The sequence below is a fragment of the Strongylocentrotus purpuratus genome, unplaced genomic scaffold, assembly GCF_000002235.5.
Source record: "Strongylocentrotus purpuratus isolate Spur 01 unplaced genomic scaffold, Spur_5.0 spur5_scaffold_5, whole genome shotgun sequence".
In the NCBI taxonomy this organism is placed as follows: domain Eukaryota; kingdom Metazoa; phylum Echinodermata; class Echinoidea; order Camarodonta; family Strongylocentrotidae; genus Strongylocentrotus; species Strongylocentrotus purpuratus.
The window spans coordinates 31,588,068-31,732,246 of NW_022145611.1; the positions used below are offsets into that span (position 1 = coordinate 31,588,068).

The 144,179-nt window shown below is 37.4% G+C and overlaps 6 protein-coding genes across 9 annotated transcripts in view; 3 read left to right on the forward strand and 3 right to left on the reverse strand.

Moving 5' to 3' along the window:
• LOC577375 (tyramine receptor Ser-2-like) overlaps window positions 1-2,244 on the forward strand; it is a 16,186-nt gene extending 13,942 nt beyond the window's left edge. For all 3 annotated transcript variants that reach the window (XM_030998922.1, XM_030998921.1, XM_030998920.1), the window contains exon 2: window positions 1-2,244. This exon is cut by the window's left edge and continues 1,454 nt beyond it. The gene's annotated coding sequence lies outside the window, so the exon portion shown is untranslated.
• A 2,334-nt stretch (window positions 2,245-4,578) lies between these two features.
• LOC100893170 lies at window positions 4,579-7,998 on the reverse strand. 2 transcript variants are annotated; one of them, XM_003726210.3, is made up of 3 exons: window positions 7,938-7,998; window positions 6,617-6,699; window positions 4,579-5,866 (listed from the first exon to the last, which is right to left on the reverse strand). In XM_003726210.3, the coding sequence occupies exons 2-3, from the start codon at window positions 6,650-6,652 to the stop codon at window positions 4,727-4,729; spliced, it is 1,176 nt and encodes a 391-aa protein (XP_003726258.2). In that variant the 5' UTR covers window positions 6,653-6,699; window positions 7,938-7,998; the 3' UTR covers window positions 4,579-4,726. The 2 variants fall into 2 exon arrangements, with proteins under 2 accessions (XP_003726258.2, XP_011675603.2); XM_011677301.2 differs by lacking the exon at window positions 7,938-7,998 and adding an exon at window positions 7,634-7,718.
• Window positions 7,519-15,675, forward strand: LOC577630 (lactoylglutathione lyase). Its single transcript, XM_030999363.1, has 7 exons — window positions 7,519-7,890; window positions 8,257-8,344; window positions 9,980-10,062; window positions 12,088-12,228; window positions 12,863-12,933; window positions 13,480-13,569; window positions 14,636-15,675. Exons 1-7 carry the CDS (start codon window positions 7,718-7,720, stop codon window positions 14,722-14,724), a joined length of 735 nt encoding a protein of 244 aa, XP_030855223.1. The 5' UTR covers window positions 7,519-7,717; the 3' UTR covers window positions 14,725-15,675.
• A 904-nt stretch (window positions 15,676-16,579) lies between these two features.
• On the forward strand, window positions 16,580-19,680 carry LOC577572 (lactoylglutathione lyase). Its single transcript, XM_777789.4, has 6 exons — window positions 16,580-16,823; window positions 17,733-17,815; window positions 18,332-18,472; window positions 18,721-18,791; window positions 19,021-19,110; window positions 19,539-19,680. The coding sequence occupies exons 1-6, from the start codon at window positions 16,749-16,751 to the stop codon at window positions 19,655-19,657; spliced, it is 579 nt and encodes a 192-aa protein (XP_782882.1). The 5' UTR covers window positions 16,580-16,748; the 3' UTR covers window positions 19,658-19,680.
• A 2,033-nt stretch (window positions 19,681-21,713) lies between these two features.
• LOC100893311 lies at window positions 21,714-30,294 on the reverse strand. Its single transcript, XM_030998376.1, has 9 exons — window positions 30,102-30,294; window positions 27,017-27,134; window positions 25,948-26,048; window positions 25,414-25,515; window positions 25,057-25,096; window positions 24,137-24,231; window positions 23,580-23,770; window positions 22,779-22,960; window positions 21,714-22,491 (listed from the first exon to the last, which is right to left on the reverse strand). Exons 1-9 carry the CDS (start codon window positions 30,213-30,215, stop codon window positions 22,340-22,342), a joined length of 1,095 nt encoding a protein of 364 aa, XP_030854236.1. The 5' UTR covers window positions 30,216-30,294; the 3' UTR covers window positions 21,714-22,339.
• Window positions 30,295-36,074: 5,780 nt separating this feature from the next.
• On the reverse strand, window positions 36,075-110,218 carry LOC577442 (neuronal acetylcholine receptor subunit alpha-10). The gene is given in 10 exon segments (XM_003726215.3): window positions 36,075-36,880; window positions 37,680-37,887; window positions 51,030-51,227; window positions 53,239-53,302; window positions 53,305-53,400; window positions 55,692-55,872; window positions 62,525-62,634; window positions 95,587-95,631; window positions 100,799-100,947; window positions 109,858-110,218. Coding segments are annotated over 10 exon segments (1,551 nt in total). The 5' UTR covers window positions 109,934-110,218; the 3' UTR covers window positions 36,075-36,456.
• Window positions 110,219-144,179: the final 33,961 nt, after the last annotated feature.

Genomic DNA, 144,179 nt, shown 5'->3' on the forward strand with positions numbered 1-144,179 from the left:
TATCAGATGTGATTGATTCAAAAGTGTTTTGTATTATCTTTCAGATCATCGCAAGAAGAATACAGGAAGTGCAACTGTCCAGAGGAAAAGAGTTTTTTTGTAAACTAATCTTACAAGTACAGTACTTGGTGTGCATTTTAGACATTTTGAAAGTAAGACTTTGTTCCATAAGTGAATTTCAAAAACTTTAAGGTACTGACAGAAATCATAGCCTAAAGTACAATTTTTGTAGTTCCAGATATGAGAGATTAAGAGCAGAATAACCTACACTTGATAAGGGATTTTTTTGGAAAAATTTAGACGTTCTTGAATTTTAGAGTGAGGTGAAGTACCGGTAATATTTGAACTTATAAAAAGATATCCAACATGCAATTTATATATTTTTTTAAAAATCTGTTGATATCTAGAAAAGAATTGCAGACTTGGTTACATTATAATTGTAAGTTAGATATGGTTAATCACAAGGGCCGATTAAATGGGAGAAAAGAAAATGACAATTGAAACCTGACTATTTCTTTGAAGGGACTTGGTAGGATTTTCATATGATCGGCCACTGTCAATTAACAAATGGGGATGAACCAAGAATAAGATCTTCTGCGAGGTGTTGCATAAAGTGTTGCATAAGAAAGTTTTGAAAAAACAAGTAAATGACAATTAAAACCTGACTATTACTTTGAATGGTATGAAGGATTGTGAGTGTGGGTTTTAAAGGCACCTTGCTTTTGTATGAATGCTTTATTTAAGGTTTAGCAGGAAATTTATTTGGTCAGAGGGTTATTGAACAGCTGATTGAGGTTGATATATATGTACATTGCAGGTCTTGTGACACGGTGCTAACTTAGGGGTTACCATTCTTTATGTTCTGAAACTAGAATTTTTGTGATTTTATTCTTCTCATGACATCATGGAGGTTGTATTTTTGTAGCAAAAAAAAATTGTCATGTGCAATCTTGTTTTTCAAATGTTTGTACCAAAGAGATCATGTCCATTTTTGCTAGGGAAAATTGATTTATAGTTGGTTACACATGTATCTTCATTCATTCATTCTATGATTTGATGTCATGTACTATCTTGTTAAGATACGTGTACCAACAAATCTTTTTGAATCGCAAGGTTAGTATTTGTAGTGACAGTAAGTGATGGAATAGAAATGAAAGCATCACAAAGAGAAAGAAAAGTATTACCGGTATGTACATTGAGTACATCAAGGAAATATGAAATGTGCAATTTATACGTTTTCAATTAGAAGGGGGGAAGGGTATTGCCGATCTTTGCCATCATTGAACAAAAAGAGGACAGTGTTCAATAAGAATATCATCAGAGAATTCAGAGTGCAAAAGCTGTTATCATGTTAAAGGATATTGACAGCAAATTTTCTGAAAAAAATCATATACTAATATGGCTTTTTATGCAGGACTACTACATGTTATTTATTTATTTCGAAATTGAAATACACTTCTTTTCTTCTCTCACTTGTATTTTTACATATACAGTGTACATGTAGTTGTTGACATAAGAATGATACTTCTTTTGCTTGGAATATGATTTTTTTTTTTTTTTAAGGTAAGATGACAATGTGTACATCAATATTTTTGATAGTCTGTTTTTATATGCTCAAATTTGTAAAATAGAGGTGTATTTATTCTTGCAATGGTGAACTTTTTATATTTCAACAACATCTTTTCGAAGCATGCAAATATTACATTTGCATTTTTGTACTACTTGTTCTATCTCATGCATTTATGTGAAAAAGAAAACAGATAAATAAATGTACTTCGAGGAAATATGTGCAAAGAATCATTTATAATGTCTTCAATCAAGTAAAAGACAAACATTCATAATTCTATATGGTCTTCTGTAGTATACAAAGGATTTTCTGTCAGACATGTACACAGAAAATAAGTATGTTGGAAAATAACAAGGTCTTCAAGGTTTGTTGCTCTTAACGGGTAATCACTTTTTTGTTCTTTTTCATTTATCATTTTAAAATTTGTCAAATTCTAGGCTAAATCACTTATCTTCTGGAACTTGGAGCAACTCATGTCATGTGAAAAATCACATCATTATTATGGTTTATGGTGTTTTTATTTTCAGCTTGTCAGTGCACATATATTTGTGCAATTTCTGTGTTTTTATTTATTTTTCTATTTACTGATCATTTCTTATCTACAGCTCTCATTGAAATTGCCATTGCTTTATCTTGTTGCAATTTGTCAATAAAAGTACATGATGCACTAAAACTTACAACTATCATAGTGATATGTGAATATCAATGTAGTTCTGCCTGATAACAGATACAGGAAGAGAGAATAGAGAGAGGGAGGAGAGAGAGAGAGAGGGGGAGTGAAAGAGAGAGAGAGGGGGTGGTAGGGAGTGAGAGAGATGAGAGAGAGAGAGATGAGTGGGAGAGGGAGGGAGGGAAACAGGGTGGTAGGGAGAGAGAGAGAGGGGGGGAGAGGGTGGTAGGGAGAGAGAGATATATATAGGGTAGGGAGAGAGAGAGAGAGAGAGAGAGAGAGAGAGAGAGAAAGGGGAGGGTGGTAGGGAGAGAGATATATAGGTGAGACAGAGAGAAAGAGAGTAGACATACATGTACAGGGAAAGAGACAGACAGAAAGAGGATCAGAGACAAGGGGGAGTGTGAGAGGCAGAATGTGAGAGGATATTGCCAAAATAGGAGAGGCAAAGAAAGAGGCATATTAATCAAAAAATTGTAATGTGATGGAACAATAATAGATTACAGGTTTGGAATCTGGAGTAGAGAAAAGACCAGGCTCCAGAAAAAAACTGCATGTCGTCACCTTCTTAAAATGATAAGTCACATTTTGAAGAAACGCATGCCATTGAGTCTGTTACAGATCAATATTATACATCATACTTTCTATTGCTTCATCTCTGTATCATGTATCCCCTCTCTCTCTCTCTCTCTCTCTCTCTCCCTCCCTCCCTCTCTCTCTCGTCTACCTCTATCTATCCCATTCCCTCTCTCTCCCTCTCTCTCTCTCTCTCTCTCTCTCTCTCTCTCTCGTCTACCTCTCTCTATCCCATGATGACCAACAAACTCAAAATGAATCTGATCTTGTAAGTTTAATATTCTATAAATACACATTTTTCTAGCTTTCTTTATCTGTCACCAAATAAAAACTTAACAGAAGGGACCTCAGAAAAAGATATAAATTTACATAACTATGTAAATGTAAGTTGCCAACAAAAATAATTACAAAAATATAAATCTAAAAACAGCTTTTTCATTTTTGATAAAGTGTTTTTATTCAATAGGAAAAACTTTATCACAACACAAAGTACAGGTTAGGCAGCATATGAAAACATATACATGTATATCTAAGAAAAAGTGCATCATACAATATATCTGCATAGTAGGCTTTAGTAGCAACTGATCTACAGTGTACTACTAAAGTGAATGAACAAACAAAACTATCCATAACCTTATTTAAAAACATGGAAAGGAATGAAAGTACCCAACACAGAACAAAACAAAACATTACAAAACAAATCACACACACACACATGCTTACACACACAAAATGTCTCTATACCAACTATACACAATATTTATATCTAATAACATAAAATGTAAAACAGAGAAAAAAATAAGTTATACATTTGCCATGTTTACTGCCAATGTCAACACCAAAGACATAACTAAAATCTGCATACATTGTGGACTCATTAATCCTATAGTTAAATCTAAAAACAGTTCAGATGATCCCCTTGAAACTTTTAAAAAAAAGTGGTCTAAGGGGAAAAGAGGGAAAGGGGTGGTGGGGCTAAAACAAAGTAACACGTAATAAGTTCCTTAGGTCATGGTATGAAATAAAACAAATATCTACATGTTGATCAGAACTTGTGCAAAAGGATGTGATATAAATCTTGAAGACTAGAGTGACAAATTTATGCCTTAGACTTCTATATTTAAATCAAATTGGACACAAGATGGCAGTATGTACAAATCAAGCAGGGAAGACATACAATGTATGCCTTGAAAGTAGCATGCATGTATAGTTAACTAAAATGAAATTCCAATGCCATACAAATTTAAATGAAATATTAGGATAATACTAATAATATTTCTACTAATAATAAAGCAAACAAGCCTGTGGCAAGAATAGAATCTGAAATGATAGCTCAATAGAGGGAAGTCAATTGAACTTGACGAGTTAAGAACAAATGAGGGATATATGAAATATATATATAAATTGTTGAAATTTGCATGTGATAGCAAGAGAGTTGTTACATTAACACTCTTTTTTTTTAAATTTAAAACTGTATACTGCATTACAGATAAACAAGGCTGAATCAGTCCTCACAGGAAGATTATTTTTTTAAAAATGAAGATGCAATAGAATTCACATTTTACACTAATAACATACTAAGATTTAAAGATAAAGTTGAGTTCTGGTCATGCGATTGCATTGTGAAAGAAACGTTGTGGAGTCGATCAGAAAAGGTTGATCATTTAGCATATAAGTATTTCTGTGTATTGCATTTTTACGATGTTACATGCCATATTTAGAATATGAAGGCATTTGTAGAGCCATGCTTTTCAGGGAACATGTTTTATCTGATGTTCTTCCACACTTGCATAATAACAATGATAACGCTCACAAATTATTTTTCACCTCTTCCCAGAACTCATCCTTCTCTTTAATAAGAGGACGTTTTCACATTGCTAACTTTGTTTCTCCAAGGAAAGCACTTCCTCACCTCACCTCACCTCACCATGCCTCACATTGTGGGAGTTTGCTTCTTGGTGACATAGAGAGAGCATTCCTTCAAGATCTTCAATCACACAGGGCAACATAGTCTTCCTAACATTCTCATTCTCCATCAACACCAAGATCTCACTTAGTATGCCATGAAGCCTGGGTCCATAGTCCAAAGGCACAGTAGCTTCACATAAAGGATTTGCCACAGGTTTTGAAAGCAGTAGTTCTTGTTTAATGTTACCACTCTTTGTATTTACATCTAATGGGATGTTCTGTTGCTCCGAAGCTTGTACATTTATGTCAGGACTTTCTCCACCATTACTGGTATTACAAGTATCAGCAATGTGGAGTACCTCTACCACAACGTTGTATGCAGGGTCTGATTGAGATTGGACGACTTCCTTTGGGTTCCTCTGAAGACGTTGATGAATGGCACGAATCTGGGGTTTGTTTATATGCTTTAATCTGATGTCATGCATGGTGGATGAGGGCAGACGACCACAGCTTTGGTCCTGAAATTGCTGGTAGATCTGATTGGCTGTCATGCCAGAGGCGAGCTTGTTCTTGATGTCCTTCCGCACAGAATCTGGGAGAGGATGATGTACCACATCATCGGGTGAGATAGGGTGAGAATGTGACTTGTAATATGAAACATTCACTCTCCCATCCTTCTTATACTGTCTTACTAACATTCTGGCTGGGCACACCAAGTCTGTTTTTACGACACCCCTCCGAAGTGTCCTATTCGTCTTCGGGCCTGGATAACTTTTTGAGATGTGTCTCCTGGACTTTCCATCTCTCTGGCAGATGTAGTGCTGATGAATGACAGAATGATAATTGAGACCCCCTCCCTGCTTTGTGAAACATAGAAAGTTCTCCGCTTCCTCTCGCTCTTTCCACGATAGAAACTTGTCTATTGAGGGGAAAGTTAGATCTGTCTTCTCTGTGTTTTGACCATGAGCCAGTTGAAGATGAGACAAAAGTTTGGTTCGATGATAGAACTTCACCGAGCATCCAGGAAAGGTGCAGGTGGTCCTCTCTCTCTTCGTCTCCTTCTTGTGGATAGTTCGTCTATGGCGACAGAGATTCGTTCGAAAGCTGTATCTCAACTTGCATTCAGAGCATTCAAATATTTTGTCCTGTAGAAAAAGTACAAAGATTTTTGTTTTAAACACAATAAGTGCAATCAAAGTCCTTCATGATTTTCAAGGCGTTGTGACTTACATGTAAGACTTTGTGACTTTTTAACCTCTATGTAATATGTTTTTTTTGCAGAAATTTAAGGCAAACAAACTTTCACAAGCAATTACATGTTCATTCAGAAATCCTTTTTTTTTGTTAAAGTACATACAGCTATATTTACAATCATTTAAGTTAAAAATCAATAATTCCTAAGTCATCTGTTACAGTTACCGGTACACAGTTGACCAATAAATTTGAAAAAGTTTCATAGGAGTGTTGGGTCGAGTGGCTTAAGGCGCTTGACTAGAGATGCGAAGGTTGAGGGTTGAATCCCGACATGGCACTAATATCCTTTGGCAATTGAGATATTAACCTGCACTTGCTACTCTCCACCCAAGTGTTAAATGGGTACCCGGTAGGAAGCGACCATCATTGTTGGTCAAACAGTTTTGAGCAACGTAACGCCTGGCTGGAGTGCTCCCCAGGGAGTGGAGAATAGGCACAGTGTGTGCGGGCAAGTATTGAATCCAATGACCAGGGTAATAATATATCTGTAAAGCGCTTGGAGACATCATAGATGTATTAAGCACTATAAAAAAAAAACAGAATATTATTATAATTACTTCATGAGGGCTCTTAAATAAAATATAGTTTGGCTCTGTTTCTTCTAGAGCTGCTTTTCTCTTGATCATTAAGAATTTAATTACCTGCCCTTGTTGTTTGCCTGCACCATAATCTGCCATCTTCAAACCCTATGGTGCTTGGCAACAGCTCAGTCAGTCAATGACACCTGTAGAGACAATACAAACTTATTAGAACAGGTGTAATGTAGACCTCTGGGCCATTCATGAAATATTCTTGATAAATTGGTGCTAACTGCTCTATGCAACAATAAGCAAATATCATTTCAGTAGCTCTCGTTATGAGAAGGCAGCACATTTTTGTTTTTTTTTGGATGGGAGGTTTTATCATTAACCGGGAAATTTTACATGGAACTTGGAAGCAGAAGAGCTGGAGAAAAGACGTGCTGGTGGGAGTCTCCCGCTACGAGCTATTGGGATGACAGGAGAATGAGCGTGGTGGCATGAGACTCCAAATGCGGGAGGGTTGACACTGCAGCCCTGGTAAGTTTAGATCAGAAAACTGGGTATAACCCAGATTGTGAGGAAAGGTGTCTGTTAATTCCCCTGTGGTTCAAGTATCTGGGTAAGGGGAAGGTTGGCAAATGTCAGTTTTATTAAAGATTTCCAATACCAGACAGTTACGGTACATATCGACGAAGACTTTTCCCAGATGAAATTCAGGTCAGATAAAGTGCTACAAAACCACCAACAAATTCGCTAGATATATTATTTTTTAGTACATGTATTTGTCTGATTCTCAGCTTTAAAATGTAAAATAAATCATCACATTTGGAAGTTCCTAACCCAATTAAACATATAATGTCAATTGAAGTTCCAAAGAATGCTACTTTCGAAACAAGAAGTTCAAAGTCTGTAGCCTACTTTAGTCCTTTATTTATGACAACATTATAACCCGCGCGTGCGCGCCCTGTGCACAGCCGAATGACAACTACACAACATAATATTATAGTAGTAGTAATACAGGAGTACAGGTTATGTTACTGCTGGTGTTGACTGGAGTTAGGAACCAGAAATAATAAAACATACTAAAGCAAAGGATAACCGAAGGTAGACTACAAACACATTTTAGATTTTATGTACCCCCTCTCTTTACGCAGGAGTATGGGTGCCATTTAATTGAGACACTGTCTGTGTGAACTTAACCGGTCGAGGCACCAATGCGCCATGGCCATGAGCATGACGAGTTCAATAAGTCGCCTTCTCGCTGCACGTAGCTTCCGTACGGCTGTCGTATCACAGAGAGCGTACCGACTACCGGTGTATCATTTCCTCTTCCAGAGACCAGGGCGGGTAACCACAGCCACAATCACAAGAGCTAGATCTATAGCCACTACCAGGTACCTTTCACATTTAAAAATGACTGCTTTAAATAAATTTAGCTTACCCTACTTGCATGCAAGCAAATGATGCTACCCGGTGTGCATTAAATCAATTTAAATGCCATAGGTCTATAATCGGAACAAAACAGCACTTCAGAATCGCTTGTTCTGTTGAGTGGATGGGGAGGGGGGGGGGGGATAGGTGTCACCTGACATAGGCGAAGGTTGGTCACGTGACTTTCTATCGGCAATGCACAGCGTGCAACTACTAGCAATGGTAAATGCTGTGTCATGACGTAACAGTACATCGTAGAACTTGACTGCCCGCTTGACTGACTCTATTTGATAAATTTATATTTCGATTTCTATTTTGATTTATGAAAGAGACGAACCAGCGATGGCCGAATCAAAGAATGCTCTCCCGGCTGAGAAGGTAGAAGCATGCTGCTCTGCACCTGATGCATCAACTCAGGTACAAATTCTTGGTTATCGTTTTTAGAAATATTTAATTTTACTTTGTTTTAGTTTTGCATTTAACTTTAATCTAATAAAACTTTTATTTTAACTAAAGTTAGATCTAGCCAGGGAGGTGAAAGAAAGGAGGCGAAACTCTTGTAATTTATTCAAACACATTCGTGAGTTCTAAAGCGTACATTAAATGTGATGTGTAACATTGCACTTAAACACAGAAATAACTGTCTGATATGGGTCATTTCTTAATAAAACTGACATTTGTTGACATTCCCCAAATCGGAGGTCTAGTGGAGCCAGACGTAGTCTCAGTGGAACAAACAACGATATAGGTCTATAGAGAGACTGAAGCTTTTGGTCTACATTCTACTTGGCTTAACCTTTGAAGTTCCATGCTCCGAACCGCTCTTCTAGTACTGCGGGACTTTCGGAAGCCAGGCACCAGTTTTACATTTATTACAAAATATTAAATTACTGGCAAATTTTTTTTTAGTGTAAATAACAAAAAATGATATGGGGATTGTTTTGGGAATAGTGCATCAAACACATTTTCAAATTTAGTACTCTGTCCTTCCTATAATTTATGTGCCAGAGTTGGTAAAAGTAAAATTACATCCTGACAAAAAGTCAAAACTTAATATTTTAGGATAATGCGGCTTGGAGCATGGGGTCAAAGGAGAGCGGCTTGATTCCAGTCCTTCTCTATCACGTCCCTAATCTAACTAAGACTAGGAAAGGACATTAGATTTAGACTCTAGTTTTAAATCATTTTGGTCATTACATTATTGACTGTTCCATGACTATGCCTGGACTATGCTAATATGTGAGACTAACATGCATTTAGACCTCATTTTGTCATCCCTAGACCCTGGCCTAGTTCCCTACATGTTAGTTGTTACATGTAATATGTATTTATTTCTTACACTCAAAATTCCAGAAAATGGAACTTTAAATCTGTTTATTCTTGTTGGACAAGACCTCAATAAGTGTGTGCAAGGCATCTTCAGCACTGAAATAAGGGCAAAATCAAATCTTCAATTTCTATGAATATTGCAAATGATTGTCATATAAATATCTGTTCGCATGAAGTTAAAGAGAAGGTTGAGTTCTGGTAAGGGGTGAAAAATAATTTGTGAGCGTTATCATTGTTGTTATGCAAGTGTGGAATGTGTGAGAGAACATCAGTTAAAAAAGTTTCCTGAAAAACATGGCTCTTCATTAAACACATTAATATTAATATGGCATCTAACAGCATACAAATCGGGACTGATTTTTATGCCACATGTTTGTGTAGCCCCATATAAATCTTTGTGTGTACAATGCTTGTAACTTTACCAAGACTGGGCCAAATTTCTTATCATTTTGATAACTTCAAAATCTTGCAGTACACACCAATACTTTATGATCAACCTTTTCTGATCGATTCCACACCGTTTCTTTCACAAGGCAATCGCATGACCAGAACTCAACTTTATCTTTATATTTGCGATCCGCAGAAACGATGTATGATCCTTCTTTCTTGGCTTGAATAGGCCTTGAAGTACTTAGTACGATTGGATGTATAATCATACAGAAGCATCCAGTTATAATGTTTAAAGATTTTCTCTCTTCTTCATTTTTTTCTCCTCCTCTTCAGGGTTTTATTATGCAGCAGACGATGTACAGAATTCGAGATCCACGCAAGTCCCTTGATTTCTACACCAGGGTGCTGGGAATGAGGTACTGTATAGTTTGTTTTTATTTAATTATCAAATAAAAAGTCCATATAAATTGGGATTGGACCCATTTAAATTCATTTTTTGTGAAGAAATGCCAAGTAAAATTTAAAGACTTAAAAAGAGGTGGTACTTATGAAAGGGCCCTGTTCTTGTAAAAGTGTGGAAACCTATTTGAGATGTTGAACAAAAAAAACATGCCCATTATTCTGTTTGCAAATTTAGATTTTGGCTAGGTGTATGGTGTCATAAGAACATTCTAATGTAATGAAATACATGTAATTGATTACTGTTATTACATAAATTGAAATGTGAAACAAAGTAAAGGTTGGTATGGAATTTGTTGTTTTCAAAGTATTAGATGTTTTTATGCCTCCGTTACGAAGTAGCCGGAGGCATTATGTTTTCTGGTTGTCCGTCCGTCCGTCCGTACGTCCCGTTCTCGTGATCGCGTTATCTGAAGAACCGATTGATGGATTTCTGCCAAACTTTGGTCATGTATGTATCTTGCAGAGCCGATGAACTGATTAGATTTTGGGGTCACGAGGTCAAAGGTCAAAGGTCACAGGGCTCATTATGTATGCAAAAACAGCTCGTGATCGCGTTATCCAAAGAACCGATTGATGGATTCCTGCCAAACTTTGGTCATGTATGTATCTTGCAGAGCCTATGAACTGATTAGATTTTGGGGTCACGAGGTCAAAGGTCAAAGGTCACAGGGCTCATTATGTATGCAAAAACAGCTCGTGATTGCGTTATCCGAAGAACCGATTGGTGGATTCCTGCCAAATTTTGGTCATGTATGTATCTTGCAGAGCCGATGAAGTGAATAGATTTTGGGGTCACGAGGTCAAAGGTCACAGGGCTCATTATGTATGCAAAAACTGCTCTTGATCGCGTTATCTCAAGAACCGATTGAAGGATTCCTGCCAAACTTAGGTCATGTATGTTACTTGCGAAGCCGATGAACTGATTAGATTTTGGGGTCATGAGGTCAAGGTCAAAGGTCATGTGGCTCATTATGTATGCAAAAATAGCTTGTGATCGCATTATCATTAGAACAGATTGATGGTCAAAGATCAAAGGGTCATATATGTATATGAGAAATCGCTTGTAATCACAATATTCTGAGAACCTGTTAATGGATTACAATTGAACTTGAATTTGAAAAATTTCTTCTCTTTTGGTTTGTAAATTGCTCTATGACGGAGGCATCATTTCGACTGCGCGCAGTCGAAGTTCCATCTAGTTTTTTTCCTTCTTCTTCTCTTTTTCTTCAAATAGGCTAATATTGTCTGTATTGTAAATTGACAATGAAGCAGGAGCCCTTGAAAACTCTAACACCTTAAGAGTCAAGATATTATAATTGATCATTCTTTGATTATGCAGAATTTAATATTTGTTGGTATTCAAGCCAGATATGACGTGGCTCACAATCACTTTGTATCTGTGATCCGTCTTCATTTCGTAATGTATTTCTTTCTCTCTTTTTTCTTAATGTTTCTTCAAGTTCTCGTGCAGGTCTTCGTTCCTCCAATTCAACAAAGCTAATACAATTAAGAACAAAGAGGAGTTGGGGTAACAGAGCTTTTATAGCTGCTGCACCCCGGTTATGGAACTCCTTACCCCATTCAATCAAAATTTGTTCCAAAAGAACTTGAAAACCTATCTAATGTCTGAATTCCTTAGTTAAGACGTAGTGTATTTCACAATCTGACGTAATTAACGTTGTTTAATTATATTATATTATGTTAAAGTATTTTCGTTCCCTGTAACTTCTCATGTACTTTCTTATGTTTAATGTATTTACCTTGTTAGGCGCCTTGAGCATCTCTTGGGGTGGATATGTGCGCATTATAAATGTTAGTATTATTATTATTATCCCAAATCGTGATCCTCTATTTGTCAAAGAAGAGGGAATGAACACCAATGAACACCACTATTTGTATTTCTAATACTGACTTGAATTCTTAGTTCAGTTACTATTTATGCTATCTTTACCTCTACGATTCTATGTTGTTTTTCTCAGGTTACTGACAAGGCTTGACTTCCCCTCCATGGAGTTCACCCTGTTCTTCATGGGCTTTGCCAATGAAGCTGATATCCCCAAGGATGAGAAGGAGAGAATTAAATGGACATTCATGCAGCCTGGAACAATAGAGCTCACATAGTAAGAACTAGCATTATGATTTGTAGAAGCAATGGTGCTAAAAATCCACTTGCCCTCTCTCAGAGAAAAATTGCCAATAGAAAAGTGACTAATCACTTATCTTTTTGTTTTCCTATATCCCACTGGCATTTTGTTACCATTTACATTTCCAGGTGAGCTCTGCTGATAGAGCAAATTTATTAGTATCTGAGATATTACATTTAGGATTTGTGTGTCATCTAAAAATATGCAATATTTGGCAAGAAAATTTGTAAAGCCCTCTGATTAATTTATACATTTATTTTAAAAATATGCTATCAAAAAAAGAATGAGATGGCATATACAAACTGTTGGAAAAGATGATAGGTGATAGACATTCACCATTCTGTGTGACATTGCTGCATTGTACATGTCATGAACATCAAGGAAAATATAGAAAATTGGACTGAACCGTACTGTTGATGGCAGTACACCTTAACACATGAATTAGTAATCTAGACTAATTTTAGTTGTATACATCATTATTTTTTTTAATCACAAATTTAATATGGGGAAATTTCTCAATATTTTTTCATATGTTTTTAGGTGCTTTACTATATATCACCCTGTCAAATATTCATCTATTTCTTTTTGTCTAAATTTAATCATCTCTTAGTAACTATGGTACAGACTCGGATGATAAATTTGAAGGCTACCATAATGGTAACAAGGAGCCTAAAGGATTTGGTGAGTAGCTTTCATTAAATGTCATATTTACTGATATGAATTCAGGAAGGAACCTTAGAGTTAAGTTTGAAAAAGTAAGAAAAACAAAATAAGCCTTCATGAACAAGATGCAATCAGCAAACCTCTGATTGACAGAGACATTTTGCATCTGCACTGGACATCGAGCAATTGCTTGAAATAATACACAAGCGTACAGCGTACAAATTGGAACATTGTAAAACATATTAAAGCCCCACTGCACTTCTTGTAGCTACTTGTGCCCTCTATATAACAAACAATGCCTATTCGTTGACCATTGGTCCCCAATGATCCTCTTTTTCTTATATTATTTGAAAGCTGGGTTGATGAGATTAACAACTGTCCAGTGACCTTGCAGGGTGGTCTAATCCATCCTTTACACTAGTACTGATGGCCTTTAAATGAGCGATTTCAACTTAGAAATAAAAGACTTATTAAAAATAAGCTCCAAAATTAAACCCTAGATATATTATAATTCTAGCAAAAAACATTTCCATTGATGTTATTCCTATTAATTCCCAATGACAGGTCACATTGGTTTATCTGTACCTGATGTGTATGCTGCCTGTGAGAGGTTTGAAAAGCTAGGAGTGAACTTCATCAAGAAGCCTGATGCAGGTGGGAAAAGTCTTTTCAACTGACAATACTTGTACTTGTACCAGTCATTTCAATGGCGTTTGTTCAAATCCCACTGCTGCCACCATGATGAGTTTGAGGATCTTAGTAATGGTAGATAACTCAGGATAATAGAGAGTCGGCAGACTGGTTTGTTATAGCATACATGTACATGTTATTTATTCAATTACGACTGATACCGGATATTGCATATCATAACACTATGTACTTAAACTGAGGAATTGTTTGTGCATCTGAACTTTGTTAGTTATTTAGCGAGGTTGATTTGTATTTTCTTTATTTGGTATTAAAAACTTGAATACTGACATTTTGATAATGTTCAAACTTCAAGAAATACAATGGTAATATTATTATTTAGCTTTAAAGAAGACATTGTATTGGAGAATGTTGCAGCAAATTAATGTTCTCTGTATGAATTGCTTCATTGTTTTATAAACTTTTATTTTCTCTCATGTTGATTTATTAAAGGAGCTTTAAACAAATTCCTGTATGCTTTTCTTTTTTGAGGGAAGCGAGGTTTAGAGTCTGGAAAAGTGCTACTGGATATAATTTTGTATATATAATTTAAGATTATTATAGAAGAACAGTGGCAATTATATTCATTACAAAAATAAATTGTTATTCTAATTCAGTCAGGATACTTGAGTATTCAGTAAACTAAGACCATTGCGCTTGATTTAAATCAAAGCCTTTTCTCTAGCCTCTTAGGAGCCAATTAAGCCCATGGGAACAAGATAATTCAGTTGCAGTTTTTAAAATATATTATGACAAAAAATATTTTCACTAAAAATAAACATAACATCATTTTCAAAACCATCCCAGGTGAATTAAAATATCCTATTAAACAATTTTTTTCTTCTTCAGAATGTCATTTCAATGATGTACCACTTGTTCTATCAGCAGTTGTTTATAATATGGTTGCGTGAATGGATGTGTCTCCTTTTGACGTGAATTTATCAAAATTTATTTCTCTGCTTTTTCACAATGTTTTTTTCTTTCAATTTAACCGATGATTTATTTCTTTTTCTTTCTTTTTCTTATCTTTCAGGTAAAATGAAGGGACTCGCTTTCATTCAAGATCCCGATGGATACTGGATTGAGATCCTTAGTGCCAACAACCTGGCCAAGACAGAATGATAGAAACCAGTTATTTTGTTTCACTGCTGGGTGTACAAATACATGTATGCACACCCTCCTGTACTGCCAGACTTTGTCTAACAGTGGCTGGAATAACGCAAGATAATTGAAGTGCTATTGCTACAATCACAAAGCCTCGCTGTAATCGACACATAAGAGCATTATTGGATTCAGGGTTGGACCATAGACAAATAAAGTAGTATAGATGCGCAGGTTGCCTCATTTGCTTATGAGCTGCAGCGTCACCATTCAGTATTTGGCTCCGCCTCCTTGGGGACATTTCATCGCTCCTGAATCCAAACGATCACAACATTTTCAAGAAATATTGATTGCAATCTCAGACACTATCAATTTTTGCTTTGCGTACTCAAAAAATATCAAGCTTTGATGGGACTGTACCTTATGAATGTGAAAATTATTAAACATAATTTATCGATCGCAAAATTTGATGTTCTCCGTCACTCCGCTGTTTGCAGAGTTCAAGTTGAACTCGGCTATTCTGTTGCATTTGAAAGGTGATATAGATATTTTTTAAGTGCTGTAAGTGACATCTCAATTTTTATCATGTTATGTGAACAATCATACCTTGGTGAAAAGCATCTAAAAATGTTATGTTTTAAAAGATTTTATTTCCTTTGTCTTTTCATTGTCTCTTTAAATATGAAATAAACAGATATTTATATTTAAAAACATGAACAACCCATGTATAATTGAGTGAATACTTTGTTTCTAGGAGTTGTTGATTTAAACATTATACCAATTGGGCATTAGGGCAGAGGTGAATTATGTATTAAAATATAATTATTTTTGCAGTTTATGATCATTTTTTTTTCATTAGAAGTACAACCTGAAATTTATTTGTACAAATGTATAAACTGTCATGAAGGGAGATCATTTGTTTCTTGCATTTTGATATGAAATAAAAAAATTGATTACTATTCTGAAATAAAAGGATAAATCTACAAGTATTATTGTTCTCGTGAGAAAAAAAATAAAGAAGAAGGTGGGAAAGAGATAAAGTACCAAGAATAATAATAGATTGACAGAGAGAGAGAGAGAGAGAGAAAGAGTAAGAGAGAGAGGAAAAGGGGGGGGGGGGCGAGAGGGGAGTAAAGAGAAGAGTTGCCCTTCTATTGAAGTTAGTTTGTCACACACTTAATTTCATACTACACTTTTATGTACCCCCTGCACCCACTCCCACTCATGTGCGCCTCTCTCTGTCTCTGTCTCTCTCTCTCTCTCTCTCTCTCTCTCTCTCTCTCTCTCTCTCCTTCCTCGTCTCTTTAATGTTTTCTCTTTTCCAGCTTTTCTCTTTTTCTTTCTTTCGGTCTCGATATTTTCTTCCCTTTTTTACAGTTTGTTTATTCACTATTGGCTCAGATGACCCCCCCCCCCCCAGACGTTTAGATACGCTACTGTTCAGTAGTTATTCATCTTTTTCTTAAAAAGGGCTACAAATAAGTGAACATGACAAATTAAATATGTCTCATTTTTAAGGGCAAGGTAATAAGTGCAAGCCCAAGCTATCGTCCTGTATGTCATAAACCACATCTATGATTTCAGTTCATATCCAATGATTGATGGTCCTACTAGAGCTTTTATCAGATTAAATATGAAATGAAAAGGAACATTTGATGTCAATATATGTTTCGAATTCTACAAAACCAAATTACCAAATATCTTGCACTTCCCCATAAAAGGATCTACGTCACAATGTGGAAATGGCATTGGAGGTCTAAAAAAGATAAGGCCCGAAACGGCCTTGTGCATTTTCCGGAATTCATTCATATTTACTCAGCCATGAAAAATTAAACTAATGCAAACAGTGGAACTATACGGATGTAACCGAGATGCATACTATCTGTGAGTATTGTTATACCCCAATACTGAGTACGCGACTCGCCCGAATCAAAAGGTGTATAACCAATATAGCTCTAAAAGTGTTGTGATACAGTATATTTTGCGCTGTTACAAAAGTTTCATATCAGAAATCAACTATATGATATCATCTTCAGAGTCTTAAAATGGCAGAGCAAGTGAATTCCTTGCAAGCGGAGCAGGTCAGTCAGTACTGTGCAACCCCTGACCCATCTACAAAGGTAATTACATGCGTTATGTTTATAATGCTAAATATATGACTCATTGCGGATGTAGTATCGAAAATAATATCGCTGGTCATATTCGTTTGTCTCGCAATGTATGGTCAACAACGGATCTTAGACGGTTTGTCTCGCCCGTGTTGACCATACATTGCGATATTACCAGCGATTTTATGGGAGTAAAAGTCTCACAATGTACTACTTTTAGATCATGTATTGAATATATTTCTTCAAGTACTCTTATAGTATTACTTTCAGATTTAACATAATTCGCTTTGTCCAAATTTCGTGAGAAAAAAATCACACTTTGTAATTCTTCAATATTATTTGGGAAGGTAGGCCTAGACCTAGTATACTTTTGTAATTGCCTTTTTGTAGATCTAGATAAAGTGAGATCGTATATACATGTACATGTAGCCTTCATAGAATTCATCATAATCATTCGTCATTATTATGATTCATGATCAAATATTTGTCAAAGAGTTCATTGCCGCTAAACCTCGAAAGAAATCACTTATAAGAACAAATATAACCTTTACACCAATGACTTAGCATGATTCCAGTTATCGAAGGGTAACTTGCGTCGTTGGGAGGGGTGGGGGGGGGGGGGGGGGGGGGGGGGGGGGGGGCGGGGCGGTCATAGGCCTATATACTGGTCAGACAAAATGCGAAATATCTCTCTCTCTCTCTCCCCCCCCCCCCCCCCCCCCCTCTCTCTCTCTCTTATTATTTTCTAGCTTTGTCTCGCACACTCTCAATATCTTCTCTTCTCTCTCTTACATATTTTTACATATTGAATGTAAACAATGAATGTGAATAAATTGAACATATAAATAGTCGCGGGACATTTGTTTAAACACTGTCTAATTTGAATACTTTGCATTACCCTTTTTTTTTTACCACAAACAGGGTTTCATCATGCAGCAAACAATGTTCCGCATTCAGGACCCTCGCAAATCTCTCGATTTCTACACTCGTGTGCTGGGTATGAGGTTGGTAGTAAACTACATGTTATATATAGCATTAACCTTTTAGTGCATAATCGGGGCAAAATATACATACATGTATATATAACTTCAGTTATACGTGATTAAAAAGGGCAAAATCTGATTTTTGTTTGTTTAATAATATTATATTTGTTTCTTCGTCTGCTATAATGGTATCGTAACAGATTTTTTTAACATAGTACCAGGCACGTAGCTACGGGGGGGGGGGGGCACGTGCCCCCCTAAATTTCCAAGATCGTTTTCACTTTTTTAGACCCCTTTTTTTTTTTACCTCGATCGATTACATGATTGTATGTGCCCCCCCCCCCAAAAAAAAAAAAAAAAAACAACATCAAACTCTGGCTACGTGCCTGCATCGTACCACCCCCCCCCCCTCACCTCCCCACCCAGTCAGACAATGTTTGATCCGCTATTGTTGCTTAGGCTGTCTGTATTATTTTGGCATTGGTGTTATCATAATCAATCTAAATACATGAACTTCGATTCATTGTTTATCTTCAGATTATTCACGAGACTGGACTTCCCTGAGAGGAAGTTTTCTTTATTCTTCCTTGGTTACGCCGAGGAGTCAGCTATCCCAAAAGATGAGACGAAGAGAATAAGATGGACCTTTATGCAACCCGCCACCATCGAGCTCAGATAGTAAGAGTGATTGTTTGTTTTGAAAAGAAGAAATGGGTGCATGGGTAACTAGGTCATTTTTTCGTGTCGGAAAGAAAGTGCTTCGTACCTCATGCCGATATATAAATCGAAATCGAATTGGAAAGGAATAAACAAATTGATGATCAAAAAATTACGACGGTAATTTCAGTGTGTACCCAGTATGCCAGCATAAACCATCTCGTTTTCCGAAAAATGGGCAGTATTTTTCTCTCCGTTTCCCCCTGTAGTATCTATGGCACTGATACAGACGAGACGTTTACAGGTTACCATAATGGAAATACAGAACCCCAGGGATTCGGTAAGTAAAGATTTCAATGACTATTCTCAAGTTCTCTTCTGAAAATCAAATTGAATATATAATCTAGATTTTATAATAAATGCTTGACTTGAGAATGTAAAGAAATATGGATATCGGATTCGGATATAATTATGTGTACCATTTTGTATACTGGAAAATAACAGTAGTACTGAATGATTTGATCAACGCGAATGGATACAATAACATCTCTTTCTTTTCCTATCTCCAGGTCATATAGGATTGTCTGTACCAGATGTGTATGCTGCATGTGAAAGATTCCGAACGCAAGGAGTAAAGTTTGTCATGAAGCCTGATGAAGGTAATTTCCTACCATTTTAAGTAAATCAAAAACAAGATTAAGTCGTGGACATTATTAAATCACCATTCGTTACGCATCCTGGTCTATTTTTATATCTGTTTTGGTGTTCATTCCTTCTTTATGATGTTGAACAAATTCAATTACTCATAATTGTAAACGCTTTTCATCGATTGAATTTTGTCAGACGCTAAATCGTTGATTGCATTCTTTTTTCCCGCTAGGCATCTTCATCTATTTATAATCCTACTGTGGGACTCGTATGTTTTACAAACCCAATTGTATGCCTATCCTTCTCATGTTTTCAATAATCCCTGTTATTACTTCATCTTTCTCCCTCAACGCTGTCTTCTATGTCTCTCGTCTCATTTCTTTTATTCCCTTTATTCTATCACTCATCTTTTTTTCTTTACTGCTTCTTTTCTTTTCAGGCCCGATGAAGGGGATGGCTTTCATTCAGGATCCAGACGGCTACTGGATAGAGATTCTGTCTGCGGATAACCTTGCTAAACAATGCGGTAAACCAGAATCTACGCATGTTTACTACTGATGAGATCAGAGGTGTGGCTATGCTTGGGGCTGAGGGGGCACCTCATTAACACGCCCCTCCCCCCCCCCCCCCCAAAAAAAAAATAATAATAATGATGACAATAATAATTGATAAATAAATATAGGGGGGAGAGATTCTCAGGATATTGTAAACATTAAATAATATTTCTCATTTTATAATAAATAAGAAACTTTGTCTCAAATGAAAAATGGGTACTGGATATATAGAGATTCAGCAGTAAACCAGAACCGACGTATGTCTACTTCTTATGAGATCCTAGGCGTAGTCGCAGGGGGAGGGGGTTTACATTCAAATGGCCCAAATACTTCTAGGGTAGGAGAGGGAGAGAGAAAAAGAGAGTGAGAGAAAGAGAGAGAGAGAGAGAGAGAGAGAGAGAGAGAGAGAGAAGAGAAAGAGAGAGAATAATGAGGAGAATCTCACAATGGTATATTCTGTTTCACATTATAATTTTCACATTCACTAATAATATGTAAAAGTAATGATTTAGTTTCATATATGAAAATCAATCTAATAATGACATGTGAATGAAATAATATGATAACAAAGGTTGCTTCTAATCATTTGAAATATCAAGAATATTAGGAGTTTGAGATTGGTGTGCATCAATGCTAAATATAATACTAGTAATATAATGTTACAGTCGAATCATGGTGAAATAGAAATAGATGTTACCAGTGAATAGAATTCCATTATTATACACTGAGATTATATGCTATAGTCTCCAGTGGTGATAGATAGAATAGATAGAAATGGTTTTTATTAAAAAGATCATCGCAGCCAATGGCTGAATTGCGATCCATTTCACAAAGATATATACAATACAATTGCAAATTAATTATTAGAGAGCCTATTAATAGAGAGATTACATGTCTGTACAAAGTTACGATGCTTGACAAATAAGAACAACTCAAGTGATTATAATTTTATCATATAGTTATTTATCTGTGTACGGAATAAAAGTTTTTTATTCAATGCATTTTTTGATCAACAGAACTATTATTGATAGAAATATTAGATTAGAATTTTGACAGAAATTCCTGTATTATGTCAATATTTTGTGTGCTTCCCTTCTCTCGAATTCATTTGTGGATTAAAGAGCAGAAAATGACATTTTTCACGTCACTACATTCTCGAATGTGTTTATGAATGTGAAACAAGCACACTGTCGTACTTTTGTATTTCAACAAGTTATGACATTGGTTCGTATTCCATTTTTAATTCAATTCAATTTATTTCGCAATATAAAAATATAAAAAGGTAAGAGTAGATTATAACTATATTTACAAAGATTATATGCGGGACTTTGAAGGTGCGAAAACCTGTGAAGTTGGATCGCCCAAAGATTTTGTGTTTTGCTATGAGATAACATCGTCGTCGTCGTTGTAGTTGTCCAAAAATAATGCTGTACTCGTCATCAATTTCTATAGCTTTGAGGTAGGATCACCAATTTCAAACCACAGGTCAAGTTTGACTAGGATGAAAGGTCAACAGGTCAATGAACTTTCAGTGAAAAGCACACGCGATATCAGAGGTTCAAGACCATCTTGGGTCAACATCTAAGAGATGATACACTGAAGTTTGAGATAGTATTAACAGCATTCTTAATCAATGTTTTTCTCTCATTTTACAACCATAACATATATGTACCATTAGTTCTCAGTGTAAACTGCCAGAACTAAAATTCACATCCTGAACGAAGGCTTGAAATTGCATCATTTTCATACAAGTCATGTAAATGTGTAATGCGTTTTCACTCGCTTTACGAGATGCAAACGAGACAACGCTTGGCGTTTCCCTGGCTATCGAACTTAAATTTACTCTTCATTTTTCGAAACTCCGTTCGCACATCAAACACATTTGTAAATATTCATTATGATAATTCTGACTATATGTAATACAAAAATAAGAAAATATATTCTTCTCATATAGAACACAGTTGCAATATCCAATCAAACTGACTTATTGCACTTATTGACTTAAACGATTTTTTTCTAGCAACTATTTCCGTTCCTCCTAACTTTTTCTTCGGTTTGTTTTCAATATTCTTTCGACTCTCAACCCACGTTGTTTCAATATCACAATTCTACCTATATATATATATAAAGAGAGTTGCTTAAATTAACGTTGATGTTAAGACGAAAAGTTAAGATGAGGAGATTGAGAATAGAGATAAAGGCTACTCGCATATTCAAATAGTTAAAGGGTGATATCGAACGATGAACGAGAGAGGGGAACGACCTTATAAATGAATATCTACCTAATGATGGGTTTGATGGTTTATATACCACCCGGGGAATACCACCGTTTCCCGATATACCAGGATGATTGTAGTCTGCTATTGTTGCAAGCTTCAAGTTTAAAAGATGGATTTATGACAGGGTTGGATATTTATGAATTATTTAGGTACCCTTCCTATGTCAGTTATGTCCTTAAAGTCACACAATTTCCAAGAGAACTTCAAGGATTATGCAGTATATAAGCCTTATTGCTGATATCTATATCTAGCCCCAACTTGTGTTTCAAATCCTAGCTCTCATTTTATGGGTCTTGTCCAAAGAGGGGGGGGGGGCATATTTTGTAGTCATACTTCAGGTCTGTGCAAATTATGATGTATATGGAAAAGAAAGGAATATCGGACAGACTATTTATTTTGTAGGACCCCTAAGCCTTCACCCAATTAAACTCGTCATCTGGTTTAAAGTTTTGGGTGTGTCTGTTGTGGAAGACTAGTTCCCATCGCTGCATCCATGGTCCCGTAATCGTGGTATCGAAATCGACGTCATCGCTTTTAATCTCCACATTGGGATCTTTTACTTCACTGAAGGCTTCCTGCAAGAGAAAAGAGTTAACGACTTAGACGGTGATTCTCACCTTACAAGACTTTTGAGATAATGTGATTCTGGTATACAAAAATGTCGATAGTCCCATTTTCGTGATTTAAATTTTGAATTTGAATTTTAAAAATTTTCAGTTCATCTCGTTCTGCTTTAATCATCAACGGAACTCAAATGTGATTTGAAATTCATTAATTTTTATATATTAATCTCTATTAAATACCATGATCATATTTTTTCTAGATTATATTTCTTTGCCTCGAAACTTACCTTAGCGACAGAATGGTGATCGGTACTTTCAAACTCATCCCAATTTGGTTTGTAGTTCGGATCGCCTTCTGTCCTCATCAAAACACTATCCTTGATCCCGTAGAAACCGTTTGGTTTATCGGGTCGCTGCCAGCGCAGATCGAGGCTCCACCGGATATTGTTGGACAAGTTGGTTAGACTGATGCAATTATAAAAAGAAAACAAATTAGATTGACGGATTAAATTTTTCTGACCCCCCCCCCCTACGTTCTATAACAAAAAAGACATATAGAGACAAATATAGAGAGGGGGAAAGAAATGCAAGTAACCAACCCAACCCCCCCCCCCCTAACACACACACGCACACACACCGTGACACACAAAAAGTTATAAATATATGAAACTCACAATTTTACTCTTATTTCAGGTTTACGATCATTATTTTTGAGTACCCAAGACAACATGCATGTCTGGATATATATGTATAGATTTTATTTTCATATTTTTGAGAAGGGGCGTCGGATAATTGTTTCTGTACTACCAATGTCTTATCCTAGACCGAAATAGTCTTCTTCAGGTGCTCTTTTAGTCGGGCATTGACAAGGTGGGGTACACATTTCTTCTTCTTTTTTTCGAGGTATTTTCTTAGATTTTGAAGTGAATATTTACACAAAAAATCTCTGGCAAGTAAACAAGCAAAATCAAAAATAAAACAACAAATTAGAAAACTTTTATCAGGTGACTTCGGGGTCGAAAACTCGAAAACTTGACTCGGGGGGGAGGGGGGCACATTTTTTTCTTCTTGAATAATCATATACCTGCGATGCGGAACGCAATTGTTCATGAAGAGGACGCCGCCATACGACATATCGCATGTGACCAGGTCTTTGTCCATATCGACGCCGAGTGTTTCTACCATGTCCTCGACCTCGACCTCGACGTACCACGTGCCTCCCACACAGCAGCGGTGCTTGGCCGTCACCCCTTTCCTATGACCCTTACGAGCAACCTGAATTTATTGTAAAGTTTTATATCAAAATTAAGGTGAGGCTTCTATCTTGTTCTTTGACACCAATAATAACAGAGGAAAACATATGTTACTTCAAGGTCAGTATTGGCCATATGATACGATTCATTTATATTTTCCAATCACATAGCCAATGATGATAAAATGCTGCATGCTCAAATTGACTTTTTAAATTTTTTTAATGTTATAGATAACAATGTATTCGTGCCCCGTTTCCTAAAACCCGTTACCTTAAACGATCTATCAAGCAACAGTAATTGATAAAAGATACCGAAATCGGTGCATTTGATTGGCTGTTGCTACCTTATTTTGAGGCAATTAAATACAAAGGGGCGTAGTCACTTATACCTGCATGCAACCATTCTTAGCAGTGACATCAAGGAGAGGTATCCAGGCTGTCACTTGAAGTACGTTGAGGGCGCTAGGGTCAAGGTACGCGTTATCTGGTAATAAAAATATAAATAAATATTATATAGGGGCTATACCATAGAGGAGAACACTAATGGATACATCCAAAGTGTCAGGAATATGTTTATAACTTGTATTTGTATTGTGCGTATTGAGAGTAATTTGTTTATAACAAGTTGCAAACATTAAGCGAGGGGGCGAAGAGACATCATTATATGTGCATACTGCATAGACAATAGCTGGATGGATAGATAGCTAGAATCAGAGGATAGATAGATTAACGAATGACTGAATAATTAATTTAAAAAATATATATAACAAAAGATTTTTAAAATAAAAAAAATAAATATAAGTACTTCAAGTGGAGCACAAAATTCTGCATACAAACATCGTTGCATTATTACGTTTGCCAAAAGTCGGAAATTACATTATATGCATTTAAATCCGTATCCGGACGCGCTATTCGCGCACATACCCCCTGGACAACCACCCCCAGATAACCACCCCCAGATAACCATCCTCCAGGACAACTACCTCCCGGACATCTATCCCCAGACAACTACCCCCTTTGGGCAACCACCCCCTAGGGCAACCATCCTCTAGGACAACTAACCCCGGACAACTATCCCCGGGGCTAGTTGTCGCAGAAGGTGATTATCGTAGGGGGTAGTTGTCTAGGGGAAGTTGCCCGGGGATAGTTGTCCTGGAGGGTGGTTGTCCTAGAGGTAGTTGTCTGGGGGTAGTTTTCCTAGAGGGATAGTCGTCCTAGAGGGTGGTTATCATAGGAGTGGCTAGTCTCAGGGTGGTTATCCAAGGGGTAAGTGTCCTAGAACCATTTAATCATTATTATTGAAACTTACCTTGGTGCCAAGGGACGACTGCTTCTTCATTCTGGGGTGTCTATAACAAGAATTTTTTTTGCAGAATTAAAGAAAACAAATTAAAGATAGATGTCACAACCTCGGCCTTTAGTCCTGAATGATAATAAGAAATATGCTTGGACCATACTGAAATTTAAGGTGTCGGCAATTTCATTAGCTAAAAAGACTATGCCTTATAACAGGTCCATGCAAGCAACTGATCGACAAACTCCTTCTTAAAGTTGTTGTATGCATAATTGAATTTCAATGTTGATGATTGCATATGAATATACTCTGATGAACATTTCACAGCAATAATTCTATGTCTTAATATAACTTTATTAATTTTTTTCTCACCTTGACGCGTAGATTCCAGACGGGATGTCCAGCAATGTTCGGTCCAATCAGCTGTTCCATCACATTGAGCAACCTCGCATCTGACCACAGATCTTTGAAACTCTGCCATAGTTAGGAATGATAGAATATAAAGCTCAATCAATCTCGATGTTGAAAGTAAGAAGACCGTGATTCTATCAAGTTTCTGATGTACATTTTCACAGACCCAAATTCTGACTGCTTGTTAGAAGACATGGATTTACTTTCCCCCACCCCTGGCCAAACCACATCTGTCATATCATTAATGTAAAATATAATAAAATGCATCACGCTTAAGGAGGGTGAACGTAACTACCCTACCCCCCACTACCAGCAACACTTTCCGGAAAAATTTAGAAAAAGTTTGTTTGTTTTTTGTTTTTTGTTTTTTAATTGTCATGAAATTTCAGACACAGTCATGTGCCATCTCCCGGTTGAGATATCTTGAGTTGCCATTTAGGAGCTTTTTAGAAGGAAAACAATTTAAAAGGGGAGAGGATTTCCTTTCTAACTAACCCGCGGAAGGCTCCCAGTTTTGTGTAGAAGTACGGCCGCACCAGGGAACTCTTTCTCAACACACGTCATCCGCTGAAACAGGTCGACATTCTCGTACTTGTCTAAGACATGGCATAAAAGCGAATATCAGATAGAGGTGAAAAGAGAGGAAATAAGTTAAAATACTTCGATTAAGTCAAAAGTCTAGCATAAAAGTATATTTGGAAAACGGAGACGGATATGAAGCTAAGTGTTCTACCAATTAATTATTGCCAGGAGAAAGGGTTGTCTTTTACCTGGCTTTTACATCATGTTCCGTATCTGAATTATTTACTGTATACTCTATATTGAAATAATTGTTACACATATCATGTATATATACATTGTGTTTCACATTGTACTGTTGAGAAGGAAATAAATTATAATAAATACAATTACAAAATGTTTGCTTTACTTTGATGTTATGCAAGTCTGAAAATTATCAATTTCACTTAATTTTGTATCATTGTATTCGGTTCAGAATGAAAGCACATTGATACACATTGTGTTCACTTTAAATCTGTAAATGTTAAAACATCAAAAACAATCTAAACAGAACCACTAAGATATATCAAGTTGGTTCATCGCCCCCTTTTTATCATTTTTGCCGGAGTCGCGGGGTCATTATGGATACGCCCCCGAACTATTACACGGTAAACATAACATTTTCTCTAGACTTCGGTCAGGCATTTATGGCTATTTGTTTTCTTCAGCATAATTTATTATGATTCGTCCGGATCACTTTCATGGAATCTGAATACAATGATACACACAATAATAAGGAAGGTAGAATCTGTCATTTGCCCTTAATATCAGGCTGTTCATGACTGACGGGGTTACCATATGGATTATGATTGAGCTGCTCAATTAATACGCAGTCATGTGAGCAGTCATTCCGGAAGAAAAATAAAAACAAACATTAGTAATTATAATTTAATGCAGATACTAAGCAGTAGCTACCCCTAACCTCTCTCTCTCTCTCTCTCTCTCTCTCTCTCTCTCTCTCTCTCTCTCTTAGTCTCTTGAATCTTGCATAAGAATACAATGTTACCTTTGATTTTGCCTGCATCGTAGAGTTTGTTTACAATGTCATCTACACTGGATTTTACTCCTTCACGGACTGGGTCAAGCTCTTCGGGTTTGAAGAAATCTGGTACCAAGAGGCAACCCTGAGGGAAGGAGAAAATAGATGGATGTTCATTGAATACAATTATACATTGCTTTAAAGAGAATGTTCATTGCTTTTAAAAACTAACTTTATTGTCATTATTGCAAAGGTCAAACTTTGATTGGACAAGTTTATCAAAATCCAATGCTTGGAAACATTCGAAGTAATGATTATTATCAATTGAACCTTTTATAATGTTTCCGCTCATGTGATGGATTTCACTTCGTAGATGATTAAAGGAAACCACACCCCAAAATAACTTTATTTATTCTGAGAGATGTATTATGTTCTTGCCCATTGATTCTACAAGATTCTTCACATAAGTGAGAGAGGCATGAAGCAAGAATAATGTACAATTTCTCACCACGACATGGGCATCAACAGTTTCTCGATAACGTGAGGTACTGAAGTCGTTTATCAAGTAAATGTATTCGAATTTATGGATGCTTCTTTCCCAGGTGCGTGTGATGATGAAGCATTTAATTCACCTGCTATTATCCTTTGCATTACAATTGCTAGAACGCAAATTGAATAATAAGTTGTACTCTTCTGGATGTGAAGGTTTCTACAAAATTAAAACATTTGTCAACTGCTATATTTTAGTATCTTTCAATGGATTAGTTGCAATTGTTCCCCTGTTATATATTTTTCACAAAATATAATTTCTCCTCAGCTATGATTTTCCTCATTGAAAAGTAAGGGTTTTGTTATTGATTTTAAAAGTCTTTCTAACTAAAATTGGTGCATGATACAGGTACAACTTCACCTGGTACGTCATATTTTCAAGAAAATGGCTGCGCCCATGCCTTGCTAAAAGGCATCACATCATGCCAAGAATATCTTCATTTAAATATCTCTTATATATTTTCGAAAGGAATATTGTACATCAAAGGACAGGAATATTTCTTTTTTTTCAGAATACCTATACTTATACTTTGGGGTGAGGTTTCCTTCAACTTTTACAATGGAATAGTATGAGGACCCTATGGGTAATAGGCTTCCGTGGGCTATCTTGTCGAAGTATAATATTTCAACGAATATAGTATACTACTGTGTATTCATACACAACTGCTATTACTAGGACTATTACTTCACTATTACTACTACTGCTACTGCTCCTCCTCCTACTACTACTACTACTACTACTATTACTATATATTACTACTACTACTACTACTATTACTATATATTACTACTTTCACTAAATAGGACAGTAAACAGAGCACCTTACGTATATCAGACAATCAGGCGCGGATCCAGGATTTTTTAGGGGGGGGGGCCCAAATTTGAAATTATGCGAGCCAAATATGGGTACGTTATGGTGACCAACAGTGACGTAATGCGGTGGGGGGGGGGGCGAGTTTCCCCCTCCCAGGCTTTGACGTTTCATTATATTATTAGAGAAAGAAGACGATTCGTTGTACCGTTCTCGAAAATATTTCTCGTGTGAATTTAGTTTTTCCCCTCCCGCGCAAAGCGCGAAAAATTTTACGATTTATTAAATTATTAGAGAAAGAAGACGATTCGTTGTAGAGTTCTCGACTATTAATCCTTGTCTAAATTCAGTCCCCCCTCCCCCCTCCTGCGCGAAGCGCAGAAGCTTTGACGTTTTATTAAACTATTAAAGAAAGAAGACGATTCGTTGTAACGTTCTCGACCCTTTATCTTCTTCTGATTTCAGTTCCCCCCCTTCCGCGCAAAGCGCGAAAGCTTTTACGTTTCATTAAATCATAAGAGAAAGAAAACGATTCGTTGTACAGTTCTCGACTCTTAATCCTTGTCTAAATTCAGTTCCTCCCCCTCCTGCGCGAAGCGCGGAAGCTTTGACTTTTATTAAATCATTAGATAAAGAAGACGATTCGTTGTACTGTTCTCGACTTTTAATCCTTGTCTAAATTCAGTCCCCCCCCCTCCCCTCCTGCGCGAAGCGCGGAAACTTTGACGTTTTATTAAACTATTAAAGAAAGAAGACAATTCGTTTTACCGTCCTCGACTCTTTATCCTCGTCTGATTTTAGTTCCCCCCTCCCCCTTTCCGCGCGAAGCGCGGAAGCTTTTACGTTTCATTAAATCATTAGAGAAAGAAGACGATTCGTTGTACCGTTCTCGACTCTTTATCCTCGTCTGATTTCAGTTCCCCCCTTTTCCTCGCGAAGCGCAGAAGCTTTTACGTTTCATTAAATCATTAAAGATTCGTATTACCGTTCTCGCCTCTGAATGCTCGTCTGAATTCAGCCCCCCCCCCCACCCACCTCCCCTCCTGCGCGAGGCTTTGACGTAGTATTATTAGAGAAAGAAAACGAAGCGTTGTACCGTTCTCTATACTCTTAATCCTTGTCTGAATATCAAATATGTTCTTTGTCTGCTCCTTTTTCTTCCTACGTCCTCTTCCTATTGGGGGGACCGCCCCCCCCCCCCCCTGGCTACGCGCCTGCGGTCAGATAAACACATCTTGATACCTTGTCCGACCCCGCAAGCTCAGGGGTTTAAGGCGATAAATTACGGTCAGATAAGCATTCAGGGGCCCGCCTTAGGGCCCCTGGTGGGGTCGAGGCGGCGGAGCCGGCCCCGGAAGCTCAGGGGTTTTAGGCGTTTAATTAAGGTCAGATGAGCATATTTTTGTGTATACCTTATTATTTTGTGACACTGGCAAGTCACTATTAACAGTTAACAGCCTGGGAGGCAAGGCCCTTTCGGCCCCCCGATCTCCTTCTTCCCCCTTTTCTTTTCTTCATCCTCTTCTTTCTTTCCCTTTTTCTCCTTTTTCCCTTTCTCCCTTCTTTTCCTTTCTTCTCTTTTTTTTTTTTTTTTTTTTTTTTTTTGCGGGGGGGGGGGGGCCAAGGCCCGTTCGGCCCCCCCCCTGGATCCGCGCCTGCAGACAATAGCTCCCAAGTAACGAGAAAAGAACACACTCAACAACCAAGTGGACAACAGTTGAGGTCGTCACTAACTAAATACTAAATACCAACCTCTTCAAAATACTGTTTGAGTTGTGCATTAGTTAGTTGGCCGGGCTTCCTTTCCCCTTTCTGTGGAGGGACGGTCAGGTATATATCTGGGTTTGAATCCTGGATATCTGCCATCTTGATTTTCAAAAGTCCCTTTAAATCAGTGTTAGAAGAGTATGATGAGGCCGTCACAGAAGCCGCACAAACAAATCAAAGTGACAACGACAAAGCGAATAAACCGATTTTTATATACGATGATCTTGATACCCATGCACTCATAAGATCTACGCATGCCGGTCATATATATTTGTATGTCAAAATATGGACTTTGGTATTGGACCGCTGATCCGATTATCGTGTTTGTAAATAATAACATTTGGAGGGTTGTTGCTTTATGGGTACGGTACGGATTCTGCTGCACGTAATCACCTCTCCCACGCCCCCTTTCTTTAAGAGACGATAGAAAATAATGCTGATACATGAAGTTTGAATGACCTAATTTGATCTTTATCAAATTTTATGATTATACAGTGTAATGGTTTATAATTATGTGCTCTCTCCCACCCTCTCTCTCTTTCTTTCTTTCTCTTTCTCTCTCTCTACACGTAATCATGATAGTTCAATGTTCTGTTCTTTAATGTCTTTTATATGAATAAATAAGGTCAGCTTTTATGAATGCTATGAATTCTTATAGAGGCCTATTTTAGGATAAAAAATAAACTGATCTTTCTTTGATATTCAGTAGTGACAGGCCCATAGCATTGAGTACTGTCTTCTTCGATACATCTAGTAAATCTATACTTTCTTGCCCCCTAGCGGATCCAGGGGCACGGGGCTGCGTGCCCTCCACCCCCCCCCCCCCCCGTCACACCTAATATGGCATATCTGAGCTGAGTACCCATCCGTTAATCAATTCCTAAATACACTCAAACTGTGATAACCATGCCCATTACTATTCTAACCTTTATTCGTTTCTATTTTTCTTTTGTTTGCTTGTTTGCTTGTTAGAGATTTTTCGAACTGAATATACCTTCTTCGAACAGGATACAAAAGTAAGATTGGTACTTGTTGCTCTTTAATTAGAAAAAAATAGGCATTTCATATGGAAACGAGTGTATTTGCAATGAATTCAACATAATATGTTGGGATTCTATATTCTCATTCTTGCACTGTATTGTATATGTTGATTTTTTTTCGTCAACGCAAAGAAAAACAATCAATTGATAATCATAAAATCAGACTAATATTATTGACATTTGATCCAAGTAGATGACATAGCATAACATCCTGATTTATTTGAAACATCACCGACATGCTAATACAAAAATCAGCAATCGATATAGACGAAATTAAAATAGATAGTAAACATTGTAATATCAATTATCTTAACTGAACATCTCACCTTAGGAGGGGAATGAAAGAACGGTCTAAAATATACTATAAATTTAAATAAATAAATTTAGAGATAAAAACGCGAAAAACAAGCCTATATAGATTTTTTTAAGCTAAGTTATTATATGTTGCCCTAATACAATTATCAATATGTGTACTTTTAGTATGTAAAACGAGTTGGTAAACATACTACTTTTAAAGAAATACTGAAATACTGCTTAGTAAACATTCATGTATACATGGGACAAAAGTGTGATGCAAATAAGTTTGATGCTATTATATTATCTGAAACTAGGTATCACAAACTTGTCAATGCAATTCATGCAGTGCCATGTATAATCAGTTTAGAAATATTTCAAATAGTTATTAGATAACATGTTATTCCATCCTTGTGGTATTCAGTTGTGTGAATTGCTAAAATGATTGTCTTATTCAAGCCATCCATTGATGGCTAAATCGAAAATGAAAAAAGCAAACACCTTTGCAACATATACATTTTCATACATTCCCGAGCCCTTTTGCATAAAGCTTACCATTGATGGTAACTTTGACATCAGTATCAACAAACTACCATGGCAACCAACATCAACAGTCAATCGAATCAAGATTTCCATGAAAGTTACATCAATGGTAATTTTTATGCTGCGGGACCCTGATTGATGATTTAATATAAAGTTGACGAGCCAACGGGTACTTGATTACTCCACAAGTTTACGCCATTAAATAACACGAATGCATTCCACACTGAAATAAGAAGAAAACAAAGCTGAATACCTTCATATCTGATGCATTTTGGGATTTATAATCAATAACATTTCAAAGAGTAGACCTAGATTGTGGGGCTATTCGTGCATAAAAACTAGGATATTTTTTTATAGAAAACTACTAAACATTCCCTATCCTGAACGCATTGTTTTGGTGGTCACGCATGTTCAGTCTCTATCTTCATTCATGTTATTATAGTTCCTATGAAATAACTTTGTGTGAATTAGGATGGATTTGGATATAGAGAAGAAAGTCAACATATAAAAGCGGTAACAGAAAACAAAATAATGAAAGGGAAAATATTGACAACATTGAAATATTAAGCATATTCTGTCCATTACAAAACTATGTACAATATTTTGTTTCTTTAATATACATACTATACAAGTCATATCTTATTTGCAAATCGCTAATACGATTCCAACATACACTTTGGTAAATTATCACAGTTCTACAATATTATGATGCTTTATGATAAATTACATACACCTGAAATAGATAAGTTTTTAAGAGGCGATATATTTTACATGAGACTGCATTCAAATGACTATTTATTCACTCGCAAGTATGTAATAGATATGGATCGGTGGTAAAATGTGGAAGCTATAAATGTGATGATTTGAAAAGCAACTCTTCGATGTGTCGCTTTGAGTGGAACTAAGATGAAAATAATAAGTTGTTTTTGTTTCTTTAAAATCCCTCTATATATACCTACGTGTATATTCTTCTGGAGTTCTTAAACACGTGGTACAATCTTAACCAAAGATAATCAAACCAGATTCAATCCTTGTATAGCACTGATAATAACATGTACTTATTGAAAAGAGGTAAAATATTCCACCTTTTTTTCTTTATTGCACCTCAAGCTGACCTCGTACGTTCAAGTAGGCATTTTGGAACACTGCTTATGTGTAATAAATCAGCTCTCCTTTTAACATCGCACTTTGTAACTTGCTGGTTGCCAATGGAGGGGAACTTCATTTTTTTATCCGAGTTTTCGCAAGATAAGCTTTCATAGTCAGGAGGAAGGAAATAATTTTCATGTATTTACATGCATAGAAAATTTGTCCACATTATGAAAAAATTATCGATATACATCGCAATAATGTATGTAAAAGACATGTTCACGAACGAATTCAAATTCATAAGTAATCATTATTTGAGTACAAAATGAAAACTGAAACTGCCATGGCAGGTAAACCTCAGACAAAATGAGGAGGCGTCTTTGGCTCTACTTGGTGAAAGAAACGGAGATCACGGTTGCACATGATTGTTCCGTTTTAGAGTATACATTTAGGTCAACAATGCTCTGTTCCTTTATCATGACCCTCAATAAATATGGGAAGTGGGAGAGGAAGAGAAATAGAGAGAGAGAGAGAGAGGGAGAGAGAGAGAGAGAGAGAGAGAGAGAGAGAGAGAGAGAGGAAGAAATGAAGAGAACAAGAAGGGTAAACAAAGAAGATACTATGATAAATCCCACCCCTGTACATTATATAGTACTGCACCCTTGTTTTTTATTGATTGCTTTTCCGATCGTCAAAATATAACTATTAAAACAATACATCTCCCCCTCCCCCCCCCCCCATGACACGGGGTATGTCACCTCAAATGTAAGATTTCCCTAAATTTGACTTCGTTTGTGAATGATCAATCTACTAGGAGTAAACATAGCGATAGTAATGTTATTGCAACGATGTTATTGAATATGCTGAATTCAACGCCGTTTATGACTAGAAGCTCTGGTTATCAAATCCTATACATCAGAGTTTAAAAAATAACAACAAATTATATAAAAACATTCACTGTGCAGTACCGATTAATTGGCCCCGTTCATTGACATTCAGCAAAAGTACTGTGCACAGAATTTTTTTAACATCTTTCATTTTACGTTTGATAATTCTTAAAACACCAATAGACATGAAATTATATCATTACGTACAGATAAACAAGAAAATTGACATATCACACACAACTAATAATATTTTTTTTTTTTTAAGTATTCAATCATTATTTTAGTGGACCCGATTTTACCCGTATTTGACGAGATATTGATATTGGATCTTGTCTAAAATTGACGCTACTTCGAGGTGAGGCTCGCACAGACTTTAATTATTTATGTTTGAATGTGTAGACTTGAAAAGCATTATAACGTAGCTAAAATATACATTAATCTTCATCCTTCTTTATCTTTATTGATTATTTTATCTCCTCCAATGCTCTGTGAAGACTAACTTTAACGCGAGATATAAACATAAGACTGAATATAACATAAAACAAAAAGCCTGTATAGTGATATTTTTTGTAGTTCTGATCTTTTGCGTGCCCCGTCGCATGATTGTATGTGAAGATATGAGTTGAAGCGTAGCGATACATAATGCAAAATCGCTAATTGTATCTATTTGATCCTTTGTCTGGTTCAAAGAAAATTAGTGTTAAAGACAAATGCAAGAAATTTATGATGATTTTCACCAACATCCTACATCCGCCCCTCCGATCTACCCACCAGAAAAACTATGAAAATTAATAGAGATGAACCCACACCCTACCTCCCCCATCCCTTGAAAAAGAGACTATTCCCGCTGCGTCCAGCGCATACTCGCTTGAAACAAACAATTCGAGAGAAAAAAATATCTCAATAAAAAAAATAGCCTACATCATTTCAAAGCTCACATTTTTTCAAGCGTTATATATTGCATGGAAGAATCGTAGTTTGACTATATTATACTCCAAAATCGGATTATAAATATTGTTGACATTCTGATTTATGATTAACATACATGTAATTGATACCATGTAAAAAGCAATGCGGCCAATCAGAGCGTCACTTGTCCAGAATGAGGGAGGGGGTTAACAATTTTGTTTTTAGTTCAGCAACGAGAATTTGGAAAAGATGGTCACCACCACATCCCATAACCCCTACCCATGGAGTGACGCCTCTGTGGCGATTGCCCTTCATAAATCTACACTGTTGGTCATAATGGTGGAATAATTATTTTTACCCCAATTTATTGAATGATTTTGACAATGATTTATTCCTAACAGATCTAGATCCAGATTTTATTGAATGACAATTGGGGAATGTTTGTTTTGCGTTACTGCTAAAGCATGTGTGTGCTACTATGCTAATCAACTAGGGACCTACGTCCTTAAATCATAACTGACAGTAAGGGGATTAATGCCTCATAAAAGGGCACTAAGATAGCACATCGACACGGTTTTGATCCTGGGGGCTCACAGTAATGAGGCCATTGCTTAGCCAATGAATCATGACTGTACGGAGCGGGCACTAGGGTACGTCGACGCCCCCACAAAGAAAATGCAATAAGTTTTAAATAATTCATTGCATTTTCCCCCAGTCCCCAACATGAAAAATTCCTCTGTAGGGCCATGCATTATGGTTCAAGGCATGCCCACATAGAAGATTTTTTTATGTTGGGGGTCGGGAAAAAATGCAATGAATTATTGAAAATTTATTGCGTTTTCTTTGTTTTGTTTTTTGTTTTTTTTGTGGGGGCGTCGACGTACCCTAGCGCCCGCTGCGTACAGTCATGATGTATTGACTAAGCAATGGCCTCGTTACTGTGAGTCCCCAGGATCAAAACCGTGTCGATGTGCTATCTTAGTGCCCTTTTATGAGGCATTAATCCCCATTACTGTCAGTTATGACTTAAGGACGTAGGTCCCCTAGTTGATTAGCATAGTAGCAGTCACGCAAAACAAACACTCCCCAATTGTCATTCAATAAAATCTGAGAATGTGTACTATTATCTAGATCTGTTAGGCATAAATCATTGTAAAAATTATTCAATAAATTGGGGTAAAAATAATTATTCCACCATTATGACCAACAGTGTATATATGCACTTCCTTCACAGTGCGAATGGTTGCCTGTTTGTATACCCCTACGGCACATGTGACTGACGAACCACTACCGCACAACTTGGAAAAGCGCCATCTATCGCTACAAAAGTTCAATTCTTATTAGTTGCAATGAGATCTTGAATGGATCATAATTATCTGAGACAATTATTGTTCTCTCGTAGAATTTAGCCTCTCCTGTCGGTCAACACATTGATGATTCCATGTATCCAGTGTTCGACAATCATGCAAAGACTATTCTTCCTAGAGTTATTGGCGCGTTTATCGTCTCTCAAATGGTAATACTCAAGTGACGTCGTTGTCGTCATCATCGTCGTACAGACTCGATGCCGATGTAGTCCTAGGTGTTCATGTTAATGATGTCCCAATTGGGCATGGCGATGAAGATGATCATGACATAGAGACATTCACCGACGATGATCATCGCCACGAAGATTCCCAGTCCCTTGTCGAGGGCGAGCGCGAACTCCCTCCAGAGCAGGGCGTTAAGTTCCTTGTTCTTGTTGTCGCGTTGATGGAAGCGCGACTTCATCTTAAGCTTGTGGTCAATGAGCTTGGGCTCGTACAGCTGGCTGTTCTCGTTGTCGTGTACCTCCTCGCCACCGCTATCGCTGCCATGGTTGTGGCCGTGATTGTGGCCCTGACCATGGTTGTGACCATGTGAGTTAGAGTTAGAATGAGAGTTAGAATGAGAGTTGGTCTGGCGCATCATGTGGGGTCCTTTGCCATTTGGACCTTCCACGTTAATCGTGCTGTAAGCAGATCTGTGTAAAAATGTTAGGGTGAAAATAGTTACGTCAATAATACGTCATTTCATTTGATTGCCATACATTTGTGATCAATTTACTTTCAATATTGTTATAATTGATTGTTAATACATGTAGAATAGAGCACGTTTAACTGAGTGGACATTATCATACCTCGATAATTTGTTAAAGGGATAGTTGAATTATGTTTTCAGACCGCAAATGCTTTCAAAGTGCATGGATATTGCTCTTATTCTTATCTATGACATTTCTAGTGCCCTTTTAGAACATGAAATTGCTATGAAGGTAAATTTTTTTTTACCCCAAAATGTGTCATTTAGCCAATACGAGCATACCAATTCAGCTCCACTTTCAAAAAAACCTGGTGACCGTTAATTAATTTGTTAATCAAATCTAACAATACATGCATGGACCGGCTGGTTGTGCGTAATATAAGCGACACGAAAATGCCAACAAAAAAGCCAACATCGGCATTGGCTGAAATACAACGTAAAAGGCGTTATTTCGTTTTTTCAATGGTTTTTTCCAATTTTTTCAAAATACCTTATATTTGTGGTGGTACACAAGTATTAAAAATCGTTATATTTCAGCCGTCTCTGAACCGACTTTGATAAAAACAAAGATGGTTTTGTCATTTAAATATTATGTTCTTTCAAATTTGACACTCAGTTTTTCATTATCTTGCAAAAAAAAAACTTTACTATTATAGCGCCCTCTGCAACAGAACTCAACTATCCCTTTAAGTGTAATAACTTTGAAGAAGAACGTAAGTTTAGTAGATCAAGTCAAATCTTACTTTGTGTCCCTGGGTTGTTTTTCTGCGGCAGTGACGACTTCTGGTAGACTATGTCTTCTCTTGCGCATGCGCTGTAACCGTTTTATGATGATAAATTTGAGCCACGTTGGCATGTGGCGTTCACCGCCACTATGGTAGATCCGTAGTACGATGACTGCACATACCACAGCTCCACAGCCCAATGCAATCATGATGAAGAAGAAAGTAACTGCAAGAAAGTAAAAATGAGAAATAAAAGACAATAAAGTCGATGTTTATCTTCGTTATAATGGCATGTGACGTTTATTTTACTGTGGTAACTGCGTAGTATGATGACTGTGCATACCACAGCTCCAAAGCACAGTGCAGTCATGATAAAAAAAGAAAGTAACTGCAAGAAAGTAAAAATGAGAAATAGAAGACATTAAAGTCGATATTAGTTATATGGCATGTGACGTTTATTCCCACTGTGGTAGATACGTAGTAATTGATTGCGCACACCACAGCTCTACAGCCTAGTGCAGTCATGATAAAGAAGAGAATTACTGTGAGAAAGCAAAAGTAAGATATAGAACACAGTAAGGTTATTCCATGTTCGTTGTATTACAAATTTACGTTCACCTTCACCGTGGTTACAGTATGTGGTAAACGCGTAGTATTATGGTGACTACACATACCACAGTTCAACAGTCCAATGCAATCATCATGAAGAACAAAGTAACTGTGAGAAAGTAAGAGTGGAAAATAGAAGGCAATGACATTAGAATATTTATTTAAAATCAGTATTAATATTTTTTTATACAGCATCTGATGTTGTCAATACTGTGGTACAGTGTAGGTTTCTTGAAACAATGACCGCGATATGAACTGTGAACTGTTATTATATGCGTATATAGAGCATGTGGCTGCACAGACAATTCCACAGCCAAGTGTTGTCATGATGACGAATAACATTGATTAAATGACAGAAAACTGGACGAAATACAAATAAGGATCAATATCTTTAACAAACATATTCATACCCACTCTCTCTTTTACGTGATCACAAAGACGAAGAAGAGCAACGCATGTAAACATGGGAATAACCTTTAAAAAAGAGAGATAGGAAATAACGGCCGAAAACGACGGACTTTTCCAAATGAAAGAGGTAGCCCCATGAAAATATCGTAACAAAACTAACATTCCACTTAAAAGACATTGCAAAAATTAATGTTCACAAATGTCTCTATGATCTATGGTAGATATGAAAAAGAGTAGAATAAAAGGTCTTCCATTTGCTCCGCCCACGTAAACACGTAAATTTCATCCCGCATGGAATAGAAGAAGAAGCTGAATCAAATCCATCAAGAAGGCATTGTGACATTCTCAATCCCATCACATATACCCAAGGATATAATATTGGAAAATCTCAGGAAAGTACAGCGCTCCATCCATCCAACATGTTGAAGACATTTTGTCGGAGGATGGAATTATCTACACAGCCTTTATAGATATATAGATAAGAAGAATGTGGAGTATACATTCTGTTGTGGAGACCGTCATGTAAATACCAAGGGTGATTTGAAATGATATAGGACTTTTAATAGGTTCCGGCGTATTATGATAAGATTATTAATTAATTCCATATTAAATTATTAATATTCCGTATCCGTTCGACTCGTTGCATAAAAGCTTCGTAATTCGAATGTATAGCAGAAATGTTTGCACTTCTGAAGATGGCATTTCAGTTCTGGGCCCTGTTTCATAAAGTTTGATATCAATAACAAGTTCCAATAACTGTGACAAGCTACTAAAATCGTGGCATTTCATTGACCGAGAGTGTAATCGTCAGAGAAATTAACCATTTGTTTATTGATAACAAAATTCTGAAACAAGGCCCAGATTCGGGCAAAAAATATTTGGAGGAAAAAAAAATCTCAATTTCCGCCGACATTAAATCTCATACATAGAGAACAAACTGTTCGATTTTGCAACACGAGGGCGCTCACACTTAACTATCTGAGCCGTGATTCACTTCGAATCAAATCGGGTTTTAACGTCTGTATCGTTGTATCATTAATTAATGTGAACTTCAATTAATAATTTCTTGTTAGAAAAAGGCATCTAAATGGGTCATGTATGTTCATCGGATTTGATTCTCAAATTTCTGGGGGAACACTGAAATGTTTTTCTTCATAATTCTTGCCTTTTAATTTAATTTGAAACTCAACAAAAGCCATATCTGACAAATTCTACACAAAGCGTATATAAGCTCTGGTAGGGAAAAGCAGTGTGTTCCCGATGTGGCGACAGTGTAGTTTTAAATGCCATATTAATTCCTCCAATCAAACGCAACAACCGCTCACCAAACACTATACGTCTTCATCAATGGCGCCTGTTAGCGCTGATGTGTAAGAAAATACCCTTCTATACTGCCCCTAACGTCACGATAATGTGACCGTAACAGTGTGGCCATTGACAAGCCGCCTTGAGTGGGTATTTTGATTTAATTAAAGACGATCCTCTGCATATTAAACATATTTGAAGCGCTCAAGAAAGATGCAAGCGCACGTAAAATAACGACAAGGGTCTACCTCTCTTTGAATGTCAATCCACCCACCGTCATTATCTCGCATCCTTCTCCTTCGTTATGCCTTAATCCACCCTGCCCTATCCTAATGATTGGGGCATTCTTGAACTAATACCATAGTTATCACTAGGTCATTCATCAGTCTCAAAGTCTCTTTAGTTAAATCAAATTTGAAATAAGTCTCGTTTTCATATCATGATCATTATTCAGTAGAATTTAGCTTCCTTTCATAGTTTTGTTTTGCATCAGGAGATTTTCTTTGTTTTACTTTTGAGTTTTTTTTTTTTTTTAATTGTATTTTTGGTTTTTTTTTGTGTTAATGTCTGTGTTTTGTTTCTGTCTTTTCCTTTAGCATGTTTATGTAGCTTTTCTTTGTAACCACATTTTGTTTTCCTTTAAAAAATGTGGCATTTCCTGTCACATCTCCCCGTCCTGATTCTGTGTGTCAGTTAATAAGAAAGCTACATGACATCGTATAACCAGTACTGGGAGAGTGTAAGTATAACCCTGCTTCTATACAACCAACACCCATCACACACATAAAAATATAAGTTTAGCTTACTATTGGTCAAAAAGGGGAATTAGTTGAAACCATAATGGATGTCACAGTCGGACTTGCAATAGAATCAGCCTTGGAAATCGTATTTCCTATGTAGTCTTTTCTTTTCTTTTTTTTTTTTTTTTAAATAGAAATTTTTACCTAGGGGAGGGGCGACGTGGCATATTGATGTTTTAGTACACTGCCGTACGTGAGGTTGGAATTCTTTTTCTTCACCATTTTCATGCAACGACTGTGACAATATTATTTATTATCGAAAGATAAAGTTCATATCTTCTAAGATCTTTACTGATCAATATCTAGGATTCTTTATATTGATCAAGAAAGTTCTGAAATGATATAAAACCCTTTCTATCAAGAATGAACCATTATGTCACAATAATTTCATGAAAAGAAGTAAGGAAAACCCCAGCGTTATGGACGACAGCGTACTTACTCTTTTTAACGGTACTATGCGAGGGTCAGTAGGGTATTTTCATAACGCTGTTTAATACCAGTGCGCATCTTTTTTGTTTTAATCGGCGGGGGGTGGATTAGGCATAATATATGTAGATCACTGCATTTTAATTCTGTTTAGTTAACCAAAGCACGCCTAACTAGCTTGTATTCAGCGACTAGACATTAAACATGTGTTTGGCGGAATAAAACGAATGTTCGAGATCTTGAGTACACAATACCTAAAGGTCTATCGGGGGCTCTTGGCTGGTATCATCTAGATTGGCGCCCGGCATTTGAATATTGGAATTCTATTTTTACCGTCTTTTGTTTTTCCTCGAGTAACCATGCCACTTGTAATCGGTTTTCTACTCTCTTCACATTGATTGTCTGCCCCTTCATGTCTATCAGCTATCAGGCAGGATCTACACAGCTCCATTTTGCCCCATCCTCATCCCTCCCTTACCATCTTCTTTATCTTTCCATCTCTGATTCTGTCTTTCTAATTTATACGCGACTGTATTTAGAAATGATGGTGTATTTGTTAATCTGTCTCTTTCCAGTTTCCATCTCTCATCCTCCCTCTTTCTTGTTCCTTTTTTCTCCTCCCACTCTTCCCGTCCCTCTTTCCGCTCACCTTAGTTCAACATCACTATTGCTGTGTTCTTATTCTATATTCAATCATGCTTATCCAATTAAATTTCAGCACTGTACAATCTCCTATGTTTTCTGGTTTAATAAAAGACATAGTCCTGTTACTCAACCATACCCCTTATTATCGTTCTTATCGCTTTTATATCTTTTATCCACCAGTCTCTCCTATTTCTCTCTTTCTCGTGATGTTTTTTGCCATCTCACTATCCCTCCCTACTGACCCCTCCCGTAACCACCCCTGTCTCCAACACCGCCCCCACTATATCATCTTCTCCCCTTTCTCTTCCCGTTTACAAGAGATACCCCTCCTCTCACCTCTCTATCTCCCATCTCTTTGTCCCTCCCTCCTGACCCCCTCAAATCTACCCATTATTAATACACCTTTCCCCGCCTCCTGTCCCAGTCTATCCCTTTCTGCTTCCACCTCCCTCCCCGTATTTGGCAGACACAACACCCTCTAAACTCCCCCTTCTCCCCCACTTCTGACCCTCTCCTCTTATTATCCATTTCTCCATCTCAGCCCTACTCTATCATCTTCTCCATCCGTCACTCCACCTTCCCTTTCTAAAAGAACCAGCTCCCTCTATCTCCCATCTCTTTATCTCTCCCTCCTGATCCCCTCCTCTTAACACCCCTTTCTCCTCCACCGCCCCCCACTCTATCATCTTCTCCTTCCGTCTCTCTTCGCGTTTTTAAAAGACACAGTCCACTGACGAGATGAAAACACTGGATGTTTTCACTGACAATAATCCTCGGAATATTTCTTATGTCTGTTGCTGGCGGCATCTCCAATATTTACAACTCTGGCCCGTCGGCCGCACTTCGTGTTGCAACCCGCATTGCGGTACTGCAATTATTCACTTGCATTCTGCTTTATCCACCTACTTATACCGTATCTTACTCCTGTACTTGCAGGGGTTCGGTATGACGCAGTATTAGGTTTTGCCATTATAAGGAAGACAAACTGTACCCTCTTTCCACAATACACTCCATGCATTTTTTAACCCAATTTCACGGCACAGATTACATCTAATGATGGAATTTAATCGTGTTATTTGTTCAGTATTCTCAAGAAAATAAATCGGCCGCGAATGCAACGCAACACGAATACTCAGTCGTGATGGGGTCGCTTGCAAATGAAAAAGTAATTCGTGCGGCTAAACTGATTTGCCAGGCACATTAAAGTACTCCTCCCTCTTTAAAAACTGAAACAATTTCCTTGATATCTATCAGGACATAAGGGGATTGATTCTTTGGATCAGGCGAGCAAAGCAAAAGTAAACGATTATTCTGGATTCAAGTTACTACACTGAATAGCTCTGGATCATTCTAGCACTAAAACAAAACAAAATTACCAAAACAAAATGGAAACACATTTATATAATTCATTCATCTCTTGACAAAAAAATGTAAATGCACTCCAACGAAGACTGACAAAATTAATTTACAAATGTCACGTTGGTAATAAGAGCATTGTTATTGCATAGAAAGTTGTGATTACACTCAAATCCACAAGTCAAACCCAAGTTCTGTAAATAAGTGATTCTAAATGAGTCAAGTTGCGTTTGATTATTATTCTTAATGCAAGATCCCCTCCGCCTCAGTGCTCTGGACTTCGAAGATGCTGATCGTTTCTTGGTGTGGCATAATTTCATCGCGATTCTTGAGCAACAAATCCGATTTAAGATGGTCTGTACTTTCCCAGTACAATGTGAACATCAACATATTTGTTTAGAGACTTTCCCAACCCCCCCCCCCCCACAAAAGAATCTGATATCGACGAACAAACACACATGCTAACATCCTCTGGGTTGTCCGTATGTACTGAAGCAAAGAGCATGGTCAGGATAAGAATTAGGGTCTATGACATTTACGATGACACGTTAGTTGAATCTGGAAATTGAATGTTCCAAAGAAATAAATTACGCCCGTCAAATCATTTCAAACATAAATACAGATGTCGGCTTCAGCTCTTGATCTGTCTGATGAAATGAAGATATCGTGTTATCAGACTGATTAGGCTGAATGTATTACTTTTAAATAAATAGGATCAACTTCCTATTTCCATCCAAGCTGCCAGTGCAAATTGAGATGACACTTTAGGCTCAGGGGAGTGAACTTCTGTCTGTTGGCGCTGCATCATTCTTGATTATGTCTTCATTCTAAATATCTCCCTGGGGTAAATATTGTCATGGCTGTGAACTGACAGGATCATTTCAGGTCTTCGAGAAGGGCCCCGTGGTCCTGAAAACATTTCTTGTAATATGATATTTCATATTTCTCAGACCACGGCAATGTTCTATGTATATTGCCGATAACTACGATACGCGCGCCTCCGTCTATTGTCCTCCGAGCTCCCGATCCCTTTATGGAAAATTACTTCAAGAAATGAAAGTAATGATTCATGTTATCAAAATAATATCGAGAAGATTTCTCTTCATTTCGCTCTGGGTGAAATACATAATTTTGGTGCACCCTTAACTTGGTAATTGACAGACAAAAAGGATTTTATCCATCATTTCTAATTTAGGAAGAGGATGCTGGAATCCATTACTGATACATGTAATTGAACAGAATAACGGAGTGCAGTAAATCCTTCCGCACAGCAAAAGCGAAAATTAAATTAAGGGATTGTAGGAGAACTGAAAATTGTAAGGCATTTCTCATCACAGTTACATGGCACTTCGTTACATTATTTAGAAAAGAAATAAACGAGAGTACATGTATCGCGTGACCGTGCTAAACATGAGTTTGCTAAACGCTGTTCTTAATTGGAAACTGTGTCCTAGAGTGTTTAGAGCGGGAGCCTGGAATTTATTCCATGCAGATTGAATATCTCCGACTGTAAATATCGTTTAGGGGAAGATCAGAGGGGGAATGGAAGACTTACAACTCCTCGAGCTGGATAAATAATCCCTTTCGACGTCAGGCAAGGAGCGGCTGAAGGTTTAAACTCCTGTGACATTTTCACCGTGTTTTCAAACGCCGCCAGGTTGGGACAACTCGAAGACGTTTACTACGGATGGCAGGACAGGAGAGGAATAAATGAACGATGGGCGGGCGGGCGGGTGGGAGCGAGGGAATAAGAGAAGAGTGAAAGAAAATGAGATATCAAGAGGGAGAGAGAGAGAGAGAGAGAGAGAGAGAGAGAGAGAGAGAGAGAGAGAGAGAGAGATACGGGGAAGGGAGAATGTGATAGGGTATGTAGGTCATGGTGAAAATGAACGATTCATGAAATTGGTTTAATGAAAGAGTGTAGCCTGAGAGTGTAGAGTCAGAGAAGACAAATTATGGGTGTACGAAAAGGGAAACATGAAAATAAAAGAACCTGTTAAAGCGGTCTGACTATGATGACTAAAACAAAATTATGTTGAAAGAAATCGTCACTCTGAACGTGAGCTACAAGGTGAACATATTATAAATATATCAATGCTTTTTTTTTCCTTGCCTCCTGATTTAGGTTGTGAATGATCATTATGAAGAGTATAATCAAAATAATGAGAGATGTAGGCCTATCACCTTTTGTTTGGCGGGAACATGATGTTTTTAAGACGACACACTAACTGACAAAATAAGATGCTAATTCTATTTACCACTTACTATTCATTTGGATATTTTTTTAGGATGATAGAGGGGTTCTTATTCATGAGGAGTCGAAAATTGTCGTACTGGATTCATTTGACATTAAGAAGGTTATTTCTGATTCTTTTATTTCATTGCTATACTTTCTATTAGACCTATTGATAACACGAAACATTCCTGAACATGCTATACACCGAATACGTGTTTTCCTTATATAGAAGATCGCGTAATTACAATTTGATCCATATATACCTAGCTTTCAAAACAATTTAGATTATTCCAAGCCAAGAGGAATAAAAGAAAATACAAGCGAAGATCCCCTTTGCCGCGGTGTGATTAATGCTTCCGATATCGCCTCAAGTGCTCAAACATGCCTCATGATATGAAATGAATCGGATCTACTTCTTCTAATCAATACTTGTCTTTCCAGGGGGTACTCTGATATTTTTGTCATTACGTACCTCTGCAAGGAGAACTTGTCATCGGAGAAGACGAGAAAAATATTCCATTAAAATCTTTGCTCTCGTGTCGAGGCAGTCCTCGAGGCTAAAAAGTCCCTTGAAGGGACAAGGAGTCGATCCGTTTTGATTGAATTTTTGGCGGTAAATGTATTCCTAAAATCCGAAATTATCGATACACTTCGATTGCAGTTTGATGCAAGATTAAGTCCGTGCGTGTGTTTCAGAGAAAGGGAAGGATGACACACTGCAGACCCCATACATGTCATAGAAAAATTGAATCTTTCCATGTCTACAATTACATACTCAACTCTACTGTTCGCATTCATCTGACTTGCTACACGTCATGTATGTTCCTCGACCAACGCCATTCCCAACTTTTGCAATTTACATGTACAATCATATCATGCTTTTCCACATCCATAAATTCTACCCTCGTCTTCCTTTCCCTTTTTGAAAAACAAGTCGAATCAGTAGCGTATCCATCATAATAAGAAGCCGGTGTACGCCCCCTCCCCCGTTTAAAGGCCAAGGAGGGGGCGGGTAGTGGGGGGGGGGGGGGGGGTGGAAACAGTTTGTAAAAGGGTCTTCCGCACGCCATACATTTTGCATACCCAATTTGAATGGATAAGTTTTTAACCCCTAAGTTATCAACTCCTGGATGCGCCACCGCCATTACATGTATGAGACATACCGAACGGATTTGGAAGTGTATTGCAATTAGTTGTCATTATTAGCTATTCACTTTGCTCTTTATCGATTTTCTCCGTACACTGACACGCACAGGCCCCTTGCCCGTGTTATCCAAATGGAAATCTAATGAAGATTTCCACTTCAGCCATTCTCGGTCGTGTAAAATATCTGAAAGGTTTTGAAGAAAAAAAATCGTAACTAATTTATCAACTTTGTGTAAAAATCAACAAAATGTCCTTTACTAATGGTGTGTAATTTAGCATAAGTTTAATTTCATATTTTAGATTTGTTCCTCATCTAATAGTTCCGTAAAAATTTACGACAGCGGACCTCTTAGTTTACCGAAAACCTACGATCCCCTTTTTTTCTTCTTTTAATGCTTTTTCCTTCAGTTTTGCACAGTTTAAAACATGCGCAGTTTTTCACTTCTTTACCAGTTTACACGTTAATGCCAATATATATTAACCTGTTTATACCACTACATTTTCCTTCAAAATAACTCTATGATCAAAACTGGTAAATGTAGGAAAGAAGCATGTTTACAACAAAAGGATTTAAGCATGTCAGCGCTTGACGCATATGTCGTTTTATGGGATCTAGACCAAATGATTTGTATGCGAGACACTGAGAAGCCAGACGAATAAAGGATACATTCGAACTGAAATATCACGTTCATTTGTGAAACCCAGTGAGCTTAAAAGTGCGCCAATATGGCCTGTTACATCCAATTTGTCTGCAGTTATTACCGGGTGATTACTTTTCTCCTACAGACCATCTCAAAACGAATTCCGCCATCGAAACCCAAGACCCACCAACATTTCTACGTCAATATATTTAGGTTACTTCAAATGAATTTTTATATATGACAAATAATTTTCAGGTATATAACCTTTCCGCCAACTAATCAGATTACTTTTTCATTATTTTCACCTAATACATTGAAGAAGAAAAACACGACTGTGTGGCATTTTGTATACGTCTCGTTTTAGAATGCCAATGTGAAGGTATATGTTTATTATTGATACAAAGTTATTTACATATTATTATTATTATTATTGTTATTACTATTGAATTGGCGAAGTACTGTGCTTGAACACAGGATATCGGAAAACAACAACATCAACATCATTTTTTTTTTACGAATCTCTTTACTCTCTATTTTCAATATTAATTTCACCAGAAAATTCTATGACATGAAATATCGACGTACGTAAACTGTTAGAAAGCATTCGTTTTCTTTTCAGCTCAATAGTTTGCGATTTCATTGTGTTTGTTTTTTAGCTGTGTACAATGCGATTTTATTTTTTTGAACGGATTGTAGTATAAAGTACTTGTTTCTTGAGTCTCTTCTACTAGAAAACTAATAATCAACTCATCTATATTACGTTCACCTGACCTATGAAATGATCTTTAGAATATGAATTGTCTTGAATGATGAAATTAATGTTCCTTGTAAAGAAATGACATGGCAATTATTCTCATTTCATTTCATGTTTGTATATCTTTGTATATATGTCTATAAGATAATGATGCTCACTCAATCAACAGACAGGCATAGCTGGATGAGAAATCTTTAGCATATCATTTTTTTAAACATTTTTCATTTTTTACAAAAGAACTTTAAAGAAAAAAATGGTTATGTAGAATAATAATTATGTCATACCAATTTGTTAAGTTTTTTTTCTTCTAGCTATGTGAGATTTTTTGTTATGGAGATTATCCATTTATTTGAATATTTGGAACACTTTTTGGTCCTTATTTCGACTTACATTAGAGATGAATCTTAATGAATTGAATCAAGAACAATGGGTATTGTGAAATAGGTTTTAGTGCCATTATTCCCTCGCCAATATTCTACTCGCCAATGAAGGCTTAACTATATAAAGCAGTTCATGGTCTGACAAAGCTATCATTCTTTAGGCATGGTATTTAGGCATGGTCATTCCAAAAGCGAACGGGGCTTTGTTTATTCGTACAGGCATTTAGTTGTGTACATTGATTGATCGGTGGTATGCCGATGGTCATAATATATATCTTACGAATGCCGAGCTAAAGACAATCATGTGTCGACATGTAGAGCTAGAAAGGTGTTAACATATACCCGTCACCAGAAATTAATGCCTTTTTGGCTCTCAGCAGATGAGATGGCTTTTTACAAAAGAATGCTTTATATTTTAATTCGCTCAGTGCAGTACATTCCTTCACGCTATATTTGGTACCCAATACAACATTACTCACCATCACAATCTTTAAACAATCTTTCAAACAAAAGCTTGGACGAAAACAAAAGACATATGATGCATCAATACACTGGTATCTGAAATGGAGTATTTCAGGAGGAGAGAGACAAAAGGAAATAAATGAGAAATAAGAAGACTACACAAATCTTTTTCTCTTCTCCTTTCCTAATATCTGGGGAAAAGGAAGGGTAGGAAAGGTTAAGAAGTCGTTGCCCTCATCCCTCCTCAATTAATACCGCGAACGCATATCCGACAGGTTTTTAAGATTTGGAATTGGTTCGTTCGTAATCGGCGCCATATTGCATTTCATTCAACGTATCGATGACCTGCGTCCACATCCCTTTTTTTACTTTCTTCCTTTTTTTCTTTCTTTCTCTCTTTCTTTTGCAATTCCCATATTAGTTTTCGTTTCTCGTATAGTATGACAGGTGTGCCCCTCAGCTTTAATTGTATATCAGTGTGTATCTCGGATTACAAATGCCTGGTAGTTGATATTATACGAGCTTAATCGGTTAGATGGGTACATGGTATTATTTTCTAGGTCGTACGGTAAGGGTGGGGGGGGGGGGCTATTTTTGTGTTCGTAATGTAATGGGTTGTCAGAATAAGAGGAAATTAAAACGAATGGTTAGCTTTCAATATTTATCAATTTAAAATACCATAATTCCATCGATTACCCGCAATGTATATTAGCCTGGTATCGTTTCCCGAGTGGTTAAATGTGGGAAGGGGAATAGTTTAGTAATTATGTTTAATGTTATTCGTAAGGTAATTGATTGTTGAAATAAGAGAAATCTTAAATGAATAGATAACTCTCAATCTATCTTGGATTGCAAATACATGATAGTTGATATTGTTTTCTCGGTCGAGGGATGGGGGGGGGGCTTGATAATTGTTGCTTGTTTTGTAATTGGTTGTCAGAATAAGTGAAACTTTAAGCTGATGGCTAACTCTCAAGACATATTTTAGTGCACTTAAATAAAAATGCTCTGTCATGAGGAGAAAACTGAAAAACATAAGCAAATAAAAGGAGATCCATCTAGATGAAGACACGGAAGGAAAGGAGGGAATTTAGATGAAAGAAATAGAATGAAGACGGGTGCAAATTAGAAAGAGAGGGGGAAAAGTATGTATAAAGGGGAAAATGAAGAACAAAACAAAAATTGAATATTGTGGAAATAAGACGCATTGTGCGTGATGTTATGGTACGCCTCAACTTTGGAGAGAAAGATGAAGACAGACACATGAAAGAAGAAGAAGAAGAAGAGAGAGAGAGAGAGAAAGAGAGAGGGGTGATGGAGAGAAAATTAGGTGGTGACAGAGAGAGAGAGAGAGAGAGAGAGAGAGAGAGAAAGTGGTGTAGAGAGACACTGATTGCGAATAGAAATGAATTGACGATAAAAGAGAAGTATGGAGAGGACAGAATGCTTGGTAGATTGACAATAATCAATAGCTAGCATAATGAGTGCTGGAACATGTAATGGTTTGAAGAAGTTCCTCTATATGACGGTAAATTATAGACGAGTATGCGTGGTTGCGAAAAATCAATCCAAACTTTTTTTGCAAAACAAGAAATCATCCGACGAGAACGTTTGAATCAATGAAATCGCACTTTCTTGCACGTATATAGACTGGCTGGCACACTTTTAAAAAAAAGAATGCTTTTTCATATAGGGCAAGAAAATGACCGGAAAAGGTAAACAGATGGATACAAAAAGTGTATGAAATCAAGGTAGTTATTGTTAATGTATATTCTGGCCATAAAGGGCAAGAAAATTACATCAAATGGTATTAAACAGATATAGAATATGAATGTGTACACACAAAAAGGCAATGCAAATCAAACTTGAACAGTATGCACTTAATCGAACGGTTGATCTAATTGCATAATCTATACAACACAGGTTTACATGCAGAAGCGGACTGAGAATTGGGAGTTCCGCCGAAAAGCCGGTCAGTATTTTCTTCTTTAGTTAAGGGGGGGGTCAGTTTTTTATTAGAGGACCGGGTGATCAAACAACGTGTGCTGGTCACACGAATATCCCTGGCCGACGAACATCAGTCCCAGTCCGCCCCTTAGACAAATAGAAAAAGAATTTATCATGGCAATGACCTGTCGTCTGCTAAACCCCGCCCGTGACAGACACGCGATCGCGCACATCGCGCTCCATGCATACTCACCGAGCACGGACGTGGTGTCCCCTATGGGCGGCATGCTATCGGCGACGAGTTGCTGGAAGAGTATCATGGCGAGGAGGTTGCTAATTGCTAAGGTCACCTTCTCACCCGAGTCTGGATGAGACCAGAATGTGAGAGCCATCAACATGGTGAGGAGAACGGACGGGACGACGACCACCTTGGTGAAGAAAGCCGACTCTCCTGTGAAACGCAAGAATGTTTACTTAGGTTTAGATTTGAAATAATGATAAGCATTAATAGTATCGATTGTTTCTCTTATGAGAAGTGTCTTTAGACTTTGTTATGTACTTTCCCGTTCCGAATAATATCATAACTCGTCAAAGCGGCGCTTTTGACACTGTCTATCCACTCCAGGAAAATTATAATTAGATACGGAAGAAAAAGTTCTCAAAAGCTGACACTATTGTAATGTAATTACACGATTTTCCACATTTCCCCTAATTGGTAGAGATAAAGATTAGAGAGATTACCATATGATTTAATTTCCAGTCAAAGCTGCTTTTCTGGTTAGACCGAAAGAAATATCTCCAAAAGAGCAACACAACAGAGAGCCAGAGAGGATTAATCTCAAACCAGTAAATAAATCCATGTACATGTCGAACGAAATATATAAAAATAATAAGAATTAAAAAAAATATATATAAAGAAATCAGTTCTGTATCCTATTTTACTATTATGCATCTTTAGAACTCAAAATGAATGAACTTAAACTATCTTATAAAGTAGAGACGATATTTTTTTATTACATGAAATTTGGCACAGTATTTTTACAAAATGTATTTGCACGACCACGAAGTCGCAAGGTCGTCGATCGTTGTATGGCGTCTTCCCGTGATCCTACAGGGATTTAAACTCAAGTACTAAAGTTCAGATAAATATCAACACAGGAAGAAAATGCCCCTTGAGTAAGCAATAGGCGTGTCTGGAAATAATATGTCCATATCTTGCTTAGATAGCAAGCAACAATGGGCAGTTTGCACAGAGGGCAATGACGTCTCAACAAACAGGAAAATCACGCATTTCCCCTCATATTTCTTTATCTATGTATATTCCGGGTATATATAGTAGTTATTGGAACCACAGGATATGAGTGGTGACTGTGTTAAAACATTCTCTTAAAATTACATCACCAAAATACATATTACTTATCGGATAACTTTATGGTTACTCACTCTACGTTTCGAATTAAGTTCATATCATGCTGATTAACAATGATTATTAAATTTTACCATTTAATGTGTTCATAAATTAGTTTTGTATAATAAGACAAGTTAGTACAAAAATTAGTCCTTTTCAGACTATGTCAGAATGATGATCTCGCGAGGGTTGTTCTTTAATTATCTACGATATATTAACATTCGTCAAAATCAATGTGATATATTTATTTCATGTTAGATGAAGAAGTAAAAAGAACATACATTTCATTGGCGTCATCTAAACACTTTTTACTTCATTATAATCTGAAGAGAGATTTTCAGGTACAATACTTTTTACATTTCTCTATACGAAAGATGAACATGATTACACTGTATTTCCTCATATTAGTGACGGATGCAATAACCATACTTGGCCTCAGGCGCGTACGCAGGGGGGGGGTTTGGGGGGTTAAACCCCCCCCTTTGGAAATTTTTTGTGTGTAAACCCCCCTAAAAATAACCTAAACCCCCCCCCCCTTTTGAATTTTTTTTTTTTTTTTTTTTTTTTTTTTTTTTTAATTATTAAAAAAAAAAAAAAAAAAAAATTATTCCCATGGCCGACCTAAAAAAGGTGACCTTACCCCCCCCCAACGGAGCAAAATGTCAAATTTCCAAATTTCGAGACCAAAAAAAAAAAAAAAAGTGTCCTCTTACCCCCCCCCCCCCCCCCCCCCCCCCCCCCCCCCCCCCCCCCCCCCCCCCCCCCCCCCCCCCCCCCCCCCCCTTATTCAGCGGTCGGCTGAGTCGTTGCGATTTTTTTGGGACCAAAAAAAAAAAAAATGTGTCCTCTTAACCCCCCCCCCCCCCCCCCCCCCCCCGCTTATTCAGCGGCTGGCTGAGTCGTTGCGAAATTTTCGGACCGATTTATAAATGTTAAAACCCCCCCCTTGAAAAAATCCTGCGTACGCGCCTGCTTGGCCTTTAAGGTAAGGACGGGAATAACAGGAATAACATTCTTGAAACCTCTTGTTTGCATATTTTTCTTGACGACTTACTTCGGAGTCGGAGCGTGTATTTAATTTCCGTAAAGTTGTGCGGGCAGCAGACGTAGAACGGGCGAAGGTTTATGGCGGTAAACGATTCGAGCGTCCAAACTCCGTTTTTGGCAATATATCGTCTGAGGTGTCATCGGGGACTTCAAAGGTGTGTAATTCAACCTGTACGACAACAGTAGAGAAGAGTCAATTGAATTTGAGAGGGGGGGGGAGAAAGATTTCACCGTGAACATTTTGCAAATAAAACAGGAAAAGAAATCCAAGATGTAAGTGAGAAGAGTTTTTTATGAATCGCATACGGATTCGGAATTATTTGGCAACGAATGTAATCCATCTAACTTACACCATGAGTATACTGTACTCTTGAGGAGTTTCTGAGAGAGTTGTTGAGAATTGTTGGCTTTTGAAAAGCTCTTGTTGAGATTGATGAAATAGAATTGGTATTTTCTTTTCTTCAAATAGATATATGAAGTTTTAAAAAAGGTCATCGTGTCTACGGTAACCATAAACCAGTAATCACAAAAAGTGAAAAAAAAGGGAGGGAAAAAAAACGAGGTTAGGACTGAGTTAAAGACATATATAACGAATATAAGAGCAAAAGAGAGCGAGAAAGAGAGAAACTTTTATAAAAAGAGGGTTCACGGAAAGCGTTAGAATTGTATCAGTGTTCAGACATGTGTTTACATCTGCTATAGTATTCTGAAATTCCCCTTAAATACCAGTATGATATAAGTTTTATGCAAATTGATTGCTGTTTTATGGCATTTTATAAGCTGGACTGTATTCCAGCTTACAAAACGATAATCATGCTTTTTGACGAATGAATTCCCTCATTCAGGATCTCAGGCATTCAGATGACGATTTCTAGTAAGTACATTATAGTCCTTATCCTATCTTAACATGTCCTCCGTTCTTATCTTAACATGTCCACCAATGGATGAAAAATTAAATCCTTAAGAAACAAAAACAAAATATATTGGCGTTATAAGCCCCTTAAATATCGGGAAAAAACATTGCAAAATTTATAAATCAGATTTGTCACGGATGCATAATACCGCTGAGGAAACTACGGGGAGAGACACACGAACTACACATCCGTGCCCGTTCTTCCTCCTGAACCCATTTATGTCTCCTCTGTCTATGCGTATGTCTAGGACTCTCTTTCTTTCCCCTTCTTTCTTTCTCTTTCTAATGTCAACTCTTTCTTTTTCTCCCCTCTTCTCTCTCTCTCTCTCTCTGTCCGTACTATCGACGCTCGTTGTGGATGGTCGATAAAGTCCGTATTGAATCAGACATGTACTTGTCGAATGAGAGGGGCTTAAACCCCTTGCCCTTCACTCCCCTTCTCCAGACAGACAGACAGGTCGTCATCCATCTCCCCTAGTCAAACCATGGTCAGTAGAGCCTTAAAGGAGACATTAATGCATCCGGGTTAGGAGTCTCATGACCTCACTTCTTGGCTCCCCCAATACCCAACCCATTACATTAATGCTCTCAAGTTATGCTCAGACGCGATTCTTTCCGGCTATAGCACTTGAACTGAGCTTCAGATTACCTCACGCTTCCAACATTTGAATCATTCATATGGGGGCACTCTTAACCCAATCTTAACTCTATATCTTAGCACCCTCTTGTCAGGGCCAACCGGTATGTACATTTTGGGTCTAGGTCTTGAGCCTTTGATATGGTATCACTCTAAAGAAACCCTTCATTTAGGTCCTTTTTATGCCAAATAAGGATATCTTACATCTTCCGAGGGGGTCCTGAGACGATAGGGTTAATAGCAAAATGTTATCAACGGGTAGGCTTCAGGATAACATTTCTGATGGAGGTAGAGTTTCGTAAAGATGCAAAACGATGCTTGGAACCTGTCTTCATTTTTCTCCAGGACGGACGTGCTAAATTTTGTTTAAGTTTCAGGACAACATTTTTGGTGGAGATAAGATTTCGTTATGGAACAAAATGACACTTTTTTTTAGTTTTCCCTCAACGAAGAAAAATAAGCAACACAGGTGAAGATCACAAATTCTTAAGCTGATGATTTCCTTTCCAGCTACTTTCTAATGATTTTGTACGGATAGTGTCTGAAATTCAAAATGTTCCCGCTATAAAACATCATCATACCTGTGTCGAAGTAGACCCCTTGCGAACGTGTTATGTTTTTCAATTTCGGGAAGGAAAATGCTGCTTACACATTTCGTAAAACACAAAAAGAATATAATTGAGTTGCCAATTTGTGTTATGATATTTAACATTTTGAAAATTTAATAATAATAATATCTTTGCCGCATTTTACCAAACTATCCCAAGGTGTTTCGCTCATTTTTCCCCTTCTGATTTGATTCAGATCACCTTGGTATCAAGTGAAATTGCCCTGTCCCTTCGTTCAGCAGGATATAAAGACTTTGTAGATTGCAAAAGGGCACTTAAGTATGATAAAACGAATATCTTACCATCGTGACGTCAGCACTCCATGCTCCAAATGTGAGATCACAAAGCTGTATGTCGAAGGGAAAATAGCGAACGTCCACTTTACAGGTGCTCGTCAAGATTGCGGGAAAATGCCAGTCACAAGTTCCATTGTACAGACAGAGGACATACGTCTCTTGGTAGCTGATGAACTCCTTGCTACAACTATGAGAATAACAAGATAAAAGAACAAACAAAAACATTTCACAATTTTTTACCGTATTTTAAACTGAACAGAACAAAATGTACATTGTTTTTTTCCAGGAAATCTTGCAAAATTAATCGATACAATAGTATATAGTTTCATTAAAACTGTATAATAATGGTCACTAGTATGAATAATCAGTGTATGTATTTCACTTTTTTAATAAATTTCTCTAATAGCAAGGGGGGGCAGAAATAACAAAAGAATACTATAAGGGTCCTTTGTTAGCTAACACTTGCACACAAAACATCCATGAAATAGAAAACGTATTTTTGATAATATATATATATATATATATATATATATATATATATAAGATACATTAGTTTGAGCCCCAGTTGAATGAAATTCTTTATAATGGAAAGAGAAATTTCGTCATTACAGAAAGAAAGTCACGTTAGTAGAAAAGGGGGAATCAAACATTTCAATAATGTTCGCTTTCAAATCCCTTGCGTGATAAGGATGATACACAGTCGATGATTTGAAATCCATTTAAAATACCTTGAGTACACTGTAAGCCCTACCCTTTATAACATACTGGATCCGCCCCTTTTGACCTGCACGTATTTTATATGATAATCCTGTTTACATCGATGTTATGGTAGAGTATAAAGTCCATCAATATTCAATTTTACTTTCTATATCGTCTTAAAGTAGACTGTAATTCCAATCAGTCTGTCAATCTCTGCCATATTGAAGTGAAGGAGATCAAAAATTGTTTACCAAGTGATTTATGGTTGAGGAATAAGTTTTTCAACCCACTTTATTCAAATCTAGGTTAAGACCACTCAAGTCAGCACTCGGAGAGAGAAAAGAGAGCAACAAATCTTTATGAATTGAGCCAATTTCTGTCCAAGATAGAAACAAAGAAATGATGTCATCGACAATTTCCATCCCCTGTTTAGAAAGCAAACACAATAAGGTGTTGCATTTCTCGACAGGCAATTTAAAATGTCGAAGATTTGTTTTTTGTCAGCATAAGAGGAGGGTAGCGACATGATTTGAGGTTTTCTTGTAGCTTAACACGTTCGTGGGTATATTCTGTTGACAGACAATCTAAAGTGGAGCCTAGTAACCGGTCATTCTTGCATGCGAGCTGTCATAAATGCGTATCTTTTGTAGCGACGTTTAACAGCGCTTGGGTGAATCGCTTTTTAACAAGAAGTGCTGCAAGCGTTCGGTTGCATTAAATAAAAGTATGAAGCTGAGCACGGCTTGAAATGTCACTAGAATTGGGCCATGTTTTATATAATTTATCAAATGATCATGTAAAGGACGAAGTAATACTATTCTCTGGATAGGCACGGCAGGGATGCTGCAACAATATAGGTTCAATGACACATGTTATCATGGGATAGGGAATGTTCCACCGCAGGATAAGGGGATCAAGTGAGATAGTCGGCTTTGTGTTGCTATGAGGCAATGATCTTTTTTCTCACGCAGGGTTTCAGGTGACTCTGCCAGAAATAGATGTAATTCAATGCCATTCTGTCACATAATTGTTCACGTAATACAGCTCTCCTCAGTCTTTTGGAAACCTATCCCGAGGGGTATGTGTCTGAATCGAATGAGCATTCGAAATAATCATGACTTGTGTTTCATACATCGCGAGTGAAAAATGAAAACTAACTTAAGACGACCCAATAAGTTATACATTATAAGCGCAAAGCATTCCAAGTTTTCCGGCCTCGTGTATAAATCTGTTTGATGGATTGCTATTTCACAGGAATTCTAATGTTCATTAGTTTATATACATGTATAATGATTGATATTATCACTTTAATGGTAAATTTCCATAGGCAATTGTAAATATGCGTGTGTTTGTGCGTGTGTGCCTTATATAATTAGTACACGTCTTCAGAAAAATTACGAGTCACTGTAGAAGCCATAAAAAGTCGCATGATTTACATCAATCCAATATAGGTGCCATTGAAGACTTCTTGATTTACATTTATGTTTCTTTTTCGCTCTTTATCCGTAATTATATCATGACATGTACGAGGGGAATGAGAAGTTTAATAAAATATTATTATGTTATGGTATTCTGCACGGTCCATTTTGATTGATGACATAGTATCTAATCAAAAGTCTACTAAGGTTCAGAGAGAATGAGGAAGAGGAGAGGGAGGGAGAGAGGGGTGGGGGAAAAGAGAGAGAGAGAAAGAGAAAGAGAGGGAGAGAGAGAGAGAGAGGGAGAGAGAGGGAGAGAGAGAGAGGGAGAGAGAGAGAGAGTCGGTCGAAAAGGGAAAAAGGAATTAATTTATCGAAGAGGCGACACGGACTATCTGTTAAAGGCAAAACAAAGAAAAGACCCAGCATATTATGAGGATATAGATAAAGTAAAAACACACAGATAAACTAGATTGCCTTTGTCGACGGAAAGAGGGAATGGGAGAAAGAAAATGGAAAAGAAAGCGAGCGTAGAATCGTTTCAGAGAGTCAAGGAGAACGGACTGAGGAGAAAGAAAGATGAAGACAGAAGATGGTAATCTGTAAAAACGTCGCATTTCCGCAAGACTCCCGAATATCGAGACCGGCTTTCTACCATTTCCAAACTGCACATCCGTACTTTTTCTTTTTACACTATCTTCCTGTGATGCACGGGGCTAGATTTATCACATGATATTGAATATCAAGACCCCAGAGTTGGTGTGTAACAACTGTCACCTGGGGAATGCCGTTGTTTTCTGTCTATACATGGGATAAACGAATTCTCAAATTCTTCTTCTTTTTATCTCGGGGTCTCGTTTGATCAATCAACAGGATTTGGACCTACCTCGAGATGGATGTTGTACTCCAGGTAGATGTTGAAACAAGGTGATGTTGATGCAGGCGAGGGATGGCGATGGGGTCGTGGTGGTGTAGGTGGTGGTGGTGATGGGGATAGAGAGGTCAGTGAGAGAGTGCAACTAGAATTGCGATATCTTCCTATCCGTTCCGAGGAGAGGGGAAAGAGGAGTATCCACCAGGTGCCGATTTTGAAGGAAACCAAATGGACTCATTAGGCCCACACATCCGAAATACCATTTTGTAAAATCGTTTTTTTTTTTTTTTTTGGCTGCCATTTAAATAGATTAGAAACTCCAATAAAATGTTTGCTCATACCGATTGGGTGAGTAGCGTGCATGTACGAGTACGACATGTCGCTACTCTGCGTGCGATCGCACAGAAGCGAGGAGAAGAATCAGGTGACGAAAAAACAGTCATTGTACCGAAGATTCGATTTACACTGCAAGAATCGGTGAAATTTCGGCAGGTGCTGTGCAATCTCGTCCTGGTTCGAGTGCTATAAAAACCCAGCGCGTTCTTCCTAATTGATGCTCGACCACATCACGTTGTCACACGTTCCTAGTAAGATCGAAGTACGGCAATTTCGTTCATACTACGGCAATTCCGTTCGTAGTACATCCATCTTGTTTTAAGTACATTGTCACTCCGTCTAATTGCAGGACGGGGGAAATTTTGAACAGGCTCAAAGTTCTAAAGCACCCATTCCTTCCAAGCCAGTCCGAGCCCGTCCATGAAGTTCTTAAAAAGATAGTTGCTAATACGTTCACTCCGTTTGCACACAGTTTGAGCCCGTTTGGCAACATTTTCTAGAACGTAGTGAGAACTAGTTTGGTGTGATGGGGGCTTGACTTGAATGTCCTGATCTGCAAAGCGTGAAGCGTTGAAGTGGAACGGGAATGAGGAATGGTGAGAACGTGCTGGGTTTTTTAGCTCCCGAGCGAGGACGGGATTGCACACGCTCTGGGAGCACGTTCGAACGCACTAAAAACTAGATGAGGATTAGTTGTACTGTCTCTGAGCGGGGTTAAAAACTAGTGGCGAACTAGTAAGAATGGGTTTGGACGTATTGGTAACGAGGTACAACTAGTTAATAAAGGGTTTAAACTGACTACGGACTGGCTTGGACTGCCTGGAAATGGCAAATTTACCTGATCTGAACTTGATATGAACTGACTGTGGACGGGGTACAGACGAGATGAACGTATTAGATCGAACTAGGATCGTATTACAGACATTTTTGTACACATTCTACCCCGACCACAACTCGTTTTATGATTTTCTAGGACGCTTCCAGAACGTAGTGAGAACTAGTTTGATGTGATGGGGGCTTTAATAACACCACGGAGGTGGATTTTTCGATTTTGGTTTTGCGTCATGTTTGCCGGTAGTTGCTATGCAACAACGAAACATCTGATTGTGAGAAAAATCAACGAATTTTTGCTTGCAGTTTAAATACAGCTATTTTTGCATGCTCTAAAGCATTTTTGGGGGTATTTTGAAAGCATTTTAAAGATAAAATTTTGCTATTATAAGGGTCACTTACATGTATATTGATTTAGTCCAAAAAAATTAACAACTGTTTTAACTGATATAAAAGTGAGCGGGTGTTGGCCTAATCCCCATCACCGGGATATACGCCTGTGATTTTAAAATTTGGTCGCGTATGATTGTTACAGTGGGATTTTTCCCTTTAATGACTGGAATATGTAGAAAGTAGATAAAGTATAAGCCTTGTGTCTGTAATCCTTGATATCCTTATCATTTTCTCGATCGTTCTTTAGTCCGTCTATGATTTGGAGGAAGATGAATCAATTGATCGGAACCTATTATGGTTTTAAAGGCGGTCGGGTAATTATTGTGAAATTCATATGAAATGTTAAATATATATCTTCATGTTGTAAAAACATACTAATAAACATCTTTAAATTTGACAATTCAAAACCGGAACCAGGAAAAATGCATACGACACATATTGAAGAAAGAAAGTACGCAAGGCCAAGGAAAAAAAGGTCACCTCTACATTATATCTTTGTTGAATGTTGACCTCAATAAACTTGGAATTGTCCTTTTTACTTCCACACAAGACATGATTATGCCTCCTACCTGGACGCGATATAAGCAATCTGTTTAAATGATTGGATTCAATGTGTAGCCCCTAGCTAACTCTCACCCGATGCTATACAGTGTGTAATGAATAGCGATGGGCGGTGAAGCATGGAACAAGGATTTACAATTATTATGGATCATGTTTGGTAAGTTTAGTTTAACCGATTGATGTTTAGTGATTATAGGCGTCTTTTATAACTTTAAAACAAACTGTGCTTATATACCCTACGTTACTACATTCAGAGATATGTGAGCTTATATAGAGCACGAAGGCAGAAAAGAAGGTCACAGAGTGGTAGAGGCATATTAAATCGCCTGGAAATTTAATCCTGGCGCAACACCTAAACATGGGTGTAAGATTCATCTCTAACTTGAGCGACGTAGGATGCATCTAATATCTATTCGTTTCAACCTAATATCTACATCTGACACACTTTTTTTCTAGGACACCCTGTACGACACACCGCATTCGTATAATCCTCAAAGCAATGTCAATCGAAACGAAATATGTTTTAATCCTATTCACAAGCTTCTGTCATTGTGCCCAGGGCGCTACTCCTCGTCACTGATAATGCCAAAGGTTAACCCCATAAAAGGGTAGACTGATATTGGTATATACCCGAGCAAACGCATTTCACATGATGAAGATCTGCTAGCCCATCATGATTCGGTAGAAGAAGATGTGGTCGTACTACTTGTGGTTTAGGAAGGTCGACGTATCATCACGCATGGTTTGTACACGCGCTTATTTTTGGTACATCCCCTTCTCCTCGAAACTTAAAAATAAATTCCTGTTTGTACTGTTTTCAAATGATTAAATTTGGAGGGGTGTATCTGTTACCCCTTCTTCCTGAATATGAGATTAAATCTACTTTGTATCTTCGGTTTTCGATTAACTCAGTAATGGAACGAGCTTTGTGTGAATATATATTATATTCACAAGGTATTTGTTTAAAGCAACATTTTCACGTTCCGCAATTTTCACTGGTTCTTGAATAACTGTTTAAAAGAATGGGTTTTTTCTTTTTCTAATCATGAAATTATTTAGAGCCCCATCTTGCAATCACATTCTGTCAACATCTGTTCTCTACATTGACTTGCTCAAAACCCCTGCGGCTTTCCTAGAAAACATACTTTGAATACATAATCTTCATTACCAGCATTGGCTCGTTGAACCCTATCCAAACATGCATAATTCTGATTGAGAACGAAAAGCACGAATGCATTGGATAGTTATTCTTTTTCTCCTATATGCTAAATTACTTTTGCAATTAAATTTCTGTTACGAAAAAAATTGTACAACTATATTTTTACTTTATTATATAAATTAATCATTCTTTCAAGATATTTAGTGGCCTGACATCAATGTTTATACTAGAGATGTGTAATCAATTGTTTAAATTTACATGATGTTACTAAAATCATGGCATATATCAGTTGATATTAATATCATAACACAACTACAGAGTAAAGAAAATGGCACGTTGGTGCATCGCTTTTGTGATAATCGTAATATTTGTTTTTCTTGAATTATTTCTGTTTTTAGTTTAGAGACATGCAATTTCAAGATACAAATAGCAAAGTGAGCAGGGAAACCCATGAACTAAGTTCCAGTTAGGTAAGATGCAATGCAAGAAGACAATAATCATAGATGGTGAAGAAATATTCCCCCGTGAAAACAGCACAAGTGTGAGGGTGCCAAGAGCAAGAGCTTACCTTTGGTAAAGTGCAATGTCGGGTAACCACAGATCTGATGGGCGGAGAGCGAGAAGCTCTATACCATCATAGTCATCCGGATTCCAGGTGATAAACTCGTCTCTCCAGCTCTATAAAGGATGAGGATGGATTGAGAGAACAAAATGAGAGATGAATATATATATATATATATATATATATATATATATATATATATACACACAAATTAAGATGTTGCCTGAAACGATATTTAGGAAGAGAGGGTCTTGAGAAGGATTGTAGACACGGAGGAGGATGAAAGAAAATATAAGGTGCTTGCGTTAAACATAGGTTTAGGGAGGGGGGTAGGAAGCAAGGAGACAGAAAGAAGAAAATGTGCCAGAGACCAACAGTGGTACATGAAGGCAGTCGAGCGTGAAGTACATACCATAGAGGGGTACAAATACAATGTACAAATACAATTTATAAGAAAAGCGGAGGAAAAATATTTAAATAATGGCAAGCTATGAAGCCATTAGGCTATGGAAAGCATAAAACTAAAATGTAATCCTATGCAAAATAAAGAAAATGATTTGAACACAAAAAAAGAAAGAAACGAAAACCATTATAGATTAGCTACCCCTGAAACAACAGTACTAACGATTTCTAAACCACTCTAAGATACCAGATATTACATTATGTTCATGTGATCTACATTTCATATGGCAGACTTCTCAGAATTTGCAGATGTACTTTACTGACGCACGAATGTCCCATTGCAAACACGGGAAAAGTTCAACATGAGAAATACATGAAAGGTTACCATGAAAGAATGAATGTCGCTAGAGGTTGCTGGTGCAATCCATGTTTACAACTCAGTGCATATTTACATGGCGTAATGAAATGTATTTTTAGAGACATGCACTGATCAATTTCTTTAATGACAACGTAATTGCCAATAAATCAATCTACACGATGAATGTAAATATAGATTCATATGAACCTACACAACCAACAGAACTGCAGAAATTAAACCATTTATCAAATTTCATTTGACTTTTATCCACACAGGACATTGATAATCAACAAAGTTCTGAGTTCTACTAATGATACTCTAAGCGGTTGTACTTATATTTATAGACTCAACTACACCACAACAGACTTAGAAAAGAACACACTGCGACAAATCAAAGTATATCTCAAACTGGAAGTTCAGTTACCAAAGATACCGCGTTGATTTAATCACATAAACATTTCAGGAGACATGATGCGATACATGTAGACCACAATGCAAGTTTTTGTTTAGTTTTTGTTTTAGAAAGCGATGAGAGCACCAGGACATGGTTTTCTTTTAACGCAGCAAACTTCACATCTAAATAAGATCTTAAGGGTAAAAAAAGGGGTTCCATCGTGATGATCAGAAACCGGCTTTAGATACACATGTAATGGATACTCATTTGTATCATGATCGAAATCATGTAGGACATTGATACTAAGAACTTTACCGTGCTAATTTCAAAAATATGTTACTTGAGACAATGTTACTCGCAACAGTCATTATCCGCTTCTCCCCTGCAGACGCAGTGGTAAGTACATCCCTGGAGTAATATTGATACTGAAAAATTACCGTGCTACCTTTAAAATATGTTACTTAAGACACTCGCAACAGTCATAATATGTTTCATATGCGACATATCCGATGCGCCCCTGCAAACGCGGTGGTGATAAGTACATCCCTGGAGTAAAACTCAAAAGGAAAGTTCAATTGCCGTATTCCGATAGTGAGATAACTCTTATTTGTAATCCATACTCCGGACTCCCCTGGCAAGGCATCTACACATGGTGGGAGAAAGTACATAAATGCAGTATAAATAAAAACTGGCATACTGGCATGCAAGGCGAAAGCTGGACAAAACCCTTGATCAAAGAACAGGTGGACAAAATACCCCTTGGAAGAGGACCTCAGGGACGAGAAACCCTAGGACAATTTTCCCCCAGACAACGATCCCGGACACTTATCCTCTAAAATATTCACAAAAAGACACCTACAAAACTTCTTCGATGACAATAGAGGGGTATAGATATCCGGTGTAATAGTCTAAATAAGATCTAAATAATAAAATTGCTGCAGCCGAATAGTTTAAATCTCATTACAAAAATGTTTAGGCTTCTTAATCACGTTTATAAGGCATCAACCATAATCCCGAATTCACAATAAGACAAAAGCTATGTTGATAAACAAAACGAAGAAAATATTGAAAATTCAATTGAGTCAATCAAACTTCTGCTTTATAGTTTCATGATGAGCATGGGTTCCTGGAAATCCTATGAATGTTTTTATTTTGACAGGATGCAATTAGCCCAAGGACAGGGATATTAAAAAAGATTGTCTATCCAATCTATCCACCCAACCCAATATCTCTCTTTCCTCTCTCTCTCTCTCTCTCTCTCTCTCTCTCTCTCTCTCTCTCTCTCTCTCTCTCTCTCTCTGTCTCTCTCTCTCTCTCTCTCCCTCTGTCTCTCCCTCTGTCTCTCTCTGTCTCTCCTCCTCCAAACGGTAAATTTAAGATCGTTAAAAAGGTAAATTTCAGAACGTTAAAAAGGTAAATTTAAGAACGTTAATCAGTTCTTATGCAACACTTTGACATACCCCTCAGAAGATCTCATTCTTGGTACGCCCCCATTTGTTATTGACAAAGGCCGATGATGTGTAAACCCTACCGTGTTCTGGTCATCCTGGATCCCCTGTGACTGTATTCCTGCTAAAACCGTATAGGCAGAGCCTAAAATCAACTCGCACCCTACATCTAATCTGCCATCGAGTGGGCTAAAAGTGTTTGCAATTGTGTTCCTTGCGGGCTCAATGCATACAGTCATTACGTGACATACCTGGATTGAACTTGGACGAGCCTGTCTTTACCTTACGTTAATCGCTACGCGTGGGACCATTATTAGACAGCGCAAAGTGGTACATCTACTTACCCAGAATCCCCCAGTATTGTGGAAGTGTGTTATGCAGTGAAAAGAGAACTATATTTGTAATAATGGTCGTATTGTCGGTTGATGTATTCAGGGTATTCATAGGGATTGTGTATTTTCTTTTTACACAAGATTCTTTAAAAATACATTGAAATACTCATGTAATAACGCCTGGGCATCTTATTCTAGATCTTGTTTTTAATCCTTTCAATTTTCCATAATTTTTCTGCTCCATTGTAGGTTGTTTTTATCTTCAAAGCTTTTAATGAGACCAAATCAAAACAAAAGACAATATGTTTGGCCTACATATTCCATTCCAATCAACAATAACGAAGGAAATTTTCCTAAGAAACCCTTCTTCATGACAGAATGCCGACATCACATTCAATTCCGTCTTGAAAGATTCTATTTATATGAACAGATATCCGAACTTCAATAATCTAGGCATAGAATTGACGGATTGGAAAATAAATATTCGTCTGAATATAAACATATGTCTCAAAATGCAGCTCCTGCAAGTTATGTTATGTATTCCAGCTATCCAACATCAAACTTTCTCCCAATATGTCAAAAATCTTCATCTTTTTTGTTATCACTACCATGTCTTCTAAATCGACTCTGTGATGATCACGATTGTTTTTATACAATCTTTATGAATGAAACTCTCTAAGATTTCTTTGTTTACAATTCATGTGATCGCTGTTTATTTTACACACTAAAACTTAAACTTTCTCTCTGTCTTGGCATAATATTTCCACCTCGAAACGAATCTCTTTTCACTCATTACGCACGTGATAGTATCCGTGTGTCTTAGAAATCGTTGTTTGTTTTCATCGGATTTGTATATATCTTTCTCAAACAGAAACTGAGATTTAGATGATGATGGAAGTATATCTATGAGTGATCATAATCTAAGCTCAGATTGAAATACAAGACTTACGAGGCTTACGGAAGTTAGTGGCTTCAATGTCCCCAGTGTCACCACATAAAAGCGTTGAGTGCTCGGTGCATGCAGGTATTCAGGTATGTGGCGACGCTTGCTTCATTTATGAAACGGTTTTGCTCATTTTTAGTTTAGAGGTGCGAAAGTGATCGAAAGGAGGCATTAATGTTGCTTGGATAAGAAATAATAGATAAGCAATCATGATGCGAAGTGATGCAGTTATAAAGAAAATGAGAGGGGTGCCATAGTACACGTCTATGTCTTTTGAAAATCTTTCTGATTTGGTTCATTTCCTTAGTACTTGAACAATAGCGGATATATTCACATAAAACGAAATGCTGACGAATCCTCCTGAGAAATTTGTAGGCAATTTAAATGTTTGAATAGGTACGTTAGCACCAAAATGAGAGGGTGAAGTAAAATATGATGGATAAGGAGATGAAGAAAGATGAATTTGAAGATAAAAGGACTAAATGAGATAAAGAAAGGAGAGAGAGAGAGGGGATATTACTTGAGAGATGGAGAGAGAGAAATACAGAGATAGAGATAGGAAGAAAGATAAACATAGAGAAAGAAATCTAGGGAGAGAAAAGAGGTGGACGAAAGAGAGAAAAATAGTTAAAGAAATAGATAAATAGAGATACAGAAAGACAGACAAACAGACAGACAGAAAGAGAGAAACACATGGGGGCGAGAGAGAGAGAGAGAGAGAGAGAGAGAGAGAGAGAGAGAGAGAGAAATAGCGAAAGAGAGAGAGAGAAGGAGAGAGAGAGAGAGAGAGAGAGAGAGAGAGAGAGAGTTAGAGAGGGACAGAGACAGACAGACAGACAGAGGCAGATACAAGGAGAACGGGATGGGGGGAGGCAAGAGACTTGGGTCGCAGAGACTGGTCGGGACCAGAAGCAGCTGCATAATTATCTCTGTTATGACTAGGCACTTCGCTGACGTCATCGCAAAGACCGATCGGTCGCCATGTATACCTTGTAAAGATGAAACTTATCTTCATACCTGCTTGTCTAATGGCCCAGTCACACCAACGAGACCGATACCAGACCGAAAACGGCCCCAACAAACAAAACTCATTGCATCGAGTGGCAAAGAGTAGATCTTTTTAGAATCTGGGTGGTGTCGGTTTGGCGGTGTGACTGTGGCTTATGACTAGGCACTTCGAGTGACGTCATCTCAAAGAGCGATCGGTCGTCATGTATACATTGTAAAGATGAATCTTATCTTCATACCAATGACCCAGTCACACCAACGAGACCGATACCAGACCGACAACGGCCCCAACAAACAAAAATCCATTGCATTACACCGAGTGGCCAAGAGTCGATCTTTTTAGAATCTGGATAGAGTTGGTTTGGCGGTGTGACTGTGGTCTAAAGCCTTTCTTGTTTCCCATCCTGAGAATAAGATCGAGAACTGATTGATAAACCTTACACTCGAATATTTAGACAAGACTTTGAAAATATGAAAAACTGATTGTGGTCGGACAATGCATTACGCTTGTATCCGGAAATATTCTAATAATTCGGCAGAATAAACAAAACGGTCTCCATAGTTTGTTATAGGCTACACCAAATGGTAAGACACCGGTCAAGCTAGGAGATTTTACATTTTGGGACAGGATTTGATGTTAAATTATGTCAGGGTACACCATTTAGAGCACATACAAGCTTGTGTCTTCTTAGCCCAACATGTATGATACTAAGATTTTTGGACGAATAGATTTAAACACTGAATCAACGTTTGTGATCGTTGCTGGGTGGGAGGGGGTTTTGGGCGGGGTGTATATTTGTATATGAATCTTTCTCCATTTGTAGTATTTCGTTCTATTGGCCTATAGAAGACATCCAGAAAAGCCGAAATGGCAAAAGTATTATTGTAAGAAGATAACTGAAATTTAACTTTAATCCTGAGCTAAATATGATTTTTTTTTTAAATTAAAACTAATATTCCACATGATATTTGATGATATAGGATCGTTGCGATAATAGTTGATTTTTTTCAATAAATTAATATTTATTTATTTTTGTTTTGTTTTAAAATGGGGACATTATTACAATTGTTCTCTTCGAGTGTACTGTCTAACAGTCCAATGGACCAGTTCTACCATCCCCTTCGTAATTATAACAAATAAAGTGTGTTTATGGTCTGGAATGTATTAACTAATGTTCACTAACGTGTGTTTTTTTACTCCGTGGCGACACGGAGCCGATACCCTCCTCGCCCCCAGGCTTATTCAATTCATGTGGTAGATCTTCGACCCACGACGATAATAAGAGTGCTCTTTCACGCAATGTTTTAATACTGTTGTTTTTTGGTGGAGAGTGGATCGATTTTCTGTCTTGTCTTCAACAGCGGGTTACTAAGGGGGAGATCAACGCACGATGGTTGAAGAAAACAAGTGGTAACCAAATTCTCGCAATGCACCTATATCACGTATCTCTCAGTCCAGGGGCGTTGGCGTATCCATAAATTGATGAACGCGGGGGGGGGGGGGGGGGTGGGATCGGTCTCTAACTGACTTGTCATAGGCAAAATCGCATGCTGTTTGGGTGTAGCCCAATCCGCCTTATACTGAATTAGCTTTAGTTCCAGCGATATCAAGTGATACCTATATTGTGATTTTGCTAATTCACCACTTATTTATACATATCTAAAGCATGCGTAGAAATGGTTAATTCTCGAATGGTAAGTGAGATACTGCTCCATGTTTTCGAAGCAGCCTCTGTAAAACTTTTCCGGTAGATTTGGGAATAATGAGTACATATTTGTTAGTTTTTGAGCGAAGTTTACGAGCTGGTGTGTACATTTGGAGGGTGTCATTGAAATTCAGGTGCCATCATTATGATTATGGAAATTGATGACGTATAGAAGCACACCTTAAACCAGTTAATCACTACAAATTGATTCGATGATCCACTTATTAGCAATTATTTGGGGGCATGCTTTCGATTAAAAGAGGGTTTATTTCTTCAATTCATTGCATATAATCGTCCTTGTTTTCACGAAGTGACGGTAGTGAGGAAAATCGTCACGCAAAGTGAATGCAATTTTTTTCACTACCGTCACTTCGTGAAAACAGCGACGAATATTGCGGGCCTAGGAAGTATCCAGTATAATTCGTTAAAAGCAAGTGACTTTTTAATATCATTCCCGGTAATGTACAAGGAGTTAAGACACGATGTTTGTGCTCTATAGGGTATGTGCCCTTATGCAATCAGACTCCCACGCCGTGCGTTCCAAGATTGTCTCTATATATAAAGGTTACTTTCGTTCTGCATATAACAATTATTATAGTTTATTTCAGATTTAGAAATCTGATAATAATTGTCCCAATTATCATGGTTATAAAAAGAAAGGGCAATTGACCAATCTTGTGGAATTATGAATCTAGAAAAACTGGATGTTCATTTCTCCACGAAATTTCTTTAATTAAACCTGCTTTTACTGTTAATTTTAAAGTCCATTTTCAATGTTTATGCCCAACAGTTTTTCAGCATTTCGCGGCAAACATGTATTCTTCGCACTCTTTATTAAAACGACAAATATATGGGTTTTCTTTCAGTAGGTTTGTTTGTGTAACTCACAGCTTGCTAACGAGCGTAATTGGCATCCATGTTTGTTCTGGAAAGAGAAACTAAAAAATAACTCATTTATTACACCCATCGCAAATCCTATGAAGGCCATGTGTTATGCTGATGAGAATTCGAAGCATGGGCACATTTAGGTGTGCAGTGTGGGTATTATATCTTCCAAATCACACGAATAACATTTAAGAAATGTGTCATTTTCTTCATGATGTTAATGATGATGATGATGATGATGATGATGATGATGATGAAGATGAAATAAAGCACTACATGCGGAAACATGTATGACATATCTTACAGATCGTTGAGCTCTTACAGCTGCATATCTCATATATAAGTAACATTTTCAATAACGATAACAGCACCTCTCACAATTAAACAGATAGAGAAACTCAGCACCGCTTGAATGTTGCCATAAATGTATATTATGGGAAATGACTGAATCCTGATGATACATCTTTCGAATACGATCTTTAAGAAACCTGTACGACAACGCTTCGAGCTATTTGCCGATTATGTTGTCATACTGAATGCCAGACACATTTGCCGGAACTTATAGTTTACCAGCTCTAACATGACATGTGTTACTTCTATTGTAATCTTCATTAAAGGTTTGGTAATACATCTCTCGCACCACGAACACCTGTTTCTCATCAAGTTCGGGCAGCGCCCTCTTCGTATTCTTTTTCAAACTCAGTGAAATAAATCACCTTATTCCACATAACATATAATAATGATGTTGGAAGTTTTATATCGTCGTTGGACAATGTTTGGTTCCTAGCGGAATTCGTTTTCTAAATCAACGACAAGAGTTGATAATAACAGTGATAAATCAACTAGTACGATTGATTGTTGCTCAGCTATATAATGCGGCAGAAACGCCCAAAAGGTGAAGAAGAAAAAAGATTTTGATTGTAAATTACCTTGGCAAATTAATTTCGCCTTGCGGTGATAATTTTGAGAAACATTGATACAACGGAAAATTGTCATTTATAGTCTCAGTGAGAAATTCACTTATTTGCCATAACATTAAAAAAAAAGGGATAACGTGTTGTGCCAAGAGAGAGAGAGAGAGAGAGAGAGAGAGAGAGGGGGGGGGGGAACCGGGGGGGGGGGAGGGGGGGGGGGTCTCCACTGTTGACCTCTTGTTAATATTTTTATACAGATAAGACATTTTTCTAGACTGTATCATTGAGGAGGGAACTCATGACAGTCACTACGTTTAAGAACAAGATTTAGACGAATATTGAATGCTCCAAATTGTGTTAAATTTCAGTTAAATAGTCAGTCAATTAGCCCATGCTGATTGAATGAAGGATGTATCATGTATTAACATGAAAGTAATTACTTCTGTATTAAAGCAGTGCCCTGTATTACAAATATAGAGATATTCATTGAACAAACAGTAAGACACAATCTATGATCTGCTATGCCTTCCTCTTCAATGTCACAAAGGTCTTACTGAAAACTCCTGGTTGACTTCCAGTAGCAAAAAAAAGCAAAAATATAAATTGATTATTGATTATTGTGTTGGAAATACAAAGTAATTGTGTATAATGAGGCTTCGGAGCCGGCACCCTAACTACCCCTCCCCCCCCCCCCCCCCCCACTCCCGAAGGGAAAAAAATCTTGTCGAATATCACAATCAATTTATTACACATGTAGACATGCAATGGCATACAAATTTTGACTAAGATCTTTTTCCCCCTATAAATTGTATTTTTTAGTTTACACTTAGAATGCAGTCACTGCCACTCTACAGTGACACAATGATTTTTTTTCTTTGTAAGAATAAAATGAAAAAATGGATTAAAGAATATTTGCAACCAACTTTCCCTTTAAAAGTCGATATCCTTGACACATTCAAGGTCAATTATATCGCTCTGGTCTTCGCAATCATGTGGAATTAACCTTTGTTATGAGTTAACCAGTTAATAATCTCGACAAACTGCATAACGCCGTGGTTCATGTTTAAGATGAATTAAAAGAATGTAAACGCTAATGTAGGATAAAGACGGGCCGTAGTGACAGCTCCACTGTCAGTAATGGTGACAGCAGTCGAATGCTAACTTACACCAATCCACTTCAATTATTTATCCCATCCATCCAAATGAAAGCCAATTTGAGAAATCGCCGCGTCGTGATTTTTTGACGATCTCGAGTATTGTAACTTAAATTATTAAGAGCGATATCTGATGAGTTCCGCTCAATCATTCTGGCCAGTAGAGATGATTTTTTTTTTCTCGCTTGAGACAATGCATGTAATGGGAAATTTTTGATGAGGAGAAAAGAATGCCCGAGTTGCCCTGATTTCTTGAAGATGGCACATCAGCTGATTGAAACTGGATGACATTTACAGCCAAGTTTGATAATATATCATAACATTTGGAATGAAAATATTCATTCTATCCAGATTGAATGATACAGAGCAAGGAGAACATTCTGTTTCAACCTTTGAGATACAGATAGGCAGGTTAATTTGTTAATGTATCACAACGTTTGGAATGAAAATATTCATTCTATCCATTTCAAATTAAGTTATACAGAGCATTGAAAACATTCCGTTTCGATCTTAGTCATACAAATAGGCAGGTTCAGACCTCCTTTTCAGACATTGGGAGTACCTGCCTACACCCCCCCCCCCCCCCCTTCTCCACTGAGAGAGCCTATGCATGGATATTAGGAATTCCCTGAAGAAAAGTAACAACATTCAATGGAAAAAAATAAGAATGTTAAGGAAAAAGATCGTCCCTCTCCTTTATGAAATTTCTGGAGCCACCCCAGGTTTATGCCGCAGTAGGAGCAGGCATAGTAACCTTTTTCAATCAACCATCTTTGTATTGAGTATCCAAAATATTGAGTCAATACGACTTAATTCATTTTCAATCAATAAAACCAAATATTGTGAGCAAAATTGTCACAATCTTATAGTCTAAAAAGATCTGATTAATTATATTTAGCTTCACATCAGACAAACTATCATCCTCTCATTGCCATTTCTCAATTATGCACCTGCATGGACTCCGAACCCTGAGATTGGAGGGGGTAACCTACCCCCTCCCATACCCTGACCCATACCCCATTGTGGAAAGAATTCTACACCGAATGCATTGTATACCTCAGATCGGTCTCTCAGTCCCATCTGCAAGTATGCAGGTAGGATGAAAGACCCAACCCACCTGGTTTAACCTTTCTATTCATGGCGACAAAGTGCAGTAACCAGGTTCGATCATGATGTTGATAGAGAAAGCTGAGGGCATTCGAGTTTCTAGAAGAGGAACAGGATTTTGCTCCTTGGGACTGCTTTGTATTGTATTTTGGTCTGCCATAGGCTTCTACTAGTACTACAGCCATGTTCTATGCTTGTTCATTATATTTGGGAAGACCATAACCCTTGTGACAAAGAGAAACTTATTCCATGATCATTTTCATAAATATACCTGCTAAACTACGTTATGTTGATATAAGATTCGAAAGTAGTTGGGATGGTGTTGTTTTTGCCCCTTTTGTCTATTTTCACTTTTGTTTCCTCATGAGTTGATATTTTGTTCTTAATATCATTCAATTCTTTAAATTCATGGAACTATTAAACATGCCATCATCGTTTTTAATTGTACTATATGATACATGAATGTTTCTTTGAATAACCCTTATAATGAACCCATGATTTTCTTTTATTTCATTAATCATTATCCCATTATTTCTACGATTCCCATGCAATGAACATATTAATCGCAGGTCGATGAATACGACCGTGCATCTATTTCTGCTTTCAATCTTCATTGAAAACCTGACATTATTTCATATTCGAATTGGTCGATGTTTGCGAAATAATTGCAATCATATCCATCGTCATCATCGTCGTCATCATCATCGCCTTGCTCTGTTGCTCATCTGTTTGATAAAGACGCCGAATGCGTCTCAGATCTGAATACGATGATTGCGATAACAAGACGCACGACGAAGCACGCGAAGGGTCGCAAACGAACCCGGGATCGATGAGTATCGAGCCTCGAGCGATATGTAGCAGGTGAAATGAGAGATTGCCAACGAAATATACCCTGCACAGTATCGATCCGAGACGAAGATACCGACATTCGATATCGTCACAAACCGGGGGGTTAACGTTCGCCTCAAATGAACCAATTACTCAGGAGTTGTATCGAGTAGGAAAAAGAATACACCCCCTCCCCTTTTTTGTAATCCCTATCTCGCTACATCCTCTCTCTTGGGTAAAAACAATAACAACATCGTTCTATGATACGGGATGGTCACGCAACTTTGACAGTGTCACATTCAATGGCGATCATATTTGCAACTTCTAAAAAGTTCCGACGTATGTTTACATCTTGAGTAAAGGTATCGTTTGCGTTTTTCCGCCGAATGATCGGACGTAAGTGGTCGGTCACTACATCGCAACACTCTAGGCCCTGAGGGTGTTCTGAGAGGTGTCGAGTTTGAAATGTACACTTTCAACACAGATTAAAGTGGCGAAAGGCCAGAGTGATATGATACAGAGATAAGGGGGTGGGAGTGGATAGCAAGAGAGAGGATGTAAGACGCAAACAGGCAGGGAGATTATAGAGAGGGAATGAACGCGGGAGAAGTAGAAAGAGAGGGTGAGCCAAAGAAAGTACTAGTGGTATAGGATCAGAAAAAGGGGGAGAGAGAGAGAAAAAAAAAGAGAGAAAAAAAAAAGGAGAGAAAAATACTCTTGGATGTAGAGGGAGGGATAATCAAGGGCAAGTAAGGAAAGAGAGAGCCAGCGAAAGAGAAGAGATAGAGGGTGAGAGGGGGTGGGTGGGAAAGAGATACATAGAGATGCATGGGAGAATAACCGAGAAGCATACCTTAGTCCTCCTCTTTCCTTCCCCAAAAAAGGTACATAGCACATGTAACATAAGGGCAACATCCGCATTTGTGACCGTAGTGCATTCCATGCGTAAACAAACATTAAAACCCATACTTTATTTCACATTTGACATTAAAACGTCATCACTTTAATTTGGGGGCACCTTCTAAGCTTCTAAACTCTAAGCTATCAACTCTGATGTCGTGATCAGGGGCATAGAAGTGAAAAGAGATTAAACATGATCCATCACACACAACAAACAGTTTCATATCTACTGTAGATGTTTAGTAAGAACAAGTTTTTACTCTTCCCTCTTATAAGAACTGCTATTGGAACATACCCCGGGGAAGAAACTGCGAAAGGAAATAATGTCGCTAGACGAATGAAAATTATCGCCTTCCTTTTAAAAATAAAATACTTCGGAAAAATGAGAAGTACAAGATAGTTTAACGAAATGTATCAACACCATTGTTCCTTTTCAACCCAGACCAAAAGTATAAGTCACATCGTCAACAAGACAAGTATCGTTAAACCCCTTGATAACTAGGTCAAGAAACCCGTCAGGTTTTAGGAGGCATCCAAGGTAAGCTTTCACTTCTAGCTCATGTTCGTAGATGATTCTAACATCATAATCGGATTGACATGCAACGGGTGCTTAACTTGAGGGGGGTATTCGAGGCTGGTTCAAGCCCGGGGGCTCCAGGTCAAGTGGTGTTTAGAAGGGGAGGGTAGAGGGAGCAAGATGTTTTGTTTAGCCCAGAATGACGTAATCAGACACATCGATCTGAATCGTTGATATTCGGCAATGCAGGGAGAAATGTTATCAATGATTTGTACAAAAGATAAAACAGTTAAAGCATTTGAGGAAGATGCTGAGCATCAATATAATGTAAATTATTTATTCCAAAAACATCTTCTTTCTGTATGGAATACTGTATGATAATCCTACTTTCTTCCTCTTAAAAGTTTCCACTATTAAAAGAAGGGGTGCAAGCATCCTCTTGCGATGTGTTAATTCTTGTTTTTAATGACCTTGCCTTTCATGACTTGATCATTAACGTCATTAAATTATTCGAGCCTACATGTTGGCAAGCATTTCCGGTGGTGCAGCGACTGGGGGGAACTTAAATATATGGATAAAAGAAACACTACTTTGAACTGAACGAAATGCTAAAGTATAAAAAAGACGACCAAAAGTATTGACCGAAGTGGTAGTAAGAATTAGTAGAGCAGCATTAGCTAGATGAAAGCTAGTCCTACTTATGGTTCTACAAACGACGATGATCATAATTGAATGTATTTGTGATACATTCATGATATAGGCACAATATAGCGAGAATACATTCAGAAATGAATGAATGTAATCATGCGGATGATGGTGTAGGGCAGGGGATTTGGAATACCAAGAGCGAAGTTGAAAGCAGAGGAGATGCGGGTCGTATCCAGGATCTGAAGTCAGTCCAGAGTAAAGTCCTCGCACCTCTGCGTCCGTAGTGGTGGACTTTAATTATAACTGGCTTGTTGAAACTAGATCGCTGGGGTTAATGTACCTCTTAATCCGGTACATCGTCTTTTTCAATTACTTTAACGAGACTGTGGGACGGAGACATGGTCGCGTGAAATTCAATTACTCTTCAGCTGTCGTAATAAGGGCCGTAGTCACCACCGTAGTCACCACCAATGTTGTGCTTTAATCCCGCCCAAGATTTCCTTCTCTATCCTTTTTCGATGTCGGCATGAAACTGATTCATATTGGCTACTGGCTCACCACTCAAATTTCTTTTATCGTGACTTTAATCAAAGGCAATGTAGATCGGTTGTTATACTCGGAGGTCTGTAACTGAATGCCCTAAAGATGGCTTGTTAAAGATTATGATGGGTTAAAATTCCTATCTGACGGGTGCAAAAGGGTCAAGGGGATGCAATCATGAAGCAAAAGTAGGTTCAAAGAAATATGAATATCATCTCAATGTTGTGTACAATAGGCTATTATTGTCTGGCCTGGTGTATTATTCTAGGGCGCTTTGTTACTGCACGATTTTTTTTGTTTACATCCGATTCGAATATGCATTGCATATAGATGGATTGAATGTAAATAGAAGTGAGATAACAAATCAGAGCGAAGGAATTGGGGGTTGAGGGGATGCAAGACAAGAGAGAGGGGAGGATAGAGGGTGTAGGGAAGAGTTGAGAAAGACCAAGACCGAGAGGAGAGAGGGAGATGGGGTAAGAGAGAGCAGGCGCGGATACCCCCCCCCCCTCCTTGAGCGGCAGGGGGGGGGGGCATCTCCAAAAAAGGGTAAAATAACGTTACAAAATGTAAAAATACACCTTTTTTTGCCTAGGGGGGGGTCCGGGCCAGGCCCCCCTGGATCCGCCACTGAGAGAGAGTGAAGGAGAAGAGAGGAGAGAGAGAAAGGGAGGGCAAGAGAGAGAGAGAGAGAGAGAGAAAGAGAGAGAAAGAGGGTGGTATCATACTTACACACTAAAAGCACACCAAGTCACACATTTAAAGCAAGAACAGTTATAAAACATAGGCATAAAAGCATAAACGTCACATCGCATAAATCATGTTGCTGTAAATCAAATGGAATGGTGCAATGGTGAGAACACAAATGCTCGAGGCCTGAGTCCAATGCTGTACATAAAACACAACGAGAGCAGTACTAGAGTGCGATCCAATTATACTTTGACTTGAGCAGTCGCCATGGCAAGGTCTTCCAATGTGTGAATGATTTTCTCAACCTTTAAAATGCCAAGCGTTATACGAGAGTCAAACTCAAATAACGTAAGAGTAAAATCACAAAAAGTAATAATTTTGTCTCAGCGAACTGTTTTATGGGATCAAACAAATTGATAATTCAATTTAGAAAAATTCCTAGAATTTAAGAGTTGTATTGAACGAGTTGATAAAATCTAATGATAAAAGTCTTCTAATATTTTACAATATTTCTAACTATTTATTTTAAAAAAAAATAGTTTGTTCTTAAATTCTAGGCTAGCATTAGATTTGCCCACCAAAATTTATCCAATTAAATGAATGTCAAATGATATGAATAAATTAAATCCATTAAATGGAAAACAAAGTATGAAGCATATTTATATGACATATACAAATCATTTCTTTTAATCAAATACCACAAACAAGCAGAACATTCTTCAAAGTTCCAGAGAAATTTTAAGTCATTGTGTTGTGATCGTTAGAATCTACGGCCGAACCATCTTTTTCTGTTCGATCTCTGACTGCCATACCAGAGGATGTATCCCAGATGTTTCCCCGGCCCAGCTGGTCCTGGCCAATATTAACTCGATTCTATATCAATATTTGTCGATTCCTTCCCGATTATTCGACACAATTTCCTCGTCCTACCGTCCGTGACGTTCGGCGGCCTGCCCCACTCACCTTCTCCTAATTTTTCAGCATGTGACATCAATAAATTATTCGGGAGTAGGTGGAGGTGTGCGCCGCAGAACAAATACCGGCGGCTCTCGGAGTTAATACCCCCAACATCCCCCACCACCACGACCCCTCCCCCTTTTAACTTACATCTTACCCTTCTCGTGCACCTCGGCTCCGAGATGTCAGTTGGCTTAAGGCTTGTTTCACACTGCTGCGATAAAAGTACGTCAACGATGCATGATCATAAATGAATTCATTTTTGCATTCAATATGCCAGGTCATTACCCTAAAATTCGATTGCAATAATCACAAGGTAATATCCAACGAATCAATTTCTGGATATGAAGAATCCATCTAACCAATCGCATTTATTAGTCACGGTAGTGTTAACGCACCCCAAGGCAAGACTTTACTTTCTTATTTGCATAGATGCACTTGCGTGCGACTTTGGCTTATAGTGGCGCTATAACCACAAGTCATGTCGACTGGCTGTATGTGACGAGGAATCTAAAATTGCGATTTGATGTAACATTGATCTTTTTCTCGCTGATGGCCCTAATAGTATTCTCATTTAGAAATTCTGATATCTTGCCCGTTCTGTTTCTCTAGGTGAGTGAGTTGAAGTTGCTGTATGATGTAAAGTATTCAATTCAATTACAAATTAACATTAATTTCTTCCATTTCTTTTTCCAAAGTTCCATTTATAAAGCGCAGCTACTATATGAATATTAAACAAATATACCATGCACTGAGAGGCTCTAGTTAAAATTATGGATCGAGGTGGCAGGAATAGCACTATTTTCTGTCGCCGAGGAATCTATAATTTCACTAGGGGCTTGAAATAGTGCATGATATATTTGTTTTATGTTTTCAAACCAACCTTCATAAAAAATAAAGATATTAATAATAATAACGTTTACTGTCACTGAAGTAGTGTAGAGTGCAGTGAGAGTAGCGCAGACGACGATACCGCAACCGCGACCGGGCCGACACCGATATCACATTGATCTTGATCGATCGCATATATATGACGTCATCCATGGTATAGTGCCATGGTATAGTGCACTATACCATGAATGACGTCACAGTAAAATCATAGCATTGTTATGTTTGGTCACATGATGCTATGTTGACCAATCACTGAACAGGATTTCATTAATCAAAAATATAAACTCCACTGCACGTAATATAAGGTAGCATATTTTTACCCCGGCAGTAGCTGATCTGCCATAATAAGGCGCTAAAGCATTCAGGAAATGTCTTCCTACCCGGTATCCATTTACTTAACCTGGGTGGAGAGTGATACACTAAGATTAATGTTTTACCAAAGGACATTAGTGTGGCGGCTGGACTCGAACCGCGAATCACGTGATCCACAGTCAGGTGACGTATCCGGTAAACCACGACACCTCTACAAAGTTATACATTTATTCATACATACTGACATAAGCAATTTAACATAGCAACATGAAAACGGCGTACTTCTTAGAGGCATGTATGATTTTGTTCGATACACCTTATAACAATACAATAAAGACAGTGAATTACAGTAAAAAGATACTTAGAGCATATTCATTGACATTTACCATGAAAGGCCCCAGAGGCGGCCCTCCGGGGGGGGGGGGGGCAGAGGGGGCACAGTGCCCCCCCCCCACTTTTTCAGATACCCCAAAAGTGCCCCTTTTATTTTGTAAGAAGTGCCCCTTTTATATAGGAAAGCTGCCCCTTTTACTTTGACAAGTGCCCTTATTACTTAGTAAAAGTGCTCCTTCCCCCTTTTCACCTCTGACGAGTGCCCTTTTTTATTTTTGACACGTGCCCCTTTTCCTTCGACATGTTTCCATTTTCCTTTGCAATAAGTGTCCATTTTCCATTCTCATAAATCTTGAAATTATCTTGAATAAGTGCCCTTTTTAATCTCTAGTAAGTGCCTCTTTTCAGGTACGAGAAGTGCCCCTTCACCTCTGATAATTGCCCTATTCAAAACTGAAAGGTGCTCCTTTTCTTTTCTAAAAGTGTCTCATTCCTTTCGATAATTGTCCCCTTTTCATGTAATCATTTAACGTGCCCCTTATTTAAGGCGACTAAGAGCAATTTCCCCCAAAGTTCGCTCGCTGCGCTCGCTCGCATTTAAAGATGATATAATTATGTTACTTATCAAAGGTCTTTTCAGTCTTCCATTATGAGAATGTGCTTATAACCCCATCACGATTGGCTTTTTTTCCTCTTTATAAGATGTAATTTTTCGCACTGCGACCTCACAGATGTTTAAAAAATTTCTCGCTCGCTTCGCTCGCTCGTAAATGCATATTCAGACATCACACCCAACTGTAAAGTATGATGCTTAAGCGATATCTTGTATGATGTATGAAGAGAAACAAATATTGAAATCATCCCTGATAATGTAATCACAATGTAGGGGTATATACCAATGTCTAAAAAATTGTATATTTTCGCTTTGAGATTTCCCACTGTAGGTGCCCTTTTTTCCAGAAAGTGCCCTTTTTTGTTGGTGCCCCCCCCCCACTTTGGAAGTCGCTCGGCCGCCCCTGAAAGGCCCTAGCCTAATGTTTTGTTATGATTTCTAATCTTCTTTTTCTTATATTTTCTGCTACTGATCAATAGAAATGCCTATAATCGTGATAATGTGTAGGAAAAGTTCATCTGTTCAAATTTAATTTGTTGGAAAAACACTTGGAATTTGGGAGCACATAGACTCGGAATCATGTCTGTTACGTCTGACTATGACATTTATAATGTCTCCGCAAAGCAAGCAAATACCGAATTACGTCGAAACTATGAAACTGATACGTTCACTGGTGTAGGAACATGCAATAGAAGTAAAATAAGAAATGCAGACTTATGACGTTCTTCTACAGGAAATGTCTCGTTTTCATGACAACACGTTAAAGGCAGGAATATGGTTATGTTTTATATGGAATTTGTTTGAAAGGAATGAAACGTATGGAGTTAACTCAAAAATTGACTGACACCAACCTTGCTTCCATTGCTTCCATGTTCACTCTTATTCAGAAAGCGTGTTGGCGAGAATAAAAATCTTGTTTGCCGTTGAAAACAGATGTTGACAAGTTTGTATGTGACTGGAATTCCACGTTGATAGCAATAAAGATGTAAATATTATTTTAGTGCGTCATGCACATTTTCTCCATCTCTGGAGGACAATTAATTATGTTGAATATTATTCTTTTTACAAGATGAATGGAAACGACTATTTCTTGTACATTTACATTCATTTGTTTATCCCTTTCTTATGTCCCCGTACACTTTCTCTTCCTTTTTGTTCCTGCTAAATATCCAACCCATCGCTGCAATGAAGGATGTTCATCCAAACATTAAGTATCACCTTTAATCTCTTCTCCTTTTCTTCAAAATGAGAATTAATTATCGTGAATATTAATCTCATTCGCAGTTTCCTCCTACAATTACACGGACATCCATACACTGGCATCGATTCCCTCACCCTTTGTGTTAAGACTATGACATATCTTATGACGTATCCTAACTTGATTATCATATTCAAGATCAATATCATATCTTCCTCATCCGACCTTCATACCATCTTAATCAAATCCATCCTCCATAGAATGTTTACGATCATAGTACATGACACCGGATGAGGATATTGGGGGCGGAGAAGATAACCTTGGGAGGTACATTGTATTGCGGAGAAGAAGAAAAGAAAAAAAATATCTAAGACATGAATTGCAACAATGACATAGTCGTGTTGACAAGGCATGTGGGGGTTCGTGTCATGTTGTATCCTAGAGACGTGATATGACTTGGTGCAAACAATGCCGTAGCTACGGGAACACTAAGGGCATGGGCCCCCGTCGAATGTCGAAAAATAGATGGAGGAGATAGAGAGAGAGAGAGAGAGAGAGAGAGAGAGAGAGCAAGAGTGAAAAGGGCTCACGAAAGAAGCTGATACGACCACTCACATACCAACTCCGATCGGTGGCATCGATCACTAGCATTAGAGAGAGAGAGAGAGAGAGAGAGGGGGGAGGGAGATACAGAGACAGAGACAGAAAGAGAAAGAAAAGGATAATCAAAGGAACTCGAAAGAAGCTGATGCAACCCCTTCCATACTTACCCCTCCCTCCGATCAGTGGCATCGCTCACTAGCAATTTAGCCTGGCCCCTTAAACAGTGGCGCAGCAAGGGCCCAGACATTGTGGGGCTTGCACAGGCATCGTGGGGTGTTGATCTTATCCATGGTTGATATACAATTTACCGGGCTTATACTTGGGAGGAGTGTGAGTGAATAGGCAGTAGAGTTTCTTCTCATGTTCATTTCTTCCTTTCCCCTGTGTCCAACAGTATTTATCTTTGCTATGGGCACGTGGCCTATGGCCCCACGTCACACGTAGCACTATTACCCCATGGCACCTGTGCCCCTCTATGGCATGCAACCCTCTGCGCCACTGTCTGCTGACTAAGATCGGATGTGTCATCCTGATCTAGATCAGACAAAATATGGTTTTCCAAGACAGATTGAAATCTTTTACACGACGGATGGCGGGTAATCGTTACACGCCACAGAAATGCTTGAAATTAAAACGATTTCCATCCACGTCTCTGCCTCTGATATGACGTGTCAGCTATAACTTTCCTTTTTGTTTGATGAGGGTGAGGGTAGAAACCATATATGGAAAGAGTGTAATTCTGACCAAATAAAAGTTAGGACTATGGTTAGGTCCCTTGCCACTTGAATGTGATGCCACTTAGGGTAAGATAAAGTGCGTAGCAGTGAAAGATCCTATATGCCATCAACTTCAAAAAAGAGAAATGATGAGTGACGGCGAAGAGAGAGAGAGAGAATAATGATAGAAGCAAAAGGAAATTATAGAAGATTGTAGAGAGGCATATTAAACAGAACGAGGTAGAGAGCTAACGAAGAAAAGAGTTGAATGTACAAATGATAACACACGAAAAAAGAATCGAAAGCCCTGGTATTTATAATATCACAACTCTAGATAATTAGATGCACGGATGTAAAAGGAAGTTCCTGTTATTATCAGGATGATTGTTTTGTTTGAAAAGGGGGAAGAAAAATTGAAGACCAGTTAATAACTGATATCGGGGACTGATTACCCCCCTCCCCTCAATTCCTAAAAAAACAAAACAGACAATGAAGACTGGTTCTGTATTTTGTCAGCTTATCAGGGCTAATGTAAATATGATTTTTAATAAAAAATGAATAGAGAGGAAATTGAAAACGAACATGGACCAATAGAAGGTTAGATATTTTTAGGAGAGGGAAGTAGGGGATAAGCAGCCGTCAGTGAAGCTACTGGTATAAAGTCCTGAAAGCCATGATCGTGGAAACGGCGACTATTTATGCGTGACCAAGGAAGGAAGCTCCTGTGACGTGACGTAATGAAAATACCGTTCGGGCTAAATGCGATTCCGATAAAGGGAGGAGAGGGGGGATGAGGCGAGAGGAATTATAAGGGGGGATTGGCCGAGGGATGAAAGATGCGACGTGCAAACCAAACGAACAGAATTTCGGTCTGAAAGACATGTTGAGCTGAGTATTGGAAACATGTCAAGCGCTTTTCAGGAATCAACGGCAGCTGCCAGAATAAGACACCCTAGGATCAGCGAGAAGAAAGAAGAGATGAAGATATCCTAGGTGAATGAGTTCATGTGTGCAACATAGTCTTAACGATTTAGATATGATGTGTCGCCCTCATTAAAAAAAAAATAGTCGATAATTATTGAAAAAAGAGTATTCTTCATTCGTTCTGTCACATCGCGTTCCAGATATTCTAGAAAAAAACATGAATCTTACATATCGATATTTTGTTTCAATTTTGATCATGAATTGTCCATGCCCAACAGGGCAAATATTTTCCAAGCATTAACTTTCGCTACAGTGATTTTGTTCTCCTTTTTAAGTTCGAATTATGTGATTGCTATTGAGATATTAAAATGTTTCTTATCAACTGTTTTAGATAGATATAGCATCATATGCATTACTTGATATTTCTCTTTTTTAAATTGAGTAATATCATTAATTTAATGATAATATGGTTATAGCGCCGATATCCGCCAGGCTCTGACGCTCATGGCGCTGTACAATATTACAATCAAGACCATATCACTTTCTTAACTAAAGTAAAGACAACTAAAACAATACAAATTATTAAACTATAGCCATTAGCACTGACTAGAAGTATTGTTTATGTAGTTACATTTATTACAGCTGTCTCAAGTTACAATATGTTTTAAATGAGTGGAGGCCTAGCTTTTTACAGAATAAATAAATATCAGAGGTGTTCTGCAAAATTCCACACCACCAGGCCTGTTCAATACAAACAAACAACAGCCGCATCAGAACTTTGTGTTATTTGTGTAAAACGTTTTGCTTGCGCTGTGCGGTAAAGAATTTGAAACTGTATTACAAACTAATTATTGAACACCCAACAAACACAATTCACCTTGTCTTTTATGTTTAATTATGTAATATTCGAATGTTAATTAGAATACATACATAAGTACGTGTGGAAGAGAAGTAAAGAAATGACCCGACTGCTGTCGACAAAGTAATGTGTTTATATACAGTGCTGGCAAACAATTCGAACAGTAAAAGGGAGATGCATTTTCGACCGGCTTCTAAACCCACACCATGATGAGTGCAGTCGTCCGATTGATCTGTTTGCATGAGAGAATTTAAAGAGAAAATCCGCCTTTGATTTGATTGAATTGTATTACAACGTGGAGAGGATAAAGACCAGAAGAGCAAATGCTATTCGATAGATTTGTTAACTCGTTTGCTTCAGGGGCAAGGTATTATGTAACCTTGCATTTTGAAATAAGAACATTAGGAATTTGTTTAATTTAATTCTATACATTTTCCCACTCAAATATCCAAAAATTAAAATGACATATATAAACCACACAGTATTACAATATATAATAAAACAAATGAATTATACAAGTAACGAAATACTAATAAGTATGTATACATAATAAGATAAGTTTACAGAGTACATTTAAGTTGGAGAATAAGGCAAACTATTTTATGATTTAACTGAGAGGGGGAAAAGGGAATCTCGGAAAAGCTAGACTTGTTGAGCGAGATTCCCAGTATAAATTAAGCACCAGAGACTAGACCATCGTCAACGTGCATTAAATTTGATTGCCTTCATTTTATTGTGTGCATGACAATAAAAAAATTCAATTAAATTCAATTCAATCCTGCACATGTCAGCCCCCAGGGATGTAATAATCTCTTTAAATATTCATGCGAGACTGGAATAGCAGATACTATTTGATAGATTTCTTCACTCGTTTGGTTTAGGGGGAATGGTGTTATGTAAACTTGCCTTTTGAAATGAGAACATTATGGAAATAATAATTCTCTTCAAACATTTATGCTAATGGGAATATTGTGTGAGACCAAAGTATGTGAAGTGCCATTCATGGTTCAGATTGGGTTCCGATATAAGTGAAGTCAAAGCAGTAATTGTCTTTCCAGACATTTTTCTTACATTTTAAAACTAAAAGCAATGACATCATTTATCAAAAATATATTACAATTATAATTTAAAAGTTCGGGAAGAATGCATGAAAACCCGCTAGAAAGCAAGACGCATGTGTTGAGTCTATCGAATCTAATTGATTACATCATAACAGTTGTACAGATTTTAGAAAACCTTTTCCCATGCCAGCAACACATTATCACCTGGTATTATTTCATTTATTTATCATATTTTTTATCAAGGTATCGTGCCATGACGAAGTAATGTTTGTCTAAGAAGCATCATACTTTATTTCTTTTCATTCCATCCTCAAGCAACCGATGCAACTTTAAACCCCACTTTTCACGTTTTCACCTCGTAAAGGTAAGGGTCCAGGGTTTATCAATCACTTCCACACCTCATGCTACCCATTACGAATTCGTGAGGCGTACAATGTCTATTACTGCCCTTTCGCTTCCTGTCTTTTAACGGAGTATTGGATGTCATATATTGCAGTGTTTGTTGATGGTAACTAGACCAAGTAGATGCAATTAGAAATGGAAATAAAAGGATATTTGAAAGACTTTTTGGCATACAAGGCTTTCCTTCATCTGAAAGGCCCTAGACGCAATAAGGGCAGTAGATCTCAAAAGATATTTTTAAAGTTTATGAAAAGTACTAAAATACCGAATACATTTTAGCTGTTTTGGAGGGTAGGGGTTAGAATTAGAGTACTTGAATTTGCATAAAGCTTCCTGAACATGCTCGCCAAACCGTCCTAGAAAATCGTAAAACGGGTTGTGGTCGGGGTAGAATGTGTATATAATGTCCACACTACGATTCTACTTCGTTCATAAACTGTCCTCAAACGTCCATCTCGTCTGTACCCTGTCCACAGTCAGTTCATATCCACTTCAGATCGGGTAAATTAGCCATTTCCAAACAGTCCAAGCCCGTCCGTAGTCAGTTTAAACCCGTTCTTGACTAGTTCTACCTCGTTTCCAATACGTCCAAACCCATTCTAATTTGTTCTAACTAGTTTGTAACCCGACCACCCCGTTTAGAGACAGTTCAACTCGTCCTCATCTCGTTCTTAGTGCGTTCGAACGCGTGCAACCCCGTCGTGGCTCGAGGGCTATACAAACCCAGCGCATTCTTGCCATTGCTTATCCCCGTTCAACGCTTTATGCTGTGAAGCTCACGACATTCGAATTGGGTCTGTTTGCCAACGGGATGAACACGCAAACGGAACCGGTCGTACTGCTTATTGATGCTTGACCACGTCACGTTTTAACACGTTCCTAGAAGGATCGAAGTGCGGCAATTCTGTTCGTAGAACGTCCATCTCGTTTTAAGTACGTTGTCACTCACTCTAATTGCAGGACGGGGACAATTTTGAACAGGCTCAAAGTTCTAGAGTACCCATCCCGTCCAAGCCAGTCCGAGTTCGTCCAAGACGTTCTTAAACATATCGTAAACAGTTGCTACTACGTTCAGTCCGTTCGCACACAGTTGGAGCCCGTTTTGCAACTTTTTCCAGAACGTAGTGAGAACTAGTTTGGTGTGATGGGGGCTTAAGAAAAAGAATTATCGATCACTCTGTTTAATGGGTAAATTTTGTTTCCTGTTTTTCATCGTTTTCATCTATTTTGTTTTTCATTCATCATTATAATTGAGCTGCCCTTGGAAAAAACACGGCCTTATAGACGCCCTCAAAAAGTCACATTTATAAAAAGATATGTACACAAACGAATATAAAAGACGAGTAGTTCTTTTGTCCCCTATTGTTTAACCATATCCTGTCTCAATTGCTCTTTACACAGACTGTGATAATGAATTCCTATTATCAGCAGAAAAGAGCTATCAACGACTTCCTCTTCTTCTTCTTCTACTACTACTACTACTACTACTTCTCTTTCTTCTTTTCTTCTTCTTCTTCTTCTTTTTCTTTTTCTTCTTCTTCTTCTTCTTCTTCTTCTTCTTCTTCTTCTTCTTCTTCTTCTTCCTCTTCTTCTCCTTTTTCTTCTTCTTCTTCTTATTCTACTTTTTTTTCTTCTTTTCTATTTCTTCTTGTCCGTCTTTGTCTTCCTCTTCTTCTTCTTCTTCTTCTTCTTCTTCTTCTTCTTCTTTTTCTTCTCCATCTCCTTCTTCTTTTTCTTCTTCTTCTTCTTGTTTAAATAATGAATCCTAAAACGTTTCATCCGCAAGGACGCCCCCCCCCCCCAGGGCGTTATCCACTGCAACCTACAACAACGAAAGAACATGGAATTGTATACCTTATTGATACCACTCTTTGCCGGGTACAAACAGACATTCCCTTAAAATAAACCGGTGTGGTTGACATGCCATGGGTAAGGTTCGAGCCTACACGACAGAGCTGAATCAATAGGGACTTTTCGATTTGCCCGTTCACTAGTGGACTGCGACGTATGCGGTCACTTTTGAAGCAGTGCGCATGCGCATCGACGAGCTCATCGTTCGTAGCAGAATTCTCGAACGCGTACGCCCTTGTTTTGCCGTCGTTCGCAAACTGTGACGATACATGTTCGTAAGCAATCTTTTGTAGGCACGAAACATCACATTGAAGTCACAAAATGGACCCAATTGACCTAATTCTAGAACCGGAGAGTGGTGGAAGCGTGCATTCTCTTAAATTAACACATTTTCGTGTCTGTAATTGCCCTTAAATCAAAATTGTTGCAGAATAATTCATAAAATGAACACTTTTATTTATGCATCGCCAATTTGTTGCAGCATATTTTTCGAGATCAGTCCCATGCGTCGAATTTGGTGTGTTGTATCTTTAGCTTCTCGATTGAATTTCGCGCTCAATAAGCAGAATAATTCATAAAATGAGCACATTTTATTTATGCATCGCTAATCTGTTGCAGCATAATATTTGAGAACAGTCTCATGCAACGAATTTGGAGTTGGATCTTTAGCTATTCGATCGAATTTCGCGCTCACCAAGCGAGCGTCGTAGTTGTGTAAAATCGAAAAGGTAACGAACAACAGTCAGCGTGCCTCGTCAACCCTGCTTAAAAATGACCGCGTACGTCGCAGTCCACTTATAAACGTGCAAATCGAAAAGTCCCTAATACCAAAGAAAGAACATGCTTATTACTCCTATTATTCACAAGCCTTTATTACAAACATCAAGTTCATGGGTTCTACTGCATTGTACCGCGTTGGACGAGCTGTGGAAATCAATCGACTGACCAACATCAGCCACTCAAAAAGTAAAATCTAAGTGGTCTTAAAAGAATTGATCGGAGAACCAGTGAATCACTTAGAATATTTAAAAGGTAAACCCGATACAGATGGGTGACGAGTAGTTCCGTTCAACCGTTAAATTTCCTGAATAACGAAATGTAGATAGGGGCTTAGGAGGTGAGGTTGTTTTTTTAGTTGACTAAATGCACAGGACTCATTGATTTGAAAGAGCACTTCTTATTTGAACGAGCAAAGAGGGGAGAGTTTAGTTTGTTTGGTTGTGCTTGTAGTGTCATTTATTTTTTCTTCTGTCGAGGAACGTGTATCGCAATCTATCTTGCTAGAGATGACATCTGCTCTTGCATTGGTAACGGAAAGGAGAACAATGCGATAAAATACGTTTGAAAAGCTCATGTCAGAACATGAAAGATGAATGCGTTTATTTGTTCAAAACACACAATTCTTTAAACTCATATCCTATGAATATCTTATTGAAGATGAAACCCTTTCATCTTTCCTGCGGAAGAGCAATCGAGGTTAATAAAGGTTTTAAATCACGCTTTAGAAAGGGGCTGTCGGATAGTACCTCAGTCATTTCGCAAAATCTATTCCGAACCGACTCCAAAACCGTCCGATTTTTGGGTATTTGGGATAATGTAAATGTTGGTTTGGTTTGTCATCTGTCTAGTTAGTGTGCTTGGGAAGTAATATAGAATAGAGGGACGTTATTTTCTTTTTCATTTTTTCCATGCAATCTACGTTTTGAGAGACTCGACTTTCTTTAGAAAAAATGACCCCATCAATCTGCTTAATATGTAAACTTTCGATGATTTTCTTGATTGAAAAGCGAAAGTTAATGCCTCATGACCACGAACCAAAAGTAGAAAAATGTGAAAAAATGACCCCATAAATCTCCTTATGCAAACTTTCTATAATTTTCTTAATCGAAAAGCGAAAGTAAATGCCCCATGACCACGAACAAAAAGTATAAAAATGTGATAGATGAAAGTGGAGATCACTCGCTATTTATTAAATGATCTCAGAAATGTTTAACGACGTAGAACCATTTAATGTTATGGGTGACAATCAGCGTACTATCTCAAAGTTGGCCCCTTGAGCCCCCTGAGCACCCTGTTCCACTGGCTCTGCACATCGCTCAAAGAAACAGATCATTCAAACGATGAAAGACGATACTTGAAATATTAAGCCCCCATCACACCAAACTAGTTCTCACTACGTTTTGGAACCATCCTAGAAAATCATAAAACGGGTTGCTGTCGGAGTAGAATTTGTAAATAATGTCTATAATACGACCCTGGTTCGTTCATAAACAATCCTCAATACGTCCATCTCGTCTATACCCCGTGCACAGTCAGTTCATATCAAGTTCCGATCGGGTAAATTTGCCATTTCCAGGCAGTTCAAGCCAGTCCGTAGTCAGTTTGTACCCGTCATCTACTAGTTCTAACTCGTTAAGAATACGACCAAACCCACTATAACAAGTTCAGAGACAGTTCAGCTCGTCCTCATCTCGTTCGTAGTGCGTTCGAACGCGCTCCTAAAGCGTGTGGAAGCACGTCCTGGCTCAAGGGTTATACAACCCGAGCGCGTTCTTGTTATTTCTTATTCCCGTTCAACTTCAACGATTCAAGCTGTGCAAATCAAGACATTCAAGTGAAGCCCCCATCACACCAAACTAGTTCTCACTACGTTCTGTAAAGTGTTGCCAAACGTGCTCAAACTGTGCGCGAACGGAGTAAACGTAGAAGCAACTGTTTACGATCTGATTAAGAACTCTATGGACGGGCTCGGACTGGGTTGCACTGGAAGGGTGCTCTAAAACTTTGAGCCTGTTCAAAATTGTCCCCGTCCCGCAATAAGACGGACTGACAACGTACTAAAACGAGATGGACGTACTACGAACGGAATTACCGTACTTCGGTCCTACTAGGAACGTGTTACGAACGAGGTAGAATGAGTTAAGAACTGGTTTAAATTGATTACGGACGGGCTTGGACTGCTTGGAAATGGCAAATTTACCCGATCTGAACTTGATGTGAACTGAATGTGAACGGGGTACAGACGAGATGGACGTATTGAGGACTGTTAATGAACGATCTAGGATCGTATTATAGACATTATTTACATATTCTAACCCGACCATTACCCGTTTTTGAACGATTTTCTAGGAGTGTAACACGTCCAAGTAGGATCGAATTACGGCAATTCCGTTCATAGTACGGCAATCAGTCCGTTTGTAGTACGTCCTCCTCGTTTTAAGTACGTTGTCACTTCGTCTAATTGCAGGACGGGACAGTTTTGAACAGGCTCAAAGTTCTAGAGCAGTCTCCCGTATAGCCAGTCTGAGCCCGGCCATGAAGTTCTTAAACATATCGTAAACAGTTGCTACTACGTTCAACTCCGTTCGCACACAGTTTGAGCCCGTTTGGCAATATTTTCCAGAACGTATTGAGAACTAGTTCGGTGTGATGGTGGCTTAAGATAAAGAGAAATGTGAAAAGGCGGGTACAAAGGGGTGCCGAGTTCCGATTTTCCCCTACACTAAACCGCTGAAGGGTACACGCCACCGGTTTCCAATATACGCCAGTGAAACTCGGATATAACAAGCGAAAAGCATGTAATGCGTAGGAGTTCAACTTAATTACTGAAACCAATAAATCGAATGGAATCACACAAAGACTTGTTGCTATGGATAGTATGCCACTCATGATTCACACATGTGTATAGGAAAAGTCAAGGCTTTATTCTCGTTTCCTAATCAAACAGCTTGAAATGTCACAATGATACTCTACCAGAAGAACTTTGAATAAACAGACAGACAAAACCCATCGCAAATAGACAATAAACGTCAATCACATATTTGGATAATATCATGTTGCCGTGGAAGGAATATCTCAGGAATTATATTGTATTGAGTGTCAACGTCTGATAATGTGATTCCAAGTTCTTCAGTGTACATATTTTGAATACTTAGTTTAAACAAAAATAGAATTATGCTTATGTGCGATGACAAATTTAAAGATAAAGACTATTCATTACATTTTTAATCCCTAGTGTATTGTACAATCATTATCAATAGTATATACTTTATTACTGTCTTTGAATTGTACACCGTGAAAAAGCATCACAAAGTAATGAGTAGTTCGATAGCTATATATCAACCCTCTTACGAAAACGCGAAATTGTTAGGATATGTGTTGAAGAAATTTTGTAATTGTTCTAATCAGCGGCACGACTGAATTATTCTTTTTCTATCTAAATAAAGCAAAATGCTGTACGTTCCATATATTGCTTTAATGAAATTGGACTTACTTTCCTGTCTGAAAGCCGATAAAAAAACAATAATTTTTCTCGGTTCGATAGGCCTTTCTGACGTGGGGACTTATCAAGCTATAATTCGGTGCGATGGGACTCTTAACAAAGTTGAGATGTCACTTCATTGCCATCCAACTCCACCTGAATATTCACCAAACCATAAGGTGAACAACTCGAGTCCTTTTGGGAATAAGCGAATGCTTCATCACGTGACCGACATTTACTGCCAGAGATAACAACGTCGGTTCGGCATCGCGTCGGTGGTTGCCGGTGATTGGCATTCAACGCAAGCTGACACGCTTTTAAGTCTATAACCAGGTTAACCTATGCCCGCTTGTGTTCTAGGAGTCATTTTGTTGACGCGCGAATATGACAGTGACTTGCTCGGTCTCTGACGCACCAGTTGAGAGGGACATCGTACACAATATGAAAGCAAAGTGAACTGCGCAATTATTACATTGAATTCATGGCGTATGTCCTTTATGCTGTCACGGGCTTCATTAGCGCATCTAATAACGCAAATAAATAACGCGCCTCGTGCATATGTGCAGAGTTGGTGTGTGTGAGACACTTCACTGTCACCTGACTCAATCTCAATACGCCATTAAATTCCATCCCCTGCTGGGTATCAGCGAACGCTTCATCACGTGACCGACATTGACTGCCGAAGATAACAACATAGGCTCGGCGTTGCGTCGTGCTACATTAGTTGTCGATCAACGCAGGATCACGCGTTTAAAAATGTCAGAGCAGGAATAGAATTTAGTGAAATTTACAATAGATTTCTGGAATGCCAATCGAGGGTAAAGATGACAAGATGTTATGACTACTTGCATACCCTATAAGTCAGCTTCCCTCACACCGACCACCGTTCCAGGAACATCATGTATTTCTATGTATAATGGAGCACAGAGATTCAACTGAACATTTTTTAAGTGAATGAATCTGCTTTAAGAATATGCGTAGATCTAGACCTGAAAAGGTGGTATATGCATTCCTATACAAAGTTCTGTAAAACCTTACTTGGCATTCAAAATAAACAGCAGAAACAAAAAGCTACAACAATAACAATAACGACAACAATGCCCAGTCTACATTTTTGTATCTATCTTTTCCGACTCCCTCTCGCGCTTCATTCCCACTCAATAGCCATCTCCATTAGATTGGAATCGGAGTCTAGGGCAATCAGGGAAACGATGATGACGTCATCCTATCAATTGCCTGTTGCTGGACAACAACACAAGACGTAATCGTCGTTTTTGCCTTTAATGGACTCCAATATCCGCAAAATTACCGCCACACTAGCATAATCTAAAAATACACTGATAATTCAATGGTTGTAAAAGAGATATGATTGGGAGAGAGAAAGAGATTGGGGAAGGAAGGGCATTACATGGATATACTTGCTTATAGAAAGAGCGAAAGAGTGGGAGAGGAGGGATAGAGAGACAGGGAGAGAGGGAGTGAGAGAGAGAGAGAGAGAGAGAGAGAGAAAGAGAATTAGAGGGTGGATGATACAGACATAGACATGCAAAGGAAATAGGAAAGAAAATGCATTTGTCAATAGAAAGAGAGAAAAGGGAGAAGGAGAAAGGAGGGGGAAATGTAAAAAGAGAAAGGGAATGTGAGGTACATTATTTTTAAGGGCACGTTAGTGCAATTGGCAAAGCCAGATTTTGTGAATGCCATTCTCATTTGATTAAATATCCTCACCCTGGCGCACTTTTCTGGCTTATTGATATACTTTTCCCCCTCATGCTTTCCTTGCGAGAAAAAAAAGAGCCGCACCTCAATATATGTTCCTCGTCACAAAACAGACAGGACAGTGAAAGCTTCATTAATCAGCTTTATCGTGCCTGCCTTCGCCCCGGACCCATCTAACAAAAAAGTGCATTCTGATGTAAGCTCGAGATAGAGTGGAGGCTTCATCCGGGCTATTTTTGCATACAAACCAAAGACTCCCCCTCCCCCTCTCTCTCTCTCTCTTTCACCATCGCGCTCTCCCTTTTCCGAGGGGCATTTCTATTAGTCTTTCATTTATCTTCAAAATACCCTTCATGAAATCCAACTTGGCGATCAAAACATATACGTCTTGCACCTCATGTTATGGCGGTCTGTTTTTATGACGTTTTTTTAAGACGGTCGAAGTTTCAAAATATTCTCGTATATATTGGGCCTAAGGCCCTATTGATACAGACAAATAAAAACAATCAGAGAAGTAGATTTGTTTTTCAGTAATATATTTGTATACAGAGTTCCCAGATTTGAAGGCTGAGTTAGGTTAAAGCTCATAATCTATACAGGCAATGCCAATGGACATACAAAATAAAGAACAAAGGATGAAAAAGAAACACACACGAAATATATTCGTTTTGGTTGCTAATTACTAGAATAATATTATGATATACTGATTGTGCCTATCAAACTGCAAGTAAAGGTCGTCAAATCTGTTCTAAATATCTTTCAAGATTTACTATGCTATGCTATCAGGTGTACTAAAGCAATCTATCGAGGGTTTCACTCTAGAAAAGAAATATTGAGCTGATTTCTCTTTTGAAGTCTATATCACAGTTTTAGCTGTCAACGTTCGTTACCGAAATGTAATAAAGATTTATTATTTTTCTATTAAGTTATGCTTTATCCGATTGAAACAAAAGGAAGTTATTATACAATAAGGGCAGATTTAAACAAAACAGACTAAGCTCATCTTCCGATCTTTCCAGCGGCGTATCCAGAAAATGCCGAACAGGGGGGGGGGGGCGGCAGAAATAAATCTATATTGAGAACCCGCGTTCCGTAGCCCCCGCTTAGTTTTTTTCCGGGGTCTAGGAGGGCAGAGGCAAACGCAGGCTTCACTATATGGCCTGAAATTTAGACAGGCCGTACACAGTTCAATACAGTGGTTTACTTTTAATTACTCTCACTTTTTCTGACATTTAGCAAAAGACGTGAAGAGCTCTGGAGTTTAGCTTCATTCGGCTATAATATTGAGTGACAACGACGCCTCAAGCTTCAAGATAAAAACTACCACAACTTTCGCAACAACAATCCATCTGCTGAACCCTTTCAGTCAATGTCAGTTTACAAAAATTCATGCGGCTTTTACCTCAATCTCAAGAAGTGTGCATAAATTGGCAAAGAAAGGAGATCTTTCATCAATATTCATCGCCATTTTAACGTTTCTACTGCTTAAAACTATTTTTAAACTTCGGCAGAACCATGTTGGAACACGGGTAACAATTGGGTATAAATTGAGATACCAGTGACATTTCAAGATTTCAAGTGAAATTAGACTCACCATCCTCATGTAAGCCATGATGGTCAATTGCTGTTGCGTCTCATCCTGCAAAGGAGGAAGAAAACAAAACAAAGAGAGAAATGTAAGGATGCGGAACAAGATACTAGATTGCAAATTGATCATGCCTTATTTCTACAATTGGTTTCAAGCCCGTGGAAGAAACACAACACCCTCAAACTAGGCTAAAATATGATTCAAGCGGCACATCGAGGGCAAACCTGATTATATTTTCTCTCTTAATACAAGCTTTGCTTTTATCCTTCTTTCTAGATTATTCTGATTCAATTTCATCGCCATAATCTTCCCTCCCACCTTTTTGGGAACATATGCCGCCGCCAGCAAGCAATTTCCTCCTCGTACTCCGTACAAAAGGTCACATTTGTCCACACGTAGTTTTGAGTGCATGCGTGCTTCCCCTTACAACCATTCTCTAAACTTTGCTTAGGAATTTTTTTATTCAATCTCTTTACCCTGCTCCCGAAATACTTCTCTTAAATCTCACCTACTCCCTTTATATTATTGTGATTGATCTGCTATGGAGCGATACCAGGATGCCATTTAAAATTACAAATAAAGTTACAAATAAAAATTACAATTACAAACGACATTACAATGTAGCCATTATAATTGGTTAATCAATCTTCTCTGAGCACCTTAATGTCAAATCGGCAATATAAAGTGTAAAATATAATAAAATTACACTACTTTTAGTGATTTGAAAGAAAATTTATTTTGTTTTTCTTTACTTCATTTCTATCAGGTTGGCTATGGCATCATTATCAGATAAAATACATCGCTTGGGAAGCAATAACCGTTAAGATACTTAATTGCAGGCTAATTTTTTTTTGAATAATCTCTTTTAAGTATCTTTCCCGTTTCTCTTTGTAAGAAAAAAGGGGACATCTGCCTACGAAAAACAATAATTATTCGTATATTCATAAGAGTAACATCAAATATATCGTTGAGGAAAAATGGAAAAACAACAAGAGATTTCTATTGACTTGATTGGAGTCGATCTGCTACATTGACGATTCAATTCAAGAGATAAAATTCAAATCCTAAACAATAGACTGCTCCCGCGTAATTCTGAAATTAGTGTGCGTAAGTATCACCAACAAAATCTCAGCCTGTATCTAAGAAAAAGAATCATGAAAACTTTGGTTTGGAGAGTGCTGCTTCATGGGTCAGAAGCATGGACTCTGAAAACAGCAGACTTGAAAAGGTTGGAGAGTTTTAAAATGTGGCCGTAGAGGAAGAGAGTAAAATTAAGTTGGGTGGCTTGAGTGACAACATTAGGGAGGTTCAGAAAAAAAAATGGATTGGGCATATTCTGTGGCATGATGGACTCCTGAGAGATATAATCGAAGGAAGGTTGGAAGAAAAAAGACAGTGGGGAAGGAAAAGAATTATGACGTTGGATGGTATCAAAGGAAAGGATGCGTACCAAAATATACCAAAAGGAAAGAGCTCAAGACAGAAAAAGCAGAGCGCCAGAGAGAGAGACAGAGAGGGAGAGATTGCTTTGGAGATACGTCGAAACTCTTAAATCTGTAGTTCTAGGACATAGCAAATTTAAAGTATAACGATTTATAAAACTAAGTGTTACTCGAAATGGATTTATTCTAAAGTCATTCACTACTAGAATCGTCTTAAGCTTGGTGTTAAGTGCAAATAGAATCTCCACTCTAGATTTGTTCTGATGATAAGACCAACGAAGATGCGACTGAGGTTTTTCAAGAGTGACCTTACAAATTAATGAAAGGAAATATTTAAATTAGGATGGAAAATTCTTAAAGAAAGATATTTGCTGCATATACAATTCAGCATGCTCGTAGCTGTGTCTCCACATATGCCATTAGACTGCTAATCTTAGAATGCATCGGCTACATCTTGCGTTCGACATCGATTCTGGATTATGTTATCCTTCAGTATTGTACTACCAGTCCAAATATGTACTTTTCTCGCAACCTTGTTGTTACAACTGCGCCGCTCACCAGGACAGGCTTTGCGCTTCACATGGTTCGTGTAGGTGTAGGTATAGTCCTTCAGTTCTTTTCGGAAATCCCCGAAGAGAGAAAGAGAGAGAGAGACAAACTGGTAAGAGATTTGATGTCTGCTGCTGATAAAGAACCTATTGTTTAAGATCAAATGGTATCCAAGACGATAAAATAAAAATAGTGTGAATATAATATTTCACGCCTGCGATATATGAAGTCATTTTGTCATGGACTGTCCAATAAGTTAAGCTTTTTGAACAGTGAACCAGTAGATAGATATGATCAGATAACATAAAATGAGTCATTATATTAAACATGATTTTCTCAATCAAGAAATATTAAGAGATGGATATTGCGAGAGAGAGAGAAATCGGGGATCGAGATATGGATAGATAGATAGACCAATAGATAGAAATGAGAGAAAGAAATAGAGAGAGGGGGAGAGAGAATGCGAGCGGGAGAGAAGGAGAAATACCGAGAAAGACATAGAACATGAAAGAGGGGGAATACGAAAGACAAAGATAATGTGAAAGAATGAGATAATTATGTAGAAAGAGAATGAGAGGGAGAGGGGTTGAAGGGGGAACATGCTAACATGAGCGTGGATAAGCGTGAGTCTAAGGATGAGGTAGTCAATAGTCAGATCTACCTCACTCTTGTATCGCGATGACGCAGGGCTAACATGTGGTTATGCTTGGAAACAGATATCATCACAGCTTTTTTTCCACCAGACATCACCCTTCTTACTCTTTATATATCATCCTTCTTGTATTTAAGTAGATGTGTCTACAAATATGTGAGGCCATTCTTGTCATTATGGGTTTAACCATTACGTATGTATTTCTTTCTATCTGTCAGTTCATCTTCATTTCCCCCATCTGCCTTAAACCGGCTTCCTTAATCTAATTTCTTAAACGAATTTCTTATTTTTACTTTGTTTAAACTTGTCAGTTTGTAGCTCCTAATCGCACATTTTAATCTTCAACTCTTAAACCAATTTATACCACATCTCTGCAATTTACTCATATTGCTGTGTCATTTGCTTATTATTATTCTTATTGCTTTAATATTCCATCGATATTTTGTTCTAAAAAGAAACACTAATGTTCGTTCCTATTATATATTTATTGACTCTATCAATCACATGCTTCACATTTCATTTGTGGATCTTGCTGACGTCACTGACAGTCACATTAACGTTGACATTATTTTAACATCCTGCTAGTACTCCGCCTTGAACATTTAGATGTACTTCTGGGCTTTTCCACACGACTGATGCTGCATAAATACTGACAAGATATAACCTTGAAACAAACGCACCGATTTCAATATGCTTAACGTGCATAATCTTGAAACAACATCAATGTATTCACTGATTGTGATGCCCCCCATCTTTAGACATCGTCATTTCTCTTCGTGTAGACAAGAAACTTCGCTACGGGGGCCAGGGTATCTAACACTCGTTTATTTATTTTTGGTTTTTTCCTAAGCGCAACAAATAAAATATAAAGCTTGTAGGCATAAAACAAACTTCTAGTTGTATTAATCATTCATTATTATGTTCGAGGGTGCAAATTTTGCATTTCTATTATTAAATCGGTCCATTCAAAATGCTTTAGCGTCTACCATATTTTTATATTTGTACATCCCACGTCGTTACTTGAAGAGGGTGGTCTGTTTGAGCTGAGCTTTAAGATGACTGTTTTGTACAGATAGTTAGGCACGATCAGTCATGTACATGGTAGCATATTATTGAACATATGCCCCATATATAGAAATATATACTTTGAAGGCTACATAATAGTTCTCGAATCAATTGTGTAGAATAGATTTTGATAGCCTTTACATATAATTGTCATCATCATAAGTATTATTATTGTTATTATTAGTATGATAATTATTATTATAATCATTATTTTTAGAATGAGTAGTAGTAGTATCACACCATCATTATCAAAGCATTATTATTTGTATTAGTATTATTATTAGTAGTAGTAGAAGTAGTAGTAGTAGTAGTAGTAGTAGTAGTAGTAGTAGTAGTAGTAGTAGTAGTAGTAGTAGTATCCTAATTATTCGTATCGCTTTTATTATCGTTAGGGCTTATAATGGTGAGGATGATAATTATAATTGGGATTAGAATTGAAAAAAATAGTCTAAGTATCATGTTTGGCTTAGACTGCTTTGTCAGAGGGATAGGGGTTTATCTCGTATTACTACTAAATTCACAAATTTCCTTTAGGATGAACTTTGGAGAAGTTAGGACAATAAATTCTCTTATTGTATTTTTATGCATAGGTGGATAACAATTCCAATCAAAATGGAAATCATTTCTTAAAGTATCTACAGAACAAAACAAAAATGCATAACCATGATGGAAAGTAATACATATTTGGATCTTGATCATGCACTTTTCTTCACAGATAATGTATTAGATAATTCATATGATAGTGGGATGGTGAGATAATGAAGAGCAAGCTCTCAATGAGTATCTTAAGATGTTATGCTTTCTTGACACTGAGGAAATATTTATATTAAAGCCTTAGTTGAACTTCTTTTCAAAACAAATTCACCAATCGAATTCACAGATGAATGTGTTTATTTAATTATTCATTCATTTATTTATTCATTTATTTATTTATTTTATTACATTTTCTTTAACATAATCAGGCTAGTCTAATCCAGAGGACCTGCTCTACAAGGGAGCCCTACAATGAAAAAAATAGTTCAACGTAATATATTAACCATATGAATACATGGTATTGATGATAACAACTTTTAGCTGAATTGAAAACACCAGCAAAAAGATGATTAAGAATAGTAGATACAGTGAAACGCTGGCTGATTGTCCATGCGACATGAACGACGTCCCAGTCACACCGTCGAACCGACTCAAAACTTACCGCGTATCGACAGAATATTGGCTATTCGTTGTGATGTAATGATTGTGTTGTTTGGCCTGTTATCGGTTTAGTGTCGCTCTTGTCGGTTTGACTGGGGTATTGTAATTTCAAAGACCAGTAGTTATTTCCTTGTAAGCTTCATAGCTAATAACCCCAGTCTCATATACCCCCAAATCAGCTCCAAACAGACCGATTCTTATTCATTCGTGGTAAAGTCACATGTTTACGGTCTGTTATCGGCCTCGGGTCGAACTAGTTGGTGTGGCTGGAGTATTGGAACGATGATGAAGGTGAAAGAAATAAAGGAATACTTACGAATTTGATAATCTGTGATGGTAGAAACCTGAAGTACACCCAGACAGGTCTGGCAGCATCACGCACAGGTCTAGCAGCCTTGTGGCCGTACTCAGTCATTAGTTTATTCACCAAGGTCTTCTCACCTCTACCACCAGAATAACTATGGACTATTGACCAAAAGAAAAGAGAAGAAACAGACTATATTATTACAAAGTCAATATTCAAATTTCTTCGTTGCTGAAAAAGAAAGGGTACATGTTGAATATATTAGTGGCATGTCGTGGCAATATGTATTAAATATGCAGCATTTAAAAAGTTGCCCCGTTTCTTTTTCGACTAAAGTACTGGGGGGCATTTAGCTGCACATTTGACCTTAAGAATAGTATTTGCGTACTTTAACAGCTGACAATCTAGTTGGTAATTTCATCCTTGCATTCTGATAATTTATCTTCTAATCATTACACTTCACTTATTCGACTCTGCCGTAATTATGGTAACTAGTACTACTTAAAAGCAAACACTATACAGAGACACCCAATGTACATGTATCATTGTTGCCTATATAACTTAGAAGGCATGCCTAACACGTATAAGAAGTATGATGCTTACTAACTTGATGAATGTTCATATAAATGGACTTCAATTCCTTGGCAGACGATGCATATCTGACCATTAAGTGTTCTATTTTCTTTACTTCTTCGATGGACAAACAAAATGCCTTGTATGACAGATCTGTAAGATGTTGAGCGATGGCATATCCATTGGAAATATAGCTTAATGGTTGCATCAAGCGGCCCTTTACGTCACATCTAGTTTATCTATGACTGTATCATTGGTCCGGGCAAAGTGCCGTTTCTGCGTCTAGATGGAGTCCGAGATTGCGGGCCGATGTAAAGATGTAAAGGAGACTTAAAGGGAGGTCAAACTATACTGGCTCTGATTTATTTTCCATTTTTGGAACCATTCCCTACATTGTTCTAGTTGTTGCATCATGTAGGATATCATCAGAGTTCTCGAATAATAAGTCTGCTACATTCTTGAATCGTACTAACCTGAATCGTACTGAGCAGAAGCGCTCATTAGAAATTTCCTTCAAACTTTTGTTTGCAGTCGATGACCTTCTGTTAATTAATTTCATAATGATGGCGATGATGATATCAACAATCTACTAATTTGCATATTACCGATCCAAGGGGATGCTCAAAACACCCGACAGAGATTTGTTTTAGCATACTCGAAAGCAATATAATTAAGATTATATAACTAAACTAACAACTGAACAAGCCTGATTTCTAATTGTATCTGTTTTCTCTCTCATGCCAAATTTATATGGATGAGTCAACGCCAAAGGACTTTTTTTGGGTGTCTGTAACAATCCTTATAATCTTTTAAAATATCATGATTACAACAAATGTTTTCGTATTGTTTTTAAATACCAAAGAATAATAATAAACTCTTGAACTTGCAAATAAAACGCTTAAAATATTTCTCCTTGAGTATTGGTAACATTGAACTCTCTTTGAGATGGTAATGTTTGATGACGGCTTTTGTATTGGAAACCTCTATGAAGCCGACCGTCAATCTAAGTTCAAGGCATATCACTGGCGTCGAGGAGCACAACCATGGGTAAATTGTGCCCATTATTGGGAACCTTCGACAAGGCCAAGCAATCTATACACCACCACAATTGCTTGATTATCAATCTGGGGCTGTTTTACAGTCGGAAACCCATGACAAATTATGAGCATTCTGGGCTACAAAAAGCAGCGCCCATTTTGACCGATTTAGGACTATGCACTCATCAGTCACACGGACATTTTACGCCGGAGATTTCCATTAATTTCGTCCAATCAGTGCACTGTCCTCGCGAAGTGCAATCGACGAAATTGAACCCCTGCTTTGAATCATGCAAGGCAAGGCAAGACATTTCCCCCGAACCCAACCTTATTCTTATTCTTACATCTTCAGCCTCTACACTCGACATTGACTTAACTTAAAACAGGAACTACTTATGATTTATGAATTTATTATCAGGGGGCATGCTCAGAATTGGTTGGGACCGGCAAACAAAATCATCCCTCCCTTTTGAAAGCCAAGAAATGAAGAGAACGGTTGCAGTAGGGCTGCCAAAACGCAACTACTTACCTTGTTTCATAATATGTACCTTTAAACTGCTTACACAGTAGTGTGAATTCAAATGAGTTCAATCCGGTTTCTGATTTGATATTAAGCTATGGAGGGATTATCCAATCCCATTTTAGTATTACAAAAACTCTAGGTCGAATGAGTATTACGCGTCGTCTTCTTTAGATATGAAACTATTACTTCTTTCGTCTGACGTAATTAGAAACTATTCATACTGAAAATGATTCAAATATTGTTTTTGGCCTACGGGGTAAGAATTTTGAGATCCATCGGGGGGAGGGGGTATCCTTTAAAAGGGCTACCTTTATTTGTCTTGATGTAGGTAGTTCATATTATACTTTGGGCCATTTTGTACCAATTCACCCCATCTTGACCTGTTAATGTCAAAGAATAAGCCGAAAGAATCCACGATTCTGCATTTTACTCTCATGATTCCATATGTTAACAAATCATACAGTTTTATCAAGGTCAAGTAAGAATCTGGAGTTCAAAGATGAATGGGGGAGATGGGATGAAGACACAATCGACTTCTCCTGCGTTAACCCGAGTCAAGCGAAGCACAACGATGTCTGCTCCACCAAGCGGATAATCTGCCTTTCAAACAACGGAACAGCTACATGTAACCCGGTGCGTGAGAAAGGTAAAGCAGCGGCGGATTAAAGGACTAGTACCGCATGGTTGCCATTCTTATAGCCTTGTCCCTCCTCCTTTTCTTCTCTCTCTCTCTCTCTCTCTCTCTCTCTCTCTCTCTCTCTCTCTCTTCGCTCGTTTCCTACGCCATCTCTATGGCTCATCCAAGTCCTTAACCTCTCCTTTCCTCTCTAGATCTCTTCCCCCCTCTCTCTATATCTTTCTCTTTTTTGTTTTTTTCTCTCTCTTTTCAATTTTCTTTCTACCTCCTTATCCATCTCCTCTCTCCCTCTATCTTTCCTCCTTTCTTTCATTTTCTTTTTCCTCTCCTCCCTGTGTTACTTCTCTGACCTTCTTTTTTCTTTCTATTTCCCCTGTCTCTCTCCAGTTTCTCCAACATTCTTGTTTTGTTTATGTGTGTCTCTCTCTCTTTCGCTATTGCCGTTCCCTATTGCCTTCCATTCTGCCCCTATCTCTCTCCCCTTTCTCTCATTCTCTGTCTCTGGCTCTGTCTGTATCTCTGTCTCTGTCTCTGTCTCTCTCTCTCTCTCTCTCTCTCTTCTTCACTCTCTATCTCTCTCTCTCTCTTTCCTCACCCCGTCTTTCTCCCTTCACTCGCTCTCTGTCACACAGAAAAATAGAGGATCCAATTTGCACCGTCAACGGTTCGATAGAAGCACTCCAAAAAAGGTTCTATTTTGAACTTCAAAATTCTTGTGCAGCAATGTGGAATCTTTTAGGACGAACCGGGTTTGAACATTTCTACAATATGAACTACAAAAGATTCGATAAAAAAAAACTGAAATGTTAGATTGTTCCTCCCTTAGGGGCACTGCTATGGTACCGCTTTCGGATGCATTTTGACATTTGTTTCTTGTGCTGTGTTTTATCTACCCCCTCTCTCTCTATCTCTTTATACCTCCAACCATCTTTCTCCCCCGTCTTATCGATAAGATCGTATATAGATGCGGAAATGGAGGAGAATATGTCGGGATCTTCAGACGGGGAAAGGGAGGAAGAAACAGTATATAATTTTACACGGCGTGGTGAAGGAAGTCGGGCAGTACAAAGAGTGCAGGTGGGTGGGTGGGAATGAAGGAGTAGAAGGTGATAGATGCGGCATGGTCAAGGCGGGTTACGTCAGAGGTATCATGCAAACAAAATGACACGCGAATGAATTAAATGATGGGATGATTAGAATAGGATGGACACAATAGGTGCGCTGGAGATGAATACAAGGAACATACAGTGGGATTGAAGATGGGATTAGTGCAATCAAAGAGACTTGTATTTGTCGATATTAAACAGCCTAAAAAATAGAAGAGTCTAATAATAAATATCGAAAGTGATCTAATGCGTTAACATAGTTTTCGATAAATGTGCTTTAGAAAGGAAGAACAGACAGGAACAACAAAGAATTTTGAAAATGCTACCGAAGTTAATATTTGTGTACATGTATGTATCATAACGTGATGTTTAAAAAAACACCATGGTTTTACTTTATCTCATTAAGCAATGATAGATGAGACTTCGACCTTAGATATCAGGAAAAAGAAAGTCCGCGTGCAAGTAAGACGTCTATGATATCCACCATGATATAATATATGATTCATTTATTGATAGAGATAATTTGAATGTGCCCTATATACTCTAACCTATTACTGCGTGCAACATAGACCAGAGGGTATAATATGTTTATATAAGTCATTGACGTTATCTTGCTAGACGCCAAAACAATTTGTTCTAGGATAACACAGACAGACAAACAAAATGATTCAAAGCGCAGGGGCATTTTTTCTGAAAATAGTAAGATGATTAATTTCAGAGAAATCAAAACGAACTTAATGACCTGAAAATCTTCGAAACCAAAACATAACTTATCATAATTCTTGTTAAAAGGCATATTCTACCACGTCTTTTGCGACAGTATAATACAATATTTCTGATTTTCAAATTTGTAAATACACAACAACATTATAACCCTCGCTCTTTTTGTATTTGTATTTTGATTAAAAAATGTATTCAAAATATTAATGTCTAACCATCACAAGTTTCATTTAAACCAAAAACAAAAATCAATTTATGTTTTTATTTACTACAATCGTCTTCAGCTAGCCAACTGTAGGTATAAAATAAAAAAATGTCTCGTGGATCAGTGCAACCAAAGCAGCCTTTTGTATATACAAAATGTGGAGTAACAAATTTGACAGCTGAATTTGATAATCATTTCAGGGTTCTATTTTAGTTTTCATGCATTTTAGCAGAATCATATTCGCTATAAATTCTTTCAATCCATTGCTTAGACAAATCTAACATCTAACTATCTATATACATGGACATAAATTAACTTATAATTGCATTACATCCGTGTAAAGCTTCTCTGAAAGTATAACTGTCACTTCTTTCTCCTTAGTCTGAAGAGCAGCTGGGTAGTACATCATGGTGTACTTGGGAAACATTTTAGCAGACTTCACTCTGTATTGTCACTCTATATCCTAATCAAGTTTGGCAGGCAGCAGTGCCATCTAATTGACTATGGTTTGCTTCTGTCACGTCTTAGATACAATTAGAAGAGAATGAATAATATCTGGTAAAATGTAAGAAAATACAGAGATTTTTCAATAAATGAAATGAGAAGGGAAACGTCATTTTGGGACGAAAGGTTACCCAACGTATTTCCATGGCACTTCGCGAATAAAAATAATTTACTGTTTGGCCTAAAATATCTCTCTTCCCGGGCCTCTTATCTCACAATATCAAAAATATCAAAGGAAATTTTAACAAGATAGATAAAAGAACTATACAAGTTGCATGCTTTTTCCGTTTGATACCAGAACAGCAAGGGCAGCTTGAAGAAGATTTTATACCTTTAAAATTATCCCCCTTCAAGAGGATCGCCCCCAAATTAAGTACTAGGTCAAATCAATCAATATGGTTAGGAGTCTGCGAATCCACCATAGACAGCCACTGCACTTAATCACCAGACGACTGCCATAATCTAAGTGGGATAAAAATTGATTAAGTGTTCCATAAGTTGCAAAATATTTTTTTTACGAGTCATAAGTGCTGGCTAGAACGGTTCAACGCGTCATTATGGCCACGGATTCTAATAATGAGGAATATTTCTCCTGCAATAAGACAGAGATGGCAAAAATAGGAGATATGGCTGGCGTCAGCAGAAACATTCACGATTGTAATCTAAATGTTAATTCAAGGCTTTCACGAACTTAAGTCGACAGTGGATATGCATTGATCGACATTAATCGTTATCTATTTACATCGTTATTCCTACACAGATTCATTAAAGTTTATGTTCAACAATCGTATGCAGTCAAGCCTCATTCAAAATGTCTAAATATATCAATATACAAACTGCGTTGATCTGAGATAGGCAAGCGCGTAGCCAGAGTTCGACGTTTGGGGGGGGGGGGGGCAGATATATGTAATCGATCGAGGTCAAAAAAGGGGTCTAAAAAAGTTCAACCGATCTTGGAAATTTTAGGGGGCACGTGCCCCCCCCCCCCCCCCCCCGTGGCTACGCGCCTGGAGATAGGTCACATGCATGGTTATGCCAAACAAATGGATTTTGTTCATGCTTTAAGTTCACGTCAAAATAATGCATCAATTTGCTCACCATATTTATAGGTTTCTTATGTTTTTTACAAATTTGTTTTCTGAAAATGTTCAAATACGCAAGGTTAAAAAAAAACATTCATTCCTCGTAGGGTTTTAAATGCTGATGACTCTAAGACAAGTTAATTGAATCATTACTATATATCACCGTATTTATGAACGCTTTGAGAATTCAGTTATATCATTATTTTGAGGCCTATTTGCGTTTCCATTAGAAACGGCATCTAGTCGAGTAAATGTTGTAAAGAGGTGTTCCCTGACGGTCATGCTTTATACGTCTAGAAATTGAAAATGAAAAAAGAAAAATGTTACAATACTATCGCTTACCACATTCCAGACAATAGCAAAGATCACCTGCTAGACCTATAAATATATGCTCTACATCCACATGCAGGCACATGATGAGATAATGTTGACCTTGTGGAAAGAAAAAAGTGCATGGACATTCTGCATCTTATATTAGCCAAGCTCATATAGAGGCTGTCCGGGCCATCATGACGCAGATAACCAATAATCCTCCTTCTTTAATATGAGATCCGACCGATATAACGGAGAAGTGAATTTGATTTTGACCTAGATAATAACGTTGCCATGCAAGGACACCTGCGTTAATCAGCCGAATTGAATATTATAATTAGGGTATTCTTTTTTGGTATGTTTTAACGGTTATCATGGTATTTGGCGTCATTATAATTATATTCATCTGCGTTGCAAAGTAAGTAATACTAAAAGCTAACAATGCGCATGGAGTCTTGTGATAGAAGCATCTGTACCATATTTTCTATTAAAAAACAAATGTTAGTGAATACAAACAAAATTAAATCGATGGAAGAGATATGTGCGTGCGTAAAACAGAAACTATAGGGAAGAAATGTTTTAAGTTTTACAAAACAGCAATACAAAGGCAATGAGAGAATGAGTTAAAAATAGCAATGATTGGTTTACTAGTGTTCCGAATGATCAAGTAAGGAAATACGCAGAATACTGAGAGATGCCCAAACGGTGTTCTTGATACCGTAAATTCAATTGGGGGGGGGGGGGGGGGGGGTTGCATGTGGGTTATTTCCCCATATGGCAAGCATGAATATGTGCCCCCATTAAATTAATATTATTTCCCAAATGGTTTAGTGGTCCATTATCTCCTTGTTTCACTTTCAATAGACTAGGGTAAAGAAGGACCGCTTCTTCTACGATTACCACATTTAACACAATCGCCAATATTATAAAGAAATCAAATCAAGAGCAATTTCAATTCCTCACTGTAATGCAAATATAAATCATGTTGGATTAATATAAAAACCTGTTATTGAAATTTGAGCCCATTTTGGTGATGGACACGGCTATATAAATTGTCCAAGGTTGATTTCTCAAAAGTCTTTGCGATCCTGTTCAATTGTAATTGCCCCTTGGTTTCGCGACATGTGCTCCTGCGACAATGCTTTCCGGTCATTTTCTCACACTAATCAGTTTCCTAAATTCATCTCTGAACCCAACACAGTACATACCTAAAATGTATGACCCCAAACCCTAACCTACAACCCAATCGCGACTCTAGCCCTAAGTTTCTACCTTTTTTACGAAATGAAGACCGCAGTAAAACGTGGCCGTAGTACACTTCGGTTCACCTCCGTCTAAAACACTTGGTTTCAGTCCCGATTCCTTGATTATTAAATCTACCAATTCATAACAAGACCGGAAAAGATCCATGTTTTTTTCATTGATTTTGAACACTTTGAAAACGCAATTTCTTTTTAAAATATGTCGGGTTCCTATAATTTCAATTTATTTATTCTATTACTTATCTCTAATGTTGTTCTAATGTTGTTGCATAATACAACGTATTCATCCAACAACAACAAAACACAAAACAGAAATATCTTCTTAGGAATGTGTTTTCGTTTTTAGAATAATTATCTAAGATTTTATTTAAAAAAAACCGTGTATTAATACACTTAGCCTTCTATTACATTTTATCATTTTTAAATCGTTTTAAAAAGAATAACAAAGCAACATTTCATTCATTGGGGATTACCATGGTAATCCCTCGCCCAAATTTTAAACTGTTAGGCCACATGAAAAGCTACTCGAAAAGGAATATATTTTAAAACCAAGATAGTCGAAATGATAAACTAGACGAGACAGAGCGAGACTGAAGGAAAGATATCATCCAGATACCGCATATAATAGCTCAGCTCGAAAATGTGATTAGATTACCGTCTTTTCTAAATAATGGTTCTCAAAAGTCTTAAATCTGCGAATTCCAGCAATCATTTTTATCCATCTTAAAGTAGCCTCAATAGCAATCTGATTTCTCTTCTGGTAAACCAAAGATTAACTGCTGCCCGAAAGTGATATGAATAAAGAAAGAGAATTAGCTGCTATGATACCCGAACATAACCATTCTATTGGCATTCTTCTATCTGATCGGATTTAACTAAGCTTTTCTCGAAATACCCGTGAATAATAAGGATTGTAAAAAGAGCTTTAGTACCAGTGCCAATTACATATATCTACCACACAATCGACGGTTTCGAACGAAACATCTGTCCATCTTGTAGCCCCTATTATGCTTAATGGTATCAGACTGCGTGGTAGAATATTCATTATGCTTTGCTATGCTCTTCAAGCAAATTATATTATATATTTCTTGTATTAAAAGAGTCACTTACCCGTTTGACAATGCATAACCAGGATCGTCACTAAAAAGGAGAAGATAAAGATCGGTCGATACATCCTGTGCGCCATTATCTTCTAAAGATGTGTAACTCTTCTCACCAAAAACTTCCTTCCAGACAAAATTGAGATAAGAGAAGAAGATAAAAGAGAAAGAAAAAAAGCAGAGAAACACGATCGCGGATAACGAAAAAACCTTGCAATATCCGTCACCAGGTTAGCGTATTCCGAGCATAGGCTTTTCTTTTTTTAAAGGAGAGAATATTATTCCGAGGAGATATCCGAAATTAAAAATCTCAGTTGTTTGCGCGGGAGTTCCAATACTTAAGACTGATATAGAAAGCGAGAGAGAAGGGAAATCTCGCTCACCTACCAACTCTGAAGGACTGACTCGATGTAATAACACAGCTATAGGAGTACAACGGCAATATGCTAGTCTTTTATTCAGTCGTGCTTAGCAGGTTGCTACTTCTATTTCGTTTATTACAAAAAATATATAGAGGTATACCAAAAAAATGTTAAACGTCAATAGCCCTTTCCCCTCTATTTAAGAGGGTTGAGGGGAATAATAATTAAAAAAATACTTAGCTATCCCCTCCCTCCCTTCTCCTTGTCACTTTGTCATCTCTACGTTGTAGATCGTATTTGAAATCATTCTCCACCCCCCCCTCTCTCTCTCTCGCTCTCTCTCTCTCTCCCTGTTGTCTCTCTGTCTCTCTTTGTCTCTGTATCTCTTTGTGTGTGTGTCTCTCCCTCTTTATTATTTTTATTTTCCGGAGGAGACCCTTACCAAAATACTAAATATCATTTTCATTGTGGTATATCATTTTGAACCATGTGTTTCCTTTAACCCTTTGCGGAGGTGCCACTAGACCATATTTAATTATTTAAGGTGTGGGGTAGCAGAATAATTCGCCGACAAGCAAAGAAAGAGAAAAAGAGACATCAGTTGTTATATATAGTTCTCCGAAAACACCAAGCTTTCCTTTATAACATTTTGAATACACTACTCCAACGCACCTGCCCCGTTTTCTCATCTTTAATGTATTTTCGTTTTCTTCCTTTCCCTTTCTCTCTTTTGCCGAAGTCGCTTTAATCTCTTCTAATTCCACAGGTAAGTCCAGATCAGTATTGAGCAAGAGCAGTTTTGTTTTTTTAATCTCAGGGGATATTATTTCAAAGAGTTTTAACGAAATCACTAAAACCAGACCTTCTTTTTCAATAAATTTATTTTAAAAAATAGATTATATGTTTTGCTAAAGTGTAGTCTGAGAAAACAAACATATTTGTTGTGTTTTTTATTCTGACAGAACCTTGCATGCAGTTGGGCGGTTTAGGAACTAGGGCACGTCGTAGACCGATGGCATCTAGCCATATCTGTTTGATTTGTTTTTATATCAGGTAAGTTCCACTCAAGCTCATAATTAAGTAAGTACCCATGAGTCCATTGAGTTTATTTAGTGACATGCACTGAACCACCGGTCGCTTTAAATTGAACACAAACAATATAGTACGTTCATTCTTAGCCTGTCATCCTGCGATCCTGCAGACAGGTAAAACAAACTCGAATGCTTAACCGAGTGATGGCGTAGCCAGTTTTTCATGGGGGGGGGGGGGGGGCAACTGACCCAACTTACCGACAGACAGTAAGTGAGTATAGAAAATGTCCACATTTTTGTAACAGGAAAATGGTATTTCATTCACTAAGCTTAACGGTAAACCATACATTTTGTTATTTTTTACTATATTTTTACACATTATTTACACACGCATGTTTCTTTAGATCTTCTTCAGCTTTCCATTTCGTTTATTACTTTCCAACTTTCTTCATATATGCTAGTATAGTAGATCTGTTCGTTTGTAATACATGCATATTCGGTTGTATCATCCTCACTTTGTGTGTTATATATCCATTTCTGTTAATTGTGTTTAAATGTAAACACTCAAAATCTAAATGTTACGAGAAAAGGGAATGAAACGCTTTGTCCATTTTCTTTTTCTTGTTTTGCTTTTCCCACTCATCCACGTTTGTAAATTCGAATTCTATTATTTATGATGTGCACTATTTTGAAGTTTCCATTATTATCATTGTTATTCTTTCCTTGAACTAGTTTTTGTTTCTTTTCCATATCGATGTACTTGTAATTTTGTCAGTTTTGTTTGTACATGTATCAGTCTCCCGACTGTTTTAACAAGGAATTTTGATTCAATAAACCGAAATTAATGAATGAAGAAAACAAATTGTGGGTTGCATTCTTCATGTTGATTTTTATCAACGAAATTTCCAATTTACAGACAAAAACTCTCATAAGGCGTCATGGTTCCACTGCCCCCTCCCTATTTGTCTGGCTACATGAGTGGAGATAAGGCCATACAGGTAAGTCAGACAGCTGTCGCCAAGTAAACCTCCAGAACAAACACAGAAATCCCCAAATATCACGCGGTAGATGTAGAATTATCTCATTTGACTCGGCTGTTTAGAATTTCGAAGGTAAACATCATCATTCGAAAAATCACAATTATCATCTTACGCAACGCACATAATCGTTTACACGCAGATGTATTGCCAAACACACTGTCAACTGCAGATATTGAAACAGATGACCATAACAATTGTATACAATATGAGCTTGAGTAAAATTTAATTGGTACAGTTATGATTGCACATCGCGAGTATGGACGTTGATAGATGAAAGCTTTGTCGCCTAATATTTTATATATTTGGCCTTTCTCGGACCCTCCTTGTGATTTCAAAGATATCCATTAAATCGTGTTACAAATATACCAAATATCAACTTTCACCAATGTCATTTGGCTAAATTTAGGGTTCGAAGATATTCTTTATTTCAAAGTGAACTAGAAATGATTTGGGAGACTAAAACAACAAAAATACTCTGGCGAATTAACGAATGGCCCTATGTGTTTAATATCAAACCCGGGTATTCTATCACCCTTTAAGGATACTATATCAATATTTAAAGAATGCAAAACTGCTCTTAATACATTATTTGGTTGATAATAAAAAATTGAGATAAAGCTGTTGGAACCCTTCAAAGTATATAATTCTTTATATCAGGCGAACTGGACTTGCTATAAACGTAAGGTATTAATCGCGTTTACTTCCGGCAACGTTTTTACTTGCACTATTATGTAGACACCTCGCACCTGCACACCTGGGCATCCATATGTTGCCAGTCGCCACACACATGCACTTCCACATTTGCAAAATCTTCAGCATTAAAGGAGGCAGATTATCCTGAAGAAGAGAAGAAATAGGTAATAGATTTTTTTTGTATTTATATAAACATCGTTGCCTCCCCATAATTACTTTTTAATTAATGTTGGCTAGATAATTAAAACGACATGAGTAAACTATCGAATCGTATGATATTCATTAAGGTAGGTAGTATTAAGTTTCAAATCGATCGTGCCTTTACAGTAAATAGAGATGGAGCTTTATAACATGCCAAAAATAGAGACATAAGCGATCTGTAAACAAAATCGCAAAGACTTTCGATAAAATTAACCTTAGACAAAATTCAATAGATTTCGTATTACCTTTTGAAAGTTGCGAACATTACAGTAAGGTATTTCATAATTCGAACATGAGTTAATAGGAATGTACAATATGGCATTGAATTTTTCCTGGATTTGATTTCTCTTGAGTTATAGCGTACGTGTTTGCATACTCCATTAACTTGGCGTCATAAATGCAATGACTTTTTAACAAGTTCTCTGTTTCGAAATTATTTTCTCCTGTGACCTTTTCATTGTAGAAATGTTTGACTGCCCTACATATCTTCAACACGGAACATCTCGACTCGCCACATGGATACGATAAATCTAGCTCAGTCACGATGGGAAAACGATTTGAAATAAGAGGTCATCTTGATTGATTAAAGAACCTATATACACTGTGCAATTCCACCACTTGTGCTTTCAATTAGCTTGTCAATAAGTATCCAGCGAAACGTAGCTTTGGCGCCAGATAGCTATACCTATTTACACCAATTTACGATTAATCGTCGGTATCATTAACTATTAATTTGCGGGTGAGCCTGAAAGTCTTGCAGGAATGAATTGTAAATATTTTGTTCGATAAAAAGTTTGTACATATTTGCCATCGTTACATTAACATAGGAGGAGGATTCAGCTGGTCTTCTGAATGGTCATCTCAGCTCGGGACGAACAACTTAGAAAAAACACAAGAATTTCTTTATTTATACATAAAGAAATTATTACTCTGACAATTTGTCTGAGAAAGTAGGCAATAGCATACAGTACTTCATTAATTTCGCTAAATTTCTGTTTTATGTGTGAATCATAATTCTTTTGGATCTTGCCCCCTAAACAAAAAGAGAATAACATCAATTATGATTTTACCATTTGACTAGAGGGTATGAATTCAAGTATATAATTTCACGAAAATCAGGATTCATCTTCAAAATTCCGCATAATGGATTTAAACGAACTAAACAAAGACATTTCCGAAAAGAACATAATTATTTTTTTCAAACGTTTACAATTGAAAAAGAAAAGAAAAACAACGGCATGTTAAAAAACCTCACTATAGAAGAAGCCTGAAAGACAAGGGATTCTATAAGCAAGCCAATGAGATATTTCTATTTTCAATTAGAGGTTCCCAGTGAAATTTGTGCATTTTGTTTACATAACACTTTCAATTGAAACAGGTTGCAGTAAGACTAATTAAAAATGACAGATGCCACCAAGTTTATACGATGGCATTTATTACTTTGCTGTCTTATAACGTGATCTCATTTACCATGGCCCAAGAGTGAATGTCGGTATAACAAGAAATAGTGATCTATGACAATACATGGCTTTGCACTCATTTGGTTTTCATATTTTTTAGGATAAAGATATGATTCATATTCTTCTAATGTCTGATCACATCCGCAAAACTACGGAGAAAAGCATATTTTTACGACAACCCACATTGAACTCGAATAAACTATTCCGATCGAAAAATATTGACATACATGTTGTAAAAGAAATATGTGCAAACATGTTAAAAAAGAAAATGGAATGAGCTGTGAGCATCTTCTGAGATTGAACCAAAATGTCATAATTTCAAAGATAATCATTTCAAAATATCTTTAGGAGAGCTCTTATTGCCCCTCATGTCCTTGATTCGTGGAAGTGTTAATACAACTCTTGTTTGATTTCATGTTTACTTTCATCGTGTACCTGTAAATTGGCTGAACCCGCGGGCAATTTCGGGCGCGATATTTTGAGTACGAATAACAAATTTTCAATATCCTCCTCTATTCTTGTTTGGCAGCTCTCTTCGCTTCTGTAGGCAAACATGTTTGATAAGCCAAGTCAAGGAAAGATGGAAAGTCGTCTGAAATTCACCCCGAATCCGTTTGCAATAGCGCCCACTCTCCCCAAGGCCCGGCGTGACTACGACCGCTCGAGCCGTTACTAATATTGATGCTTTCAAAGTTGGAAACCTGAACAAAACAGAGAAGGAAAAGAGACGTAGAAGTAAATGAGTGGGTGGGTTAAGAAAACACGAAAGTATTAATAGTAGTCATAATGATAATAATGATCAGTAGAATTCAGCTATTAGGCCTCGAACGAAGAATTTACACTAATTTCGAGAAAAACGGATAATAATTGCGATTTACATTAAGAGGACATTTGGTGCCTTTTGGATTCATCTAAGATCATCCCTCTTCAAAATGATAAACAAAATATGTTTCTTAACTACGTCATACAACTAATTCCATTAATTATCAACCGTAGACATTACGTCATGGCAAGTAGTAGAGAACAAAGATAGATAAAGGAAGCAATTTTGATTCCATTTAGGCTGCGATGCGAATTCATTTTCACCAGAACAATAAAAATATCATCCTAAATAATTGTACTTCAATAATTGGGGCTAGATAATTAAATGGACTGATGTGTAATCACAGATTGATGTTGAGATTGATGTTGCAAGTCAAATGAGTTTTACCCAAAATTAAACTTTTGCCGATTAAGAAATAATTATATTGCAATTTATCATAATAATAATAATAATAATAGTGAACATTTATAATGCGCCATGTCTGTCAAAAATGACACTCCTGGCGCAGTTGTGTGGACAATTGTATAATTGTGTAAAACATTTTAAGTAAAACTCATATTGGAGAAATTTTATGCATATCAAAATAATACATATACATGTACATATATTTTAAAAAATCAGAGGATGAAGAAGAAAATGAGGTGAAGAAGAGTAAATGAAGAAGAGAAGTATGGAAATGAGGAAAATGAAGACACGAATCGAAAGAAGAAAGAAAATAAAGGGCAACAGATGAAAATCATGCTGAAAAACATACAATGACAATTATACAAATCATATCAGAGAACAGGGGTTGGAAGAGAACGAAACATAGGAAGAAGCAACAAGAAATCCTGCTTTGGTGAGAATCTTTTTTCATCATTTTTATCGCTCTCCTCTATATATCATGAAGCATTAGTATCACATTCTAATCGCAGTCTTGAAATGACTTGCGAATCAATCCTCACCACGTGATCTCTCTGATTGCATGTTCTTCCGAATTCATGTCCGATTCATCTAATGACAAGAGATCCAGAAATTGCGTTTTTGTTTGATCAAAAGCGGGGATGAAAGGGAGAATACAGATACTTTACCTTCAAACTATATAGCTTTCTTTACAATCTAACGGTATGAGAACGGGCAAAGATGGCCATGTGTTCTCTCATGTCGAATACAATAGTCAGGAAGGGGATGAAGTACCGTATATCGATAACTCCCTTCCACCATCCATTTCCCCCGATACATTACACATTTTTTGTTCGAAACTATCGCTCATTTTGAGGAATAAATATGTTTACTACTCACGAAATCTCACCAATATAAGGTTTGTGCATTGATGATAATCAATCTTGTTCACTTCACATTCATTTATTCATTAAAAATGATAATAAAGGATCAGTCTCCTTCAAAAGCATAGCGTATTGTCGGTTTACAAAGAGCACCTGTAAAAATACATTTATTCACGAGTCTAACATTAGATGAATTTTGGTAATCTAATAACCATGCCGTCTGCAATTCAGATTTGGATTATCTGCATTTTTAAAAACGTCGCATTACATAGGGGACAAGATTATTCTGAATGTCCCTACAAACCGTTAATGTCTTTCCGTTTTCGGTTTCGATCAGAGTTTTAGAATATCAAAAAACTCTGAGTGCTTTTTAGCAAATATGCATGTAATTTATGGACTATAATTATGATCGACATGATTCAATCAAACTACTTTTTGCGCATTGCATATCTTTTCAAATTAAATAGGCATATCATTAAAAAAAATGCCTAAAATTACGCCTGCCGTCGTAAAGTTATAAATGCAACCCTCACTACCATATATTATGTTGTTTACTGTTTTTCTTTTAAAGACAGACGATGGGGCATGTATCGTTTGGTGGTTGCAATTAATATACCGATACCAAATCGCTACCAATCCAATCTCGAGAATTGAGTAGCCAAGAAAAAAAAATCGGATGATCGCAATTTGGTAATGTGTTTTAGACCCTCAGGTCAAGATTGACAATGTAGGTCATGATGGAAAGGAAGAAGATACGGTCAAATTGGATCGGAGACCCAACAAGACGATATAACATCACGGCGAAAGACGAAGAAAGTATTTGGAGCTGTAATCGTGACTAATACATTATCAGTCCAAAGCGAGCAAAGTTGATTCTCCTCTTTATCCTGTGACATCTTAACAATACCCTGGAGATCACATTTTGTTGAAACATTGTTACGTAAATCCCTAGGGACTAAATCATTAATTTCAAAAATCAGCATCATGGATATATTATAAACAATAATAACATTGACTGCCCATTTGTAGACTCTCATAATATAATAGTAGATTTGTTGGAGATTTGTATACTAGAATCTTAAAGCTGAAAATACATTCGTGATTTCTTGCTTTGGATGTGTTACTGCAAAGCCTATTTCATATATAAAATAAATGAATAAAAGAAAGAGAGAGAGAGAGAGAGAGAAAGGGAGAAACAGAGAGAGAAAGAAAAACAAACGTTTAACTGTTTTGAGTTCAAAGTCACCGATTTTGTTACACGTCGCTTGAAATTATACACCGTGCAATATCCTAATGCGTGGAGAGAACAGATTTGCGGCATATAATTCTTCATATACCTGAACAAATAAGGTTACAAGTATAATCATTCTGGTACCTTCTCTCAACGTAGACGCGGCTATGTATACTTGACCTCATTTTGGTAATGAATTAACATAAAGAAAAGGGGGGCAAAAGAGTGAGAGAAAATGAAACGAATCGGGGGGGGGGGGTGGAAAAGAACAAGAGAAACTATGAGATGATTCTCCTTCCCCTTCCTCATATTCTATATACCTAGTTAGTAACAATTTACCCCTCCCCACATCGACTGAAATGGCGCTACGCTACCGATTCAATATATATATATATATATATATTATGAATCTTCAAGATATTCACCACGGCATTCCATTAGTATATAATTCTGTCCGGTAGTCGCATTCTGAAACATGTAAGTAACGATTTTACTCCAGGCTAAAACTTGCTTTTCTCGCGAAGCTAAAAAGCTAAACATCAATATTTTTCTATCAACTCTGTCAAAGATAGCTTCGAGGCATGTGCCGTGAAATAATTGCAATCATTTGACTTAAGTCCGTGGATGTGTCACCCCCCCCCCCACCATTCTTCATGAATCATTATTGTCCACATACATTGCGACCACTTACTGCAAATAGTTCCCCTGTCTCATCTTCATCCATTCTAGTCTTGAATTTCAGTTTTGACGGAAAATTAGTCGAAAATGTTTGTGGACTATGACTCTCTACCATTATAGGAAATGATTTGGAATGTAATTCGTGTGTAGTAGTAAATTCGGTTGCTAATTTTCAGGGAGTATTTTGGGGGAAGAAACTTGAGAGGGCGCCATTGCAATAGCTATTCGGGCTTGATCAAATCAAAGTATTTAAATGCGTAAACGCACATGCCCCCTTCCATAATCATCGTGATCCGCCAATGAAAAAAAAAAATGAAATTATCAATTTGTGAAGGATAATTTATTTCAATGGCAAATATGCATTAATGTCTTGCTAAACGACCTTAGTGCCGGGTCGAGATTCGAATCCTCAACCCTCGGATTGAGATTCAAGTTAATGTACCATTATACCACGATACATCCAGCATGTTATTTATTATTTTTTAAGATATGATACTTCAAATAATGCTTAAGTACCATAATGATAATAACAATAATACAATATTTTATAGAGCGCATATGACATTTAAAACTAAATCAGTTTCTCAAAACGATTTAAAGCAAAATGCAAAACATAATATTGATATTAATCAAGGGAAAGTACGATTTTAGCTATAAAGCCATGGGCAACTAACATTATAACAACACAAAGTTAAATATGTTTAGGATTAGTAGTGAAAGAATATTTATTATTGCAATGATAGCTTAAGTTAGAAATAAGTAATTTTTCAATTTGGAAGGATTATAGAATTATGATTTAGCAGTCATCAAAGATACTTAAAAACGAGCTGCTTTAAAGATTAGTTAGAACTTCCAAAAGCTTAGCTTGGTATTTGGAAGGCTGATATTAAGCCAGTTTTAATAGAAGCAGAAAATGTGAGGAACAGGTTAGTGAAACTTTTTATTTTTAATGAGAATTTGCTCTAACTTTCATTCACTTGATCCTCTCATTTTTTTTCTGCTCCTATTAAAACCAATTTGAATATCAGGGTGGACTTCCCCTTTAAAAAAAAATCGTTTGTTCACCAGATAATCGTAGAAAAATTTAAATATTAACATTGTAGGTATTTATGAACACCCACGGTTTGATTTCATCTGTTTGTTTTATATATATAAATACGTTATAGAAAATACATAAACAGTAAGCAGTTTTTCAGCTTGCCTGTACAAAAAGTAACAATAACAACAACAACAATAACAACAACACATACGTACACCAAAGTTCAAAAATTATTAAAAAAATTATATAAAAAAAGAAAAAAAAAGAAACAGACCTGGGAAGGGATTGTGGGTACATTATTGACAATCCTGTCAAATGCAATATTGAATTTCTGATCAGAGAAATTATATGCAGCGTAGGCTTTATTCCTGGATAATTATAAAACCGGCTTATAGTTAAGAAAAAGAGGATCTATTGTAATATTTATTTGAATTGCCCGGGGAAACTTAAAGATAAGTGATTATTTCAGTGAAATATGGAGTAAACATAGATTAAGGGATGAACCAGAGTTAGTGCCACTTATGTAAAAGACCTTTTTGGAAGTTTGTTCGCAAATAACCTCAGAATTGTCGATGCGTTGTCGAACCAGCAAAAATGGCAATATTGTGGTTGTAATAACTGAGTAAAAAGGACTCAACCATGTCATGTATCATTTTATATCCAATTCCTATGTAATATTTGTTAGGTAAAGTAGAAAATAAATAAGCTTGAAATTTGAACTTTGAGGGGGCGGAGGGTTTGACATGGAGTGCAATATCCTTCCCCGGCAACAAAAAATATAACTGGATTAAGTGTGTATGATATACGGTGTATTCGTTCGATATAATGCCACGTTCCACCCCTTTAGTTTTTGTGGATCAACGCCCATCTACACCTAGTGCTTGAAGTATCATATCTTCAAAGAGGATGGAAAAAGCGTTGATTATGCATGGTGAAATCACTAACCTACTGTTTTATATCCTGGTCCCAAACCGTCCTTCCACGATAAAAATACGCAATTAGTAGTTTCATCCTCCCCAGTGATGACAACATAAATGTCATGAGTTCATGTACTCTAGGATATCTCCATGCATACGTACTTTTAATAGGCGACTGTCTGTGTGTAGTATGTTTTATCCATTATCACTTGCTGTAGCAAATTCTCTGTTTAATTAACCAATAGGTCAAGAGTCTTTTAATTGTATTTTGTATGAACACGAACCCTTCGCTGATAATGCTAGCTGAATGAATATCACAAACCGCCAAGAAGATATATATATCATAAAAATCTTAAAAATCGGAGAAAATATGTATGGCCTTGATTATCAAGCTTTGCAAATGTTATCACTTTTGAAACAACTGACGACTAGGGAATATAAGCCTGCAGCATGCATATTTACTACTCACCCCCCCCCCCTCTCCCTCTCCCTCTCTATATTCGTTCCTTCTCTCTATAACTCGCTTCCTCCCTCTATCGCCCATTTTCTTTCTTTCTTAACATCATTACACTGCCTTACTCTTGAGTGGTACACCCAACTATTATAATCACAGCCTCATTCCTTATGTAAATGAAAAAAAAATGGTATGCATTTGCTCCTATAACGTCCTCCTTCATTTTGCCTCCCATTATCCACCCCTAGATTTACCCCTGATCCATCTGCCAGGCCGTGCAACTTGACAGGTGAGTCGAGAATATCCAGAGTGTTTCCACTAGGAGTAACGGGGAGGGGATTGTTTGTGCACCCCCCCCCCCTCATCCATCCTACTTTAAATTTCTGTCCACGATTGTTGTTCTGCAAATCCAAGACTTTGTTGTTACTCGTGTCAGCTAATTTGGAATCTACCGATCATTTTTTGTTAATTAACATATATCGCTATTCAAGTGGTAACACAGACGTTTAATTAGCCCACCCCACCCCCCCCCCCCCAAACACCCTTAAGTAGTACCATTCTACCACTTTCAATTATCCTTTAATGCTACTTCTAGATGGGCGTCAATCTTGCCTAAACCGATCTTGGTTTTCGCCTTCAAATTTTGAATGTATACATCTTAATTGGTTTGGAAAGAATGTGGTTTTCGCGTGCGACATGATTCTTATCTTATTTTTCCATTAAAAATGACTTGAGAATACTGTGGGATACGTAGCTATGCCTTAAGGGCCAATTCAACCTCAGACAAGAAAAATTATGTGGATATAGAGGTAAAATTAATGGCGAAATGAGTACAGACATCGGTATGGAATATATGTTGTTTAAATCCCTCTTGTCATGGTGAGATTTATGGTTTGAAACTAAAGTGTATTATGGCCTTATTTTGTTATTTTTATTTTAATTTCCCATACCAAATTTAAAATTTCATGTGTGAGCGTATATACATGTAAGTATTGGAAATGCGTTATATTCACGTTAAAAAAATAAAGATGCGACCTCTTTTCGAGACGAGCTCTAATGTTATTTTATCGTTATTATCGAGAATGACAATCTAAACGTTGATGACATTTCTTTAAAATTCTAAGGGTTTCGCTTTATTTCTTTCATTCGTAAACAAAAACCTGCTAAATTAAAAAAAAATATACCTTTAACGCCATACATAATTTAAACTCTCTTTAGGCTTTTTTTATATATGTCATGGATTCCAGGTCGTTCCATCGTAATTTTTATGTCACAAGCACTCACTGAACTGAGGGTTTTCCATAAATTCAACACGATCATTTTATTCAACTATGATCAAATGAATATCTGTCTTGCATGACGTAACCCGACATGACACCGTTAGTGCTCACTAAAAAACGGGTCACTTTATTTGCGTGTAGAAGCCATGTAATGCGTGTTCACAAAATCATGTTTTATGTCACTGCGATTTAAAGGTGACGTTTATGGAATAACGTCATTTCTGTATTACATATTATGTACTCACGAAGCTTTGTTTTTTTTTGTATTCAACGATGATTAAGTAACTACATGTATAAGTCTTCGATAACATTCAGGTGAATGACCCTATATTCGAGAAGTTGCCATTACCATAGTGCTCATTATAATACGGTTCACTTCATTTCCGTGCAGCAGATAACGTCAAACTATGTTCCTGCGATTTCACGGTTTTTTTTTGTAACACGTAGTACTTAGCTTGACTTGGTATTAAACCATAATATTATAAAAACAATTGTCTTTGATAGAGGTGAATAATAACATTTCGAGAAGACGTCATTAATTATACACAAGGGTCGCTGTATTAGCGTGCAGAATGCATGCAATCTCGTCTTTCATTTTGTCACTCATGGGAAGTAGCACGAGGAGTTCACGAGGAGGTTCACCTTTAATAGTTTGGTCAGGGAGGGGGGAGGTGAGGGGGAAGGGACACTTCCTTCGTTTAGCAAATACCATTAATTTGACATTTTAACCGTTTAGCTCGAGTTTGGTTTGATTCTGGGAAAATCTGTTATATTCGTTGTCATTACCGGAACTCTGAAGTTAGCTGGAAATTTGGAGAGTTTATTTCCAGACGCATTTTTTTTTTGCCGTGTGTCATTGCTGTTCTTTATAGTACATTCCAAGATTCTTTTGTTCACTGCTCATATACGATGTTAGACCGCGTCATACTCAACCTTGTTCAACCAGGTCCATGGTTCAACAAACCTCAAGATTTGAAATGTTTTTGTTAATCATTCAACGAGATGCCACTTTCACAAATCTCTTTCAATTCAACATAAACAGACAACCTTAAAGAAGAAGCTTGTCCGATGTATTCAGGTCAAATAAAGGGGGAAGTGCAAAATAAAGCAGCCATGTTATCGTGAGTAATGGATGGAGATATTCATCTGGACACCGTTAACTAGTTTAATTCATGTATCTAGAAGCAATGCACATTAGAAAGGACATCACGAAAAAACAAAAACAAAAACCCTGAAATTCAAACTTACAAATACACATCACTGTTTTAAGGGGGACTTAATCTTCCGCCCTATTTTTATGTAAATGCTAAGAAGTATTGCCCAAGTTTTGCATCCCGGTTGTAATAATCGGTTATGGCGTACTAAAACGAACTGAATATGCTAACACGAGTTCATGTATGCTAAACTCACTGAACACTTTCCCATTATCCCTTGTTTAGTATGCATCGATTCGTCTCTCCTCTTTGCTTCATGAATAAGTTTTTCTCCATTATGGTAAATTGTATGTATTTTATTATCATTTTTTGTTACAGTAATTACTAATTGACATTTCCAGGTGTATAATCTTCCTTGATGCATAGATATAGGGTCAATGATTTCTGGGTTTCTTGCGAAAGAGATGTATGAAGTTGAGAACAACCAGATTGTGAAAGTTTGGTTTGTAATGAATGTAATTGCATATGGGGGAATAAAATTTCAGATTAAAAGACTTGAGATTTAAGCCATATGCATGAAATGAACGAATATTATGAGTGTAAAGAAATGGGAGAAGTCCAATCGCCTATTGTATTGCCTAAAGAAATGGCGTTGGGACTATGTATTCATGTCCTTTAAATATAACAACATTTCAATAACTGATGTTCAAACATATCAACACTGCCTTACGTTGATTTTTTCCCTTAGTTTTGCGATCATGTTGATGAAAGAAAAGAAAAAACCGCAGAAGTTTCACAACATTTTTATATAATATATTATAATTCATTATAGTATAGTTTATATTTGTGGTTACCTCCCCACATAATTTGTCTCAAAGATTGAAGGTAGTTGGACAAAAATCTGTGACAAATCCATATTTAGAGAACACCTGATAGGATTACAAATTCGAACAATATAATACAGCTTATAACACGCAATTATTAATCACGTGTATACGTATTGATCCGATGTCTCAGATAAGTCCAATGATCTAGCATTCATCTTTTATCTTGTAATCGTAATTTCAGGAGGAAAATTTGTCCAACACGGTAATACTATTTTAAATCAACAATTTATGATTGTGTGGGTGTGAATTCGTCCTTCCACTTAAGGCCCGGTCACACAGCCCTCCACGGGCGTATCGCGGCCGAATCACGGCCAAAAATTTCTGCCCGTGAAGCAGACGCTGTTGGACGCTTTGAAGTCGCGATAAAGACGCGATACAGCCGTACTTTACCCGTCGTTACACGCGGTAAGAAATTCACACGCGGTTGGCCGCGCGAAAAAGTTTTGGGCTGCCCAAAAATTTAGACCGCGGGTAATCGCGGGCGGTACACGTGGTACACACGAGGTAAAGACGCGGTACAGACGCGGAACGAACGTGCTAGGACGTGCTACGGCCGCGGTTAAGACGTGGTTACACGCGGAATTGGACGCGAAATTTTAGCGGGTAATCGCGGGTGGAGCACGGTCATAGCACGTTTGTTCCGCGTCTGTACCGCGTTGTTATCACGTGCATTAGCGTGTGTACCGCGTGTAAGCGTGGTAGGCCGCGGTACCGCCGCGCTTCACCCGCGATAAGGACGCGGAACAGTCGCCGGCGTCTGTTCCGCGGGCATACCACGGGTAAACCGCGGGTAAGCCAATTTTGCACATTTTCCACCACGGGCAACCGCGGGCAAAAAAAAAATCGCGAAATTTTACCCGCGATACAGACGCGAAAGGCTGTGTGACCGGGCCTTTACCTCTTGACATTGGCTACGAATAGATCACCTCGTGCTTAAAGAGAAGGTTGAGTTCTGGGAATAGGTGAACAATAATTTGTGAGCGTTATCATTTTATTATGCGAGTGCAGAAGAACAACAGATAAAAAAATGTTCCTTGAAAAGCATGGCTCTTCAAAATATGGCATGTATCAATATCATATAAATCGGGACGGATTTTTATGCCACATGTTCGTGTAGTCCCATATACATCTTTCTGTGTACAGTGCTTGTAACTTTACCAAGATTGGGCCAAATTTCTTATCATTTTCATGATTCCAGAACCTTGCAGTACACACCGATACTTATATGCTAGATGATGAACCTTTTCTTATCGATTCCACAACGTTTCTTTCACAATACAATCGCATGACCAGAACTCAACTTTATCTTTAAAGGTATTTAGAAAGGCCTACACAATTATTAAAAGCAAAATATACATGTATTATGAACAAGTAGTTACTTCCGGAAATTTGTGAGCTTTGTCAAAAAAAAACTGTTAGAACTAAAAAGCATGGACATTTCAAGGATTTATTTTATTCTATGTATATAAGAAAACAAAGAAAAAGAGAAATTAGGGGGGAAATTAAACATATCAAATGGATATAAATCTGTTACAAAGGCACTGTAAGAATGGCTCTCGCATCCCTCTCTCGTATTTCATTCAATTGCACCTAGTATTAAAGACATGTGTGTGTGTATTTAGGGAATATTAGAATTTACTTTGCCGCCGATGACAGAATAGAATCATCAATCGTCGCTGTTTTCACGAAGTGACGGTAGTGAAAAAAAATTGCATTCACTTTGCGTTACGATTTTCCTCACTACCGTCACTTCGTGAAAATAGGGACGAATATATCATCCACAGATGCATAATGACCCTTTGTCTTACTTTGGTGACCATCCCTTTGTCTTACTTTGGTGACCATCCCTGTCTTACTTTGGTGACCATCCCTATGTCGTTTTGGCGCCGATTTTGGCACTGAACGTTAATCGTCTTATTTTACGCTTCGTTCATCTTAATTGGTCACAGGTGGGTAAGGTAATGACCGATCAACAAACAACACGTCCTTCAAACGTCATATCGCTCTATTCGTTCGTTTGTAAACTTATGATTTGACAGGTTGAGGTAAAGTAGAACAGGTTAAACACAAGATGATTAAAATAAAAATAGATGATGACCATTTGCGTGGGTTCATTCAGGGCAGAACACGGGATACTAAGTGACAGAATAACGTGGGAGGGTTGAGTGTGTCCTCCTCGCGCTGGATCATAATTCATGTCAATTTTATCTCTCTTTCTCTTTGCTTCTCCCTATTTATTTTGTTGATTTTGTTGGTATGAAAATTTACATTTTCATACCACTCAGTAATATATACGCCTATGAGGATCTTGTAGGTATAAAAAAGTTTGTTTTTTAAATGTAAACGTGCTTCTATTATAAACACATAGTCGTTGAGAATTATAATGGTTCCTAGGGTTTCTTTCACACATTTACGTAGTTTGTTTATTTCAAATCTCCAAACAATAACCTTTAGACAATGATCAGTTGGAGGAAATATTATTGAGGAAACCATGCTTGACGTCCCGTGGCAGTGTATTTTTTTGAGCATCACGAAAGAATTCCAAATGTTCAACCGCTTCTTAACTTTCCCCGAAAAGAATTTTGAAATAATCACGTAGGCCTATATTTTGTCCTTATTTCGATATCTTATATAGTAATATTAAATTATATGTTCGCGTGGGAAGAATTCTGGTGTAGATACATTTTATGCGATTGCAGAGAAGCAAGGATTATCTACGCCAAGATTGCAGTTTCAATGAAATTCATTTCATGCACAGGTCGGAAGAGGAGACGATCTCCTCTTTATGCATGTTCTGGGTAAACTACGTGACAATTGACAGATTTTAGAGATTGGAATCAGATCTGTTCTTGGGATGCTAGCTAACAATTACGATTTCACCTTGAGGTTTAAAAGTGTTTTTTGTTCTTTTGTCCCGTTTTAGAGTACAATATTTTGCCGGAGGTTTCAACGAAACGAACTAGCTATCGAGCAATTTGATTGTGTTCATCTATAACAAGACCTTCAACAAAAGGTGTAGCCTTTATGCTCGTCCTTTTTATCCTATTTATACAAAAATAATTAATTGGTGATTGCGAATAAGATTGTATTGTCATGAAGGCTTTTCACCAATTTCATATCTAACAAAAGAATATATCGGACAATATAACGTAATTGATTTAACATGAGAGTCATTGTTTTCATTTTTAAACTGTTATTTTTTAAAAAGATATGGCGTTATCTACATTTTTAAATAATTTTTACGTACTTAGGTGTACATTTTAAGAATTCAGCTTTGATATCAAAGTTGTATTGATCCATTTTCCTCAAAAAGTATCAGGGAAATATGCCTTTCCCAAATGTCCAAATAATTTCACCAACATGTCGAAATGATAACATAATTTCAATTTAGAATTTTATTTAATCCTGTATACCCAGTTCATATGGATGAGATGAGAACACGTTTTGCACGTAAAATTAAATAAAGCCAAGTGTTCAGTCACTTCAAATAGATATGCTTTATCACCAATCGAAATGATCAAGGCGGGTCTTCATACTGATTGAGCGTTGGAAAACGTATTCCCCTTGTCACAAACTCATTTCAAATATGTGTTTGTCCTATAAACTTAAAGTTCAATGAATAAATGAAAACATTTCAGTACTAATCACGTCAAAACTGATAGGTCATAAATCCAAGTAAATGCACCAAATCTGAATTAATGAGGCAGAGTGGCATGTCTAACCTTGGCAAAATGTATATCACTAACTCTTGTTGTAAAACGGGTTCTAGAATGTAGGCATTCTAATTGGTCAAATGAACACATGTGACCGTGCATTATTCTTTCATACCACGCCTACCGTGCAGAAAAAGTTCCCACCAAGAACTGTTATAAGATGATGAAGCGGATCCTAATCAAATGATTGGTTGAGAGCGAACACGTGACCAGGCATTTTGTTTACCCTAACACGCAATTTTACTTATGACCGGTCATAAGTAAATACTTATGACAGGTCATTGGCACATCAGTCTATGGTGGATGGTCCTGTTGATTAAGGTGAGACTTAGATCTAAACATTAAAAAAAAACTGGAAATAACTTAGATCTAGGCCTAGGTCTAGAAGTCTAGTAGAGTCTAGGCATAGGGCTAATAGTAGGTATAACACTAGATCTAACACTAACTAGTAACAATTAGTAGATCTCGGGATAGATCTAGATCTAGTCTACTAAAGTTAGAACTACAAATGTTAGATCTAAATTAGATCTAGAACACAAATGTCGACCTAAAGTAATGTATGGACTTTGAGATGAGGGCGATTTATCAAATAACAAGGAGCCACGTGATCATTTTGTTCGGGCATTAGTAAAAATTACCCTAATGCCCTCACTGCTGTGTTTTATTTGTATAAAAACGAACAGCGACCTACGTGACTGTTCGAGACTTGGCATTTTAATTTGGATTGTTGCTGATTTTTCGACTCTTTATTGATATTTATGGGGGGAAAATTCTGTTTTGAAACTGATACTTAGGTGATATGCGAGAGAGAAAGAGTGATGCAGGACCAATATCGATCGTCTATTATCCGCAAAATAGCATTTTATCGCTATTGTTCGAGCACAGCTGGTAGGGGGCGAATACGCACCACGCGCCATCACGTGTTGTGGTAATGGAACAAAATCCCTTTTGATCGACCTAACTCTTATTTGGCATTTTGATCGTAAGATTATTACAATCAATATCAAAATGATAGGAAAATTTTCTCTCTCTCCCAATCTCCAAAATATTTGGCTAATCTAGCGATTGCATTTCATAACATTTAAAAAAAAAAATGATAGATAACTTTTCATATTGCCACGACACGTGAGGACATGTTTTTCGTATAGGCACACCTGCATGCAGCCGCAGTCCACGGAATATGTAACCACTGATAAATAGCTGCATTTGGCGAAAATATATATTTAGTATCAATGTAGACTGATAAATAACAAAATACGACAGGTGCAGTTGAACTAAACGGGGACTTCAATTTCGAAATATTTTACTCACCTCAGCCCATTTCACTTAAACAAAAGTGTCAAAGCGTGTTGATCTTGTTAGGCGTCACCCACATTCAAATTCTGATTGAGACTAGATTTATTTTCCTGTTTGTATCATGCACCCTAAGTGCGTTTGAACGTTCTTGACTTCCGTAATGACTAGGTTAAAGATATAGGTGAGTTATGGTTTAAAACAAAAAAAAAGGGAATTCTCACAGAATCAACGACACTTACACTAATGTTCAAGACAGGGGCGGATCTAGCTTTTTGCTAAGGGGGGGGGTTTGACCAAAATAATGACGATGCAGAGCATCGTCCACGAGCCGCGTAGCGGCGAGCCGATTTTTTTTGGGGTGTTTATTTGAACCCCGTAAGTGATGTTTTCCTGGCATCTATTAACACAATGGAGACCATAAAAAGCAGTGCATGATAACGTCTTTTTAAATCAAGTAACAGCTTAATACACAGTTATATCCAGCCTTTTTATCATGTGTTTGGTTAAGTTACCAGATGAGTTGAATATCTTCTCACAATATTTGCACTTGAAAGGGTTTCTCTCCAGCGTGCGTTCTTTTTTCTTTCTTTCTTTTTTTCTTTTTTTTTTTTTTTTTGGGCCGCCCAAGGGGGGGGGGGGTTTGAACCCCCTAAACCCCCCGTAGATCCGCGCCTGCAAGATTACAAATAAATTTCATTTGCCAAACAATTTTGGTAGAAAATGTATATTGGCTGAGTAATGAGCATAACAAGATTAGGAAATCAAGCTAAGTAGCCCCGACACCATTTGTGTTGTTCCATATACATCTTTCTGTGTACAGTGCTTGTTACTTTAACAAGACTGGGCCAAATTTATTATGATTTTGATGACTCCAGAACTGTGCAGTACACACCAATACTTACATGCTACATGATCAGCTTTTTTTGATCCATTCCACACTTTTTCTTTCACAATGCAATCTGATGACCGGAACTCACATTTATCTTTAAACAAGAACAACTCGATGTATTGAGAGCCCGACCACAAAGGCTTCCAAGAAATCAAGGTACGTCAGTTTCAATACCTTATTGTATTACCTGCAGAAATCATCTTTTAATTAATATGTCATTATTAGTCATTGTAATGCTTGCACATTTCAATGGGTGACGCAAAAGGCTTCTGAACCTTATTTTTGTTAAGTCGTTGCGAATGTGTATAAGGTTTTACTTCAGACATTATTTCCTCTTACCAGGAATGTTATATTTATTCACCGCCGTTCAACAGATGAATCCCAATGGGGATTTGAACCAATGAACTTGTGCTATAAGCAGACGTGTCCACATTCAGTCTGTAACTTAATCCTTTGATAAATTACTCTGCCTTATATTTGCTATCTCTTTTCACTTAGCAGGTTTGATGTAAACCTAGGTTCCCCTGCCATCAAATATAACGGACAGCCTGATTAATTTGACTAATAATATACAGAGCTAATAATATACAGAGCTATGAATTCTTCCCATCTTGTCAATTATACCCAAGTTTTATGAAAATTTGTAAAAATGATAATAATGATAATGATTATAGGCATTTCTTTAGCGCCGTCTATCTAGAAATTCTATTCCGAGGCGCATTAATTACTACCCCGGCTTTAGCCTAGCTGCCATGCATTTCATTTCAAGGAATTGATTCCTGCCAGGTACTCATTTACATCACCTAGGTCGAATGTGGCAAATGAAGATTAATGCCTTGCCAAAGGATATTAGTGCCGTATCGGGGATCTAACCACGACCTATGAATTTCAAGTCAAGTGCTCAAACCACTCGACTACAACACTTCTAATAAAACAAGGCGTAATCTGTCATGTCTTAATTGAATCGATTCGGTATCGTCTTCCCAAGGGGGACAATTAAGGAAATTGAAGAGATTCTGCGGTTATGGATTCTTCGTCCTTAATACAAGAAACACATTCTAATGAACACACCAGGGTTTTCCATATTTTATCTAATTACTCAGTTATCATGATTACAATAACTGTTTTAAAAAAGGATAATAACATAAGGTTCTGAGATGATGAAATGGGAATCCTTTGGTTGTCTTAGGGATAAGAGAGTATACCTGACCAAACTCCAGATCTACGTAGGCACACATGATGGGAAACCAAAAGCAATTCAGCAGAGGGCACTTTGTGACGTAATATTTTGCCATAAAACGTTCAAAATCATGATTTTTTTTTCATCACAGGTGATAATGATCCCACGCCTTACCAATTTATGTTATTGTTTTTTTTTCAAATTTTTAACACTGGATGGTTTGTTTTGGGTTGCAAAAGATGAACAAACGTCTATCAATATTATTACGTGATGTCACCAATGCGCATAAGATTTTCTCACTTCATATTCCAGGTAACTATTACACAAATAGCTAAAGTAATCGTAGGCAAAAGGACATTCAGTCATGGGTTTCCTGCCCTATGACAATGTGATGAAGGATACACCCTTACAATGGCGTATCCAAGCCTTGGTGGGCGAGGGAGGCATTATATCTATTTACTTCACTAAGTAAATCGCTCTTTATGCACTTGGGCGGCGTTTTGTTCCATTTTCTCACGAAAGGAAGCAAACCGTCATAATTTATTTTAAAAAAAAAAACTCCCTTTGGAGAGAGAGAGAGAGAGTGATAGAGAGAAAGTTGGAATAGGGTGACTTGCATCCGCAGACGTATAGTATAGTATTATTCTTGTTGAAAGTAGTGGACTGGCATCGGACGGGGCTGTCGTCCAATCACTCCTCCTTTTGTATCATTCCATCGCGTACTCCAGCAGCCCATCAACATACTTGTCATGAATTGATGATTTAAACGCTGTGTAACTAGCTTGGTCGTTTGGCCCGTGTGTTGAATGTATTAAAGCGTTTCGCTTGCGACACGTGTTTGTGTGAACACGCCACAGAAGTGATTGACGTGATAGCACCAGAGGAACAAAGAAAAAGATGAATCTAAAGCAGCACACGGTTGAGAGTCGAGGATAATGACAAGATATTGACTTCATAGACCTAGTAGTAGTACCCTAATCGAGGAAAGAGAACGATAACGAGAGAGCGAGAGGATGAGAGAGAGAGGGAGAGAGAGAAAGAAAGAGAAACGGAGAGACATACAGGAACACGCTAACACACAAACACAAACACACACGCACACCACACCACACAAATATCTGACTTTCCCAACACAACATCATGACCAGGAAAGAAAAGATTATTCATTATAACACTATGTACCAGATGTGAGGATTTTTTTAACTCTCTCTCTCTCTCTCTCTCTTTCTCTCTTACACACATTCACAGTTTCACACACAGTCTTTATATCTCTCTTTCTCTCGCTCTCTCTCTCACACACAAAATCTCTTTTACTTTTTAATGTTAGTTTCTTTTCTTTTATAAATATGATATGATTGTATGAAGTCATCGTTATGAACCCACACTCAAACACACACAACGGATTAGATTATTAGTGGCAAATGATAATGTATTGATTTTTTGCTCGATAGAAAAACATTATATTTTTAGTTTAATTGTGAGTAGAAAATGAGAGGAAGGTGCATTAAGTCTGTTTGTATGGACCCATAATAGGCCATAGCAATAGCAATAGCAAGTCCCTTTAATTAATTAAATTGAAAGCTACAAGAGATGGCAATAAAAAAATATTAAAAAACAAAAATGATTCGGAATTATAAGAATCGATAGATGAAAAAAGAACTCTTATCAAACATAAAACGTCAATTGATGATAATTATGTGTATAATGTATTGTGTTTATTCAAAGAAAAAATGTTATTTTAATGTGGAGCTGGGGTTAATTCGATCCCTGGCTGTTCATGGGGTTTGCATGTCACAGTGTTTGTTTGTACGTCCATTGCATTTCTCGAAATTATCATACCTTGGGCTACTAAGCCACTCTTCAAAATTAGCCAAATCTTAAACAAACATTCTAGTCCTAAAAATCGATCAAATCCCGACAATATCAGCGCGAATTAAGCTTGATAATTGGTTTTTGGCAGCTGGAAGTGAAATGCTATATTTTCTTGGATCGCCATTCGAGCGAAGAAACGTCCACCTGCCGGAAGTCTGCCACCATAAGAATTCAAGAAGTTTAGTAAATGCCGCAAGCATTCACGACACATTCTAATATATTGGGCGTTCTGTGCATATGATACGCATTTCCAAACCTTCACAAAATATCACCTTTCAATCATACTTTGACGGGATGTAGTTTTGACATCAACATGGTTGTAGGTTTCAGAGGCGTATCTAGCGTATAACTTGTAAGCGGAGTACGCCACCAACTGCCTTTTGAAGGTACAGGAAAAAGCTATAATGCTCTTAGCACACGATGCATCATACAACCTTTTACGGCTACACGGGCTTTCACACCGGGCCTTGCATAGAGTTGCGTAGTGTTGCGTACCGACTACGCCGAACGTACGCAACCCTACGCCAGCTTACGTAACTGTACGCTGAGGAACGCAAATGGGTACGCGAGATGGACGCATCGCGTACCTTCGGCGTAGACACTATACGCAGAAAGTACGCAAGTCTACGCAACACTAGGCTACTGTACGCCATCCCTACGCAACACTACGCTACTGTACGCCATGCCTACGCAATAGTACGCTACCCTACGCCAGTCCGACCTTAGCACACAAGACGATGCTGATGGTGAATGTTTATATGAACCGTGAATCATAAGAACTTTTTAATCAGTGTTTCAGGGTGATGAAAGGCTGTTATTGTTGCAGTGATTTTTAATTCATGATAACATGTATCTTGTGATTTATATGTCCATGTGTAATACCATGTCAAAGTCTTGTTTAATTACACATTTTAATTTTCAGAGTGTCAGTAGGAGTTTATTGTCAGTTTTTAGGCTGTTTTTATCATTATGGTAATCATTGCTTCGTGATTCGGTTAAAGTAATGTAATTTGTGTTAGTTATTTTCATTTAAACTTCACGGTTTAAATGTCAATTTTTTTTCCGACAGTCTTTATTACTGAAATTATAACTTCATGATAAAATTATACGGTAGTTATGTTCATGTCTAATAACATGTAAACGTCTTTCAAATGTCACAATTTTCAAACTGATTTATTAAAGTATTCATTAACTCATGATAAAGTTATAGTGGTGTAACAATATGCAAAAGTTTGTGTAAATCCAGAGTGTTAGCAGGATGGGCTTGATACACTTCTTGTTATACAAAAATGTACATTTGTGCATTAAAGTTGTAGTATTTACAAGATTACCGGTCATATTTATTTCTTCCACATCTAGGTGAAATTTTCTTTGATCAAAATTTCTTTTTCTGTTCACAAATAATCTCGCCCTTTTAGTATTTCGGTTTTAAAATCAGCATCAATTTTTTGTAATACTTGAATGTTTAACTCTGAAAAATTTGATAGAAATGTAGAGGGCATAAATACAGTATTTTCTTTTACATACCTGGATGTAAAGTTGGCAAGTATTTGTAATTGTTTTGAAGGAACATTATATTTTTTTTTACATCTGTGCGTTATCACATTTATTCTTTTCAGGAAAAAAGGTGTTTCTATGGCTTTTTTTTGTATACTTAATATTACAAGGTATTTCTTGTTTTGTTATGGTTTATTCATTTTGTGATTTTGACATCTCAGGCTGTTGAAATAAAATTAAAAAAAGAGATTGGATTCACAAAACTGATGCATCATGCGAAATGTTATTATGTTTTGTGGAAATCTGTATGTATTTGTGTGGGTTTATTTGCTTATGTGTACGTTTGTCGTCCTGTTTTTATGTTTGTAATATAATTTTATTGATTGAAATGAGGGCCGAGGGCCTAACCAACTGTAATTCCAACAGCAGTGATGTGTTCTGGACAGCAGGCAGCAGTGGATTGAGGGGCATGTTTCACGGCGCTTTCGCACAAAGTAAGCAACCCGTACGCAACCGTAAGCAACCCTACGCCAGGCCTACGTAAGCGTACGTAACCCTACGCCAATTGCATACGCCGTATGTACGCGGTGCCTACGCACAGGGTACGTAACCATACGCCACCGTACGCCTGCCTACGCATAACCTACGTAGGGACCTCGCATGTATTGTTGCGTCGCTTCTCTGCGCTATGCGCTCACATCATATGTACATGGGCGCCATTTTAATTTACGAGTAAAGAAAATGGCGCCCATGTCTGCGCACGCGCACTTCTAACCGTAAATTTACCCGTAATCTAAAATTGGCCCATCTAAGTTTGATGAGAGCGCACTGCGCAGGCAGTGACGCAACAGTATATGCGCATCTGAAAACATTGATGACGCAATGTTTACGCGCAAATTAAATGATGGCCTTAATCGTGAAAGGGTGTATGGCGTTATTTCATCTAATGCTGCAGATAAGGCGTACGCTAGAAATTCAACTCATCGTTTGTACTGCGCATTTGGCATTAATTTCCTTACAATGACTCTCTCACATGCCACGTCAAAGACCACACCGGTGGCTGACGAAGCGCTGCGCCAGCCAAACAACGCCTCGTGTGTGAAGACAATAATATTTGCAATGGAGCTTACGCCATGTGACGTTTCCAAAAACAGCCATTGCAAACTCGCAAACTGCATTTGAGAGGTAAACCTCTTACACCGTAAAAATGTAATTTAGCTAACAATATATCATGGGGTATAGAATCGAAGGGTTTCGAAAGATCCATGAAAACACATATTGCATGATTGTGTATATCAACATAATGGACTATAATTAAACACCAATCTTTGAAAAAGAAGGCAAAATGGAAATAGGACGGAAATTGTCAAAATTATCTGTATCCCCCTTTTTAAACAAGGGACATACTTTGGCGATTTTCATATTTGAATGAAAAATCACCACTCTGAAACAGTAGATTACAAATATGTGTTAAACGCAGGCGGGTTAAACCCCCCCCCCCTTTGGCATTTTTATGTGTGTAAACCTCCCCCCCCCCCCCCCCAAAAAAAAAAAAAAAAAAAAAAAAAAAAAACACCCTCAAACCCCCCCCCCCTTTAGATTTTTTTTTGTTTTTTGTTTTTAATTCTTTACACACAAAAAAAAATTATCCCAAAGGCTGACCTAAAACAGGTGACCTAACCCCCTCCCCAAATATTACATACAGGAAAATAATTGCTTATGACTACATACATACCCGAAACAATAATAACGTAAGTTGAATTCGTAAATATGTTGTCAAGTAGAGTAGCTGAATCTATGGACAAACGAGTGAGGTTTATCGATCAAAGGATAAAATCCAAAAGAAAAAACATGTTCAAGAAGATGCTAACACTTGAGACTTTAGTTAAATCCAGTAGGTTCAGATTAAAATCACCCATAATAACATGCTTTATTGTTCATAGAAATTGCTTATGCTGTAGCTCCTGCATCTTATGTATGTTAATTATGCATTCAATATGTTTGTTTAATTTCGTACATTTTCTGTATAAAATTATATACATATGAAATATTGTATCAATCCAATGTTAATTATGCATTCAATATATTTGTTTGATTTCGTATATTTTCTATATATATATACATATGACATATTGTATCACACCATATTATGTTCATGAAAATGTATGATGGAAAAAAAAAGATGCAGAAACCAATAAATCAAATCAAATAACAAGAGAGTGAAACAACGTTATTAAACATGCAGGTTTCTATTATACCAATATAATCAATTATATCAATTTCAAAGGCGTTTCTAATCAGTACCTTCAAACAAAGTATCTCGCATGTTCATAACAATATGGAGCAAATAAAGGTAATTGATAATAAGGAAATTAAAAACTAAGCGAGACGATCAATGCCAAAGGCGTTTCTAATCAGTACCTTCAGACAAAGTTTCTCGCATGTTCATAACAATATGGAGCTAATTTAGGTAATTGATAATAATAATAATAATAATACTCAGTTCTTTCATAGCGCAAAACACATTACAGGATAGCATGTCATGCGCTTCAAATAGAAAGGAAAGAATTACAAGAAAAAGTCATACAAATTAGAAAATCCACTTAGAAGCAAAAAAGTACATGTAGTGTTGGACGGTGAGTTCAAGGGTGTACACTTTTAACATTGAATAAATACCTTTTAAGAGAAATCTTAAACTTGTTTAAATTATTGTGATTTCTCATAGAATCTGGAAGTGCATTCCATAAACTGAGGAGGTTTGGGTAAAAGAATGTTCACCTTATGTTTTTGTTGACGTGGTAGGGACAATGTATAATGATTTTTAGCTTGATCTTAAAGTACGAGTAGGCCGATACAATGATAATAGTTCACTTAAATAAGAAGGGCAATGTCATGAAAGCATTCGTTTGCAAGAAAATTAAAAACTAACCGAGACGATCAATGTCAAAGGCGTTTCTAATCAGTACCTTCAGACCCCGGTCCCCCACTCAGTGTTATTTAGGGTACGCATATGCTCGTTCCCTCTTTTTGAAAGTACCCCTGAGGACTGCCAACATTTCCGAACCCCCCTTTCGCGGGCTTTATGCGGGCTTTTCCTGCCTTGGAGACCCCCCTAAATCAGGAAAAATGCTCAATGTACCCCCTAAATTCGGAATAATTTCTCAGGAGTCCAAGAGATTAGAGAAAAAAAGAAAAAACACCCCCTTTTTAAAGAAATATCCGGGTGAAAAGTTAATACACCCCTTTTTTTTTACAATTCTCGGGCCGGACTTTGTCGCACGAAAAATACCCCTTTACCGGACATTTTGGTAACACGCATGGGGTCATTCCGACCCCGGAGTGGGGGGGGGGGGGCGGGCTTCAGACAAAGTATCTCGCATGTTCATAAGAATATGGAGCTAATGAGGGTAATTGATAATAAGGAAATCAAAAACTAACCGAGACGGTCAATGTCAGAGGTGTTTCTAATTAGTACCTTCAGACCATTCTTAGTGAGGGGAAGATATTTCTATTATTGGACCACGTGAATTTAGTGTTCGGATGCTTCATGGTTCTGTAGAAAAAAATCCTGCCGAATGATAACGATATCGGAGTTTTTCTATTTTGACTTTGCGGTATATAACTGACACACACTGTATCTTGAAAACTTGACGATGAGTTTTTTCGGATGAGGTTTATAGCTTTGAGGGTCAAACTAGACGATGACGCCGACTCTGGAGCCAATGAAGTAGCGATTTGTTTACAAGGCATGCGATGACTTCCATCGATATCACGATATCGATATTTGAAATGAATATGTTAAGCATTTGCTTCTTTTTATTTAATAGTGCTCTTACAATAGACCTAAGTATAGCTAGGGTGATGGCTGATGAAAGAAGATAAGATGAAAGTATAGCTTGTGGCAGATGTTTCGAAAATCAACCGCTAACCTACAAAATTCTTTGTCCTTCCGTCCTTCTAAGATAAGTCCGAAGCGATCGAGCGATGATGTTAAACCAGTTGGTAATACACTTAACAGGTGAATTGTTCTCTTGTTTTTAGCTAACGTCGTCTGTGCTGGCGGCTACAATTACGACGATGTTTTAGAATCCTCTGATGAGCCCAATTGATAATGCAAACGCTAATCAGTTATTAGATTGTTTGTTTTGGCTTATTATTTCCAGATCAGACAGAAATTGTTTCCTTTAACTGCGGATTATTGTAATTAAGGGAAACTATTCACATCATCTTTTTGTGCTTCACACCCTTTTCCCGAAATACTCTTTTGATAATACTCGTTTTTACTTCTTTTCCCTCTCACGATAAAAAAAACTTCCAGTTTTCTAAAAGCTTGTGTTGAATAAATTTATATTTATTTTCTATTCATGTACAAGTTTCTTCAAGATTATAATAAAATATTCAACTAACTAATTAAATTTACTGAATTAAAGGAAACCCCGAAAAGAAAATAAACAGAGAGAACAAAAAATGGTTAAAGTATCAAATAAACAACTCTAAAGTTTCATTTTTTAAAGTTGAAGAACATAACAATGGTGTAACATTTTAAGGATGCCTTCATTTATTTAAACACAAAACATTATTAAAATTTATAAAATCGAATTCATCACTCAGGCTTTTTTTTCTTCGTATTGGATGGCAAAATTCTAAATAAATTATAATTCAAGTACAGCCCCGAACAACTTGAAAGAGGGCCAATTTGCCAATTGCAAATTCGTATACCTCAGCATTAAGTGATTCCATCTATCAAACATTCGTAAATTTCCATTATTTTTTCGAATTAAAACAAATACAAAATATACACCTACATGACTGTTTTTCTATTTTTCATGAATCAATATTATTGTTTTATTTGTACTATATATTCAGCTTGGAATGTTGGATAGGCTGTAATGAAGCGTACCAAATATTAATACTGGAAAACTGCCCCCGCCCCCCTTAAACAAAAAAAAAAAATAAATGAAAAAAAAAAAAATAGGTGTACAAGAACGTGCACGGGCTCTCATTTGTAATACTGAAGAATTTTCTGCATTCTCTATTTGAGTATATCCCAAATTTGTAGGAATATGATACAACTTCAGTTGCATTTGAGATTCCATGTACCAGTTTACAGTATCTTTCCATTTAAAAAAAATTGTTTTCGACAATCACATATTTTAGCCCCCTAACGAACTTCATAACATGGCTAATATGTTAATGTTATCATGATACTACATTTACCCTTTTTTTCTTCTTGATTGTGAATATTTTGTGGAAGACAGAACTAGAATAAAATCGAATTTATCAAAATACCACATTTTTTTACATAGGTGGGCTGCATCTCCATCGTACAGTTATCCGTGTGAATCCCTTTAAAGTGTTACAATGTATGGGCAGTGCCATATTATTTTCAAGGCCCACAGCTCTTAAAAAGACCAGACAAAGAAAACTGAAATGGTTGCCATACAAATATATAATGGGGTGGTGATATCTTTAATATCATAGTGTAAATTAGCCCTATAATAATTGCTCCCGAGAACAACTTTAAAAAATAAACATACATTCTATTCTTTTAATATTAGTGATTCTCTTCTAAATAAAATAAAATTGAATCTTGTTAAACTTGGGTGTTACATTTGACTACACTCTGCCAACGTCTAACCACGATCAAGAATTTGTAAATCTGTACGTTTACCAGCTTAGACACTTAGGAATAATCCGTGAATCTCTCACACGTTCTGCTATACTGAATAGATTGTTCATGCCGTCATTATTTTCATCTCGTTTGTACTTTTGTAATTCTCCTAAGTACCCCTTGCCTCAAACACAATTTTCTCGTTTGCAGATATTACTGAACACCGATGCTCGTATTGTTACTTTATCTAAGAGGTCAATCCACATTACCCCAATTGGCAATCTCTCCATTGGTTGCCAATTCATTTCAGAGTTTAAGATTTTATTACTTGATTCTTGTTTTTCTTTTTTTTTGCATGACTTTGTCCCCTAAAGTGAAACTCGACTTTGTTCACTTTCCATAATCATTCTAAATAACTCAGATCTTCTAATACTTCTCTTCTTGTAGTTAAAAAAATATGGATGGGATCTTTTGCTCATGCTGGATCAGTTCTACGGAAACAACTTCCACAGCCTCTTAGATGAATAGCAACTGTAAACTTATTCAAGTCTTCTCTTCAAATCATCTGTTCAAAACAGTTTTTTGTTAAATTCAGTATTTTCACATTTCCTTTGTGTACCTTTATGTTAACTTTTTTTTTTCGATGATTTTTTTTCAAGTATATATTGTTCATACTGTTCATAAATACTTATGCGTAGAAAAATATGTAATAGTAATAATGATGAGAGTAGTAGTCTTCCTTTCTTGATGTTAGAAACCTTGAACTTCTGGCGATTAGGGGAATTCATGCCCTCTAACTTTATTAATCTATTTACTTATTATATAATTATTTTTAACGAACTCTCTTCAGGCGGTATTGGGAAAGTGTCAACGATTGTGATGGCTCCATGAGGGCAATAGATTCACGCCAATGACTTATTATAGAATCCTGGCAGTTAATACGTTGATGAATAATTTAATGATTGGGCCTATCATGTCGAAGAAAGCCAATCTCCCTGTATAACCTGATCTATTGTCCATCAATGACGGTAGCTATAGCTCCGCGCGTCACCGCAGTTCACATCGCACTAGTCTTCGCGTCTGTTGTGTCGTCCTCACTCATCGAGCACTCTCCTCATGAATCGTCGATTGCGGGCCTTACTCTCACTGACCAAAACAACAACAGCAGCGTAACTCTCAAAGAGTGGAGACACCACATTGGCGGGTGATATAACGCGAAGGATCACGTTGGGTTCTTCACTTGCTGCATGCCCACTCCAACAGTTCCGTGGGTGGATTTGCTACCATCAAGTTTCTCTCCTTCTTTTCTATAAAGGGAATAGCGCAGAACGAAAAAAGCTACGCATGCTTACAGAAGAACCGAAGAGGAGTCGTTTTCGCAGGAAGGTACTGAAGTGAAGAAGTAGATACGTTTCTCTTGAAGAGGACTTCACACGCTATTTTATTCCATGAAAGGTGCTTGTCGATATTGAGCCTCTTTCCCTCGTCTTCATCACTTTCTTCGAGGAAGTCTGCTTTCATTTTTTGTTTGTAAGAGCTCCATATTAGCTTGCTATCCATCACCATGTTTCCACCACAGCAGACGATGTTTCCCCACTGTTTAGCGACGAGAATCGCTTGTGTAATTTTCGCACTTTTTCTGTGCCTGGGTGGGTTAATAGTAGACACGAACTGCACACCACTACAGGATGAGACTGTTGATTTTGGTGAAAGAAACCATCGTGGCATCCACCCAAGTTTCTTGGACGTACGGCCGCAAATCGAAAAAAGGTTTCCCAAAATGCTGGTAAGTATTTAACTTGGTTGCATAATTTCATACACATCCACGCTGTTACCTCGGTCACATTGAAAAAAACTAATTCTAAACCGACATTCAGACTGATTCTCGGCCTTTCAAGGTAACGTAATTTCATGCTCAGCCTGGTGTTGGTCTGGTGTCGGTCTGGTGTCGGTCTGGAGTCGGTATGGAGTCGGTCTGGTGTCGGTCTCCTCAGATTGAACTTAGTATATAATTGTTTCAATATATTAACCATTACTGTATGATTTAGTGAAAAGGAGCTCCAAGGGTTCGTTGTTTTTATTAGAGATTTTTCGCCAACACAGACGTACCTCGAAAACAAATATACTGAATCAATTTCCAGCTGACTGGTTCGTTATTGTTGACGTTGAGTTTTAGCATTGTCATTCGCTTTGGTGTGAAGTGCGAGTGCAAAGGAAAACAACTCGAAACAAAAACAAAACCGCACAAGGTCGAAAGAACCATTCAGACGGAATCATCGTGGATATTTAATACAAATACTGATTGTGATTTGATGATATTAGTTTGTAAAATGAAAATAAATGTAATGAAGGAGTTTCAGCTCTGAACAAATCATACAACCAAATAGAAACCCGATTTCTTGCATGAAACTATTTATTTTTGGTAAAAAGAACCTGCACCATAACAACATGAACATATAAATTAGGAGTGAGTCTAAAATTTGAACAAATTAATTATGCATCAACTATTATTTGCGGTATTGTACTTCTTCCTTTTTTGTTGGTGTGAAAAGCATCAAGCATTGTTCTCACTGGCAGTAAATAATTGTAGGTCTCAATCGAATGTCAAAGTTGTTGTTGTTTTAATTTAAAAGTGTAATAAATGCATTGCACGAATAAAAAATACAGTGTTCCCCCGATGCTCTATTATAACATGAGATGAGCTGCTCTTTGCCTTTATAGAATTTTTAAAAAATGCCATCTTTCACAGAGTCTCAACGGAAAACAAATTATTTACCTGCCCACTTGGAATTCATCTCATTTTACACTCTTATTTACGAATTACCACTAAAATCCTTTTTTCCTTAAACGTTAAACTCATAAACAAGGTTAGTCGAAGATACCATACCATGAAGAACAATCAAATAAAAGAAACATTTGATATTTTAATTGGCGTAATTAAACTCAGGGGGGAACTGAATCAACTCAGGGAGCAGTGAAAGTTGAAATAAATTGTCATAGACCTAGTAGACTGAGCAATAATATAGATATATTCAGAATCAGACGATTGTTGTCTTTTTGACGAATTGCGAGACAGTGGATGACCATTTTTTGCATTCACAAATGCAATTCAAAAGAAATTATATACGTTTTTTGACGAGCGTATTGCTCTAATAATTGCTTTGATTTTTACAAAGGCATCCTACCACGTCCGCTAACCTCTCGAAATGGCATATCTAGAAATTCGCTAAACAGGAGAGAGAATCCTAGTCTAATCGGGGAGGGGGACAGGGGTTGTCTGTGCAGCCCCTCATGTTTAAGACCCAATTAATGTACTATGTAAGTGTTATCAATTTATTTTATCGGTAGGGGGGGGGGGGTATTCCAACTGCGAGTGGAAAGGGCAATTGGCGGGTCAACTATCGTTGACTCTAATATATATTCATTGATTTATTCACCTCTCTAGCTATTTATCTACCCATCCATCCCTATATATATTTATATATATATAAATTTAAATAAATGATATGTATATATCTGTATATATTTCTTTATTTTATCTAGTCATAATTATGTAATCATTTCTCTCTTTCCCTTTCAATGTTATTATTCTATATATCACTCCGTCTCGACAAATTCATTATTCAACCTATTCCTTTTCTTTTTTTATTCGTTCCTTGATTTCATGACAAATTGTTTCAAATCGTTTACCTTCACTATTTCGTTTGATTTGTTCCCCTTTGTATTCGTTTACCTCCTCTTCATTCCTTTCCCCTTCCT

Coding starts and splice junctions, on each gene's coding strand:
- LOC100893170 (XM_003726210.3), bottom strand. CDS start 6,652: ATGGCAGATTATGGTGCAGGCAAACAACAAGGGCAG. Junction 5,867..6,616: donor CAGGCAAACAACAAGGGCAG/GTAATTAAATTC, acceptor CTTTTTCTACAG/GACAAAATATTTGAATGCTC.
- LOC577630 (XM_030999363.1), top strand. CDS start 7,718: ATGGCCATGAGCATGACGAGTTCAATAAGTCGCCTTCTCGCTGCACGT. Junction 10,063..12,087: donor ACCAGGGTGCTGGGAATGAG/GTACTGTATAGT, acceptor TGTTTTTCTCAG/GTTACTGACAAGGCTTGACT. Junction 12,934..13,479: donor CAAGGAGCCTAAAGGATTTG/GTGAGTAGCTTT, acceptor TCCCAATGACAG/GTCACATTGGTTTATCTGTA.
- LOC577572 (XM_777789.4), top strand. CDS start 16,749: ATGGCAGAGCAAGTGAATTCCTTGCAAGCGGAGCAGGTCAGTCAGTAC. Junction 16,824..17,732: donor CCCCTGACCCATCTACAAAG/GTAATTACATGC, acceptor TACCACAAACAG/GGTTTCATCATGCAGCAAAC. Junction 19,111..19,538: donor TGTCATGAAGCCTGATGAAG/GTAATTTCCTAC, acceptor TTTTCTTTTCAG/GCCCGATGAAGGGGATGGCT.
- LOC100893311 (XM_030998376.1), bottom strand. CDS start 30,215: ATGGCAGATATCCAGGATTCAAACCCAGATATATACCTGACCGTCCCT. Junction 27,135..30,101: donor TCAAACAGTATTTTGAAGAG/GTTGGTATTTAG, acceptor TCCTTCCCTCAG/GGTTGCCTCTTGGTACCAGA. Junction 25,097..25,413: donor TCTGGAATCTACGCGTCAAG/GTGAGAAAAAAA, acceptor TTCTTGTTATAG/ACACCCCAGAATGAAGAAGC.